A 144,179-nucleotide genomic window follows, 5' to 3' on the forward strand; every position below is an offset into this window, starting at 1 on the left:
TAGAAGCGAGGACAAACTGGCGTTACTAGATGCTGTGTTGGAAGTGTTCACACAAGGAGTGAAAGTAAATTGCACGGAATCCGATGTGGACGACGTGCAGAGAATAGGAAGGATCCAAGGGAACAGGCCGATTAAAGTACAATTGGTATCTGGAATGAAAACCCACATATATAAGTAAGTTAGACTCTGTTCCTAAGTACACGGTAGTTCTCGAAATCACAATCCTGCGAGCTATCATACTTTTAATTTCGTCATTTAACCACGGGCAGCGAGAGTGACTAACTTTCACAAGTCGTTTCGGACCATACTTGTCGTACAGTCCGGTAATAAGATAATTTAATTTGTCATCTTTGGAGTCAATATCATCTAGTAGAAGAATATCATTGCAGGTAGCTAGCATCATACATCAGGTAATTCAAGTGTCTTTTAGATGTTTTACCGGTAGGAAACTTCGGCTTGAATTTGGGTACACGAAGGGAGTAGGATAATAAGTAAGGTCGTGAGTTGGGATCAATGGAATAGGAATTTGATCATGATTTAGAACTTCTGCATTTGTTAGTTGTGATATGATCAATTAGTGTATGTAAGGTGTAATTATTTGTAATATATGATTAGTATGTTTTACAGAAAAGATAGCCATATTACAAAAAGGTATAATATCTACAAATTTTTCACTCTGGGCTGATTCTTTCATTAGGTTACATGATCGTAAATAGGTATGAGGTCGAACAAACAAGCTTCGAAATCAGTCATAATCATTATGGCGTTAGGTTTATAGACAATTTCGAAGAGAACTTCAGACGCGCAAAAAGTAATCCCAGCAAAATATACTCAGTTCCCGGCTGAGCGCTATGTAATGACGTACTTAGACTAATATTTTACCTTTTAAGTCGCTCCTGTAATAAAGGGTTACACCGCCCCCTTTTCTACCATCAGATCTGTGAGCCAACTTTCACTAATACACAAGATGTGTAAGTTATTATCATCAACAATTGCCCATATTTCATCAACGTGTGCAGGAAGAGAGAGAGAGAGCGTTCAAATGACAACATTGTAAGCACTTGTGGCGGACCCAGCGGCGATGGGAGGAGAGGGGTAGGAATGAGTACCGGTAGTGATAAGTCCCTTATCAGTGCCAGCCAGTGGACTTTGTTCTTACTGTATAGTAGGATTATCTTATAAATGGATTGACAGCAACAATGCGTACTCACCTTGACTTCCTGGAGAAAGGTACCGCTGACTGTTACTATACACGGAGTCAACTCAAGTCCTAAGCGGTCCTTTTGATGTTACATATGTTACGGAAGCCATTTAGGTTACCCGCCAGGTTCAGGACGAGGGCCGAGAGTGAGAGGGGTGAAAGAGGGCAAGTGTTCACACGCGGAAGTATATTTTCCTCAGTTCTTCAGTTGATTATCAGTATAACATCAAAGGGGCCACTTAGAACCTGAGTTGACGCATTCTATAGCACCAGAACACACACACACAAATAAACACTCATACACTTGAAGAAAATTTTATAAAAATTGAAACTATTTAGAACAATGATCAGACACATGACAAACATGAATCATGAAATCCATCATCCCAGTTAGTTTATTCAGTTCGGCCGCTGTGCTGATATAACTTTTAGTCCCACATAGAAGAACCAAAATACGACCATCCTGTGTCTAGACTTTGGTGATGCTAATATGGTCCCTAGCTTCGTTTAGTCACTTACTTACGTGTTTTTGTGAGTGATTATCTTATCAACAGTTTGGTACCGTTAAGAAGTCTCTTCGGTCACCACGCACGGTCACGTTCAACATAGCGAGTAAACTCCACAGTTATTGGCAGTTTTCGACTTGCAAGCACATCACCCGCTGACCGATGAGGTCTTCCAATTCTGTAGCAGCGATCGATATTGTCCAATTTAACATCAATATTTAAATGAGATTTCAGTACTTCAGTCACTTTGGAGTACACATCTTCTTTTGAGATCCTCACTCACCCCGTGAATATGAAGATAGCTGTATTGCTCGGCCTCACCCGGCAGATCATTTTGCCGTTCGATTCGGAAATCCAACCGCGATACCTCTTCTTTCAGTTCTTTCAGTTCAGATGAGATGACACTCTTTAATTCCGTGAAGTCATAGGTGAGCGAGACAAGGAACTCCGGTGGTAGGTTGGCTGCACTGGTTTCACTGGTAGGGGTAGCCTGCTGTAACTGCGCTTGGAAATCTTTGAACGTAAACTTGAAAGCAGCAATTCGGTGTGCAATAGAGTTCTGCTTTTTTTTGGCGGCATCATGCAGATACAAATTAAGACACTGTTATACTTAGACAATGTCCTGGTCGCACTCGCGGGCGAAATATGGAATCGATTCTGCGGTTCCTGCAGGATAAACTGAGAGCACTCACTACACACTGCTGGTTCTGGGCGCCATGTTGTGGTGGAGGTGGAGGTATTATGTAGCGCCTAGACGTAATTATCCGTTAATTTTACAAGCATTCCACCATTTCTCCTCGCTTTTTAAACTTGCTTTTTGGCTTTTAGTTCACTCGGTTAGCAGAATTGGAGACTAATCTGTGAATCCCGCTCGTGATTCTCTTCTTCGCTGGTCTGCTTTTCTCCGTCGTGGATGGAATAGACCTGGCGCGCTTTCATTTGTTCGCATCCTCGCCCTTATTTTAATACATGCATGAGATACTCAATAAATTACGCTACCACGCAGATGTGGTACGGTACAATATTTGGTGCCATGTAGGAAAAGAACAGGTAAGTGTACATAATATATTGTTCTGTGGTCACCTTCAAACGCATTTTCAAAGTATAGATAAGTCAATAATCATTTCACCACCTAACGTTATTCAATCCAACCTGGAGTCTTGAACGCATTTCGGGGATTTATGAGCCTCTTGCGTCTCAGCCTGACTGCGTAAAGCTATCAACTGCAACTTGGCGATCACCAGCTTCCTTGACGAAAAGAATACTTTGAGATCGGCTCTCGTTCTTAGGTACATTTGTTAGAAAAGGAAATGCCAGGTCTTGCTATACTTTTATAATCTAGTTACTCTAGAAAAATAACTTGGTCTGTGCACTGACGAACGTTTCAGCAAAATGAGCAAGATTTGTCCATTTCACTTATTTGAATGTGAACTTCTGACAGCTGTATTATTTTAGGAATTAGGAAGGAAGTCAAACAAGTAGACATATTTAATTCCCACAACCACAATTATATTTGAAACCTCATACATCTTTCACGTTACTTTATTTTCAGATACCAGTTCTCTGCGTTATCCAATCTCTGAAGTAAGCCACGTTTGTGAACACAGTCGGTCTACGGACCCTTATGCAGGGATCCCGACCAATCGAGGTAACGCCAACCACCACATTACCATCGAACAATGGACCACCGGAATCTCCCTGAAAGGAAAATATTAACAGTAAACTAATCCGATATCTTCATTACACGAAGTCTTTAAAGATAAATCGCATACTCTACGTTTATTCTCATTCTAGTGCGTGGTGTGCATGGATCAATATGAGAATCGCGACAGTGCGAAAAACAGTGCCGCATACGATGCCAAACGTATTTAATTGAACCTCAACACTAGTATTTTTATAAACTTCTGTTAGTTGAGGGTACTGTTGAATGTTTCTTGTAGTTACTCACCTGTCACTATACGCACCTCTCTATTATACAATGGGCCGTCGCAGTTGCTTTGTCTCTACAAGCGAGGTATACTAACGAACTCAGCATTATTCAGAAGACCGGGCGAGTTGGCCGTGCGGCTATGGGCGCCCAGCTGTGAGCTTGCATCCGGAAGATAGTGGGTTCAAACCCCTCTCTCGGGAGCCTTGAAGATGGCTTTCCGTGGTTTCCCATTTTCACACCAGGCAAATGCTGGGGCTGTACCTTAATTAAGGCCACGGCCGCTTCGTTCCCATTCCTAGGCCTTTCCTATCCCAACGTCGATGCGACGTAAAGCAAAAAGCAAAAGAAATATATATCTATTCAGGAGATATTGACTCTTTACGCCAGATCCGTGCTCGTGGATATTCCTCTGTCTTGCGGAACACATTTGAATTATCACTCTGCACTGCATCCAAGTGCTATTCTTCTCAGAGCCCAATGAGTCTACTCTACAAGAGCAAGTCCATGAACAACAATGTACCGAAATCGAAACGATCAGGAAGCCTAATAATAACGGCTTTGCCTTTGGGGAGTCCTGGTGCAGGTCTTCCAATTTGACACCCTATAGGCGACCTGCGCTTCTGTGAGGATGGGGCCCTATCTACGCGTATGATGAATTCTAATTCTGAAGACGGCACATACACGCACAGCTCCCGAGCCACTGTAATTAACCAATTAAGGTTAAAAATCCCCGACCCAGCGGGGAATCGAACTCGGGACCCTCTGGACCAAAGGCCGGTTGTTAACCATTTCGCCATGGAGATGGGACATCAAGAAGCTAAGAAATGAGGATTAAATCTTGTCACCCATCCAGTTTGCTTTGTGTACTGCGCATAGTTTTTGAAGAGTCGCAGAGACAACAGAATTGAAAATAGGCATCCATGGCTGATCTGCTTATACACATGGAAGCCCTTATAGTTCATCGTGAACTCTGATCGTAAGAGCAGAAACCTCTACAGGCGTTTCCGTAACACGCTGCAAGAATCTTTTTTTTTTTTCTTTTGTAGTCTGAAGAGCATACTTTTTAGTGATATTTAATTTTAAAGAGCCTGTCTTATATTCGTAATTTATTCTTGTTTCCTGAAAAATGAGCAAAACCTGCTTGCTCTTGTGGGTCAGGTCACAGATGTATTATGTGCAGAATAACGTTTTACCACCATCCTCAAATAAGACCGGACTGGGGAGGAGAGCACAATTCTGTTGATCATGGTTCAAGAAATTGGATACCGCTCTGTTCTTGAGGCCACAAAAACCATTTATCACCACCGCTATAATTACAGCCAGGAAACACAAAATACATGGCCCTGATTCTCCACTGTGTATTTGGATAGTGGGACACAAACTCCCGTAGGCCTACTATGACTCTCACTGCTCAACGAGCACTTGATGGTCATGAAAGTCCTACAATATTTGTTTTTTTAATCTAGTAACAATATTAACATCTCCTTATTTATTTGTTTGTTAACATTAATTTTAACTAGTTTATGTCTACAATTAAAATGAACTATTATTAGGTATTAAATTTTCATACTAGGAACTACATCAACCGTCTTCCTAAAAACTTCCTATTGATTGTCTTAAGTGGGAAACAGTCGAAGTCGCTACTGGGCTCCTCTGAGAAAATGTATTCCTATAATTCAGATTTGAATTCAACTTTTACATAATTACTCATTTCATCACTCGATAGCACGCCCATAATCGTTAGGGCGCCAAGTCTACAGTATATAGTCTGACGGCGTGGTTAGCCGGTTCGTGTCCCGTTGATCATAAAACATTTCACCATCAGAATTGCGATCGACAAAGTAGGACAGGTGGTGGTATAACATATTTGAACTACGTGTCAAAAGACTTTATTCAGTTCCAAAACCTCTTCACAATGTACATATGGAATTAGGGTATATGACGCTGTCCATTATGATTCTTGCGTCGGATGGAGACGTAAAGCTTTGAGCAGACAGACCCCTTGGTGGTATTCGACTGGAGTAGGCTACGCGCCGACATAGGGTTTCACCCTCTCCCTACATCATCATCATCCAGATGCGCATATCACCCGTGGGCGTCAAATAGAAAGACCTGCACCAGTGAACCAAACATGTCTTCGGACACTGCCGGCACTAAAATCCCCTACGATAAGTAAACCACTTGATGATATAACTTCCTGCTGTTTCTGGATTTCTTGCTGGAAGTTATAGTAAAGCTATAGGTAAATCATATAGCTGTACTGGACATTGCACACCTATCCATGTTTATAAACTATAAAGTAGATCGCCTCACTCACTATATTTTGAGGCATAGCATAAAGTACTACAATTATGTAGAACTAGATGGCTTTCTATTTCATATCATAGTCACCTTCAAATTTAATATTTATTTTAAAAAATCCCTCTCTATATATGTAATACAAAATTCTTATGAAATAAATATGTATAAAATAAGACTTTTGTCTCTACATTGCTCAGAATTAAAGAAAATATTATTTCAGTATCGGTCAGATCCACATTAAGTAGGAAATGCATGATAAATACACTCACGGTCATAAAAAACAGAACATCTTGAAAGACTAGAGGTAGGAAGTTCGTTAGTATATTCTGCAGGAACTATTTGCATTTCAGTCACCTAGGTTCGGCATGTGTCCTATTGCCCAGTAGGCACTGGGTCCTCCATGGGCACTGATAACTTGTTCCATGCGTGATGGCATCGACGAATATAAGGCGCGAATGGCGTCCTGGGATATAGCCACTCATGCTGCATTCACCTGGTTCCACAGTTCGCCTTTGGTAGTTGGTATTGCGTAACAGCGCTATACCCGTCTTTTCACCATATCCCACACACTTTCGATTGAGGACAACTCCGGTGATCGGGCGGGCCAGGACAACAGTCTGAAATCCCGTGACAACAAGAAGACACTTGTTCGTACAGCAACATGCGGTCGCGCATTGTCCTGCTGAAATATGGCGTCTGGTTTTTCGTGCAGATATTGTATGTTACGGGTCGTATGATGTCATTCACATAGGTCAAACTGGTCACAGTCCCCTGCACACGCATCAACTGTGATTTGTGGATTTGTGGTTTTACCCAATAGCACCCCACACCATAAGGCCTTGAGTTGGTGCTGTATGTCTTGTGCGAACGCAGGCAATGTAATGCCTCTCCCCCTACCTGCGGCGAACAAAAATGCGGCCATCATTTTCAAACCAACAGCACCTGGGTTCGTCCGCAAACACCATCTGCTGCCATTCCTGTTCCGAGTGACGTTGTTCCATACACCATTGCATCTAGTTTTATGCATATAAATCAGAGGTAGGTGAAGAATTGGACGACGCGCCGGTAACCCAGACCGTAATAAACGGCGACGGACTGTCATTCCAAATAGTGTACAATATGTTAAGCTGTTCCACTGTGACGCTAGAGCCAAGGAGGACGCAGATCTCTCCCGCAATGCCATTCGGGTGAGATGTCGATCTTCTCCAGGGGTGGGGCAGGGCTCTCTGGGTGGTACGACCAGACCCACCTCGTCGTGTTCTAAGGTCTTCTGTGAATTATTCTGTGAACACCAGTTGCACTGCCGATACACTTCGTCCCACACGAGCAGCAATTTCCCAGATAGATGCATCACGTTCCCTCATGCCAATAGTACACCCTCTTTCAAACTCACTTAGTAGACCGCACGTTTCTCCCATACGTCTGCAAGGCATCCTGCACGTCTTATCAAGTCACACTGATCCATTTCCTTCAGTTCATAGTGACAACGAGAGCCGCAGGCACATTTTACTAGTCGGTGTTGGTGCGTCGAGATATCGATGTGGACCTTGAACCTGAGGGCCGACAGAGGTAAGAAGCTAACCATTTCTTCAGAACATACTGTTGCAGATGTCATGTGGATATTGACTTCCTATCTCTGGTCTTTAGAGGTGTTCTGGTTTTCAGGCATATGAGTGCGCATGCATACATATATACTGTGACCGTATGCTTCTGTCCAAATAGCTAAATGCAGGGTTGTATGGCAAGATCCTGGTTTCTTTTATCGGCACGGCACGTGCTAGCTTTTCGGAGCGAGGCGGCGACATGTTTCAAACGAGAGGGGTGCGAACTAGTTGGGATCAGAAAATAAAAATAGAAAAGAAGGGAAGAGAAAAGAAATAGCTGGAATATGTACACTTACAGCTGCACCGTATACATTTAAGAAAAATATTATTAGTGATGTCGGTGGCAGGATATATTTGTACTTACGAATGTGTACAAATTTGAAATTATACCGCACAGTGGTAATGATATCATGTTAAAATTATAATATTAGTAACTGAATTTATATTTGACCCTGAACGGTGTACTTGTGATTTTAATCATAATTAAGTGAAGGAGCTGACAAGAATTCAGTGTCTGAACTGACTTGTATATCCGACGATCAGTCGGTTGTAAAGTGCTACTTAAAGGAGGGCAGGCGGGTGTTCAGTCTCATTCCAAATTCTAGTCTCATTCGATTCTCCGTCTATGCTTATAACACTGGTCAACGAGAACGTCGCTACACGCACACTCAGCTGTCACCAGGGACAGTGAAAACGTCTATCCAGTGTCTACCCTATACTTAGAAAATTGTGCCAGTCTCTACTATTACGATTAAATGTACTCAACCAACAGGCCTCGAATGTATGCCGAGAACTAATAATAAGTACGTGTTTTTCAATGTCAATCCGTAGGATTGTGCCTAGAACTCTTTCCAATTTATTCGGTACAAGTTTCAGTGAAATCATCTGGAAGTGCGGAGTTGAAGACGACCTCAACATTACAAGGAGATGGAACTTACAGCTGTGTTCTACCCATATTTCGCCATGAGTTTCTAAACAAGCAGACCGTCGCCAGCGGATTAAAATGCAGGAATTTCGACCCTAGACAAATCAATTAAGGACATCACGAGCTCAACATGAAGCTTACAGTATAAGTTAAGTCGACTACGTCTTTCTTTAATATCTCTTCTATGTAGTAATTTATTTATTTATTTGTTCTTTTGGTGTGGTCTCATAGTCTAGTAGTTGATCTAATTCTTATATTACTTCATTTCATTGTTCTCAGATGTCCGAGTTAAAACGTGAAATTTTGTTCGAGTATGTGATTTATATTCCTAACCACGTGTTACAGATTTCTGAGGTGATGGATCATTGAACGTTTATCCATTGTTATCATAACCATCCTTTCTTATTTAATGAATTTTACAGCATTAGTGAGTTACTCTGTGTCGTAGGAATTTATTGAGATGATATTTTCCATATATTTTTCGATATTTCGGTGATATTTGGACTTATGTTCGTAACTCGTGGCAATTGGAATATGTCGTCAGGATGCTAATTCTGGAATAAGATCATGGATTAATTAGGAGTATGTGAGTAGAAATATAAGATTTTGAGTGGTATATTTAACCATCGAGACGAATTTAAATGAAAGTAAGACTTGTTTCTTGGATGCTAGCATATGTTATTACGTGAGTAATGTTCTGTAATACACAGTTACGGATAATAATAGTCGTCGTTGTAAGGTTGTAATTATACTATGAATTTATGGTGAATTAATATATGCGATAAGAGTCGTCTGATAGTGAATTACGACGTGTTTTGTGTGACGATGTTTTTATGACGTGATATTGAAGGTTGATGGAGAATGGTAGTTCTTCGAGAATACAAAATTGTAGTCGCTTTGATAAAGTCTTCTGATGACGATAATAAGAATAAGTTAGTAGGCGTACTTCAGATTTCCGACTTAATTTCTATGAAAAAATGTATCCTGTTGAAAGTTGGAGAAATCATTGATTCGAAGCTACGAATGTTTTCTGTGAATATTTACTGGAAAATGATTGAATTTGGACGTAGATTATACGATGAATATCCATATCAGAAAGTAGTTCGATGCCAGGCGAACTCATTTTAATCGCACGAATTCTTAACCACGTGGAGAGTCCACATTTTCAGTAAGATCTCAGAAAGGAATTCATTGGAGAGTGGGAATATTAATTCATATGTAGTACATAGTGTAAATAGTTCTTTCATAGATTTTTTTCCTGTAGTTGGTAGTATTGGTCAGATTTTGTAGTCATTAGATTTGCCTTGTAAATTTCAGACATATGTGATATTGACAGATGGAATAATCAATTATATTTTAGTTTACTTATAATTCACGTGCTGAGCTCATTTTAGCGTTGATTAAATTTTGATTTGATTGTCTTTGAGAAGGATTATTAATTCCAATTCATTAAGAAATGACCACTTAACGATAACGTTAAATATTAATTCTCATAAGGAGATAATTGAGAGTATTTTAGAGCAGATATACCTGACGTCTCAGTACCGGCCGCTACACCCCTACGCCGCACCTTTAAATCTTGCGCCAATAAATCCTCCTCTACAGGAGAAACTCTGAACTTAAAACTGGACCTACTTAAACCTTTCCTCTGAAGATGTCACTGTGTGTCGACGTATTTTTGTTTAGTATTTATCAAGAAGTTTGAACATTCTCTTATAGATGCCTCTGCAAAAAACTATGATCATGCACCCTGGTGCGAAGTGAAGGAACTTAATTTGAAGAAATTTTGCATTCGCAAGTTTGTTCGTTACTAAATTTAGTGCATTCATTTTTGGGTTGGCAATATTTATCCTATCTTTCCGCCTGTTTTGATTTTAACCAATCAAGAATTTTTGTAATTAATTTTCTACCAATCACAGGTTTCTTCTTCGATTTTGGTGTGTAACTCTAAGCAACCCAATAAAATTAAGTGGGTGTGACTGTTTTATTCATGAAAGGTTTCGAAATTTCCCCGAGGGTATAAAAACTGCTGATTTTCACGTCTCCTGGCCACTTCATCAGCATCTAACTTAGTGTATGGACGTGTAGTAGGAGGCGGGAAGTGCCTCTTTCATCAGGCAGCAGCTCTTCAGTAAGGTAGTGGCCGTTTAACATCTTTATTTTCTTGCTAGCTCATCAGTTTAACCCGCAGGAAAGGTCTGCAACATTTACCATCTTTTACCCTCTCGAGCTCCCCTTCATTTTGATTTCAGGTGACTACGTTTTGGTAACTGATTTTCTTCTCTTCCTTAATGTTTAAATTTCTTCCTTATACGGGTCACCTCCATAGTTTGGGAATAGCCCCTGTTTCATCGGCCTAGTGCCTTTTAGGTTTTAAGAAGTGTCATGTAGGAGTGCAAGTACACGCCTCCATTCAACTTGGTGTTGCGGGCCAATTACTTAACCTGTTATTTTCTGCTATGGCCCAGTAGGTTGGGTACGAGATACCCCTGTTTCATTTGTTGTAACTTGTGCCTTGATGACAATTTATTGTAAAGTCTGACATTGCCTTAAATAGGCTTGAAAAACTGAGAGCGCGTCCGTCTGCTCTTTTCTGGTGTTGTAAGAAGTTCTCTGGGAGGCTTGAGGTTAAAAGTTGGGAGCAAGTGCTCCATGTGGTAGGGGTTTTGTGCCCCTTTGAACAAATTGTGCTTTTGTAAACCTAGGGGCGTGTAGCCCGAGAGAGTTAAACTTCTGGAATCTTGGATCTTCCTAGTCTTGTTTACAAATTGTTATTCCCAAAGTAAATATTGTTAAGATTTTGTCGTTGATTGATTGTAAAAATTCAAAAATATGTATTTATTTGAAATTTTAAAATTAACTTTGATTCTGTAGTTAGACCCATTCATCACGGAACTTTCTTTCACCTCTGCTAATCAACCAAACCATGGTAACAGTCTCGATTTAATTTTTACTTCTTTTCTAAAGTATATTCAAGTCAATGTTAAATCGTAATAAATGTATTCAAGAATGTGACTTCACTAAAAGGTCACTATGAGGAAATGTAATTGTGTGAATTCCAAATATTTTCTATTCCAAATACTCCATTAAAATTTAATGTATCTTTCAGATTTGTCCGAGGCCTCGCCGGCCTCGTTTTCAAAGATTCAAAATTAAAAAATTGTTTAATAGTTCGATAAACAAAAGTATATATGTTTATAAATCCATTCTGTTAGAATTGTAGGGCAAATAAGTCGAATGTACCATCCCATTTGTTTGAATTATTTTGATGTCACGTAAAGAATCATCAGTAATTTAGTTTAACGTAGCGATCATTTCACACAATCAGAGCTAGTCAGGATGGCAAAAACACCTTTATTTTATGGAAAAAACCGAGTAATAATTTTATCTGATACCGGTATCGGTTATTTTCTTATTTCCGAACCTACTGTTTAATCCTGCCATTTACGCTGATTCAGTCATTATGTCTAGTACGAACTGAGCATGCCTGGGGTGTCTCTTGTTTTCCGACTTGTCTATACGGGCGCAATACATGTATCTTCATTAGAAACTGTTATGACTTTCAGCGTTCAGTCTGCAAGACTCAACGAACTTACTAATAATGATATTTGCTTTACGTCCCACTAACTACTTTTACGGTTTTCGGAGCATGAATGTACTAATGGCCTCCACAATCCTCTATTTGTAACTAGTTTTGTGGTCTCGGTTCGTTCTGTATCTCTTATCCTTAAATCGTTAGAATATGAGTCTAAATATCGTCGTCCTGTTCTCCCTCTATTCCTCTTACCCTCCACAACAGAGTCCATTATTCCCCTAGGTAACCTATCCTCCTGCATTCCAGAAAATAATCACTGTACAGACACACGGTCGTCCCGATTTTGTTCATGTAGATACGTTGTCTGACTTATTTGTAAGGAATGATGCAGAGTAGCACGGGTCCTCCAGTCTATATATTTTTAATCAATCCAGTCAGTCACTACTGATCTGCATTTAGGAAAGTCGTCCAGGTGGCAGATTCCCTATCTGTTGTTTTCCTAGCTTTTTCTTAAATGATTGCAAAGAATTTGGCAATTTATTGAACATCTCCCTTGGTAAGTTATTCCAATCCCTAACTCCCCTTCCTATAAACGAATATTTGCCCCAATTTGTCCTCTTGAATTCCAACTTTATCTTCATATTGTGATCTTTCCTACTTTTAAAGACACCATCCAAACTTATTCGTCTACTGATGTCCTCCCATGCCATCTCTCCACTGACAGCTCGGAACATACCACTTAGTCGAGCAGCTCGTCTCCTTTCTCCCATGTCTTCTCAGCCCAAACTTTTCAACATTTTTGTAACGCTACTCTTTTGTGGGAAATCGCCCAGAACAAATCGAGCTGCTTTTCTTGGGATTTTTCCAGTTCCTGAATCAAGTAATCCTGGTAAGGGTCCCATACACTGGAACCATACTCAAGTTGAGGTCTCACCAGAGACAAATATGCTCTCTCCTTTACATCCTTACTACAACCCCTAAGTAATCTCATAACCATGTGCAGAGATCTGTACCCTTTATTTACAATCATATTTATGTGATTACCCCAATGAAGATCTTCCATTATATTTATAACTAGGTATTTACAATGATTCCCAAAGGGAACTTTCACCCCATCAACGCAGTAATTAAAACTGAGAGGACTTTTCCTATTTCTGAAACTCACAAACTGACTTTTATCCCCGTTTATCATCATACCATTGCCTACTCTCCATCTCACAACATTTTCGAGGTCATTTTGCAGTTGCTCACAATCTTGTAACCTATTTATTACTCTGTACAGAATAACATCATCTGCAAACAGCCTTATCTCTGTTTCCACTTCTTCACAAATATCATTGATATATATATAAGGAAACATAAAGGTCCAATAATACTGCCTTAAGGAATTCCCCTCTTAATTTTTACAGGAACAGATAAAGCTTCACCTACTCTAATTCTCAGAGTTCTATTTTCTAGAAACAGAGCCATCCATTCAGTCACTCTTTTGTCAAGTCCAATTGCACTCATTTTTGCCACTAGTCTCCCATGATCTACCCTATCAAATGCCTTAGATAAGTCAATCGCAATACAGTCCAATTGACCTCCTGAATCCAGGATATCTGCTATATATATAAGTTTACTAAAAGCAGATTTGTCCATTCCATCCGTCAGTCCGTCCGTCTGTTCTACTAGTCCGATTTATTCTCTATGTTTATTCTCTTAGAAAATACCTGCCAGTGATTCATCAGACATGGATAGATCGCTTGAGTTCAATCAACTGTGAATAACCCTAAAGTCAAATCACGATCTTTCTATTTATTTTCTTACAAGTTGGTTTACATCACACCGTCACAGATAGGTCTTATGGAGACGATGTGATAGGAGTGGAATCATGCCAAGAAGGGCGTAAAAATTAAAGTATATCTAGGCCCCGAAATCTAATTCCGTCGGAGTCTGATAAAACAGCAGGTGTTGACCAAGGAAGACCGAGTAGGAAAGATGAAAGTGAAGAACCTGCCACAAGTAAGTGGAAGCAATGCCAGGACTCAGATAAGGGCCCCGTTGCCGTCAACGTACGCTACCAAGTTCAGAGTCCATGGGGCCCTTTCAGTCGCCTCTTATGACAGAAAAAGGTACAGTGGGTGTTATTCTAGCGCTCCCGCCCACAGGGGGACGAGCGTCTTACGGCAGTAAGTTGTTGCTTGTTGTTTGAAGTGACCGGAAATTATTTTTTCCGAAATAAAATTGTCTTCATGTGTGCAAATTTATCAACGCTGATTTAAATATTGTACTGTTAGTGTCAGTGCGCTCGTATTCCTAATACGTCTTCGTGTTTCGTTCCAGGATGCAGATCAGGTTACAGAAAAGTGAGTGAGGACTTGAGAAGTGGATAAGGTCGATTCCTAAACAGGGAACATTCATATAGCTTTTTGTATGTTTTTCTCTTTCCTGCGGTAAAGAATAATATCCGTTTCTTATTGTAGGGGAACACGTTGAACTTCCCAGACGAGAGTAGAAACAAATACTACTTTTCTAAATTTTCCGAAATATTTTTCTTAAAGTTTACAGGCAAGGATATTGGCTAACAAAAGGCAAAACCACACTAAAATTGATGTAAGTGCGGGAAATATAGGTCATTCTGGCGGGAATTCTCAACATGAACTAAACCCGAGTGTCATGACAGTAAATACAACAATAGCAACTTGAAAAGACAATAACAAGGCAAAATCGTAATTCAATTAAATTTCAAAAGATACTGAAATGAGCAAAGTCGAGAATGTGCGTGCCGGAATGGCAAATTAAGGAAGGCCAAATCTAGCTGCCAATTGAGCCTAATCTAACCAAGAGATAAATGATTATAGGTACAATGATTAAAACATGCAACTAAAGAAAGGGAAGCTATACGGTAATATGTTTTTCCTGCACAGTTTAATTGTGAAGATTAAATTTCCGAAAGGCTACAGGCATTGTTTCAAGTAGGAATTCCTACCAGTACATTCCGAATCTCATCTCAGCAATCGAGTAAAAGACCTTAATTATCCATACGGTATTAGTATCAACGCCATGAAAGCCACTGAGAATTGATTCGAAGAACTCGATGGAAGTTGTTAAAGAAATGGAACTTCACAAGGAAATTTAGATCAACAATGTGTCCATTGAAGTTGATTTTGTTTTTAGAGGAATATTTTCCAGACAAGTTTCAGAACCCAGTCGCAAGTCATGCTTTAGTTTCCATGACAAAATTGGGTCCAACCTGGCGCTAAGTACGCCAGTCTAAATGATATTCCAGGTGATATCGTGTCTCAGATATTAATTCAAGTGATTATCAAGTTGGAGGAAGCCGGGGCTAAGGTCTACTTCCGATGCACAGGATAAGCTCTCCTTAGATGATACGGCCTTAATGAAATGGAAGTTATAGACCTAAGGATACATTGCATAACCTCTCTGTAGGACTAACAGCTTTTACAAAATGTAAGATATTGTTCTAATGATACACTGGATAAGCTCTCTCTATGACACGCAGCTTTAGTGAAATGGGAGTTCTAGACCAAATTATGCACTGGATAAGCTCTCTGTAGGACTAACAGCTTTTACAAAATATAAGATCTGGTCCTAATGATACACTGGACAAGCTCTTCAACGTTTACTTTTAGGATTTGCATTCCCTATTTATTAGGTGTGAATTGATTTTTGTAGATTTCTTTATTGTGACGTTCATTGATAATCTATGTACTATCTTACAGTTTGTTCTTCGTCGCACCGATACAGAATGGTGTTATGGCGATGAAGGGATCGGAATGCGCTAGAAGTGGGAACAAAGCGATCGTGGCCTTAATTAAGATACAGCCGCAGCATTTGCCTGGTTTGAAGATGGGAAACGACTGAAAACCACCTTCAGAGCTGCCTACAGTTGGGTTCAAACCCACTGTCTCCCGAATGCAAGCTGGAAGCTATATGAGGCAATCCGCCCAGCCAGTCGCTGGGTTACCAGCTATTTTGTAGCCTTAGAGTTATTGTTGTGTGTTTAATTTAAAGGTTTTATATTAGGTTGCTTTTTTCCGCGTGGAACTTTGTTCTTGTGGCAGGCAAGATTAGGACTACCTGTAGTGTAATTGATCCTTTCAAGTAGTAAAAATAATTCATGATAGTTTTATGTATTGACACATCGCGCTATAGATATGATATATACACCATTCCAACTGTCATTGGGACTGTCACCAATCAGCATGGAGTACCCCAAAACTATGAATTCAGTACAACCTCGGTCATTTTTTATGTTTTCTTTCACACGCCTTCAGACCCTCATGCCTATAGGGGCTGAAATTGGATGTACTGTAAACGGCCTACAGAGTGTGACAGTTTATCTCAGTGACCCCGAAAAGTATGGACTCGACACTAATATTGGTCGTTTTTTATTACTTTTGCATGTCACTCCCTCTCAATCCCATCTGTAGGAGTGCCGGTTGTGTCTTACTCTCACAGTACATTGCCCCAGATAGCAATTCATATGTGTATCAAGTTTGGTTGACAGCTATGCCAGAACATACACAAGTGCATAAAGTACATAATCTCGATCATTGTGGACATTTCCATTTCCCCCCATTTTTACCCCCATTTCCATGCCAATAGTTGTTGAACGTGATCTTAAATGTCATCCAGAGTGTGAGTAATCGTCTGAGTGACCCATAAACTATGGATTCATCACTAATATAGGTAATTTCGATTATTTTTACATATCATTCCTCCCCACCGCACCGCTAGGAGTGCTAGGTGTGTCTTACTCTCACTGTGTTTCTCTCCAGATAATATAAGTCATATTGAACCCATAATTCTACGATGAAAAATAATTCAATATATTTATTTCAGCTACAAACAACTTTTTTGAGAGTAGGCATGTTTTTATTTCAAGAACATCGCTCCCTCGTGGGAACGAACTCACCGTGCCAAGCGAGTCGCGAGCTCGTGAAATGCCGGAATACTTCGGTTGACCTCGAGTACCGAATAAGTTATCATTTTCGAAAAATCCTTCATAACGAGAGATTTTGGCGACATGGTAAATCCAGGAATAAAGAATCTAAATTATTAATAAACCTTACATGAATATAGAATCCCCAGGGTAAATACAAATGCAGTTAAGCCTGGAGGAAATTTGGCGTCCTATTCGCTGATTTGCGACACGTGTCAAGTCCGAGGGCTGAAGAAAGGCCGCGAAACGACATGTCAGAAATAAATTCATTACGCAAGTTGCAAGTATGAGATAAATATGAAATTAACACCATGATGAATTGAAAGTCTGTCCGAATTTATGCAATAAATTTCAATAAAATTGGTCCAGTGGATGTGGAATTAGCAGATTACACCATCGAGCTTCATGGTAAGGATAGCGTCATCTCAGAGGGTATATAAGAAGTCCCCTCCACCTATTTTTTGTCATTCTATCTGATGGTCTGGACGGTGAAACACACGTCGCTCGTCTGCAAGAAAGTGCGGCGTTTTGTTCTCAAAGTAACTTGTTATATATTCGTGTCAATGGTTCAAGTAGAATATTAAATGGAAGGTGATAGAAAATTTCCTGAGCTTCCGCCGATGAAAACTGTGAAGGCATAGATATCTGTCTAAAATACGTAGCTGAATTTCTCTCCGAATTACAATTGTGTGTGTTTGATATTGTCAATGGGAAGTCTGGAGGCTAGCCCGTGAGGTCTGATTTTTGTTATCTGTTGAAACACCTGGCCAGCATTAGCGTGAGCTAAAGCAGGGTCCTGGTAAGACAGTGGCAGTCGCCATTTGAGAAGGGTGCTCATCGCATGTTAAAACGCGAAGAAAGTATGTCATTTGCGGTGTTAATCGATGCCAAGTGTAAAATCTGTGTAGTTTAAGTTATATATATATATAAGAAGATGATGTCTGTTGCACCCATGATCGGCTAAATCAGAGGGCAGCTGGCTAAATGTGGCCGGAATCTTCAGGATGACTATCATTAGAGGTCTGTGTATATACACTGACTGACAGAGCAAATGCAACACCAAGAAGGAGTGGTCAGAACTTTATGCCAATTGCAGGGTAGACTGACGTCACTGAGGTATGCTCATGATGTGAAATGCGCCGCTGTGCTGCGCATGTAGCGAACGATAAATGGGATACGGCGTTGGCGAATGCCCCACTTCGTACCGTGATTTCTCAGCCGACAGTCATTGTAGAACGTGTTGTCGTGTGCCACAGGACACGTGTATAGCTAAGAATGCCAGGCCGCCATCAACGGAGGCATTTCCAGCAGACAGACGACTTTACGAGGGGTATGGTGATCGGGCTTAGAAGGGCAGGTTGGTCGCTTGGGCAAATCGCAGCCGATACCCATAGGGATGTGTCCACGGTGCAGCGCCTGTGGCGAAGATGGTTGGCGCAGGGACATGTGCCAATTGCGAGGGATCCAGGCGCAGCCCGACTGACGTCAGCACGCGAGGATCGGCGCATCCGCCGCCAAGCGGTGGCAGCCCCGCACGCCACGTCAACCGCCATTCTTCAGCATGTGCAAGACACCCTGGCTGTTCCAATATCGACCAGAACAATTTCCCGTCGATTGGTTGAAGGAGGCCTGCACTCCCGACGCCCGCTCAGAAGACTACCATTGACTCCACAGCATAGACGTGCACGCCTGGCATGGTGCCGGGCTAGAGCGACTTGGATGAGGGAATGGCGGAACGTCGTGTTCTCCGATGAGTCACGCTTCTGTTCTGTCATTGATAGTCACCGCAGACGAGTGTGGCGTCGGCGTGGAGAAAGGTCAAATCCGGCAGTAACTGCGGAGCGCCCTACCGCTAGACAACGCGGCATCAAGGTTTGGGGCGCTATTGCGTATGATTCCACGTCACCTCTAGTGCGTATTCAAGGCACGTTAAATGCCCACCGCTACGTGCAGCATGTGCTGCGGCCGGTGGCACTCCCGTACCTTCAGGGGCTGCCCAATGCTCTGTTTCAGCAGGATAATGCCCGCCCACACACTGCTCGCATCTCGCATCTCCCAACAGGCTCTACGAGGTGTACAGATGCTTCGGTGGCCAGCGTACTCTCCGGATCTCTCACCAATCGAACACGTGTGGGATCTCATTGGACGCCGTTTGTAAACTCTGCCCCAGCCTCGTACGGACGACCAACTGTGGCAAATGGTTGACAGAGAATGGAGAACCATCCCTCAGGACACCATCCGCACTCTTATTGACTCTGTACCTCGACGTGTTTCTGCGTGCATCGCCGCTCGCGGTGGTCCTACATCCTACTGAGTCGATGCCGTGCGCATTGTGTAACCTGCATATCGGTTTGAAATAAACATCAATTATTCGTCCGTGCCGTCTCTGTTTTTTCCCCAACTTTCATCCCTTTCGAACCACTCCTTCTTCGTGTTGCATTTGCTCTGTCAGTCAGTGTACTTTATATTAATGTTGTAGTTTAGAATTTGTTTGTCCCAATAAAATTGCCAGTGCGTGTGTCGAATTAATATTTAATAATGATCAGGAGAATGTGTTATATTTCTGGTTGTCGTGTGAAACTCTTCAAGGCAGTAAAATCCACGCCGAGAAATTGTAAAAGTGCGAACTATAAATAATGTGTTAACATCTTTTGAGATATTGTTCAAAGTGAGTAAAAATTAGGAAGGTGATTACGATTATGTAGTCGTGGTGAATGCCTTAATTTCAAATATCGTATGAGTTCAGAAATGTTTGTCGAAATAATAATAATAATAATAATAATAATAATAATAATAATAATAATAATAATAATAATAATAATATTTAGAGCAGGATGAAATTTTTCTATGTTAAACGTGTATTTAACAGATATGTTGAGTAAAATGTGCATTCGTCTCGAAATCCAGTGGAATGTGATAAAGTTCTATTTATTCGTGGGGAGGTAAATTTTATGACATCGTGTATGTCGGTGATATTGGAAATTACGGTGTGTTTTTGTATTCTTGAGGTCAGAAAGTTTTAGTAAAAATGTATGAATAGGTCATTATAAAATTGTTCGTCAAGGGAGTATTGAAGTTTGAGAAGTTTTGAAACAGGAAGAAATGGTTTGTGCCGGAATGATATGTTGAGATAATAGTTGTGTAGTTGTGGAAGGCATAGGAAGCCTGTATTTGATGTGTGATGCCGCCAGTGATAGGCGATGAATTTTTGAGACAGGCTATACTTGTTGATGGCGAAGAAATTTTGAGACAGGCTGTAGGCTATATTAAATATGATATTTCGGAGGCAGACTCTAGTGAGACTCCGATAACAATCCAGAAGAGCTAACCGGATGAAGGTTGGTTCAAAATGAGTACGTTGTGACGCACATTATGATTTCAAGTTAAGATCTCCCCAGTGAAAACAATTTCTGTAGAAGACTGTAGCTCTTGGCAGTTAAGCCCAAATGACGATTTGTGTAAAATCAGCATAGTGAATATTATGGTATACGACCTCAAGGGTAGAAGAGCATTCTGAATACACGATTGGTGTTATTTGACTGTTATAACAAATTTCCACTCAGTAAATTTCATATATTACGAGACGATAATATATCATTAATTCAGTACTACTTGACCAACCGAACAGTGTAGACGTATGGTAAGGCGAGTGCAGTAAAATATGATTGGTATTGAGCAATATCGTGCGGCGATAGGCGGCTGGTAGAGCAGGCAGAAGAAGCCGAAGGGAAATGGAGCGGACAGGAGAGAAATGGGGAAGATTGGCGAAGCTATTCTGGCAGCAATGGTGATAAATATGCTACTAATCATAGGGGGAGTGGAGATGAATCCAGGCCCTGATATGAGCTGGGAAGACTGGGATATAATCGAAGGGCTGATAGGAGATGCCGTGAAAACATATACTGGAGATGCACTGGTAAGGGAATTGAGCAAAGAACAAGCCAAGGGTTTTAAAGACATGATGATATGGTTCAAGGAGCGGTGGGAGCTACGGAAAAAAATAGAGGAGAATGAGAGAGCAACGGGGATGCTAAAAGAGCAGGTGAAAAATCTGGAGAAGGAAGTGGCGCCCCTGAAGAATGAACTCGGACTTGTTAGTCAAGAAGAAACGGAAATGTATATATAGCTATGGACTACAGGAAGAGTGAAATGAAGATAAAGTGAAGCTTATATATAAAGTGGTGGACCTCGTACAAAATAAACTGAAAATTAACTTCAGTGAAGTAGATATGGACGATGTAGAGAGAGTAGGAAAACTGAAAGGCAATAGGTCATTGAAAGTGAAGCTGATGTCAACTTTAATGGCGGATATAGTGATAAAAACTCTAGAAAGGTATAAGTTGAAAAGATCTGGATAAATAGAGACTTAGGAAGAGAAGGAGTTGAGAATAGGAAAATCCTACGAAAGCATTTAGGCCGAGCTAGACATCAAGGCCTTAAAGCATTTATTAAGGGCCAAAGGCTGGTGGTAACGAACTGTACCTGGTGGCGTGTTTGATCCGTAGCAAAACTAAAAGGTATGGAGGAAGAGATGAAACGGGAAGAGGAGCAATCGAAGTGGCCAAAAGACAGACAGGAGGACGCACAAGAGGAAGGAAGAAACGGGGCAACGATGGCTGAGGTGACGAGACAAGAAAACGGTGCAGTGCAAGGTAATGTGTGTGGAAGATCAAGTGTGCAGGTTCAAGAAGTGTTATTGGATAGTGCTCCGCAAGGAAAAAGCATTCATTGATTATCGACTTGGGGGGTGATTAGAAAGAGAGAGAGAGCTTATGTCTAAGGGGAGGAGCAGCAGCCTTAAAGATGTGTGGGGGAAAAGGAATAAAGGTTTAGAATATAAAGAGAAGAAAGATGACAATAAAGTGTCCAAGAATGACGGAAGGGAGGTAGAAGCTGATAATGAGAGGGTGACGATGAGTAAGAATAAAGAGAGTGGCTCAGAGGGTAGGGAAAAAAGCTGTAACTAGGCTGGAAGATAGGCTTTTTTAATATTGAAGGTATGTTGAGTAAAATAAGGAATACAAAAGTGAAAAACTTAATAGAAAGCTTTGATATTGTAGCACTTTTGGAAACATGGCTAGAAATAGGCAGGGAGATAACTTGGGGAGGATTTAGGGTGAGGCACAAGTCAAGAAAGAGATTGAGCAAAATGGGTCGTGTGCCAGGAGGAGAAGTCACGCTAGTTAAAGAAGAATTGAACGAACGTAGAGAGTATATTGAGAGTGGCATCGAAGGTGTGATATGGATAAGATTTAACATGGGAAGGGAAGCAGGGAGAGGGAAACATGTATGTTTGGCTTTTGCCTACAGTCACCCCAAGGAATCTCCATATGCAAATGATAACTTCTTCGAGGAATTGTTATTAGAAATTAGCATCATTAGAGGGAGGTATAAGGAGGACGGAATATTGCTATTGGGAGAATGGAATGCCAGAACATGCGAACGAAGCCCGGGGTATAGTAAGGAAGAAGAGATGATAGTAGGATCAGGAAGAAGTAGTAATGATCAGGTAATAAATAACTACGGTAAAAAACTTTTAGAATTCTGTGAAGTCGGGAATTTCTACATTTTGAACGGGTATTGGGAGGGGAACAGAGAAGGAAAAATGACATATATTGCTAAACAAGGGGGAGGGTGAACGTTATAGATTTAGGAATGAGTTCAGAGGACTTGCTAGATAACATCAAAAGCATAATGGTGGAAGATTGGAACGAATCGAACCACGCCCCGTTATGGGTGAGTTTGGTAAGGAGAGAGGAAACTAAAGAGGAAGAGAAGAATAGTACGATAGAGGGAGAGAGTGGGTACATTAAATGTATATGGGCAGAGAATTCAAAAGAAGAGCTGGATGCGTTGATGGATAAAGAGATGCAGTTAATTAGAATTGGCTGGGAAAGGGCACTGATAGAAATAACGCAAACAGAGCGCTCGAGCTGTTAGAGTACCCTATAAGGAGAGTAACTCAGGCAGTTGAGCACAATAGAAGGAAAAAACAGAACGGGATGGATGGTATGATGGGGAATGTGAAGCTTGTATAAGAGCAGCGCTAGGAGCATTAAAAGAGTACAGAACAAAAGGAGGGAGCAAAGATCGTGAAGCATTTTGAAGGCTGGGAAAATAGTATAAAAGGAAAATTACGGAGAAGAAGAAGTGGTTGGAAGACCAATCAGAGCTAATAAATAAGGAATGTAGCATGAATCGGACTGAAAAAGTTTGGGAGAGAATAAATATGAAAAATAAAGGAGGGAAGGGTCCGAAGAAAATGAATATTGACTATGCAAAATGGGTGGCATATTTTGGCGGGCTATTAGGAGGAAGGGACGATTGGGAGTATAAGGGAAGAAAGCAGGCCGCGTGGTCCAAAGTGGAAGTAAGAATCCACGAACTAGATAGGGATATTACGATATAAGAAGTTAAGGAGGTGATTGGTAAACTGAAGATAAAATCAGCGGGGGGGGGGGGAGGTAATGGTATTAGTAATGTACGCTGGAAACAAATAAGTAAATGCGGTCAGATGGTAGAAGGAATTGTAAACCTATTCAATAGGATTTTAAACGGAGCAAAGGTACCGAAGGAATGGGAGTATGGGATAATATGCCCAATATAAAAAAGAAAGGAAATATAAATTTACCCAATAACTGCCGAGGTATAACCCTGTTAGACTCATTGAGCAAAGTGTACACAGGTGTCTTAGCCAATAGACTAAGAGATTGGGCCGAAAACAACGGCATAATCTCTAAATTCCAGGGAGGTTTTAGGAGGGGGAGGCAAACGATAGATAATATCATGATTGTGAAAATGCTAGCGGAGAAATACGCTATGCGGGAAAAAGGAAGCTCATTTCTGGCAGCAGTAGATTTTGAGAAAGCGTTCGACACAGTAAGCAGAAAGGCGTTGGGAGTCTCTAGGAAAATGATACGTGCGATAGAGGCGCTGTATCAAAGATTATATAGTAGTGTCAAACTAGAGAACAATTTAATAAGCAAACCGACAGAATGCAAGCAGGGCCACAAACTAGGGTGTAAATTATCGCCTATATTATTTATACTATTTATGAATGATATATTGCATGAGCATGGAGGAGCTAGTTGGGCTGTACCGGCAGTAGGTAACATGGAGATCCCAGGACTGATTTTCGCGGATGATATTCTGCTAACGACGCTGACTAGGGGTGGACTGAAGACAAGTTTCGATACTCTAGTAGATTATGCAAATAAGTGATCGCTGAAAATTAACTATAATAAAACAAAGGTGATGATTGTAATTAGAAGAAGGGTAAAAGAAGCAAGAGAATGGTGGATACAAGGGGCATGAATAGAGGAAGTAGATAGATTAGAATATTTAGGAATGACAATGAACAGAAAAGTAGGTTGGGACGACCACATCAAGAAACGTAAGCTAAGGGGGTTTGCAGCACTTGCAGCAATAAAAATTCTAGTCGTCAAATACTCAGTAGCAAGTTATAAAGTACTTACAATACTACTAATGTCGCTGGTTCTAGGCAGAACTTTATGCGGGGTTGAATTGTGGGGATCAGAAAAGAAAAGGGACAGCCTGAATCAAATAATATACAAGTTCAGCAAAGCTGTTATGAGGCTACAGCAATGCACAGCTAATGTGGGGGCGCTAATCTTATGTGGGGAGTTAATCGAGTTGCACTGTGTCAAAAAGGTGCTAAATTATTGGACTAGACTAAGACAAGGAAGTGGTGGCATTCTACTGCAGGAATTATATAGATATGAACTTGAAGGGATGTATGATGAGAGTTGGCTAGCAAAAATCTGAAGTTATGTTGAGGAATTGGGTATGGGATATATTTGGCGAGAGAGGGATGGAAGGGGAGCGATAGCAGAATGCAGCGGACCCTAACAATGAGAATTAAGGACATACAGACCCAGGTATACCAGTTCTAAAAATTAAGTATAAGATTTGGGGACGGAAAGTTTAAGGGTGGGTTACTATGGTGGTTGTTGGGGCTGCATAGAAACAAATGGTGGAACAGGATCAGGAAGAACTCTCAGTGTATACTATGTGAGGCCGAACAAGATGACTTACATTTTCTTTGTGACTGTATAGGAACGGAGAAATTAAGGGAAAAACTCCTAGATGTTAAGCAGCAAAAAATGTGCAGACAAAGAGATGAACAAAAAATTACTGCATGGATTGCAAATCAGTGGAGAAATGATAGTGGCATGAATAAGTTTTTATGCGCAGTGAGAAAACAATGTCTCAGATAAATACGAGGTAGTACATGATGTAATGGCATGGAATGTAAATAGTGTAGTAGCCAGCATAATCAGGTCAGCAAGAGACTGGCACTCAGTATTTTAGAGGCTAGGACAACGTCAACATGTAGTAATATCTCCATTAGACATGCTGACAGGGTAGAAGGTAGAAGTAGGTTTACAGGGTTGCGACATCTTGCTTCTTATTATCATTGCCTTAACTTTACGTTAACTCTTTTATCTAGCATGCCATTTTAATTTGTTAATTGCCATTGTCAGCTCACGTGCTGTTTGCCGAAATGCCATGGCTACTGGACCTCCGAGAAGGAGTTGTCCAAAGCCCTTATGGATAAAGAATGTAATTTATTGTACTTACTTATTTTTTTATTTATTAATTTAATTTTAATTTATAACGCGATGTGAACAAGAACATGTATTGGGCGGAAGCCTGTTTGTTCAACAATAAATACACAATTAATCATTAATTCGGAAACACTGTGGGATGAGATATTGAACGTTATTAAAGCGATAGTTTGGCTGCGTAGATTCATTGAATTTCGCTTCACTGGATAGTTTATGGATATCATTGTTGGAATAGCGAGATGGTAGGCGATTTTTGGCCCTCACCCTAGAATTACAGTGTGGATTTTTGCGATGGTGATGATTATGTTTTGGCGATATTCATGGAATGTTAGACGTGTGTTGAAATTCATTATTACTTTTCCAAACTTCATTTCTTATGTCGAGATCGTGTTTGTGTTGTGGATTGCTTGCCCCGCATAATTTATTTTCAATTTCACGTTTATTAACAAGATAGGGACTTAGTTGCATTTCCCGACTTGCGTTCATTCAGTGGCAAGATTAGTTTCACTGTGTGCTATAGTTTCGACAAGGTTTCCAGCTAAATAGCAAAGAATGTGTTTGAAGTTAGGATTTTCGCCTGACATCCTAGAGGATGCATAGACGTCCCAGTTTCCGCTCGACGATAGATTTAAGACGTCACATGTTATCATAGGAGTGTACTGATGATCATACGTCCCAGTTTATGCTCAGCGATAGATTTAGGAAGGGGTGTGTAGACATCATGTAGGCCCGACGATAGGTTTAGGGTGCCGTCTGTTATATTCAAGTCTTAGATTAGGTGTTTTTGTGAAGTGACTTGAGCGATGGTAGTGTCTGCAGTAGTGTATGCAATGTGAAGCGTGTTAGCGAAGTAATATTGAGGTCATGTTTGGCACAGCTCTTACAAGCTGGAAGGTGTTTACATAAGATTATGGAACCACTAGTGGCATGAACGTGAGGTTGTCCAATATTGGATACTGAGCTAACGGTGATTGAGTATTTACTGCTGTTTGCCACACACGTTTGAGTTCATTGACCCTCAGTATTTTATTTTAGTTGCGGACTTAATTGTTTTGTCGTTCGGACGTCCGATTGCTTTGTTAGTGCGCGTGTTGACACTCAGCTTATTTATGTGAGACGTGAGTTACGAATGCGGGTTCGATTCGTCAGCTGGGAATATATTTCATTCTCAATTTTTCGTTCTATCATTTTTATAATAGTGGATGGTGGTCGATCAATAATTTTGTAGTTAGTTTGTTGGGACAAACAATAAGTGGATGGATCTGTAATGGTAGTCGTTGTTGTAAAGGAAAGAATTCCTAGATTTTTTATTTTATTTTACCATGTGGACTTGTACTTTTATTAAACTTAACGTAACCGTTTATAACCTGAAAGTTGGTTTTGTAAGAATATTTTTCAAGTGATTTACCACTTTTTATTTAACTTCAGTGTTTGGCATTTCTTCTAAATGCATGATGAATAAGTTTACTGCATTTCGCAGTTTGGGTGATGCACGTTTCAGCATCTGGATTAATCTATAAATTAAGGGTGTCACGAGATGGCAATACAGGGTGGAATTTTATTTTTAATTATGACTGCTGCTGTTAACTAATAGTGAACACCATGCTTTCCAGTAGAATCTCGCAACCTATCCAAAGCAACAGATAGTCAATTTGATTCGATTAAGGGTCCATTCGGCGGGTGTTCCCATATCCGACAGGGTATTTGACTGGTGGATAACCTTAATTAAAAGTAAATCTGGAACTCTACTTGTTGAAGGTCAGATTTTCCACGGATCGTGTGGATTAATTCTCAGGTATCGTTTGGATCAATAGGTGCCCAATTGTCAGGTTCTCTTTTCATTTTTATAGTTTTCGGTATCCACTAATCTGTGATATTTCAACTTTTCTCCGAGGAAAGTTCTTCGATAACTGTAACTAATAAAACTAATGCCATGCGATGCAACTGTGTTGGAAACATTAAATAAGTAAAGATTTTGATGAATGATTTTATAAAATAAATTTTTGCATTTCATTGATTCAATAAAATTTAGTAAGCACATATTTGCTCCTCATTTCAAGTAGTTAGGCTCTCTTCTGAACCCCATAGTTTGATTAAGATCGTGACCGAAATATTCCCGCTACGACCCCAAGATTTAAGAGTTCGATATTGATCTACTGCAGCAGCTGTGGCCGACCAACGATGGAATGGTAAGTTAAAGGGTTCAATATGTGCACCAAGTTTGACTGAAATTGCAGGTTTGCCTGTAGTCGCCGTCATTTTTAATCGTTTAGCTCCGCCGAGTCCTTAACGTTAAGATATTGCTACTTAGCTATATGCAACTCGGTAAGTACAGAATGTATTGTGGTTAGGCTGAGCCTCCGCCTGCAAATATTAGAGTGATCATTTTATGACTTGATTTTAGGATTACTCAAAGTTGATTGAACTTAGAGACCAATCAATGCCCGACGATTCATTGGCAGATAATTCTGGAGAGAATAAAATATAAATGAAGCAAATCATTCCAGTAGAACGGACGAACGGGCTGGACAAAGCTGTTTCTTGAAAACTCTTTTAATATATAGATTATTACGAGACTCATTGTTATTCCCGCATTTTATTCATTTTTAAACTTTTGTTTAATAAACAATTGCGGAAGCCTTTCCTGCAAGAACTCTTTGAGAGCTACAGTAGGTGCATCACCATCATATTCGTCTGATCCATTTACCTGTGATACATAATATATAATTTCGTGTTGCTCTTTCTAGCCGAATGCAGCCATTGTAAGGCAGACCCTCCGATGAGGGTGGGCGGCATCTGCCATCTGGGGGTAACTGCTTGTTGTTGTGGTGGAGGATAGTGTTGTGTGTGGTGTGTGATTTGCAGGGATGTTGGGGACAGCACAAATACCCAGTCCCCGGGCCACTGGAATTAACCAATGAAGGTTAAAATCCCCGACCCCGCCAAGAATCGAACCCGAGGCCCTCTGAACCGAAGGCCAATACGTGACCATTCAGCCAACGTGTCGGACATTTGCCTGTGATGAAAGTAATCTCATGTGAAATTATCATGATAATGGCATGGACGGCATACACGGATATTTTTCCAGCTGTTCGATCAGATACCGGAAGCCTGTACAGAACTACTACTTCCATTCCAAGGAGTCTTGTGATATCTTCGGAGTTTAGGTAGGCATACACTAGAAATGGTTATATACATAGTAAGTGATATTTGAATACTTACCGCACAGGTGTGCCTTCCTTCTTGTGGATCTATGGCGCACACATTTCTTGTGTCAATGGACGTCTGTGGGCCGTAATAATACTTGCAAAGCCATATGCTCATGGTTAACATGCTAGCCTTCTTTAGATAGTCGGTAGTGGTATACTCCTGGAACAGAGAATTTCTACCATGGGTACAATAATCTTACCAACTGAGATGTCCGTTCAGTGAGGTTTGCACAACTGTGAGCGTGCATTCGGGAGATAGTAGGTTCGAATCCTCCCGTCGACAGCCCTGAAGATTGTTTTCCATTGTTTCTCATTTTCATACTAGTAAGATGTTGAGGCTGTACCTTTATTAAGGCCACAGCTGATACCTTACCTTACCCATCCTTCCATCGCTGAAGAGTTTCGATGTATTAGCGCGGCGTAATACAAGTAGCAATAATAATAGTAATTTTGTTATTATATATAATATCAGGTCATGACGGTGCTAGAAACAAGATAAGTAAATATTAACGCAGGAAACTAAATATTCCTTGGTAATAGTTTAAAATCACACCAATTCAGACAGGATTCTTGGACACCATGAGTAAGGAAAAGACTCGGACTGGAAAAAAAGCGACCGCAGACCAGTCCCGTCATTTTCTTAGTTTGAAAAAGAAGAAAGGATGGAAAACAATTTTCAAGGCTGCCAATAATGGTGTTAGAACCCTCCAACATCCGAATGCGACCTAGCAGCTACACGTACCGATCCTAACACCCAACTCACTCGGTGAAATTCATACGAAACTATAAAATCAAAAGTTTAAAAAAAAAATAATGCGTCATTATAAGGATCACATTATTTTTGCCTAAAATATAAAATCTCCCATTTTGTTGACGTACTTCATCAAATGATTTACAAAGACCATTAAATAACAAGAGTACAGCGCGATACCTAGTGAAAACAAAGAAACTCACCCCGATTCTTCCCCATCCAACAGCGGTCACAGAGATTCCTGGAGGAATGTCTTCATTTTGAGACGCCAGTATAGCTGCCTTGACAGTGAGGGCGTTCAAAGGCAAAGCTTCTTCCACCTGCTCGTTTCGGAATAAACAAAACCACAAAGAGAGCTACATTAATAATTATTTCCAGAAGGCAAATACAATTAAGCGATGTTTTATATACGTAGGTAATGAGGCAAATCATTATCAACAAAACCACTTATCTACTGATTATTTGTTTCTATGGAAAATAAACTATAAAGGACTTGTTCGTCGCTGTGTTCGAAATGAAATTCCTTGGAGATGTATGCGAATGGCACTTGGATCCGGTAAAATCGCCACTATCGAATCCAAATGTTGGACTCGGTGTAACTGTAAGCAGTATTAACTGTCGTCCACCGATGTCCGGGTTCGATTCCCAATAATACCCGAAATTTAGGAATGCCAGGAGTGTTGGTATGTTATTAAATTGGCACATGAAGCTCATCACCACCGAGGATGTGCATGAAAAGAGCTGCACCACATTGGCATGAGAACTGAACTCAGTGCACGTGAGATAAAGACGACAAACAGTCACCGCGAGAACCGACCAACCTAGAACTAGAATACTATCACATTTGCCTTATGAGTTGCAACAACTCTATGTAAGGACCGATTTTCCCTTCAAAGAGTCCTTGAAATTGTGTGAAAACTTAAGTAAAAGGAGTAGGAAAACAGAAAAATAATTACATGTGCGATATACACTGCCTGACGAAAACATTGAAGCACAAATAAGGGGAGGAGGAAACGATATGAAATTCATGTGTTCAGAAGGTGTGATGTTATTGCAGTGATTACAAAATGGAGCAAAACTTACAAAGAACTTGGCAGTACCCGCGCAATTATCAGTATAACGTTGCACCCTCTCTGGACTGGACGCATGCACTAATTTGGTTGGGGAGGGTGTCATAAAGCCTCTGCTGAGATACGCTGTTGTAACTGGTCCTTGATATCCCGGATATAGGCACTGGGATGGAGTTGACGTCCGGGCAAGTCCCACATACATCTGTTCTATTGCGGACAGATCGTGGGATCATACTGACAATGGGAGTACCCCAACATCATGCACGCGCCTTGTGTGGAAGAGGATTGTTCTGTTCAAAAATGGTATCACGATACAGTCGCATAAGATAAAACACATGAGAACGCAGGATGTTCGTCACGTACCATAGTGCCGTCAGAATTGCCTCAATCACTGCCAGGCGTAGCCTGAAGGCATACCCCCAATGGCTCACTACACCATGACGCCAGAAGTAACACCGCCGTGCCTCTCCAACACTTTCGTAGAATGGGACCTTTCTCTAGGTCGCCGTCATGTTCGCAGACGATGGTCATCCGAGGTAGTGCAGAACCGCGATCCATCGCCAAACACCTTGGAACACCACGCTCCACGGTCATGGCACCACTTCAAACGCAGCCATTTGGGTTGTGGTGCTGACGGCAGCTCACTCGTGGGACCTAATTCCCTGCTAGTCACCAACCAATGGCGCGGAATGAGGCTGACTGTTGTAGGAAGTCCTTCAATTGATCTCGGAGGTCAGAGATAGACATTAAGGGGTTACGATGTGCTTGTTGCACAATACGGCGATCCTCCCGTGTGATGGTCAGACGTGGTCGACTGCAACCTTGACGAGTATGCCTGCCGTCACGTGCAACATCGGTCCACTGTCACATCCGAATGTCCCACAAATCTGAATATTCCACGATTCGACCAGCAGGCCAAATGGAGACTCACAGTAAAGCCCCTTTCAAACTCCATCATGTGCTCATAACGCTGCCTAACGCGTGTACGCGGTATTTCAATGTCCTCTGCAGTGATCACTCAACATCTGACGTTGTTCATGCCCCTTGTATATCCTACCGGGCCTGGTAACAACAATAAACACGAACAACACTAATGCACTCTGCGTTCTACCTGTCACAAAGAATTGCAACTCTAAACATTTACGTATATGCCGATGGTGTGTACGTCTACAACGTTACATTGACATCCGACCATTTCTACTAGGTGCTTCATTTTTATTTTATTTTTTGTCAAGTAGTAGCCTACATATTTTGGATTTTCGTATGTGAGGAATGGTTACGACAATCATCCAAAGTAAATAATAATTGAGTAAACGAATCGTACATCAGAGGCGAAGCAGATGAAATTCATTGGAGCTAAAGTGAACAAGCATACGCCTGTTTAATGGGAAGCTCAGTAAATTTTGGCATGTGTGTAAATGATCCTCAAAAATTATAAAAAGCATATTATTACGAACAAAAGCAGGTCTAACGTCGCATAATTCCTTGTATATGAATGATATTGTATATCGTCACATTCATTTCTTCTAATCTAAATGAAACCTCAAAATTATTACGGTAGCTCACTTTAGTCTTGTTTTTCGGTACGGTACATTTGGCCTTGACTATTGTTGTGGTTGTTGCCAGCTTCTAACATTTAGTTGATGATGATTTGTTTTTTACACCTTCCCTTGTTTTTTGTAGAAAATGAATGATTTCAGATGTTACCGATTGAAATGAAGTATGGTTACCGGATAAATATGTATTGTGGTCCTTAAACTTGTGACTTCGTGGTAAAATCCTAAATGAGTATCCATTTCATTCTGTCTCAAACTTAAACTATTTTCACCTACATTCTTGAACCTTAAAAGTTGGGAAATTGTTTCTTTAATTCAGATCTTACATTACTGATCTCACCGAACAGAAATAATTTTGGGGTTCCGCATGTTATGCTCTATTTAGGAACAATCTATTTTCTTCTAGAGATAATTTCAGTAAATGGTTTTTTGATCGAGTTACCTCACTTAAGGTTTTAATTTTGATTATCAGCAAACCTTAGCAGCTAAAGTTGTTCATATAACTACATATGTGATACTTGTTAATTTCAGATAGATTTATAAATTATTTTACAACATCCGGTGTTGCTCTTTTCACGAGTCATAGTTAAAAGAGCTGAAACTTTAATACTAGCTCCAGACGTTTTGAATTATCTTGCTTTGGGATGGGTTGCTCCGCTTCTACATATAATTATTGTCATTGGTAAATACTATTTGTTCTGTGACAGAATGCTTTATAGATTTTATTTCAATGAAAGACAAAAGTGCCAATGGAATTGCTGAGATAATAAGAAAAAGAAACTGCTAGAAGAAGGCTTGAACTTTGCAGACTGTCGAGGTCAGTCCTACGACAATCACGGCAATGGCTGGAATTCACAATGGTGTCCAACAACGTTTAAAAGATTTGAACCATTAAGCCGTGTTTGTTCCCTCTGACAACCAATCACTCAATTTGTTTGGCGTTCATGCTGCTCAAGTCAACGTTTGTGCAGTGACGTTATTTGTAACAGTTCCTCTAGCTCGACTCACAGGTGGAGTGTCATGGAGTGTCCTCAAGGAACGTGTCAGTTTATTGCTCAAGGGCCACTCAGATACAAAATGGAGTTCGAAAGCAGAAGCCGTGAAAGCCTTATCATCTTAGTTAGATGGAGTGCTTCGTGCTCTAGAAAAATTGAGACACACAGCAACTGAAACCGTCGATACCAGACAGAGTAAATAGAAAGATTTGACTTTGTAACCCTATCTTTCTGGGATGAGGTACTTCCAAAAATTGACGGAACGCAGGAAACTTTGAAAATCGAAGGCACTTTGTTCACTTATGTAATAACTTGTCTACAAGCTCTCCATGATCAAGTTAATATGTGGAGATAAACCCTTCCAGTTGACGTTATATCAAAAACCACTAAGAAGTGTGAGGAATGGGGAGAACCCACGGAACGAAGACAAAGAGTGAAGCGGAAAATGCCAGGCGAAACCACTCATGATGTTGGACTTCCCTGGAAAGATGAAGTAAAGCGGAGTACAATAGAGATCTTAGATAAACATAGTTGTGAGTTAAGTGAACGGTTCGCCAATAACAATGAGCTGGATGAACGTTTAGGCTTTCTTCGTAATAAAACCCCAAAAGCAAAACGTTTTGAATACTCTAAAGAGGAAATGTTTTTAACTTGCAGAGAAGTACCCTGAATATTTGAACGGAAAAGAACTCTTTGAAGATTTTAAAGATGTCATAGTTTTATTACGAAGATCAAAGTAAAATAATGAAAAGGTCGAATTGAAGAAACCCAAATATATTTTGTTATTTTTATCTTATTTGGGGTTAGAGGCATACAGTAACTCATCATCGCTTTCAAACAACTTTTAACGATTCCAGTGTCTGTGACATCTTGTGATCTACCTTTAAGCTGAAGCTTATTAAAAAAATTTTAAGATCCACAATGACGCAAGATAGACTAAGTACTTTGGCAGTTTTATCAATTTAACGTGATGTGGCTGCCACTATGGACTTCAACTCTATTGTAAATAAATTTGCATCCGTCAAGGCTAGGAAGGCACATTTTTAAATTTTAATTACGAACCTGAAACTTTTCTCTCTTTTTAAAATTCTTTATTGTTTTTCAACAAACTAACCTTTTATCACTTATAGTTTTATTTTATTCATATTTTCTTTTTGTAATGCGTTAAAGTGACACACTGCATATTATTAATTTTATATTTATGAATATTAAACTGTGTTCAAATTAAACTCATTGATCCTTGAGCCTTTTAGTGTTAGGGGGTGACTACCATCTAGTCAGCCCTGAGCGCCAAGTAGCCTTGGTACGCCACTGTGTAGTTATATTGAATTTTTGTCTTGTTAAAGGAGGTTTGTCATTGTAAAGAAGTGTAATATAGTAATAATTAGAAGGGCGGACACATGTTCATAGCCGTGTGGTTATTGAATGTTTTATCTTATGAACGAAATTGGCCAGTGTAGAAAAGTGTAGTACTGTAATCACTAAGGTGTAATCTATTTGTAATAGTGAGTGGGCGATATAATATAGGTATAGTCCATAAGTCAAGTACTGTTTGTAATAGTAGTGAACATACGATCAAGGATGTTTTTAAATCCACATTTTAAGTTGCAGGTGACGGACTTCCGGTACAATGGAGATAAGGTATTAAGAAAGGTAATTACTGACACTACTATGCAAGAGTAAAAAGGAAGCGGAGTTAAAGTTTTGATGACTTTAGGTGAATAGACCCACTTCAACCATGTAACGGGCAGAATCAACGGACGTTTAGTACACATTATTTTTCTTATTATGTAGTTGTCATTTTGTGCGGTGATTCAATTTGTTTTTAGATTTATTGAATGTTAATGTAGATTATTAATTAGGCTGAACTGAGATATGCCGATTAATTTGAATGAATCACAGCGTCATCAACTATCTACGGGATAAATTTATTAGGTATATTTTGCTTGGTGCGCAATTCGTGAAATTGTTTCTAGGAAATATGATTTTAGTGTGTCCATATATGAGAATGGCGAAATGATTGATAAGATCCTACGCTTAAAAATGAACTGAATGCGTAAGGTCGGAGATACAATGTGTATTCCGATGGAAAAGTTAGGGATCGTCGAATATAATACATGTAGTGGGGGCCCGATCTTCATAAAAATAAAATGCGTGATGGTGATTCATAGGCTTATATCTCAGAAAAATAGGATTTTCAACAATGAAAGTGAAAATAATTTTATATCGTCTTACGACATGAATAGTTGTGTTAGCCGCAGGATATATTTATGAATATTTATGAATACAGTATTTATGAATGTGTAGTTTCATGAGTAGAATGGATGTAGGATATTGTCTCAATATACCTTCTATAAATCATTTATCCATCCAAAAATATATATACCTTACATAATATATTCATGACACGGCAACAGTGAGGTTCTGTAAAGGAATATTTTCGTCACGAGTACTGGAATTGTACCTTTGAGCGAAGGATTGGATCAGTTTGGAACCACATTCAAAAGACGACTTGTGAATATGGAAAGGAATCTGAAAAAATAATGCATGTCTTGTAGTGCATGTCCCGTAGCGTTCTTGCTCATGATTTGTGGTATACTGAAGAGTATCATATCACGGTCCAATTGAATTGATTTAACACTGTGGAACATTTTGAATTTAGCGCTAAAGAACGAGCTTAGAGACGGTGGGTGACCATGAGTATAAACGTGTCGAACTCGTAGCAAGCAGGGTGCGGCGCTTTTCCCTCATATCAACCAAGGCATGATGCCGTAATTTCACTGGTGTGAACGCCGTAGATGGCTTGGGTACGCGAGGAGAAGAGAAAGTCAGCAAACAGCCCGCAAGAGACAGCGAGAGATTTGAAAGTGGGCAACTCCGGGACGAGGTCAGGGTGTCTCGTAACACAAATTATCCAGGTCTGGAATCATTTGAATTCGATCCCGCATACAAGTACAGAGCCATATCCCACACATCCACGATGAGGACAACTCCCATTCATATTTTTGGAGTAGCATGAACCATTAAAACTATGGAACTGCATCTGTTTTGTTTATTTCTAACTTATTTGAGAGATCCGTTGCGAGGTAGCTGGCCGAACAGAAAGGGAGGGAGCTTCCTGTTTGACGAGGAATAACTATTGGGGCGTTGGTCTTCTCGGACTATTTAAGGGAAAGTGTAAGTGCAACCCCTCTCCAATGTACCATAGATATTCGTTCTGTGTGTATCGTCGACGAATTCGAGACAGAAAATTATTTTCATCAGGCAGTGATGCAAGAGAGCCTTATATTTTTAATTTAGCTCATCCGAGCAGTGTTAACTGTAGTAAATACAGTATATTACATACAGAGTTGTACCGTCGTACAAATTCAAATGCGGTGTTCGTGGATACTGCTGAGAATGACTGAAGCGTAACCGGGAGTTCTCCCGTATTTAGGTTGCTACTGGTTCACCGGACTAATGTCGAGATAGCGGCTATCATAAAATATATCCTAACCTAGGTTGCGAACGTGTGTTTTGGATACATGGTAACCGATGAAGAGTTCCGATATTAATTTGTGTTAAGAAGTTTCCTGGCAGATACGAACGGCGTGAGAAAGGAGACGACTCATTATGGAGCCAAGAGGAGTCTTCTCGATTACTTCTAGACCAGTTGACAGCACCGCTGCCATGTACTAGGCGCAAATATGTAGTGGCTAAGAGGGGGTGGCAGGTGGCTTCTTGAGTAAAAAAATAAGTTTGACTGACTCACATTGGCATGAAATGTAGTAATTAGATTCGGGCAAGAACATCCACTTCCCGTATAAAGAGATATCGCCCAAGATTTATCAGAGAGGGGGTTAAAATACGTAAACACTCAGATAATTTCAACCGTGATACAGGTTACAACCTCAGTTAATCATGGATACCTATTATCAGAACCACTAGAGAATGATGCTTTGCTGTTACCATTCGTTGTCTCTAGTATGGGGCTAAAGTGGCGTCCCGATTACATCATAGGGCACCAATCTATGTTCCTTGTTATTTTCTCACAGCAACCTTTAATGCGTCGTTTCATTTCTCTCTTGTCTCCTGATGCACAAAGGCAAGGTTCTTTCTGAAACGCGTGGAGTGTGTTTATAATTAATTACACGGCACAATCCCAAAATATACTTCATGAATAGTTAGACGGGCCGTGAAAGTCTAAATGGTAATGATTATGAAGGATCGTCCTCTTACCTAGGCAAATAACCAAGAGAAGGGAGAAGCAATTCGAGCGCGGGCGAAGTCAGGAGAGAAGACTAGGACCAAAATAGTAATGATGGATAAAGATCTCGAACACTTGAGGGACAAGGTCGAATTGATTGATATGCGGACCAATAAAGAGTTCAGTAAGATGCAGCAGAGTAATGTTGGAGAAATGGGAAGACAAGTGAAGAAAGGACACAGTCAGACAAGCAAGGCAGCTCCACTGAATCAGATTTTAAGCTTACTGGAACCGGAAAGTAGGGCTTCGACGCTCGATGATCACGGGGAGGTCCAATTGAAAGATATTATCAGAACATCGGAGGACAAACCAAAGAAATACACGACAGAAGGCCGCGTGCATTTCTGTGAGAAAGAAAGGATCACATGCCTGAATGTAGGATTACGCCGGAGAGGCGATTAAGGACGGTTGAGAAATTCCGAGATGACTTATTGTTAGAATGGATGACGGCGTTTCGTTACACTGTTAGTACGTACCAAGAATTTAATAATTTAAGGAGGCATTTCTTAAGAAATATTGGGGAGTTGGCGTTCAGCAGGGATTGAGAATGGAATGGTACTCCAGAAATTACGCTGCTACACTTCCTGCTCAATTTCCTCAATATGGTATTTTGTATCCCAATCGATTAAGCTCCGTAATTTGGATGTCCCGCCCCCAGAGAACGAGGTTATAGCCGCCATTTCTAAGCACTTATCGGTGGAAATACAGAGGACACTGATCGCAGCGAATGCAAAGACCACCACGGCGACCGAATTAACAATTAGACAGCTCGACCAGTCTACGAATCAGAGTTGTCCGGGAGTACGAAACCCCGAAGCGATTCACACTGTGGACTTAACAGCAGGATACAGTCCACCACCGACGGTAATTTTGCTGGTCAGAGACGGCCATACAACAGATGGAATTACAGGGACGGTCGAAACGAAGGGATGAGAGGCAATTATCGCCCAGGACCTGAAGAGCGAAATCGAGATTCCCAGCGGTACGTGCTGGAAATCAACAGCAAGCGTCAGAAGGAATAACGCTGGAAGGAAGCTATTCGGGGACAGAACGACATTAAATGTCATGGGACTTAAAGAGAGCATTATCCGACTAAGAGACAGGCAAACCAAGGGCCAGATTTGAACACACATGTGTACCTTTACGTTAAAGTTGAGATGGTCATTTACATGCAGATGTAGCCGATAAAATGGAGCGGAGCAGCTTCAGGCAGCGCAAATATAGATTAACTGTATCCATGTGGCATGTTCATTGTAATTAGAAGGCGAAGACTTATATAGACCATCGAGAAAGAAAAGAGTTTCTTGGATATAACAACTATGGTCCTTAAAAATAATTGAATTCGTTCTATTCTTAACTACTTTGTAAGAGAAGACCGCATTAAAAAGCAATTTTCACTGCGAGCTAAGAAAAATATAACCAACGCGTGAGAGAAAGCCGTGAGATAATATACCTTTGAACGAAGAATTTAGTTATTTACATATGCGAAAATAATTCAAGACGAAGAGAAAACGTATATACTTCTTTTTAAAATACTGAAGTGAAGAAAAGCTACGGACCAGTGAAACATTGAAGAGAAAAGGGCCAGTAGCATTAAAATAAGTGGCCGTATACTATCAAAAACTGCAGAGATATCACTCAGAAGCTCTAATCAACATTTATAAGGCGATATATTGGACGAGAACAAGCCTATTTGGAAATATATAGAAATTCAGAGCACTATCTTTGAGTATTAAGAAATACCAATAGATATTCATACGTCTTAGAAAGCTTAGAATGAAATAATTTTGTATGTATTCTGTTGTCTTCTTATTGCATAGACACCGGAATCATGATGATGCACGCTTAAACTGGTGAAGGAAGACTGCCCGAAATGCTTTAGCTCAAGCCAGACTGCCTAGACCAAAGCCCGGCTATGGCGTAGACGAGGACCAAGACTGACTGCTCAGAAATGTCATAAGAAGCGAGCGGGAACCAGCAGCTGACCAATCGAGACGAGATAATTAATAAGTTTCCAAATTACCATTTCAAAGTTATTTGTAGTTTTTGAAATATAATAGTAGGAGTGCCTACAAATAAATTATATGTGCCAGTAAGTGAATATCAGTGCTAGATTTTAAGAAATTAACAGCAAGCATGTGCCAATTTGAGTAATAGTTATACCGTGCTCGTAAGATGATTTTAGGTTATTGTAAACAGAAACGGAATGTGAATATCAATGTTTATGTGCCAATTTACTCGAAAAGATCATTTAGCGTTGAACCAGGCGAGGTTAGGAAGAGAGTCTATGAATTACAGAGTAAAACCTGGGTATTGCAAAGACCAGATCGGCAGACATGGCCATTACGACTGTGTTATAAGAAGAAATTGATTAAATAATGCGAATTCGCCGTTAATAAGGAGACTTTGTCGTCGATGGACTAGTAAACCGTAACAAAGAGGTTGTTCAGACGAAATGAGTTGAGAATTATGAAATAATAATAGTATTGGGAAATATTAATTGTTCTTTGTATAAGCAATGGTTGGAAGATGTTGTTACGGATTTTTGTGTTAGTTACGGTTATTGTATGGTAAATAATTCCGCAAGCAGTGAGGTTATTGTCATGTTCGTATGATTATAGAGATGCAGTCCAGGTGATTATTGGTCGATTGTTAGTATTTACACGAGAGATTATGCTAGGTTAATTGAATCCCACATACGTTATGGAGTAAATATATGGATATGAAGGGACATCGCCTAACAGGACAAATGTTTCACAATGTGAATATGGATTGGTTAATCGAATTATAACGTAACATTGGCACAGCGGTAAATGATATAAGAGTTTATTTTAATTGCAGTAGCACGTAAATATGTAATCGTACAGCACTACTTTCATAGTTTGAACTGATTGGTTACTCTAGTAATGGCACTTACTGATAAAATATTTCATTTCTTCTGGCACGTACGAAAGAATATGATAATAATACACTTGGTATTAGTATAGACATAAATATTTAAAGTGTGATGACATTTTGAAACCATACTTAGGAAATTTATTGTTTATCTCCTGTCTCGAAAAGATTACTACGGAAATCCAAACAAACCAAATATGAAGAAACACTACTCCCTCCTGAAATAAAGATTCAATCCTCATTTGCCCCATGAAATATTTATGAAACAATGAACTGAGATAATTCAACAAAGTAATAACGACAAGTTGTCCGTGAAAGGTTATAATTTACCCAGTTTCAACTATGTTAGTGGAGATAATTTATGAATTCAAGGTTAATATGTTACGTAACTTCATTTTCTTTTCTTTGTAGTTTTTATTTCGACTTTATTTTATTTTTATATCCTATTAGCATGCTAATAAACTAGGCTTAGGACATTCCTGCGTTTTCTTTCTGGGAATAGGTAATAGTATATAGTCATAAGGTAGCATAAGTACTAATAGTATTTATTAATGATAAGATATGAGCGATATCATGGATAATTACTTGGTTTTGGGGGTTGAGTGATTAATATGCGGATACCTTTACTCTTCAACGGAAACTGCGATCACATTAATATATTTTGAGGACTATGTTGATATATTTTTACCCTAAATAGCTAGCTGGACATATACTTCCAACCACCGAACATGATTTACGCAGTTAACCCCCGTTCTTGAGAAGATGGGTGAAAGAATAATAGGTGGAAGGGTGTATGTTATTTTGGCGCCCAGCGTGGGGAGAGATTGAAGAGAAAGATACCAGGCGACTCAGAAGTAAACATTGGGCCTGGATAAATGTATTTGAGTGGCACAACGTAAGGCAAGGTTGAAGAGAAAACACCGCGGGAGTCAATAAAAATATTGGGAACATAGATTATGGCTGATGTTAAGGCATATGAATTTCGCTTTCAACGGTGAAGCAAGATTGAAGAAAGAGACGTGGCAAACGTGGTCCTGAGTGCGCCAGTTAGGAAAATAGCCATGATATGTAATTGGAGTACAACTGTGAGACTAAATTGAAAAGAGAGATGATGCCTGATAGATTTTAAATATAGATGTGGCATACAGTGAAGAATGATTTCCTAGACATCAGAATTGAAGAAGGAAAGAATTCATCGTACATCTATTTAGGTTACTTGGGAGAATTGAAATGAACCAATGATGATGAAGATAGAGTAATACAATGTCAATTTAATTTGTAATATATATGGGTTAAGCGAATAGGGGCTAAACATAGTAGAAATTGGATATCATATTTTTATAAATGATTGGATTTTCGTATGATACTTAAATAAGCTGTCTTGGCTGAGTTATAGTAGTCTTTCCTAATTAAGCAAGATTTAGTGAAAAAATCACATAAGCATATAGATTAAATGAAATGGCGTATGGCTTTTAGTTCCGGGAGTGACCGAGGACATGTTCGGCTCGCCAGATGCAGGTCTTTTGATTTGACACCTGTAGGTGACCTGCGCGTCGTGATGAGGATGAAATGATGATGAAGACGACACAAACACCCAGCCCCGTGCCAGCGAAATTAACCAATTAAGGTTAAAATTCCCGACCCTACCGGGAATCGAACCCGGGACCCCTGTGACCAAAGACCAGCACGCTAACCATTTAGCCATGGAGCCGGACAGCATATATATAAGTCTGATAGACTGTTTTGTGTTGAGATTTGGAGGCTGAATTGTTTAAGGTTGAAGGATATATAGAGAAAGTTAGGCTTATAGATAACTTAACGGGCATACTAGAATATTCTAAGCGATATAAAAATGTCAAATTTAGCTCAGTGGAAATCGCAATTTGAGAGTTATCAGAAGGAAGTTGAGGAGGAATTCAAGTAGAGAAATGAAGCGAAAGCAATAACCAAGAACAGATACAGAAAACCATGGAAGAACAAAAGTGGATCTTGGAGATATTCAGACAGATGATTAATGAGCAGAAGGAGGAAGCAAGAAGAGAAAGACAGGAAAAAGCAAGAAAGCGGAATGAGGAATAAAGAAGAGAAAGGAATAAGCAGGAAAGCGGAATGAGGAAGAAAGAAGAGAAAGAGAGGAAGAAGCAAGAAAGCAGAATGAGAAACTCCAAGAGATGATCAACAGGCAGGAGGAGAAACAGAAGCAAATGATGAAGTAAGCGATCGAGGAAAAATTCCAAGAAATGATTAGCAGGCAGGAAGAAAAGCAGCAAGAAATGATTAGCAGGCAGGAAGAAAATCAGCAAGAAATGATTAACAGGCAGGAAGGAAAGCAGCAAGAAATGATTAACAGGCAGGAGGAGAGGCAGCAAGAAATAATGAAGGATGTGAAACAGGTTGTAAAGACGGGGATTGAGAAAATTGGAAGCGAAATAACACAAATTAAAACGGATATCGACGTTCTACGTACTGAGATGACAGGGATTGTAGAGAACAAGAGTAAAGCTATATATCAAGAGATAAATAAAGTCAGAGAGGAATTGACGGAGAGTAGAAACGTTATAAAAAATCTAAAGGTGGAGGAAATAAAGAGTCTGACGGATAATTTGGAAAACCTGAGAATAAACTCCAGGAAGATATGGGAACAATATCAAGAAAGGATAAACAAATTAAATGATGCAATTGAAACCACGAATAAGTCGATGGAAGTAAATTTCATTCTTGCAAGAGATCAGGCAGCAGATAAAATGAGTATAATGCAAGAAGAAGCTGAGCGGAGCAAAAACAAGACCGACAATAGCATAGCGGAAAGAAAATTGCGAACCATGCGTAGAGAAATACAGGAATTAAGAATAGACAAACAAACCACGAAAACCAATTTATTAATGACCGTGGAAATTCAGGTTAATGACAGAGAAACGACATCAGCGATGACAACTGATTAGAACCAAGTTATTAATGGTGGTATAATAGGAAATAGAAATAGTAATAATGGGAGTCCGGCAGTGATAAATATAATTAAGACTGTCAACGATAGAAAACCAAACCCCAAACCCCATGGCACTACAGCCCTTGAAGGGCCATGGCCTACCAAGCGACCGCTGCTCAGCCCGAAGGCCTGCAGATTACGAGGTGTCGTGGGGTCAGCACGACGAATCCTCTCGGCCGTTATTCTTGGTTTTCTAGACCGGGGCCGCTATCTCACCGTCAGATAGCTCCTCAATTCTAATCACGTAGGCTGAGTGGACCTCGAACCAGCCCTCAGGTCCAGGTAAAAATCCCTGACCTGGCCGGGAATCGAACCCGGGGCCTCCGAATAAGAGGCAGGCACGCTACCCCTACACCACGGGGCCGGCTCTGTCAACGATAGGCCAAAGCATTTCATTAATACCGAAAGTTTATCCCCGAAGCAATTTTTAAGGGAAATGGAAGATCATTTTAAGGAGAATCAAATTCCAAATGAGAAAAGACTCAGAGTTATTGAAAAGCATTTGGACTCCAAACCAAGTATGTGGTATCAAGCATTCAAATATAGTTTCCATGACTATGAGGAGTTTAAAGCAGCATTTCTGAGAAGATATTGGAACTTAGAGGTTCAGCAACAGCTTAGGATGGAGCTTTATTCGCGTAAATATGCATCAAACGGGCAAACAAGATATAGTGATTATTTTGCATTCCAATTTCATCGTTTCCAGGATCTGGATGCCGCACCGAGTGGTTTGGAAGCCATAAAAACTATACAAAGGCAGTTTCCAACCGATTTGCAAAGGCTGTTGGCAGCTGGGAACGTTCAGACAGCGATTGAGATGGAGGATAGATTGAGACAAATTGATACAACTGTACATCCTACGCCGAGGTTAATGCGAAGTACAGGAAATGAGGAATCGATAAACATAATAGCGCAGGAGAACTTGGAAATTGGTAGGCGGAGAGAACATAAAGACAATGCTAAGAATCAAGAGATAGATGGAAAAGAGTTAACAGAATGTCAATGTCAGAAAGGTCATGAATGTCGGTGAACATATCAGGTAAACGATAGGTATGTGCCGTATTACAGGCCAAATAATAGGTATACAGGGGACGGAAATCGGAATAATTTCCGAAGAAAACATTTCTACGAAGGAAGGAGATGACAGAATTTCAAGGAAAGGGAATTTGCAAATAGATAATATATTCAGGGGCTAAAGGAAAATACAAGGAATAAAGAGAATGGGAACAAGCAATAAAGGACAAAGAGGTTGTCGGAGATATGGAAGGTGCGGAGAGTTTGGAGCTCCAGGAATGCTAAAACATGGAGACAGGAAAGCGTCGACTAAATCAAAACGCGCAACATTTTAATGCAGGATTAGGCGTTTCCGAAAAAAAAACGTCAATTATGAATTAGATATTTATAAAAATCTCAGTAGAGGAAAGAAAATGAATAACATAATTACGAGTTGGTTGATTGCGCAAATTGAATCATGGGAAGTTGGACCGGAGGATTTATTACATGATCTTTCGTCCAATATAAGGCCACAGGGATTGAATTTACCGATAATTGTTGCGAGAGTCAACGAAATGAGAACGCATTGTCTCATACATTCAGGAGCAACCATAAGTGTAATCTCAAACATATTATTTCTAAAAATACAGAGAAAAATGAAATTACCGACTAAACCCGTCTCAGGATTAAAAATTAGAGGTATAATACCGGATGAAACGGTAGAATATAAGATGCAAACGTACCTGTGTATTGGAATTGGGAATCAAAGGTTTGAACACTCTTTCGTAATTATGAATAGAATAAGGTACAACATTAATTTTGGTGTGGACTTTATGATAGCCACAAAGATGACTATTGACATGGAAAGGCAGGAGATTGAATTTCCAATTATCGAATGTTATGGAGAGGAAACGACTGAAAGGGTTAGCTTAAGCATTAATAAAGAGCATATGGAACATCTGAGAATTGAAGGTCGGGAAATTAATGATAGCTATCAAGAAAGCATCCATACAAATGAGAGACGAAGCCCGATTGGTACAGCAGAAGCAGAAATAGTCCATACAATTGAAAGAATATTAAGTTTGGGAGAAGAGGAGAAGGATCCTGAGAAATGGATAAGTCTCATAGAAACTAGAATTTCATCAGAGGAGAAAGTCAATTTATACAAAATTTTGTAGAAATATTCGGATGTATTTAAAAATAAACCAGTTAAAATCCCCTAATTCAAGTACAAGTTACCAGTTAACGATTGGACGCCATATAAAGCGAAAATGTACGAGATACCCGAGAAATATTTCCAAGAAGTTGAAGGAATTTTACAAGAAATGTTGGATGACGATGTTCAAGAACATGAAATACTTTACTAGTTTAGATTTTACCTCGTCATTCCATCACATCGTGTTGGAAGAAAAATCACGGTTGTTGACTGGATTCATGTTCGATAACGAGACGTACGCTTACTGCAGGCTTCCATTTGGCTTAAAGAATAGTTGTGCCGTTCTCATTAGGACAGGAATCTAACAGCAGACGTAAAGATTTATGTGACCGCTTACGTGGACGACTTGGTCCTTGCTACGCAAACGTATGAAGAGCATTGTGAAATGCTTAAAAAACTATTGGATAATTTGAGGAGTACAGGTTTTAAGGTCAATTACGCCAAGTCGAAGTTTTTCCAGGCGCAAATAACTTTCGTGGGATATATCATTGATGGAGAAGGGCTACGACCTAATCCAGCTGAGATTAAAGTAATATGCGATTTTCCACGACCGACCAGGATAATACAGTTCAGACAGTTCCTCGGTATGACACAATTTTTCGCGGACCACTGCAAGGGATATACTACAGTAGCAGCACCCTTGCAAGAATTATTAAAGATAAATAACAGATGGAAATGGGGAGAAGAAACGGAGAAAGATTTCATAGAAATGAAGAAGTTAATGGCGAACAATACCAAGCTGGGTTATCCAGACTATGAGAGGGAATTTGTCACACAATCCGATGCATCCAATATAGGAGTCGAGGCATGCTTGTTCCAAGAGGAATCGGATTGTGAAAAGAAACGAACGTACTTGGCATTCGCGAGTCGTAAGCTGAGAAAGCACAAACAACACTATACGGCAACGGAACAGGAATCATTAGCAATAGTATTCGCATTACAGCAATGGTCAAAAATAATAAGTGGATATCCGGTAATCATACGTACCGATCATAAAGCATTAACTTTCGGTCTAAAGGCTGCAATGAAAAGCGAACGCGTAACTCGATGGATCCTATTTACGCAACAGTTTCAATTAAAAATAGAATACTGCAGAGGCAAGGATAACGTCTTAGCTGACGCGTTAAGTAGGAATCCAGATCAAAGAGGGAAATTAATACATCAGATAGAGATGGATGACCAAGATAGGGATATCGTTAATAGGCTGCAAACAATAGATATCTTACAAGGAGCAGTTACAGAACTCGCTAAAATCATAAGTAGCTTGGAAGGACAGACCACGGAGGCACAAGTAGCACGGACATATGGATTAATAAATGGAAGGCTGAATAAATATCTTGATAAGGGACAGAGAAAAGCACGAATTATGGTGCCGGTGCAGTTGCAAAGATAACTAATATGGTTGACCCACCAGATAACTGGACACGGAGGTATTGATAAAGTGTATTGATAAAGATCTCTTAGAGAGATTTACTTGGAAAGGACTGAGAGCGATAATAAGAAAAGTGATTAGAACATGTGATATATGCCAAAGAACGAAGCACAATGCAAGATTAGCTAGTCACCAACCAATAGCTATATTACCAGCTAAAGCCAATGAGATATTCGCAATCGATATCTTCGGACCACTTCGAGTAGCTAGGAAAGGAAGAAAATTTATTGTGGTGACAATGGATGTATTCTCCAAGTACGTAGTTTTGCAACCGATTCAAAGAGCCAACTCAAAGCAAGTTCTCCATGCATTCATAAAAGGCGTTATACCAAGAATGGGAAAGCCGGAAAAATACTGAGTGACCATGGTACTCAACTTACATCAGAACAATTTCGTGAGGCCATGGAAAGATTGAATATAAAGCATGAATTTTTTCAGTTAAACGTCTGTCTTCCAACCCAGTAGAGGGTTGCATGAAGCAGATATCGAAATTTTGCCTCAATCCGATATTAGTGGTATCGAAACCGAATGGTTGTGTTAGAGTATGCTTGCATGCATGGACAATTAACGAATGTTTGGTTTCCGAATATGACCTAACACCACCAATGAAGGTACATTTAAATAATTTTGAGGTATGATTTTTTTCGGTACGATGGATTTGAACTCATCGTTTCATCATATAGTTTTACATCGTGGTTCAAGTGTGCCTACTGGATTTATGTTCGACAATCCGACTTATATTTTCCAAGGGCTCCCTTTCGGTCTCAGGAACTAAAGCTGAGCATTTATTCGAGCCCTGGAAGGAAACTTCTGCCAAGGAGTATAGGATTTCACTATAAGCTGCGTAGACGATATTATAATAATGAGCTCAAGAACTATAAGAGAGCACCTCAGAAAGACTGACTGTCACACCTGTCTTCCAAATTCATCTGTTTTGGCTAGGACAACGCACGAGTGGACACGCTAGTATTGATAAGGTGACAGCCGCACTACAGGAACCCTTTACATGGCCAAGGATGAGAGAACGGTACAGTATGCGACAATTGCCAGCGCATCAAACCAAAACCTAAACCCATGTAATTTAAAGTGAATCTGGAAATTTCACGTTTTTGCTAGAGGAGTGCGATATTTTAGGTCACGTGATTGATGGAAGTGCGATTAGGCCTAACCCAGTCAAAATTGCTCCTATTCAAAATTTTCCTACGCCCAGCAGGGTCAAGAATATCAGGCAATCTGTAGGTTTATGTCAGTTTTTGCGGATCACTCTCCCGCATACATAGATACTGTGGCACCTCCACAGGAACTGTTAAAGGCGAACAACAGGTGGCGTTGATTGGCTAGCCACAAGAAAGCCTTTCACAAAATAAAGCAAAGCAGCTGTTAGCTAATTCAGTCAAGCTGAGATATCCTTCTTTCGATAGGAGATTCATCATCAAGACGGGTGCGTCTTACATATGGACTGGTACGTTTCTTTACCAAGAGAAGCCTGAATGTGAAAACAAGATCACTTATCTAGCTTTCATGAGCAGGAAATTACGACCTCACTAGATGAAACACACAACAACGCATTTTGAGATTTTGTCTACTGTTGCGACATTGAGTCAGTGGAGAAAGTATGTTTATGGTTTTCCAACCACCATCAATACAGACTACAAGGTATTGACCTTTATCCTCAACAATGTAGGAAGCGATTGGGTTTGCTGGTTGGCACTTTCCTGCAGAAACTTCATTTGACCATGGCACATTACACAAGAAAATTGAATTTGGCAGCTGATACTCTCAATAAGAAACATAAACCGGAGGAAGTAACTATTAACTGGGCCGTGTTAGATGATGAAGGTCAGAACATCATACGGAAACTACAAGATATCAGCCAAGAACAGGCTCACTATCCCCAACTCTTCGTAAGATTATTATAAGAAAGAACTCTAACCCGGCACTCCACGTTTCAACGTGGCGCAGAAGAAGGCAGTATAACTAGATTCCGGGTTGTCCTCCCACATGTCTTCCGAACTGATCTGATTTGGCTAGGAAACCACACGACTGGATATGCTGGCATTCATTCATAAGGTGACAGCCGTATTAGAGGAAAGCTGTACATGGCCAAGGATGTGGAGTATGGTAGAGCAGGTACTCAAATTGTGCGACACTTGCCAGCGCATCAAGCCAAATACCTTTTTGTTGAAACAAGCACCTAAAACTCTACCACCCAGCAAACAAAGGGAACTCTTTACTATAAACTTCTATGGTGGATTACCGACCAACCGTCCAGGTTTTAAATTCGTTCTGGTATGCATGGATGTATTTTCTAAATTTGTAACTTTGTGTCCATTCCAGAAAGCTAACACTGGTTCCGTCGTGAACCAGATAAAGTAAAAAATTATTCCTAGGATTGGCGAGCCTGAAGGTATATGAAGCGACCATGGTTTAAAATTCGCATCTGCAATATGCAAGCGCGAGGTGGAGAAGATTGAAATTAAGCATGCTTTGAGTAGGGTTCGCCACACAGTATCGAATCCAAGTGAATGCATAATGCGTGAGTTAACAAAGTGTCGCCGCTTATTCATACCACGAGAGCACTGGAAATGTTTAGACGTCATCCCTATATTCACAGAATGCATCAAATCCACACGCCATGAATCGACACGACAGGTATCCTCGGTGGTAGACTGCAGGGAACATCCGAGAAGACCATGGCATAGAGTGATATCTTGTCCAAGTGATCTCAGACCGTCTCTGACGAAAGTATTCTCCACGTGATATGCTCTCATGTACCAGTTTGTTTACATGCTGTTGTGCAGAGGGCCTGAATACGATTCATAGAAACAGGATTCTACTCTAGGAGATCAGGCCGGGGTAGAAAGCGAAAATCTCCGGTGAGAGAGAACAGGTACCGGTATGTGGTCAATTATGCAATTCTACGGCGTACTGGTACGGCTCGGGAGCACTAAAGTAATATGCAGGTAGCAACTGCCAGTGACCAAACCGTTCGCAACAGATTGAGAAACGGGCTCTAGTTCACGAAGGCCTGGCAACCGTCTGCGTTAAGCGCCTCATCACAGGAGAGATCGACTGAGATTTGCGCATGCATGTGGAAACAGGCTGCTCCGACACTGGCGCAATGTGATTTTCACTTATGGATCGCGCTTTCACCTAACGTGGTGTGATGGACATCTGCTGGTGCATCCATCACCGTGGAGATAGGTATGTACAGGCAGCAGTCCAGGAAGTGTGCTGCAACGAGTCATTGCAAGGGTGCATGTAGCAGCCGCTACGAAGGCTGCCGTTGTGGAACTTCAGATTCAAACCATGGAATAACCCGTTATGTGTCCTGACGTCAGTCCCACCGAGTACTTATGGGACAAGCTAGATCAAGTCTGACAGCATCCAAGAGTCCCTCGGACACTTCAAGAACTTACAGATGCTCTGTTCGAAGATTGGGAGAACATCCTCCAGGCGAAAGTTCATCGACTGATCAAAAGTATGCCTCGTAGATGTGCAACAATCGTGCAGGCTAATAGAGGCCGTAGATGGACCTTGCGGTGATCATACACAGACTTAAGGCTTCCAGGTATATGGAGGATATTCCGACCGATCAATTTATATCCATTCCAACGGTTATGGTTCCCCCATTTTTGTTGCAACGAGACATTGCAAGGGCGCCAGCAGCAGCCGCTACCAAGGCTGCACTTGTGGAACTTCAGGTTTAAACCATGGAATAACCCGTTATAAGTCCCGACGTCAGTCGAGTAGAGCACTTTTGGAACAAGCTAGATCAAGTCCGACAGCGTCTTAGAGTCCCTCAGACACTTCAAGAACTTACAGATGCTCTGGTCGAAAGATCCAGGCGAAAACACATCGACTGATCAGAAGTAGAATAATCGTGAATGCAAATAGAGGCCATAGAGGGTCTCTGTGTTACTTTATGTGGCAGTACTAAATGGCGATTACGCTTACGTTTATGACAGTGTTCAATTTCGGAGTGCCGCGTCCTACTGTATAAGACGATATAAACAAGCTGAACATTCCACATTTTTAACCATTTCATTGGCCTGTTGACAGGACTTACAGACCGGCAGTAGTGTCGTGTCCGCCGCAGTTCGAGCTCAGTACTCACTCTTCCGAGGATCGAACCCGTAACCGGAAACGTAGGAGGAAGGATGTCGCTGAGACATGCGATGATATTATGGGAAAATTATGAGTTAATATTCATATCTATGTAATGGCAGTGAGGCCAAGGTATAATAATAATGGGAACAGGTTTAAGGTAAAATTAAGAATCGCATAGGTCTTAAGAGTTGACGGCACACAAAGTGTAGAAGGCAACAAGTTGTGCAGTTAGAAGAATGGCTTGGTCGAAGTAGGGTGAGTCATGAAGCAGGAAGCTGTACGCTGCTAAAATGCATTGTGTGTCTCCAGAAACGGTGGAAAGTAGGTGAACGGAAAGAGACGTTTTCGTTTTTGGTGTGTCTGAAGACAGTTACCATAGGAAGATAACTTCGATTGCCTTCTAGAAGGAGGGCGTAAATTAGAGTGGGTATAAAACAGGGATACACACCCTATTCGAGGCTTTTTGGAACGATTCTACCAGGAGTGCGAGCGGAAGCTCCGTCAGTCAGGTCTCCGATAATAATAATAAGGTCCGAGTCTGGACTTAGAATACTCACTACTGAATTTCGACCACGCCAAGTCTTCATTGTCATTGATATTCGAGGTTGAGAAGAAGCGTGTGTATACTGTATATAATTATACATTCAACGGTCTACAATTACAGAAGGTTTTTTTTGGGAAACAGAGGACTTCGTCTCTTCACACGTAGCAAATCTCCCAGGCCCGTTGAAGTAAACTCCCTACCGCTAAGGGGAAACAATCTGATTGTTAATCACTACTCGTCGTGGCAAACCCTGTGTCACGATAGTAGTATAGTCCTTTAGAATAATTCATGTTAAAGCTACATCCTGTATACAAGAATAAAAATATTCCTGAGAGAATACAACAAACAAAGAGTGTGCCCGTTGTCTACACGGCCATATGCGCTTGTGCGTGACATCGTCCATGGGCTATGTGAGAAATAATGTGTATGGCGACGTGGAGTGAGGTGTGTATAGTCTGTAGGATCCCAGTGAGCTAATACTATTCAAAATGCCAAGGAATCACTCTAAATGGATCTGGTAGTGAAAATGATCCTACATGAACATACATTATATAGCAAAGTGCTCATTGGACCTTAGTGGCCCATAAAACATTGTAGGTCTCTAAATTCTCGCTGTAATTATTGAACAAAAAATATAATTCATCTGGAATAAAGATATATTCTGATTAGGGGTAATTTTATCGAAATTGAAGATGGAGTGAGCCTTCCAAGACTTGCATCGGAATTCAATTACTGCTCCTCACTTCCGCATCTAAGGACTGAACGCCAATATTTATATACACTTTCATCCTTGACCTGAAAATTTGAGAAATCCCTTGGAAAGCCTATAAGCAGTAAATGTACCGGGTGCAATGTGTTATATTAAAATGCTGAATAGGTTTTCCTTAAGCATCAGTAACTTCTGTATAACCGAATTAATATAATGCAGTAAGAATATGTTTTAGAAACTACTGCTGCATACTTAATCGGTGTATGTTTAAAGCATTACAGTGGATTCATTCGGGGCCTAATAATTACTGATACTGAAAAGTACGGTAATAAGCAACAACACCAGTTTGCAGAAGAGAAAGATGGTGGCTGAGTCCTACGGTATTGCACGCACTACTTGATGTATATCACCTAAACTGCTCTTCTCACAGAGAAACTAAGAACGAACAAAGTTTATTGTAATAGCTATGTTACACATTCTACTCTATCGCTTATACAGTATCAGTGCCCTTATAGTAATGATATAACACGAAACTGTAGAAATATTCAAGATACAAAATTACAGGGTTTTGTTAAAATTACGGTATTTACCTCCACTAGCGCAATATCGTTCTGTACATCGACTACGTTGTCACTTTCTTTCTCTAGGATGAATTCTTCATGAATTATAATCCGTGATGCCTGATGAAATAATCCATGATTTTTATAATGATTGCCGACTTTCAAAATTACATTTTCAGGAAGGACTCTGAAAGTACAAAAAAAATATATATATATACATAGAAAGGTTCATTCTGTCAAGGAATAAATGTAAATATTCCGTAATCTTTAATATAAGAAAAGCAAATCCATCTCTGTACAAGTGTAAAGTGCTTGCTGAGTGTTGTGTATCGTCCACCAAAGATTGGATACATCACCGACCTTGAAGACATCTTATTTGACCTCCTACCCAGGTATGAGCATGTTTTATTACTAGGAGACCTCAATACTGACATCCTTAACGACAAAATGACTGAGACTAAACAATTAATCAACATATTTAAATCTTGTAACATGACGATTTTGCCACTTAAACCAACACATCACACAGCCACGTCACATACATTACTGGACTTAATTGTGACGAATAACCCTGACAGAGTACTGACCCACGGGCAAATGTCTGCTTGCGGACTATCCAATCACGACTTAATTTATTTAGCTTATTTACTTAAATGCCCCAAGTACAGACCTAAATTAATTACATTCCGAGATCTAAAACGTATAAATAACGAAGCCCTATTAGAAGACGCTGCAAACATACCTTGGCATAATGTCCATATTTTAGATAATATAGATGATAAAGTGGAGTTTTTAAACACACAACTGCTAGCTCTTCTTAATAAACACGCGCCAAAACGCACTGCTCGTGTAACACGCCCTGCGGCTCCATGGATGACGCAGGAAATACGAGACTTAATGACAGAGAGAGACAAAGCTTTCAGAAAATTTAGAACTAGCCAAATATCAAACGATTTTGACCTGTGCAACACCCTTCGTAACAGAACCAAACAGGCCGCAAGGAATGCTAAAATAAGACACTCACAGAACATTTTGCTAACCCGAAACACGACAACAATCTGGAAAACCGTTAAAAAATGGGCGTAGGCGGAAATAAAATACATACTGCTGACGTTAAAATATCAGTGGATGATTTAAACCAATATTTTACTACAAGACCCGTTAACATTGACGAGACAACAAAAGAACAGACGATTAACAAAATTATACACAATGGCAATACTAACAATGGAGGAGAACAGTTACATTTTTCCCTCGTAACTCCTGCAGAAGTGAGACAAATTGCACGATCAATAAAGACAACTGCGACAGGATGTGACGAGATTGTTCCACAGTTACTGTTAAAAACTCTAGATGTAATCCTACCAACTCTAACCCACATCATAAATACCTCACTGATAACCGGCATATTCCATTCCCTTTGGAAATATGCAATTGTTCGCCCACTCACCAAGACCAACAATCCCGTGGAACCCAAAGACTTTCTATCCATTTGCATTTTACCATTTCTGTCCAAAATTTTGGAGAAAATAGTTCACAGACAAATAACCGCATATTTAAATAACAATATGCTTCTTGACAAATACCAGTCTGGTTTTAGAAGCAATCATAGCACAACTACTGCACTGCTTAAAGTTACAAACGACATAGGAGTAGCTATGGATAAGGGAGAAGTTACTGTTTTAACTCTTCTAGACCTTAGTAATGCCTTTGACTGCGTTGACACGGACATACTGATAGCAAAATTACATGCTCTTAATTTCTCACAAAGCACACTATCCTGGATGTATTCCTATCTCTCTGATCGCCGGCAGTGTGTATCTACAGGTGAAAATTTCTCTTCATGGCAATCTGTAGAGACTGGAATACAACAGGGGTCAGTGCTAGCGCCACTCCTATTTTCGATCTTCATTTCAGGACTAACACAAGTAATTAAACATTGTCAATATCATGTGTACGCAGACGACATACAGATATATACACATGCACATCCTCGTGACTTACCGACTGCAATGTCCGGCTCCATGGCTAAATGGTTAGTGTGCTGGCCTTTGGTCACAGGGGTCCCGGGTTCGATTCCCGGCAGGGTCGGGAATTTTAACCTTAAGTGGTTAATTTCCCCGGCATGGGGGCTGGGTGTATGTGTCGTCTTCGTCATCATTTCATCCTCATCATGACGCGCTGGTCGCCTACGGGAGTCAAATCAAAAGACCTGCACCTGGCGCGCCGTACATGTCCTCGGACACTCCCGGCACTAAAAGCCATACACCATTTCACCGACTGCAATAAATATTATGAATGACGACCTAGGAAGAATATGTAGGTGGACCGATGACCATGCACTAAAAATCAATGCCCAAAAATCGCAGTGTATTCTTTTAGCTACCCAAAAAACCCGCGCACGACTTACAGACATCCATACCCACTCAGTAACATTAAGAGGCACTCAGTTACAATTCAAAGACACAGTTAAAAACTTAGGGATGATAATGGATAAAAACCTTAGTTGGAACGATCATGTAACAGGTATATGTCAGCGAGTGTTTTATTCCTTACACTCCCTTAAAAAACTCAGAGATTTACTCCCCCAAAATGTAAGAAAACTGCTTATCCAAAGTATGGTAATGCCAATATTCGACTACTGTGACGTAGTATACAGTAACCTGAATGCCTCACTTTCCATCAAGCTCCAAAAGGCACATAACGCATGCGTTCGATTTATTTCAGATATACCAAGGTTTAGCCATATTTCTCCCGCATTTGCTAGGCTTTCATGGCTGCGCTTAAGAGAGCGACGAAATTTACACACTCTTTCCCTGTTACATCGTATACTGAACCTTTACACACCTGAATACCTTGCCACACAATTCCATTACCTAGCATCACCTTCTAGTATTCCTACCAGATCATCGTCCACCGCACTACTAAGCATTCCCATTCATCGCTCAACTGGCTACAGTAGATCATTTATAGTCGCCGCCAGCCGAATTTGTAATTCCCTACCTGCTGAAATTAGGAGCGTGTCAAACCACCTCCGCTTTAAGAAACTCTGTCAAACCTGGTTAATAAATAATAATGATTTCTTATAACATAGTAGGATTAGATCATAGCTAAGTATTAGATTAATTAATACATTTAATTGCTACCTTAAGATATTAAACTGTAGATAATTTAGTGTATATTTAACTCTTCATGTAGGTGTATGTATGGTCGGATAGAATAGCAGGCTTCTTAGCCTGAGTCCCGCCATATAAAACAAGACAATAAATAAATAAATAAATAAATAAATAAATAAATAAATAAATAAATAAATAAATAAATAAATAAATAAATAAATAAATAAATAAATAAATAAATAAATAAATAAATACAAGACGTGAAGGCATTTGGAGGAGTGGAACGTAACCCGGGTACTAAGTGCTATACAGTGGTTAGATCTATGTTCGGCCTCTTTTGCCTCCAGGAATTAACTTGGTACTCATTGATACTGTAGACTGAGTAAATATCAGGACCATGTGCCACTCCAGAAGTTGAAATGTCGTTTCTATTTCTTCGACTTCCTTACGGGGTACTGAACCATCGTCCATCTGAGTGAACCGACGAAGGCTATATATCCTCAGACAGGCAGCTCCCAAGACTGCAACAAGCAATAGAGTAAACCATTGGAAATATCGAAAGCCCGTGGAAGGGTATGGATGGCTTTACTCACAGCATTCGTATAGGGATATACATGCTAAACGAATGGAGAGAAAGTGCCCTCATTCTTCTCTTTAAGAGAAAGGAAATGATTCGAGATTGTGGCAATTACAGACGAGTTAAACCTATATAGGTACGGGAGAGAGTGGTTGAGCAGAGATTGAGACAAGGAGTGGAAATTAGTGAAGAAAGTTAGACAATTAGTATTAAAATACATGAAGGATATTAGGGATTTGTCTACCATATTTGTTGACCATGAGAGTGCGCATAACTGTATAACAAAAATGTGGAAATGTCTATGACGAAAATATGTGCCAGAGAACAAGATAACTACAAAACAGGAATGTATGCTGGAATGACTCCACATTTTGTGGCAGAGTATGTCCCTCGTTTCGTTCTGTACTTTGGCCCGAGCGTCAAACGGGAAAGTATAGTAAGATAAGCTCCATAACTTTGAAACGTTAAATGATATCCAAATGATTGATATGCGGTTAAAAAGGCAAAGAATGAGAGTATATATTGAAATTAGCTCCAGTTTTCAGTCATGTCGTGATAAATAATGAGGCCACCTACAATTTTTTGTTGAAATCGAGATTTTCCGACGTAGGAACAACTCCGCTCACGAATCCGTAGTGCTAAAGTGTTGCGTGGAACTATTATTATACTAACTATCCCCGATTATCATAACTTCCAAAACTTCATGACCAGATAGAGTGTAAAGTTGAATATTTGCTAAATATACAAAATGTAACGCGCATAGGTGGTTATAGTAAAATACGAGGAAATGTAAGTCATAAAACGCCTACAGCTGAATTCGTTAATGTGAAGGTGCTCGCGCACTGGGGCAAAGAACCAGCACTTCTAGGGCATCTGTGGCGCTTGTAGACAGGGAGTTGTCTGGGGACTCTCCTACAACGTTCCTCGTCGTCGAGGCTAGGGCACCATCTATAGTTCTTGCAATTTCCTCTTTAACGGCGGGCAGGCTTTTGAAGCCTAGCTGGCCGGCTGTGTTCACATTCCTTACCTGCGGCGTATAAGGAATTCCCCAACTCGAGACACAGCGTCATCAACTCTCCAGGGAACACTGCACATACCTCATTATTATGGTCAGGTGAAGGTATTCTACTGACCCTATAACCCTCTCAAGGTCTCCATATCACTAAAAATGGAACAGGTCAACACAACTCACAATAACATGAACTGAGGTAGGTAATCACGTAAAGCATAGCGTTTTACCTGATGTATGGTTAAGTCTTTTCCGATTTCACAAAGAGATGCCGCCAGCGAACAGTACGTAACGTATGAATTTGACACATATGTTAGTTTGTTCGTCTGACGTTAAGCTATCAACACACACAAGTTGAGTCCGCCGGACACTAGCGTCTGTGTTGTATCGTTCAGTGATCATGACGACGTTTGTGCCTGAAAAAGAGCATCTGTGGCATGCATTGCTTTTTCTTATTTAATCAAAAGAAAAAGGCTGTAGAAAGTAATCGTTTCCTGGTAGAAACGTATGGTAAACACGCTCCATCGATTAGAACATGTGAAACATGGCTTCGACAATTTAAATTTGGTGATTTCAATGTGAAAGACAGTGCACGCTCTGGTAGACCACTTAAAGTCCGACGACTCTTGAAACCTGGCGAAACCGTTAATGCACAACGCTAACGCCAAGAAATGATTAATTTAAATCACGTATTGATCGAAGGATGACCGGAGTGGGACAGAAAACATTGCAAAGTGATTTTGTTGCACGACAATGCACCGTCTCACAGCAAAACCAGTGAAAAATACCTTGAAATCGCTTGGATGGGACATTCTTACCCACCCGCCGTACTACCCCGACATGGCGCCATCTATCACTTCTTCGCATCAATGGGCACGCGCTCGCAGAGCAGCACTTCAGCTATTTCGAGGAAGTTGGAAATGACTCGACGAATATTTTACCGCTAAAGACAAGCTTTTTTTTTTGGCATGGTATTCATAAGTTACCTGAAAGGTGGGCGAAATTTGTAGAAGCCGATGCCCAATATTTTGAATATACAAAAAATTGAATTTCCCTTGCAAATTACATGTTTTCTTTACCACAACAACCGGCGAAAACTTACGCATACACCTGGTAACTCTATAGCCACTCAGAGCGAGTAGCGAGACTGGACAGAACTGTAAGAAGCTGTGCAACACTGGAGACCTGACAAGCGAGCCGGCGACAGGACCGGCACGCTTTTGAAGTACCGGTACTCCACGTGGACTGTCACTGACAAATCAAGCATGCTATTGGTCACAGTAAAGGCGACTGTAGACAGTCATAAATCTGCTTAATGGCACTGCGTAACATTTGAGTCGCCAGTTGTTAACGAGGAAATTAAGAGAATTATACTCAGTAATAATAGTTTAATTGATAGCAATTGTCAATTTAAAATAGTATTCAGTAAATAATGTCGTTTAATGTAATTTGGTCTACTTCATTGTTGAGCTGATAATAAGGAACTAACTGACGATGTTGGTGATGGTGTTTTGAAAGCTGGAAACTGGGTTGCCAAGCTTTATTGCTCAGGAAGATAAGGAAGAAAACTATAGAAACGAGGGGAAGTGCAGAAAGGTAGCATCACTCGAAGAATGAAGGAAAAGGAATCGTAAAAGGGAGCGTTTGAAGCGCAGCCATGATGTCGCTGAGCGGGAGAGAACAAAGTGGGATGACCTGCAACGTTGTATGTCCCTAAAACTAGGCGAAATTAAAAGTACGCTGTCTCTTCGGTTGCCCCTCAAACCCGCTAGATGACATTACTGCTGAAATTGTACAAGTACTACCCGTCAATGACGGCACGTAACCTAGTCATATATAACCTGGAGATTTTTAGGATTATCCCTTGATATTTTAAGTTGAAATATGAAATAACTTACCCTTCTACGCAATGGCCGGCTGTGAGAACCCATCTCTCACTTATAATCGTAGCTGCACATCGATGACCTGACTGAACTAAACCATCATTTGCCGCAACGAACATATAAGCCTGAAAGAAAAATACAACTTAGTCCTTTGTAAGGTGATGAAGAAGATGATGATGAGGATAATCGGGACATTCTTTTCAGAGGAACATAGGGTTACACGCACCATTTCAACTTATGCAGACTGTACGGCAGTTACCTTATCGTAAGCCGACCTACATTTTTTATTTGTTCATAAAATTGCCCCTCCGTTTAGAAATGGTATCACTAACACGGCCGGTGAAGTTGAAGACACCCTTGAACGAGAATTTATAAAAAACGTTCATAAAACTAACTCCATATGCCGCCATAAGTAAGTTTTCGCCATCACACAGATTCAGATTCGGTTTCACGAACACTTGTTAAATATATATACAAGTTATTAGTTAACACCGTGTTAAAAATTTAACCTCGTTTTAAGGCTATTGCGTTTCTTCAAACTCTTTCTGAAAATTGTTAGCTGTACAATACGTTAACTCCCGTGAGAGTTACGAACAGTGCGAATCTAGGAAGAAGTGGCAGAACCAACCACTTTCGAGCGTGATCCGATGCGATCTTGTTTGGCTTTGAATACAGCTGTAAAACATGGCTTATAATCAAATAAATACGTCACATGAAAATAGATTTGTAATCGCTGCCAAATCCTTAAGTCTGGAGGAAAATTTACACTGTTACATGAAAATGGGGATTTTAGTGTTGAATGTTCGGTATGAGAGTTAATATAATTACGATTGCTGGCTATTTCTATCGTAATATCGGTGCCTTTAATTGCATTTATGTGTGTGGTTTATGGTTCTGTGGTTGACGATCAAAAGCAATGTACCTTTCTTGAATAGATATTAAATCGGTTAATGACGTACCTTTAAAGCAGGTATTAAATAGTGCGAGGAAACTGAACAACTGACCAGAAGTGATGTTCCGATCAAAGCCGGTATTTACATACTGAACGTCGTTGGAAAATAAATCCTCTATATTTTAATTGCTTGTATGTTCAATTCGTGTTTGGTAGTCCTTAATTTTCAAGATGAAGGAAATAAGAAACATTTTTTCACTCTCCCCAGACATCGGAAAAGCTAAAAGTAAATGACACAATCGTAAAGAGTGACGAGGGAATTCCGGACTTGTCGTCTAGTGATAATGTAAGAAATCACAGCAATGAATTCACAACCGCGTGTAACACTAATCCAGTGATTTGGACAATAAAACAGAAATTTTGCAATAAGTATGAGTAGGTGGTGGTAAAAATAAGAAACTTGACTTCGAAACTTGTAAAGTGTTGGGTGATTTGGGAAATGAAAGCATGTCACAATGGATGAACAACTCACAGCGTTGCGTTTCAGTGTCTATTTGTGCAACGCCAACAGTAATGTTGAAAATAAACCTCAGCGATTTTATTTCGCCGCAAGAAGTCCTTTAAACAAAGAGAGTTTGGCTAATCAGGATACAGTTAAAATATTAAAAACAGAAAAACTGCACGTTTTGGGATTAGCATAAGTTAGGATTTCGAAAAATCAGGAAGTAAGTGTCAATACATTTCGAGCAGCATATAATGTAGGTAGATCAAAAATCAAACCTTCCGCGATTTTTAACTTAAATGGCGTTATTATGAGCCGCATTGTTCGTTCAAGTAACGCACGTATAATTATTACTTCTCATATCGAAACAAAGATGATCAACAAGGTAGTAAACATGACAATAGGTGAGGATAGTAAATTCGCCCTCCTTATAGATGAAAGTACCACAGTCAATCATCAATTATCCCTGACATTGTACCTGAGAACAAACCTTCCACAAACTGGACCCTTGAACTTACCGTTCCATCGTTGGTCGTCTGCCTCGGCTGCTCCGGTAGAAGAATGTCTTACTCTCGGATCTTGGGGTCGTTACGAGTTCTTTCTGTCAGTTGATTGACCAGTCGATAGAGTTCAGATGAGAGCAAAACTCCTTCAAATGAGGAGCAAACATGTGCTTATTAAAATATTTATTCAATGCAATCACGAATATTTGTTTATTAAATAGGCTAGAAAAGTCAGTTAAATTTGTCACAACATGTTATAACGCAGTCAAAATGCATAACGTGTGTGGTGGAACTGCTTATATAATTGTCTTCCAAAGAATAAAAACGCAGTGTTAGATCCGTGCACAGCAAAAACCAGAAAAAGAATAGAAGACCGGGCAACACTGATTCAAACGATAACTGAGAGTTAACCCACACGATCCGTGGAAAATCTGACCTTCAACAAGTAGAATTCCAGATTTACATTTAATTAAGTTTATCCACCAGTCGACTATCCTATCGGATACCGGAACATCCCCCGAATGGATCCTTAATCGAACCAAATCGACTACCATTTGCTTTGGAAAGGTTGCGAAATATTACTCGAAAGCATGGTGTTCACAACACGATATTGTCATTTCGTGACACCCTTAAGTTACCAAGGAATCTCGATGCTGAAACGTGCATCAGCACAAACAGATGTTCAGAAGGAACCAAGAACACTTGATCCGAGGGGATCTTACGTTACATTGTTCTAAAGGAACATAACTGCGAAATGCAGGGAAACAGTAAATCATTATGCGTTTAGAAGAAACACGAAACACTGAAGTTGAAGAAAAGTGATGAATCACTTGAAAAGTTCTTACTCGACCACCTTATAAAACTGTTACGTCGTTAAATTCGTTAAAATACATGTCCACAATATAAAAGAAACAACAGGAAGTCTTTCCAATTTTCTATAACTACGACTACAATTACAAATCTGTCTACCTACACTTGTCCCATTAAACCAAACTACATATGATTGGCAGATCGTCCTCACATAAATAATGCGAATAACGAAAAATGAAAATAAAACATACCAACAGCTAACCAATCGAAACCGCATTCTTAGTATAAATCCTACAAAATTCACTAAGAGTCAACACACGGCATTATCATAATATACCGGTCACCCGAACAAGAAATAGGAAGAAATAGAAACGAAAGTTCATCGAACTTGAACACACGCGCCTAAGCAGTAGGGATGAGTCTCCATTAGCCAGGTTTCAACGTGGGACAACACTTACATTCATGCCGCTACTGATGCAACGCTATTATAGGAGCACCTTCCGGTTAGTAAAAAAATGTATGCCGAAACATGGCCTAATATCTGCTAGTATCTTCCACATTCGTATCCACTACAGCAAACACTGACAACGTTCAAGTCGATTCGCAAACATGCCTAACCTATGGCTTGACTATACACAGACGGCGTCCTAATCCTTTGGTTGAGTCAACGTTACAGTGTCTACTCATCCTTAACGATAATTATAAAAACGCGATATCTTAAATCTATCATTGAGCCAACGTTATGGTATCTACACATCACTCATTCTGCCAGGTGAAATCTAAACTTAAACACAATATCCGGATATTTAAATATGATCCCGTTGAAACTCTAAAACATGAAACGAAATTCGCTACAAAAATGAACTCGAATCTCGAAATATTACTGTGTCTATTTCCTGAGATGAATCGTGAAATAGAAACTAAACATGTTCGAATAGTTTAATCTATGTGCTGAAGTTCGCTAAATATTAATTAACTCAAATCTCGTTTGGTATTACGTAATATCACTGAAAACAATAATCAAAACCATCACGATATTCATGGCATAACTCCAGTGTTAGGCCCCGACTGACCTGCCATGTCAACACTCCAAAGGTGTGTTATCGTGAACTATCCAGTGAGGTAAATTCTCATCAACCTACGCGGGCTAAACTCTCATTGTAATAGAATTCATTTTCGCAACAGCAATGTTTCCAGGCAGCGATTCTTTCGTCTCGTAAAGATACAGAATAGAATTCAATTTACAATAATTAAGTATTATCTAGACCGTGTGTCAGAATGTATTTTGTTCTTGAGGTAGGTTATCACAAAATGCACTTCGCTGTTATCAAATGGAATCGTTACCTAGACTTAACTGTCATTACCTACGGTCTTACATAAAATAGTAATCATGGGAGAACAACGCCCTCACTTGGGATTGACAACCCTTACATTCTTCACTCGTTCTGGATTGCTACAGGACATCACTCCTCTTATACATCCTGCCTCAGAAATATTACACATCGACTTATGCATCGTGTCACAAAAATTCCTCTCGATCGAATTACAGGGCCTCTTATTCTCGGCGTCCTGTTTATTCTACATCACTCATAAAATACAGGCTTACTCTGCCTTTAACATATTCATAATTATTCTAATAATATTACATTTCCGTTACAACCTATACTCTTCTTGCCTGAAACTTTTTGATTCCATCGATCCTATTACCAGACAACTTTATAATGATCTCAAAATTAACTTCCCAAAAATTTTCCAAACCTCAAGAGCAAAATAGCATGTCGTAATTTTATATATATCGCAAATACACGGTGATCCAAAATTTTAATTTCTTAAAAATGCCAAACTTCAACATACTTCACTGTACTTCGATATAAACCGCAAATTTCGCTTACCTAAATGCTGAACACATTCTTATTATTGTTACGGAGATTATCCGTGGTAGTTAGAGGTGAAAGAAGGTGCGGGCTGGAATAGGTCTCAACTACAAAATTAAAGTTAATTTAAAACTTTAACAAAGGTTATATTTTCAAAACTTAACAAATAACAGAGTATTAACAGGTACCAAGTAGCAGATCAACAAATAAAGCAATTACAAATTGCAGTTCGTTATAAGATTTGGGCTTCGAGCCCCATTTTATATTCCTCGAGCTGCCAGCTCAACCTTGCCAGGTTACAGATCAGATCCCAGGGGCAGAAAACCCCTTCATACAAGGAGCACTTGCTCCCAACTATTAACCTCAAGCTTCTCTAAGGCACCTTTACCACAACACCATAAAGAGCTGACCCGCTCTCGATCTTTCAAGCCTATAAAGGCAATAACAGACTCTTATCCAAACTGCCATCAAGGCATACAAAGAAATAGGGGTATTTAATACCCAACCTACAGGGCCTTCGCATGAAGAAAACAAAACATCAGGTTAAGTTAATGGCCCAAAGTACAGAAAGGACTGGAGGCGTGAACTTGCACTCCTAAATATACAATATTAAAACCTAAGTGGCTCTAGGCCGATATACAGTGGCTAATCCCAAGCTAGGGAGGTGGCTCGTATGAAAAAACTTTAATACATTAAGGAAGAGACGAAACTGTTATGAAAACGTAGTCACCTCGATTTCAAAATGAAAAGGAGCTCGAGAGGGTGAAGCACTCTCTATCCCTGCTTTATTGAAAAGGGATTTGAAGTTTTTACATATACTGGAAAGTAATTTATATTTTAAAGGAATTGGTTACATATTAAAGGTTTTGAACCCTCCCCGAGAGTTAAACTGCTGAGCTAGCAAGGAATACAGATGTTAAAAGGCCATTACCTTGTTGGAGATCCGTTGTCCGAAGAAAGAGGCGCTTCCCGCCCCCTGCTATATATCCAAACACTAAGAAAGATGTTACTGAAGTGGCCAGGAGACAAGAAAATCAGCAGTTTTTATACCCTCATGGAAAGTTGGAGACCTGTCATGAATGATAACAACCCGCCCACAATCTTTTATTGGATAACAGCAAAAACTAATACACAAGACGAGGAAGAAACACTTAATTGGTGGAAAATTAATTACAGAAATTCCTGATTGGCTACATTCAATATAGGCGGAAAGAAAGGATTTATATTGCCAGTCCACAAATGACAGAACAAAATTTAGTAAAGACAAAACTTATGAATACAAAATTTCTTCAAGAAAGTTCATTCCATTGCACCAGAGTGTATTACCATAGTTTTTGTAGAGACATCTGGTAGAGAACGTCCACATCTCTTGATCAATGACAAACAAAAACACATCAAAATTTACACAGAGCCATCTTCGGAGAAACAGTGACTTGATACAGTTTTTTAAAGTTCAGACTTTCTCCTGTAGAGGAGTTTCAATTGGCGCAATATTTGAACTAGCGGCGTGGAGGTGTATCGCCCGGTACAATTATTATTATCTCATTTTAATACTGACGGGAATATTGTTATTAATATTAAAAATAATACGTTTTTATTTTCCTTTATCACACTTACAATTGTTATTATGTTTTATCGTTATCATTATAACCTTTACCGACCCGAACATTAATTCATTGATTTTCATAGAATATTTACTTCACCTCTTAAAAAAGACATTTTAACACAGTTTAAAGTCTCGCGCGCTGACATAAATAACAGACAAATCACCTCCACAATGAAATAACGACAAGACATATCATCGTCATCGCAACATACTTAACTCTACACACCCCAAATTATAAACGCGATGTTATGATTTGTTAATTAATTAACTTAAAGGAGAAGCATTTATATCTCTAAATACAGAAACATAATATTTGAATTGAACAGATATGTAATTATGCCGCTTTGCGTGGCATTATCGTGACTTCATTTTACATGCCAGCCACCTCTGAACTTAGCCCCTCATAATGGGAGGAGGCATTCTTCGATTCAATACCATTACAATTAAAAAACTGAGTTTAATTTATACAGCAAATACTTAACTATGTATAAAATGTTGAAATGACACTGGTGGTTACAAAACAGAAAACGCATGTCATAGGATGTTTTGTTTCTCCTGTGCTTTTGAGTTACTGACTTGACTAATTCGCTACTGGCAAATAGGGTAGAAGAACACAATTTGATTGATTTTAATCTTCCGGAGAAATTTTTCTACAAGAACGCCACCCAACATAAGGGGGACCTAATCTTGAGGGAGGAAATATCACGCTATGAATCATTGCCTTCTGGTGTTGTTCGCTGATTTTTCCTGCTTCTTTAAAGGGCGTAATTAACTAATTGGTTAATTTCGTGTACGATGGTTCCCACGCATTTTTACCGTATATCCTTGACATGTGTATTCAACTCGGCCAGAAAGTTGCAGCAGCTGCGGTTACGAGCGCCAAGCTGTAACCTTGCATCCGGGAGATGGCGGGCTCTCTTGTCCAGTTTTGCATCAAAAATTACTTGATACTGTAGGCAAATCTATAATAGAGTTTATTAATGCTGTTTCCTAACCTTCGACATACCCTCTGTTCTGTATAGCAGGTGAGAGCGTGGTACTGGGCATTCTCTCTAGTGGTATTCCAGCGATCAGAGGCCGGTGCACTGCCGCCTAAGCTAGCATCCGGGAGATGCAGCCTGGGTATCGATCTTCAAGTTTAAAAGGCATATGCTACTAAAATCATAGTTTTTGTGATGTGTGTCAAAATAACAGTAATGGAATGGATTATTTATGTCGCATAGCCCGGATTATTGTTGCACCGACACGGTAAAGTCTTATAATGGTAAAGGCAGACTTTGCGCCCAAGATAGGAAAAATGTAATATTTTAAATCATATCACAGATTATAAGTCTCAGTACTATATAGAAAGAGTGCGGTATGTGGAAGCACACACGTGTTCGTCCTTGGGAATATTTTGCTGACATATGTCCGTGTCAAAGTGTAGTATTACCAAGCACACTGTCGCAGCGGGACTAGGCCCTTCCTAATGAACATTGTGCTAAGAGCAGAGAGCACTCTCCTTATGCGTTGAATGCAAATCAATTTTAACCTTTGAGGACTGGCGTATGGGTGTATTTGACCCGGATTTATGAAATCTATTTTTGGCCATTTGCATCTGAACTATTATAATGAAATGTTCTATATCGTTTAATTGTTATTTTTTAAATGTATTTAATATAAGATCCAAAATATTTACAATAATTTGATGAATAATAAAATAGGCCTTAATATCAGCAGGGAAGTATTTATCTTAAATTTTAGTCACATAGGATCAACAGTTCAAATAAATAATCACATTAATATATATCACAAGTCTCAATAAACGTTTTCAATCACTCACAAATCATTAGCAGTATTCTTCAAGAATTCACGGTTGTCCAAAATGTGCCTTTTATTCACACTGGCTGGTAGCGATACTCGCACACTGGAGACGCATGGGAGTGGTGTGTTGACCACAAATCATTATTTCACAATTGTTGCACTCAGTTTTCACCTTCCTGTCAGCAATGGAAGGGCAATACCCACATCTTGTTCGGCGTTTCGTAGCTGGAGGTCCTGTAATAGGAGTTTCAACGCCTACATATCCAGCCATCTTCGACCTCAGTGTACGAAGAAGTTTCTCCATTACGGCTGGGCTTTTTATGTGTTCGTGGACCATTTCCTGAGACAGTTGCTTGAGAAAAGGTTGCCCATCTACCTTATCATGTCTCTTTGATTGATAGACAATGAGACTATTTATGCCAGCTACATTCAGCTCGGCATAAAATACCGTTGGTGGCTAGCGGTTACTATCACGTACAATGTTGCACAAAGCTCGTCAACAACATCAACGCCAGACTTTGTGCAGTTGTAAAATGTTTTAATCTCCGGCTTATGTTTGTCTCTGGTTTCTCCATCAATTGCTGCATCACGGTACATTATTGATAGGAGCAGCACGGTCTTTCCTTTCCTCGGAACGTGTGATAGGTACCAGAGTCCCTTGATTATCAAATGCAATTTTACTTGAATACTGTGGTCGGTTTTTGTGTTGTAAAAACTAGGAGGAATTTCTTTTTTATTCTTATGTATCGTTCTGACTAAAGTAAGCCGATGATTGTTCAGCAAAAATCTTTTGCTAAGCTCACTTTGTGACACACAGTCATCTTCACTTTCACTTGCCTGTCCACCGATTCCTGCCTCCTCTTCATCTTCTTTATATACTTTGTCAATTAGTCATTTTAAATTTCTTGTCCCTAATTGCAATCTGATGACACAGCTATCAAGATAAGCACTCGCTCGACCGAACAGTCACTTGAAGGCTGGCGTCTAGGGTAAACCTGACCCACCAGAGAGTAACACAATAATAACTCGGGCGATGGCAAAGTTACAACATGTGAACTTTCTCAGGATTTAGTTCAAGGTCAGATAGAAAGGTACTGAAGACGACAGGAAACGGGGGGTGACCAAATCAGAATTATAGGCTAATATTTCAGTCTCGGGTCAAAAACACCCATACGCCTGTCCTCGCGGGTTAAACGTGAACAATTCCCTTTATTTTTTATATGTAAACTAGCAAATGTACCCGGGCTTCGCTACGGTATTCTGTATTTGTACGGATATCTAAGTAAATTACTGTACATGCGGTGAATAACATTTTTTTTTAATTCCATGTCTCTGAGTATTATCCGAGAAACAGCATAGGGAGGTCCACATACGTTGCTTCTAATGTAAAGAGCGAGTTGCGGAGTTGTGACGATAACGGCAGATCAACTTAGCTACTGCCATTCGCAATCGACTTGGGAATTTTCGTTATAATGCTAGGCCCCATTGCCTGCTGCGTGGTCAAAATATATATTAGGGGAGTTTTTGTTTCAATGGCAGGCCCCATTTCCTAGATCCAGACAGATAACAATCGAGGAGCTTTTATTATAATGGCAGGCACCTTCCCTACAACCAGTCAAAATTGAGTTGTGCTGTTATCAATATAATGATAGGCCCCCTTTCCTAATGCCAGTCAGCTTACTGCCACTCACACCGAGTTGGTGAATTTCCATTATAATAGCAGGCCACTATACCTAACGTCAAGCACATTTTAGATGGGTAAATTTGTTTATAATGGCGAGCACCATAGCCTACTACCAAACACAATCGGGTAAAGGAGTTTTAAAAAAATTGCATGTTCCCTAGCCTTCTGCCAGTCAAATCGATAAGGAAAATATTTATTATAATGGTACGCAGGAGTTGGAGAAAGACCCCATTTATACTGCCAGTTAAAGTCGATGTGGGGGGTGGTACTGATTACAATAACAGACGCCTTCCTGCTGAGAGTCATTATCCATTTGTAAAGTACTAATTACAAAGGCACGCAAACCCTTTCTGGAACGCTACAAATCGACTTCAGTGAATAAATATATATCGACATACGGAAGTACGTGCATTTCTACCTTCATTTGAAGACTAACTGCTTTAAAAGTAATTCATATCAACAAGAGTATTGTAGGCCTACGATAAGACGCCATATATAACGGTCTAAATAGCTGGTCCTATGATATGTTCTCGTATCTCATTTATTTATGGGTAAGATTGAGTTAGAAAGGTTGAATACGGTGAAATTTTGGCAATGTTTTCTCACAGTGAATTACTTTTCAGACACACATGTAACAGGTACAAAATATAGAATTTGGTGCACATATAGCTACTACGTGGGCCAAAGTTCACAGAGAAGTTGATGATCCTATCTTTCGGACAAAATGAATCAAACTACCAATTATACGTGTAAAAGTGAAAAAATAAGAACAATCCAGAAATAGAGCCAAATTTAACTTATAAGTGCGGAGGACGCTGCTGCTCGATGTATATGTAGGTAACTAATAGGTTTTTTCGGTGTTTTTTGGTTTTGGAATATGTACAGGGAAGAATTATTCTCTAATGAATTATTTGTGTACAGGCATTATGCTTCATTTTAATTTTTTAATTGTTCTGACGTCATAGTAACTTATTGGATGACCCCGTGTTTACATAATTTTGGATTTCACAAAAACTAAAATACAAGATACAACAAAAAATCATAGGGCCAAACTTGTAGATCACTCCAAATCGAACGGAGAATGTGCCATCCGTTTTATGATACGACTTACCGTTTAGCCACCAAATACCTCAATTGGAAGGTCTGCACCGTCTTAAAGTTGCCTCCATATTTCGATATTTTTCGGGGGTAAAAATTAACATTTTAAACATCCCGTCATTTTTCCGTCGATTACAGGCTAAAAGCTACAGTATACTTTTGCTAAATTCCATTTTTCTAGCTCGTCTGGCATATTATGCCGCCATACCGATATGGAGGAGGGGATTAAAAATTAGGACTTTCAGGAAACTTTTAAGCCTATGTAACCTATAGGTTATCGTTTGGGATAAAAATACCGTACTGCGTTCTTATGCTGAGCCCCAAATTTGAGACTCATAGCGAAGCCCTCAGGGTATTTTGAAAATTTTCTATTTTTCTAGAGATCCTAAAGTCCAAGTTTTAAGTTTCTAGAATGCCTGGAAGTGCCTCATTAAGTCACATTCATGTTAATTTGTATACCTTAACATATATACAGTATACAGTACAGTATACTACGAATATGGATCATTCCAAACCGACTTCCATTTATTAATATAGATTACATTTAACCCCCTTCCCTAGGAATTGTAGGAGCGTCTTGACCCCACAGTTTATTTTCCAGATATTAGATAATATGTGTACGCCTCCCACCCAAAAACGGGCCGAACATGTACTTTAAAAATATCCTGAGTGACACTATCCATCTTCGCAACCCCGAAATGCATGGATTCGAACTATTTTCGATTATTTTCATATATCACTAACACCTCTGCCCCCACTCCAAAGGGGGCTGAAGTTGGACTTAAAAATTTCCGGAATGTCACTATTCACCTCAACGACCGCGAAATCTATAGATTCGTCACTATTTTGGATCATTTTTGTATATCACACACCCTCGGACACCCCAATCCAAAGGGGGCTGAATTTGGACTTTAAACATTTCCGGAGTATTACTATTCATCTCAGCGACCCGGAAATCAATGGATTCGACGCTATTATCGATTTTTTATATACCACTCTCCCCTTGCCCCCCTTCACGAAGGGGGCTGACTCGGACTTTTTAAAATCTGGCGTATCACTATTCATGTCAGCGAACCCGAAAACTATGTATTCGACAGTATCTTCTACGAATTATATATATATAAGCCCCCTGACCTCCCACCCTAAGGGTCCTAGGGATGGCTTACCCCAACAGTGCTCGTCTCCAGATAGTAAGTTATGAATGTTCCAAATTTCTTTCATTTTGCTCCTGTGGTTTAGGAGGTGATGTGTCATTTACATACAGACACACATACATAAACCATACAAACATTATTTTATATATATATTGATAATCTCAGGTAAGCTAATAAATGAAAATAATGTGTATGTGTGTGTGTGTAATTTCAGTACGTAAGTTTTAACTGTGCAGAGTGATAGCAGTGGTAGTTATTAATGTCTTTAAGATTGTGATAGATGGATGTATCGTCACATAAAAGAACTCCCGTGTGAGAAAACATCTAGACCCTTAACGTCTTCCATAACCGTGTAATTAGTTAGTGGGAGCATAAATCCCATATTATTATTATTATTATTATTATTATTATTATTATTATTATTATTATTATCAACGATGTTTTCTAAATGTGATTGCAAGTAGAAATACGACGGTTAGTTACGGTTTCATCCTATTATACAGGTTTTTATTAGGTTTTCTAGAAATTTATCAATTGCTGAAAATGTAAAACCACGGAGGACTTTGTCTACAAAGTGTCCACTGCTCAGCCCCAAAGACCAGCAGATTACGAGGTAATGTGTGTGGTCAGCATGATAAATCCTTATCCTCATCCAGGAGATACCAGCCTCACAGCCGTCCAACCAATCCATTTGATATATAGTTTATTTCCACAACGTCGAATAACACGTTCGTTTAAATAGCGATCAGGGTATTTTGTAGTAGTGGTGGTAATTGTTGTTTTAGGAATGCAAAACCACAGAAAGCCATTGTGTGTGTTGCAGACAGATTATTCGTAGCGTCTATTTGCGTACAGAGAAAATGAGAAACCGTGGAGAACTTTGCCTATCAAGCGACTGCTGCTCAGCCCCGATGGCCTGCAGATTACGAAGTAATCTGTGTGGTCAGCATGATAAATCCTCCTCATCCAGGAGATTGTGGGATCGAATGCCACTGTCGCTAGCTCTAAAGTGACCACTGCTCATGAATAGTATCAGTGGTGATTATTGTTTGAAGAATGTAAAACCACAGGAAACCATTGTGTGTGCTGCGGACAGATCATTCGTAGCTTCTATTTACGTAGAGTAAAACCACGGAGGACTTTGCCTACCATAGGGCCGGGTTCGACTCCAAGCCACACAGCCCACCAACCAAGTCATTTGACATAGTACAGTTTATTTCTACAACGTTGCATACGGTCCTAGCACTTGCTTGGTATTTTACTATGGGCTAGTTCGCGGGGGCCGGGTTCGAATCCTAGCCACACATCCCACCAACCAAGGCATTTGACATACAGTTTATTTCTACAACGTTGAATAACAAGTCTGTTTAAATAGTGATCAGGATATTTTGATTAGTAGCGGTGGTGATTATTGTCTTAAGAATGTAAACAGCAGAAAGCTATTGTGTGTGCTGCGGATAGATAATTTGCAGTTCTATTTGTGTAGAGTAAAAACTGCTACAATCAATCATTCGGTGTTCTAAACACCTGTGTTTGTGCTAATGTTACTACAATACACCTATACCGAGCTAATTGACTACACGGTTAGGGATATATATTTAAAATGTGCTTTGTAATTTACACCTCGGCATCCCCGTGGCTAAGTCAACATGCTAACGTATTTTTAGTTGCACACGACTGTAGTTGTAAATAGCTCACGTTTGCAAGCTAAGTATGTAAAATGCTTTTTATTGTGTAATGGCTATGTGATTGTGTAGTCAAAAGATGTAGATGCCTCATCTTATTCTCAGAAATAGGCGACCCTATCTCTTTACTATAGTGTTCGATTCTAGTGATGTTAAAATTACAATAGACAATTAAATGCCTCTAAGGTTCAAATCTATAAGCTTAAAATGTTACAATAAAACATTCAGTGTTTTTCACAGTAAGCACCTGTTCTAAGTGTCGACTAAAGGGCATCTGAGTTTTAATTACTGCGTTGATGGGGTGAAAGTTCCTTTTGGGGATCATTGTAAGTATCTAGGTGTTAATATAAGGAGAGATCTTCATTGGGGTAATCACATAAATGGGATTGTAAATAAAGGGTACAGATCTCTGCACATGGTTATGAGGGTGTTTAGGGGTTGTAGTAAGGATGTAAAGGAGGGGCTTATAAGTCTCTGGTAAGACCCATTGTATGGGACCCTCACCAGGATTACCTGATTCAAGAACTGGAAAAAGTCCAAAGAAAAGTACCTCGATTTGTTCCGGGTGATTTCCGACAAAAGAATAGCGTTACAAAAATGTTGCAAAGTTTGGGCTGGGAAAAATTGCGAGAAAGAAGACGATCTGCTCCACTAAGTGCTATGTTCAGAACTGTCAGCGGAGATATGGCGTGGAATGACATTAGTAGACGAATAAGTTTGAGTGGCATCTTTAAAAGTAGAAAAGATCACAATATGAAGATAAAGTTGGAATTCAAGAGGACAAATTGGGGCAAATATTCATTTATAGGAAGAGGAGTTAGGAATTGGAATAACTTACCAAGGGAGATGTTCAATAAACTTCCAGTTCATTTGAAAACATTTAAGAAAAAGCTAGGAAAACAACAGATAGGGAATCTGCCACCTGGGCGACTGCTCTAACTGCAGATCAGTATTGACTGTTTGATCCAGAAGGGTCTCTGCACTTTAGTGCGTCGGGGTTAGCGATAATAGATATTCACATTAACTACTACGCTGCAGAGACGAAAATAATAATCGATACAGTCCTAGCATTTGCTTGATATTTACTATGAGCTAGTTCGTGAGGCTGGGTTCCATTCCTAGCCAGGTTATCGGAAGTAAATCCTTCGAGCTTACATCTATCTACTATTAATACAGTCGAGCCGCTGGCTGTCAGGCCCTGACATTACTCACACAGTGTTGCCGACTTTCAACCATACGATATAAACAAACACGCACACCTAAAATATTTCACGTATATGTAGATCAGATTCTGTGTTAATGCGATGGATATGCGTACGGAAATATGCCGAAATTACCACAATTATATTGAAAACCAACACTAGTGTAATCATAATAATAAAACGTTCCAATTAAAATTAACCGCACTCCAAGAACAGCGTAAATATTATAACAAAACATTCCAGTCGAAGTTATGCAATTCCAAGAACAGCGTAAGGATAATAACAAAACATTACAGTCAAAATTAAACACACTCAGAGAATAGAACAACTGTAACTCAAAAACAGTAGGCTATAGACGTAATATAAAATAACAACATTAAAACCGAACTGTGTGAATAGTATCACCGTAATTTTAATAAGTCAGAATAAAAAATAAAACCCTGAAAATAGTATCAACGTGACAATAAAATCGTCGCTGTTACAATAAAACTTCAACGTGCTCATAGAATAGTAGTGCCGAAATAATAAAATATTGTAATGAAATAAAACAAATTATGTACTCACAGGGACTAATCCAAAGGGAATTCGCCACACTCTCCGAAAAAATAGGTGTCTTCGTCCTTGTCACTAATGTAACTAGAGTCACTGCTATCATCCTCATCCAGGGAAATAATTTCTTCCACTCGACATTCAACAATTCCATCAGCTTCTTTTGCCTTGTATAGATCATCCCAGGTGTGACTCACAACACTTTTCCACTTATCCGCTGCAACAAGTTTGACTGCCTCGTGCACTAAACGTTCAACATCAGTGAGACGGAAAGATTTGTTATTTTCGGCAACATATCCTTTAACTTGTGCCCAAATTCACTCGATTGGATTAAAGTGGCAGTGGTAAGGAAGAAGTCTAATTACCCTATGACTCTGAGTCGTAGCGATGGAGTCCACTTCGTAGGTGCAACATCTAGGCTTACGGAGTTATACGCTTTGTAGCAGTTCCGCCTTTGTCATTTCTGCAGATATCCCCGGTACATTATTTCCCACCAACCACTGAAGAATGATATTTTTCTGCCATTGTCGGTGCTTTGTTTAGTTACACAGACTGATAGGGGGCAATGTCCATATCTATTACGGAATTGGGACTTATGTTTGGTAGCAAAGAATTTTTAAACAACGTTGTGAAAGTTATCCCATTCATTTCTTCCTGATAATCACGAGTGCTCTTTGATCATAAAAGAAGCATAGCTCCCGTAACAAATCCATTAACGCTACCTGCATGAAGCAAAATAAGCCTACTTCCCTTCCCAATAGGTTCTTTGAAAGTCCCTGCTACAGTTTCATCTGTCCAGGCCACCGTTTTAGAATGTCCGGCATTTACCTACGTTTCATCTAACCACACCACTCTGTCAGGACTAATCATAAGAATTTCCCTTAAAAATCTACCTCGCCAATTTGACTTATCTCCATCGAAGTTTCATCTAACCACACCACTCTGTCAGGACTAATCTTAAGAATTTCCCTCAAAAATCTACCTCGCCAATTTGACTTATCTCCATCGCAGCTTTTCTCCCTGAAAATTTCTTCCAACGAAAGCCAAGTTCTGTCAGTATTTTACCTAAACTAGTCTTTCCTCCACTGAATAAGCGACATTCTTTAAAGGAGTCAAGTAATTTATCACGCGTGGGAAATTCGCTCCTCTTGTAAGAAATATAAATATATTGCCTTATCGCATCCTTTTCAAATGCATCTAGTGATGTCTTGGGACAATGTCTTGGTCTTCGTTTTTCAGGAGTACGCAGCACTCAGATGGTGTATTAAGATCCACTGAGCACTTTTCTTTTGTAACACTTTTCACAGTTGTCCTACCTTCTTTTGATGCGTCACAAATTCGATCCACCACTTTTGTAACAGGAAGAAGAGGCCCGCCGTTATCACGCACTTTCTCAAAATTTTAACGTGGCCGGTATCTAAATTCACGGCTTTCGCTTTTATAACAACTGATTTTTTCTAAGTCGTTTCCGATGATCCACTGGCCATGTCACAATAACAAAAAAAAAACGGCTTACACACACAGTGAATGCATGCACTTCACGCAGGCTAGCGAGCAACTGAGGCCACGTGTTTCTCTTCAAACAAGTGGCATCGCCGCACTAGTAGTACAAGAGATTCATGGCGACATGAACGGTGATTGGTGCTTGTTGTTAAATCTGGCGGCCAGTAACGTCAGGCATTGCAAACCATGTCGATTATTTTACCACTAGCAGAACTCTTAGTATTCTTTGTGGTAAAATAACTTTAATTAAAACAATAATATCAAATCGACGAGGGGTGTACGTTTCAGTGATTTAATATTAAAATCATACGGCACATTGTAAATTCATAATAGTGTTTCCGAGGTTATATGTATAGTTTCAAATCGCCGCAAGTTGGCAATACTCTTCTCTACTCTTTTTTTCATCACAAACTGTCAGGGCCGGACAGTCAGCGACTAAACTGTAATTGTAGTGATTATTGTTTTCTTCAAAGGTAAGTGTATGAATATTTCCTTCAATATAATCTGTGATCGTAGTATTTTTATGTCGTTCAAGTTTCTGTGATTGCGATTTTTTATTCAAGCTCAGTAGTGTAATTGTGTAGTCGAAAGAGATGCTGTGTGCCTTTCGATTTATAGCCAGGTCAGAGATTTGTTACGGTATCCCCCGAGCAAATTGGCGACGCGGTTGGATGCGTATTCAAAGATAAGTGTATGTATATTTTGTTCAATATAAACTACGATAAAAATGTGCTCTCTTTTAGGCTGCGTAGCTTTTGTATAGCGGCTATACATAGGCTCTTATGAGACTGGCTACGGGAGACTGCGCAAGATGGCGACCATATTCATCTTCCTAGTTAGGAAATTTTCTGAGTGGGCTTCTCCTCTAGGCAAGTGCTAGGTGGACAGTATCTAACTAAATAGCCTGCACGTTGTAAGAGGCTACTAAAAGGGAGAATAACTAAACAATATGTACTTTGTCCGCCTCTGTAGTCATGAAACTTTCCAGTGTTAGGGGCCTAGATAGCCGCTATACATAGTCTCTTATACGACGGTCTAAGGGCGATTGGGTAAGATGGCGACTAAATGCAAATTCTAGTGGTTAGCAATTTTTCTGTGTAGTCTTCCCCTCTAGGCAAATGCTAGGGGGATAGTATCTAACTTAAAGACGGTCTAGGGGCGATTGCGCAAGATGGCGACTATATGCAACTTCTTAATTGTTGGGAAATTTTCGAGTAGACTTCTCCAGCTTTACCGAGCGAATAGTCCGCGTGGTATGGGCTAGTTCATGAGGTCGGGTTCGATTCCTGCACACAGCCCTCCCGTCAATAATTACAGCGTTGCGGTTGCACAACTATTTAAGATAGTATTGACGTGTTCGATTCCCGTGCTTGTCTTGTAAAAAATTTCGTTAGAAGATGGTAAGTATCATTGCACAAATAGGCTGTTGTGTTTGCCGCGAATATTTTGAATTCTAAACGAATATCGGCAGAAGATTCAGTTGCTGCATTTACTACGGGGTAGTTTGTGAGGCCAGCAGAAGATGGTAAGTATCATTAAGAGGCCGAGCACCGTCTGGCGTAACCGAATAAATATATACAATTCTGTCTAAACAAATCTTCTCCGCAGCGAGAGGAAACTGTTCAAAGTTTGTTTTTCGGGTGGAGATGTAAAGCCTTAAGGTAACCTCACAATTCTATTCGATAAATATATGTTACTACCACCTTCCTTCCTTTTTCACACGTAAGTATCTCAGATAATCAAAATGTAATTTATTAATGAAGTGTGCGTTTGCGCGTAGTGATGTGTGTAATGGCCACCTCACAGCATTTGCTTGTTCTACAATCAATTCTATATTCTTGCCTTGTTCAGTTTTACGATAGTGTTGTGTGTGTATAACATTAAAGAAGAAGTGCGTTTGTTATCATGTATAGACTGTTGTTATCTTACACATCAGAGAGTTTCAGTGCTCTATTCAATGTATGTTATTCTTTTACGGTATCTGAGTTATGAATCATGTGTACACAGCACACAAGATAAGGCGTGAGGAACTTTATTCTTGCCTTAACCGAGCTCGATAGCTGCAGTCGCTTAAGTGCGGCCAGTATCCAAATCGGGAGGTAGTGGGTTCGAACCCCACTGTCGGCAGCCCTGAAGAGGGTTTTCCGTGCTTTCCCATTTTCACACCAGGCAAATGCCGGATCTGTACCTTAATTAAGGCCACTGCCGCTTCCTCCCACTTCCTAGGTCTTTCCTATCCCATTGTCCCCAAAGACCTATCTGTGTCGGTGTGACGTAAAACAAATAGCAAAAGAAAAATTCTTGCATTAATCCAGTGAGATTCGATGTATTAGGAATTTTTTATTCCGACAATAAACTAATAGAACAGGGTTCAAAATGGATTTGATCCATGTATTATTCTAATACAAACAGAAAGAACAGAGTCTGAATCATGGTTCTTTCTGTTTACAACATAAAGTTGATGTTATATAGGAGAGAGAGGTAGATTTATTCCATGCAATCATCATTTACCTGCGTGTAAATTTCTCGTCTTTTAAGATACCCCGCGACCTCCTCCTGCTCCTACCATATAACCGATGTAAGATTTTTCTGTTCAGAACACGATAGGAATGTATGCTGACTATTCAGATTATACTGTGAGATAACGACAGACTATATATATACATGTTCTAAGCATGAAGAAATGTATACTCTTAGTAGAGGCCACACAATTTCCGGTCCTCTGTAACAACATGTTTCATCTTGAAGAGGAGTGGAGGTCACTCGTCGGATGGAGACATAAAGCTTTACCGATGGTGTAGTTTTTCACTTCCTCCGATTGCACAACATGTGTTATCCTGTTTAGGAAGGGAAGTCACGCGTCGGATAGAGACGTAAAACCTTAGCATTGGTGTAGTTAGTCTTCCTCCGAGGGGAAGGGCATCTCTTCGTAAAAATTGTTAGTAGTAAGAGGAGGGATTGAGCTGACCTCTGTAACTGAGAGGAGGAGGAGGGATTCAGCTAACCTCCGTGACGTTACGCTGTCCAGTAGGACAGCTAGCCCAGAGACCTTAGGCCGCATCTCTAAAAGAGAGTCGAGAAGGGCATCTTACTATAAAACTACAGTCCAGTAAGGTTAACCCCCTCCAAGATAGTGTTGGGGAAGGGCCATGTCGAGAAGGGTAGCAAGCCTTAATACTCTGATATTATGTCCCCTCCAAGATGGTGTCGGGGAGGGGCAGGTCGAGAATGGCAGCTAGCCTTAAAACTATAATCCTCTAAGGTGGTGTTGGCGAAGGAGATATCGAGAAGAGCAGCTAGCTTTATTCCAGCCCCCTCCAAGTTGGTGTCATGTCGAGAAGGGCAGCTTGCTTTAAAACTATAATCCTCTCTCCAAAATGGTGTCGGAATATGTCACGTCGAGAAGGGCATGTATGTCATTCTTTTACGGTATCTGAGTTATGAATCATGTGTACACAGCACACAAGATAAGGCGTGAGGAACTTTATTCTTGCATTAACCGAGCTCGATAGCTGCAGTCGCTTAAGTGCGGCCAGTATCCAGTAATCGGGAGATAGTGGGTACGATCCGCACTGTCGGCATCCCTGAAGATGGTTTTCCGTGCTTTTCCATTTTCACACCAGGCAAATGCCGGGTCTGTACCTTAATTAAGGCCACTGTCGCTTCCTCCCACTTCCTAGGTCTTTCCTATCCCATCGTCCCCAAAGACCTATCTGTGTCGATGCGACGTAAAACAAATAGCAAAAGAAAAATTCTTGCATTAATCCAGTGAGATTCGATGTATTAGGGATTTTTTATTCCGACAATAAACTAATCGAACAGGATTCAAAAAATATATTCGAGGTAAGATTTTCTGTTCAGAACACGATAGGAATGTATGTTGACTATTCAGATTATTACTGTGAGATAACCGACTATATATATGTTCTAAGCATGAAAAAAATATATACTCTTAGTAGGGGGCCACACCATTTCCGGTCCTCTGTAACAACATGTTTTATCGTGAAGAGGAGTGGAGGTCACTCGCCGGATGGAGACTTAAAGCTTTACCGATGGTGTAGTTTTGCACTTCCTCCAATTGCACAACATGAGTTATCCTGTTTAGGATGGAAAGTCACTATAAAAGTTACTATAAAATTAAGGTTCAGTAAGGTTAACCCCTCCAAGATAGTGTCGGGGAAGGGCCATGTCGAGAAGAGCAGCTAGACTTAATCCTCTGATGTTAGGTCCCCTCCAAGATGGTGTCGGGGAGGAGCAGGTCGAGAATGACAGCTAGCCTTAAAACTATAATCCACTAAGGTTAGACCCTCCTCTAAGATGGTGTTGGCGAAGGAGATATCGAGAAGGGCAGCTAGCTTTAATCCAGCCTCCTCTACGATGGTGTCATGTCGAGGAGGGCAGCTTCTTTTAAAATTGTAATCCTCTCTCCAAAATGGTATCGGAATGTGTCATGTCGAGAAGGGCAGCTTTCATTAAAACCGTAATCCACTGAGGTTATTTTAAAATTCCGCTGCTAAACAAGTGCACGTGGATAGGACCTGAGACAGCTGTCAAAAGCACGTGAATTTCAAATTGCGTGCGCCCCACGCAGTTAAATTGGCAGCAGTGGGTTTAGGCCCTGTTAAGACGGTAGCATTGAGGTTAGCAACGTTCACTTTAAAATCTGCGCCCACGTGGTTTTGACCTGTCAAGGTGGCAGCTGTCGGAAGGACGTGGATTTTAAATTCCGCGCGCCTACATACTTAAGGTGGCAGCAGTGAGGTTAGGGTATGTTAAGCTGGTAACAGTCAAGTTATCCAAGTTCACTTGTTCAAAATCCACACCCATGTGCTTAGGACTTGTAAAGACGGCAGCTGTCAAGAAAAGCACATGGATTTCAAATTCCGCTCGCCCCATGTGTTCAGGATGGCAACAGTGAGGTTAGGCCCTGTAAAGATGGTAGCACTATGGTTAGCAACGTTCACTTGTCCAAAATCAGCTGCTACTTATTCAAATTCCACGCCCCCTACGTAGTTAAGGTGGCAACAGTGAGGTTAACCACGTTCACTTGTTCAAAAATTCCGCGCTCACGTGGTTAGGACCTGCCAAGATGGCAGCTGTCAAAATCACGTGGATTTTTAATTCCGCGCCCCCACGTGCCTAAGGGGGTAGCAGTAAGGTTAACGATATCTCCTGTCCTAAAAATGATTGTAATGTCTGTAAGATGACAGCTGTCAAAAGCACGTGCCTTTGTTTACAAAGAATAGCACGTGGACGGTCACGTGGTCATTACATCGTGGTGTCAATGAGTTTGGCCGTGGTCAATGACCTCGGGTGCTGACTCAACTGAAAAATGCTGGCTAATGATCCAGAACATACATACTACTCCCTCTATTAAGAATACATGTATAAATTGTTAATTCATGGTTCCTGTAAGGACGAAAGCAAGCGACCGGCACCAAAAACAAGGTGAGAAGGCATGGAGATGGCAGTGATAAATCTGTTCAAGCGTGGAATTTATGGTAAGTGTGTCATCAAAAGTAGTCACGATCATACGTGTTTATATTTATCTGTTCTTTGAACTTCAAAATATAATTGTAAGGTCGTGATGTTTTCTCGAGTAATAATAATAATAATAATAATAATAATAATAATAATAATAATAATGTGAGTGGCCGTGCGGTTAGTGGCACGTAGCTGTGAGCTTGCATTCGGTAGATAGTAGTTTCGAAACTTACTGTCAGCAGCTCTGAAGATGGTTTTCCGTGGTTTGCTGTTTTCACACCAGGCAATTATTTGGTCTGAATCGTAATGAAGGTCACGGCCGCTTCCTTCCCACTCCTAGCCGTTTCCTGTCCCATCGTCGTCATAAGTCCTACCTAATGCCAACTGCAAAAAAAAATCTCTAACGTATTAACTGCTGTATCTTGTACAACTGAGTTACAGCGCAGAATGGAATGCAGTAATGAAGCCAGGATCGAAAAGAGGAGGAAGGGGTTTGTGGTGGTGGTGGTGGTTATAGTTACAAAATGATGATAGAACATGGTGAAGGTGCTTGGGTGTGTGTGGTGTGCGCCTGCATGAGTGTGTTTATAAGGACACTGTTAAAAGTAAAATATGTTGATAGTGTTTTTGCAGTACCAGTACACTACAAAATGTTATATTAATATTCAGAACAAGAACGATATGATCAATGTCAACAGTTTTTCAGTGAAGGGCTCGTTCAGATTACTTTTTCAAATCCAACTTTTGAGGCTTCTTAGAAAATAGCTTCAAGAGATCTGTTGGTTTTACAATGATGTCTCTGTGAATATTCAAAAGAGCCAACCAATTTAGTCGACCTGCTCTTTTGTAAAATTTCTAGTTTCTATTTTATAATATTACAAAATTATAATAATTATCTCTATAAACAAAATAGTGAGGTCCTTCTGCCATTCAACGTCTATGTTATTGGCAGGTTGTTTCATTTGAACGAGATGGTGGTGGTAGTGGTGGTGGTAGTGTCTATTGTTCTAAGGAGAAGTTAGTATATAGACGGTTTCTTTAATCAAGTCCCAACTACCGTTTATATCTAAAAGTATCGAATATCTTACTTTAGCACCTAAGGTTCTAAATAATATCCTCTTTTATTAAATTCGTTTCGACCCTTAGGATCTCGAGTGACTTGTTCGGCACGTCTTCGTTCTTCCCAACACCGCTTTTCTCTCCTCTTATTTCTATCCCCTTACTAATCTTAGTTATTATCGGTCCATTTGTGACTTTCGACGAGCTTTTTGTAAACTGATCTATCCTGCACAGTCGTTAGTGGATATTTATATTACTCTTAACTTCCTTCATCCAGTTATTTCCCGTTAAGCCAGTCGCACTCCGCATCTTATTTGTTAGCCTATTACCATCCATCCTCATCTAATATCCTACGAAACGCAGCCTTCTTTTCGGTAAAACACGAGAGATTGGTTCTATTTTCTCATATATTACCTGCCTTGATGTATGCACCTATATTTTACCCTGATTTTTTATACACCATAGATCTCTCAGGATCTTTCTTTCCTCCTTTTCCAATCGAGTACTAGCTCTTTTGCCCGATTTGCAATGCAGCGTTCCGGATGGTCATCGTATAGTGTCGCAGTTTGACGTTCCTCGGTAGGTTCTTCTTCCCGTAAGTCGGCTTGGTCGTGAATCGTAGTTTCTCTAGGAGTTGCGCTTTATCACTCGCACTCCTGTTATTCTGCAGGTTACCTCTTATATTCTCACCTAGGTACCGGAAACTGTCGTCTCTCTCTACTACTTGATATCCAACCTTCCAGCAGTCCTTTGCTTCTTGTGCGGTATCGTTACGCCATACTTCGCCGCAATCTCGGCTAGGTTTACTAGCGCCATATTCGCAACTTCTTTCTTCTCGTATAGCAATGCCATAAATCATCTGCGAAGACCAAGCAGTCCACTGTGGCGTTGTGAATCTGTACACCTTTGATACCCATTGCTTTGTTCAACTATCTCCATTGTTTTACAACTTCATTCAGATCCAAGTTGAACAGTATTGGGGAAAGTCCATCACGTTGTCGGACTCCTGTCTTAATTTCGGTGTTGTGAGACAGTGTATTCCGTAATCTGACTCGGGCAGTTGTGAATTGTAGAATGTCCCTTGCACGTGTTTTGGTATCCAGTCCTCTGGCACGCAGAATGTCCAGTATTCTATTAATATCTATGCTTGAAAAAGTAAGTTAGCGCTAAACACCTGAGCTTTCATAATTTCATTTCAATCTACCAATTATTGTAAACCATTGTCATTCTCCGTATTCAGTAATAAAAGAGTTGGGAACAATTGCAGTGCTCGTGTCTTTCTCTGCTATGACCACTCGTTGTGATGTTTACTTAGCTCGAAATCAAGGTTCAACCTACAATGCCGTCTTGTTACTTTAGGCAAAGAGTCAGATCAAAGAATTCCATATGACATTCGTATTGGCAACCAACATATTCCTGTCCAATTGTATAGCACTACTCCAGTATGTATATATTCTAAATTAATTGGTATTAATATCTATCCTCCTCAATAATATTGTCCTTACAGGGTGCATTTCTCTCTTAGATACCCGCTTTGGGTGGAGGTGTTAAAATACATTCACGGTAAAGGACTCGTAAATTGAGTCATTTGGCGGCCACGGATTCCCTAGCGGAGTCTTCGTTGCTTCCAATTACATGGGCCAGTGTCCTAAATTTCATCTTTGCTATTCGATCTTCCTTGATAAAATCTTGTCCTCTTCTGACCCCGACAATTTTAGATTTGCAAGGGTTGAGAAATATTAGATTTTCACGATATCCGTGGCCCTTCCCTTTTTCGAACTTTCGGATCTATTCCACTCTCCCTGTTATTCTAATGTTAAGAGAGGATGGGGCTGTGTTTTATTTAGTATCATCAACTTCCTTCTGAGATATGTACAGTACATGAAGATGATCTCGGCATTGTTATACAAGAAGACATATGTCGCATTGCCTCTACGATAGGATACAATCTGTCTGGTAATCAAAACTTCAAGTATGAAACCATGTTTAAACTGCACATCTTTACTGTCTCCCTCTGCAACTATTATCAAATGTTATGATCTATCTTTACACTTAATTATTCCCTCCACTCAAGGCTTCAAAGTAAATAAAACTGAAATATGTCCTCCTTCTTTTATTTGTTACCACAGAGAGGCTTTCTATCTCATCATTCTACTCCTAATATTGATATTGATGCATGTTAATGAAGTACCCCTATCAATTGTTATGAATTTGTCATATGAAATAGAATTTTCCTCAAAATATCCAGATGATGTAATTCTAATACACTAATAAACAATTTCCATATGCATAAGGACACTGTCATTTTAGAAGCAAGAGTAGATTTTTGTCATACCATGGTCGGGAATTCGGCGATGTGAACGTCGTCTCCTCCCAAAATGCGATTATCGGTGTCATCGGTGGGTATAACTGTAAAATGATGTTAAAAGTATGTAGTTATTAATTTTAACATCCAAATACACAGTTCAAAAATAATACAATTCAAAAACTGAGTTTAATTTATACAGCAAATACTTAACTATGTATAAAATGTTGAAATGACACTGGTGGTTACAAAACAGAAAACGCCTGTCATAGGATGTTTTGTTTCTCCTGTGCTTTTGAGTTACTCACCTGACTAATTCGCTACTGGCAAATAGGATCGAAGAACATAATTTGATTGATTTTAATCTTCCGGAGAAATGTTTCCACAAGAACGGCACGCAGCATAAGGTCGACCACTGCCTTCTGCCTATGTAACATACTACACAGAGCTTACATTAACTTAAACACAGATAAGCGGCATTCGAATTCCACACGCAGCGCTGGACAAAACCTGATAAACTGTCTCACTGTTATACCCGTCGTGAAGTGTGTGTGTGTCAATCGTACGGGTGACGGCACGCACTAATAAAAAATGTGACGCAAAATAACGACACTTGCACCTTTCAAACAATGGAATGTCAAATTGAGGCATATTTGACAAAGAGACAGACCGTTTAACATGCTTTGGTGTAGTTTAACTCCATCCTCTACGAGGGTGTATTGCAGCCTCAAGCAATGATGCACAATAAAACGACAGAGAGCATTACGAACAGGTTTCTTTTTTTCGACATGTGAAATGTAAAAGATGTCCACATCGAACAATAACGGTGGCTGTGCTCTCGTCCACTCACGTACGAAATACAGTGGTGGAAAATGAAGCTCGAGTTGTGTATATTTATCTAGGTAACTATACTGAACACTGCATATACTGGAAATTATTTATATGTTCAGTTATATATTGTACAAGGTCGTTGAGCAAATGTAGTATTAATTAAGAATAGAAATACAGAATTAAAGGGTGCTTTCATAATTTACCATTTTACACTCTGCAACTAACAGGATGTTTCTGTTTCTCCTGTTATTTTGAGTTGCTGACTTGTCTAATTCCCCACTGGCAAAGGGGATGGAAGAACACAATTTGATTGATTTTAATCTCCCAGACAAAAGTTTCCATTTTAGATATTTCATTCCGAAATATGCCATACCTCATACACAACGTGTTGATAAGTGTAGTGTTATTCCGTTTTGTTGTGAAAACAGGCGCCTCAAACAAAATTCACTAAATTAAATATGTGAATGTCGCAATGGTATTTCATATAAATACTAAACGAGTGCACATAGCATGTATTAGAAAAACGAGTGTGTATGAAGTGTGCTTCGGAGTGAGTAAGTAAGCTGCTCAGAATTAAAGGGTGCTTTACTGCTACTTACAGAGGTAAAATTCCGTGCTTTACACAACAGAGGGTATGTAAATTGGTGTAAAATATACTGTGGAAATATTCCTAATAACAAATTATTTTAAAAATAATTCCAACATGGCCTGAATATGCTTAATGTATGAGTTATCAAGACGATTATCTTTGTATTCTCCCTGTGGTTGGGAACGGTAAATAATATCCACGGTATACACTGTCTGTCATAAAAGGCGATTAAAAGGGGCATAAGGCACTCTTATCTTGGGAGCTTGGTTTGGCGACCACGGGGCCTTTAACGGTGTCCTGGCATTGTATCTACTTTCTTGTGCCAGGCTCCGCATTTCTATCTATCGTATCAGACCTCCCTTGCTCAAACCTTGTTACTTTCTAACCGCAAGAGTAGGCGTAGGGTGTTTACTCTTTTCACGCCTTTTCATTCACATTGTCTTTCTTTTGTCCATATCTCCATTTTCGAAGGATTGTACCTCTTCCTTCTGATTCCTCTCTGATTCATTTTAATACGGGACGGTTCCTCTTAAAACAATCATTAATACCATCACATTTTGCATTGTCCCTTGATGAAGAATTAAATCACATTACTTTGATGTTGTAGGACCCTTCTTCTGAGAGCACACCATGTGATATGTTTACCTTTGTTTAACTGTATTTTGTTCTTTAGATGTTTATATGTAGTTTGCAGGTAATATAGATGTACTTAGTGAGTGAAACTGTATATATCCACATAATTTATTGTCTCTGGTATCAATAGCATGTGAAGTTAACTGTGAAAAGTTGCCCAACAGGCAGTTATCTAGTCGAGGAATATACAAATGTTAGGACGAGAAGTGAACATGTCTGTCTGTTAGGTCATCAGCCCAGAGGCTGGTTGGATCCTCATATAGCACCACCAAAGATTATGTGGTTATAAGGAAACCCCAAAAACCAATGGCAGCACCAAAATGAGGCGTACTAGGCAAGATGAGGAGTGAGGTAGATTGCCATTGCTTTCCTCACTGGGTCAGAAAGTACTATTGCAGCACGACTGATCCTATGAGCAGCACCTTTCATAACACTCAGATGCACTAGTCGTGCTCTGAAAGTCATTACTCAGCACCACCCATACCCCAGCAGCTTCCATATTGTCACAGCCATCGATGTTGACTGGGACTTCGGTGGAAGCTACACTTTACTCCGGCCTGTGCCAAGAGATGGATGCAAAAGTACTGTATCCATCAAGAAATGACAGCAGGCAGGAAGTGAACATATCAGAGTAAGATTTTACTCTTAGTTGTCGGAAGGAAGAGAAGAGGGGTCTGAAATTGTGAGCTAGAGAAAGTAATTCTTCGTTACGAATAGGAAAGGCCGTCAGGTAGTATAAGAATTGCATTAAGGGAAATAGCAATTGACGTTCTGAAAAAGCGCATCCTAAATGGATTTGAGAAAATACAGAACACCACAGCACGGTACACCAAGCATGGAACGTAGGCTCGGGAGATGCATCGACACTGAAGAAGGCCACTTAGAGCAATATTTCATGATAAAGTTTTAAATAAATTTGACTATTACCTTATTTGTTAGCAAACAAATAAGGAGAGAATTAATAAATTTCAGAAAGCATATGGAATCACTTGGAACACAAATAACAAAAAATCATTATCTCGGAAAACAAAACTAAGACATCATAATACAGTAATAAAACCTGAAGCATTACACGCTTTGGAAACATTAATAATTGGCGGCAGATCACTCATAAAAAACATAGAAAAGCAAGAAAGAAACATTTTACGGAAAAATTTGGCCCACTCTGCACAGAGGGAGTATTGATGAAAATGAAATCTCATGAAATTTATTGCCATACTAAAAAAACAAATCTCAGTTCATATCACGATACGGGCTATAATATGAAGTTTATAACGTGCAATGAAAGACTGACCAAAAGAATTCTAAATCTGTCCCTTACACTGTAGCTGTCTGTTTCTTCAGCTCGAATGCTGGCTGGATCTTCAAATAACACCATCAAAATTTACTGTGGTTCCAGGAAGAACAAATGACAGCGCCATAATGGGAGGCTTTGCTTTGGGCTGTGCCGAGAGACAGATGTACAACTGTTACGTTCATCAACAAATAGCAACTGGTGGTATAAAATTGCATTGTCATGATACCGAGTACATTCAGGTCTATGTTTATATGATTATTAAAATGATTTGTTGTTAGAAATTATATCCTCAAAATACTTCACGCCAGTTTCCATCCACTTTGTATAGAAAAAAAAAAGCCATGCACCGAGGTCAAAATGTTTCTAAACTCCCGAGACCTATTCTAAGTTACTGAACGGTATTTTTCTTGTTCCACATTTTCTTCGGAAGTATTTGTGACTACGACGCGAATTGAAAATGGTTTTACCCGTCATTATTCATCGCGTCTACTTTCGTCGGGAGATGCGATGAGAATTTAATAACTACGAGGGAAATTTAGACTCTGTTTACTTAGTGGGGCGAATTTTTTGTAAACTTAAAGGAATATCTACTTAGACTCATCTGCGTTCCGTGATGCCCTGGAATGCCTTCCCTGGAGTCTGCTCGAAATAGCCGATATCGAATCGACTCTTGACCTGCTATACGACTGGCTGCAAGCTGCAATTAAAGACTTCGTACCTGCACAACGGGCTACTACCAGCAAATATCAACACTGGATATCACAAGAGACCAGACTGATACTATTTAATAAGAAGAGAGCTTGGCGCCTGTGGAAAGACTTCCCTAACCCACACACTCACAATACCTTCGTTAATCCAGCAGATGCAGCTCTGCTACAGTCCTCACTTAATGCCCTCTCGAACTGGTGCCGTACTTGGAAACTTATCCCCAATCTACAAAAATGCTGCCACATGACCATAACACTACGTAAATCTCCTCTACCGACATCATATTACCTACTCGACAAGCCCATCACCGTGGTTACGCAACAGCGTAACCTAGGTGTAATATTCGATACAAAACTACAATTTAAGACCCACATAGAAACATACACAACCAAGGCTATGAAATTACTAGGCATTCTCTATCGCTTCACAGAAATTTCTGACCCCATTGCTCTTCGTCACTTCTTCCCCGTGATCATTCAACCTCTCTTAAACTACTGCTCTCCGATTTGGACAACAGCCTCCCCCTCCAATACTAACCAGTTAGACAGAGCAGTGTCCTTCTTTGCTGCAATTGTAAGGAACAGAAACCCCAAGCTCAGAAATCTGTCTACGCAGCAGGTATTAATGGCAATTAATATGTCACCGCTGCACATCAGGCGACAGGTAGCTGACCTGAGTTTCCTTCACGGGATCTTAAATGGACATTACCGCTTGGAACATCTTGTCTCACTCTTCTATCTCCGTGTTCCTTCCTGCTCCACCAGAACCAAAGACCTTCCCCACATTCCCCCCACTCAGCACTCAGTACTTCAACGATCTTTCCTAATGCGCCTCCCAACACTCTTTAACAATATTAATAGGAGACAAGAGCTTGATATAGCATCAAATAAAAGTGTATTCGAGAGGTGTGTAAATAGTATGTTAAAGATAAGTCGATGTGAAGGGATTATACCGCCATCTTGACCCATGACGACTTGGCTATGAACACGGACATTCTCATGGTTTTCGATTTGGACAGTTGTTATTAGTAGGCTGTGTACCTGATCTTGTTATATTTTGTTATGTTTGTTATATTTTATTAAGAAAGTTTACGTTTGTTAAATAGTCTGTTGACAGCGGAAGTGAAATTTGCTCAGTGTAGCTCTATCTTATGCTTCGTGAATAAATAAATAAATAAATAAATAAATATGATAACTGATTATTTTGTGGATATTCACTTATCATCTCCTAGTGAATATATATTATTCTTCGTGGTCTTGAGTGAAATCATTTTGTGATATTACAATGTGAAGTTAATTTCAGACTTATGTGCATTAATTATACAATCAATGCACAATTCAAATCAGATTCCGACAGAAACAGTAATTTTCATGTCTCTCCAAGAAATAAGAGCTTAAATAGGGCAACATCATGGGACATATTCATTATAAAACATATTCATTTATTATTGGGAACATGAAAATTGAACAGTTTTAATACTGGATTTCACCATCACAAATAGAATACATTTTTTTTTTTTGAAAAGGCGTTAATGGTGTGAACATTTCCATAAAAGGGTAACCAGCGGAACAGCAGCGGAAATAATTGCTTTCAACGAGTGAGCTACATATATGTGTACGTAGTTCCAGTAGTAGGTCTGCATAGTTGTACTCAGGGTGTAGTGGTTTAAGGCATTACTGTCGGCACTACTGAAGATGATATTCTGAATTCTTTTGTTCATATTTACACGAGACAAATGTCGGGACACTAAGTTATGTTAATTATGGCCACGGTGTGATATTCCTAGTCCAAGTTCTTTTGCATGTCGTCGAAAACTCTGTGTGTTTATGCGAAAGTTAAATATGTAAAAAGCCACATAAAACTAGTCTTAAAAGTGAAAACAACGAAACAAATCCTGTAAACAAGCGAGCGATGAGCCTACACGTTACTGGTCGTCTAGCTGTATGCTTGAGGAGGAATCGTCTTCTAATGAGAGGTATCGAAACAGACATTTTTGGAATAGAACAAAGGAAAATTCAAATTTAAACTTCCCATCGAGTGGACGGAATGCGACAATACGCAACTTTAGGGGGCAAAAGTAAATATATACAGATCACTTTCTGGGTACCAAATGAAAGGATGGATTGAAAATATGTACAGTAGATGATGTCACATCACCAGGGAAATTTGCAGCAACGCACAAACAGTAAGCTCATGAGGACGAAATATCATTGTCCACTACCAAAAGCGAAGAAATCTATTCGTGGTTCAGCTGACCATTCTTACTGCGAACTACTCTGAAGTAACATAGGTGGAAGAAATTCTAAAATTCGTTCCGAATGATGGTAATTCTTGTTAGCGGTGTACAAACATTACGCCCTTTATAGACGAGTCAACTTACCTGCGCTTTCCACCACCGCCAGTAGAATCACGAACAATAATGGAGTCATGGAGATCATCCTGTTGACAGTTGTGACCTTATGATGTACAGTACAGATTTTCTCATCCTTTATAAAGCATACATTCTGCGTTATTGCTTCAAGTCGTGGGTCACGATTTGCTCATTCTATGTTTTCTAGCGGAGTTAAATAATTACCCTCCAACCGTTATCACACATTTTATTGCGCATTAAAGAAAATTTAGTTATAACAGAAGTAACTTGCAAATGTTTATGACAACTTCATGCACGCTTCTTTTTATGAATTTTTAAATTGTTATCTATCCAGTGGCCTTGCTTCACATGTTTCAATCATGACTTCCCAGGTTTTCGCTTCTCTACACTATGTTAAACTGTATTATTCATAAAATTATATTTTGTAACATATTCCTCAATCAGTTTCGCGACGTGTTCGTCATGACATAGAGAGGTCATTTTCAATTTGTCAAATATTACTCACTTATTTCCTTCTGTCTACATCATTAACTGCGAGTGCGGATAACAGCAGACTATGGAGCAACTAGAGGATGGCCTGCTGTGCCCTGTATCTTATAAAGTAGAAGATCTTCTTCTCCTTGTGACATCAAACGGTATTGATGTGGCGCATCACTGGTCTACCATGGTGTGACTTAGTTTATAATTCTCCTGTAATAATAATAATAATAATAATAATAATAATAATAATAATAATAATAATAATAAGGATCCTTTCGTGGACTGGTTTTTTCATATTATGTTTGAAGTCCTGTTTGGGCTGCAATTTCATGTACGTTTTCAAGTGAGTGGATTCCTTTTTGCCTGTTATTAGAAACAACTGCCAGATCGTCTGTAATATCGAGACACAGCACGTGAATTATTTCTCAGTTGTCTATCAAGAGTAATTTCTTTCACTTCCTTTGCCCAGGTCCTGATTATTTTTTCTAGAACAAGATCAAACAAGAGAGTCCACCTCCTTGCCGAATCCATGTGTTGACATCAAAAGACTCAGATATTTCTCCTAACTTTTGAAGTAGTGTCAGTTAATGCCTGTTCGATCAATTCTCTTGTTCTTCTGTCTCCTTGTAATTCTTCAAGTACTTTGAAAAGTGTCTGTCGGCCTGTGGAGTCATATGCTTTTTACGAAGGTGATCACTGTTTGTCTGGTTTTGCGCATTTGTAAGATAGTTTTGAGATTGAGTATTTGTTCTGTGCCTGATCCGCCTTTTCTAAAACCTGCCTGGTATTCTCTAATGAGGTGATCTGTTTGTCATTAAAGTCTTCTCATTAGAACTTTGGAGAACATTTTGTAGATAACTGATACCAAGGAGATACCTCTATAGTTGTTGATGTCAGTTTTATCACCTTTTTTGTGAAGTGGGTGAATTAGTGCACATTTCTGGTCCTCAGGTACCTTTCCTGAGACCCAGGTATCGCTGGGAATAGCATGAAGTTTCGAGGCAAGGTTTTCGCCACCATATTTCCACACTTCGGCTTTATATCATCCTCACCTGGAGCTTCTTTTTTCAGTTCACTGATAATTTGTTTGATTTCTTCTAATGTAGGTGATTCTGAATCTGGATTTGGTGTGGTTTTTTCAAACGTGAGTTGATCTCTTGGAGATTCACAGTTTAAAATATTCTGAAAATGGTTTGCTAACTGTTTGCAATTTTCCTGGTTATTTGTTTCTAGAGTTCCATCCGGACGTTTGAAACAAAGGCTAGGTGCCAGTAAATTGGATATTTCGACTCTGAAAGTTCTGTAAAATTTCGTGTGTTAATTTTTGTGAATTTTAGTTCAATTTCTGCCTGTCGTCTGGGATTATATTTGCGTTTCTCACATCTGATGTCTTTTGATGCTTGTTTCTGGATCTTAATGAATTCCTGCCAAGATTTTACAAGTTTTTTTTGAAATTCCAATCTCTTCTAAGTTCTATGGCCTTGTCACAGGTTTCATTCCACCGTCTTTGTTTGCGATTCCTGAGAGGGACGCCTATACTTTTGGAAGCTTCTATTAACGCTTCTTTGAGTTCTAACCAGCTGGATGGATTCTGGTTGGAAATATTTTGCTATAAAGGGGCCCGAGTTTTCTTCAAGATGTTCCGGGTCGATTCGCAGTTTTCTTTTTTCTGATTTTGGGTCTGTTTGGTTGAAATTTTAGTTTGACTAGGAATAAGTCGTGATCAGAGTCAATAACTCCTTTCTCGATTTTGACATTCATAATTTTCCTTAGACTTTTCTAAAAAATCGCTACCTTATCTAGTGTGTTTGTTAGTTGTTTTAGCTTCCCAGTTTTTAAAAAAAGTATTGATGTTTAAGATGCCAATGAAATGTTTGCGCTTGCGGTGAAGAGACTTGGCTCCATTCCATTCCCGCATGACGTTCTCGGTCCCTCAGAATCCGATGATCGAAAAAGATTAGTATGAATACTAGAGCCTGGGGTAGTAGTGTCCTGAACTGACGTTTTCATCATGCTAGTAACTTGAAGTAAATGGGGAGATTGACCTTCGTCAACCTCAGTGGTATCACTAAATTGTTGACTAGGGATAAGTCGCGATCAGAGTCAATAACACCTTTCTCGATTTTAACATTCATAATTTTCCTTAGTGTATGTTTGTTAGTTGTTTTAGCTTCCAGTTTTTTGGTCTACGAGAGGTATTGTATTTCCCTCAGACCTCCGGACAAGTCCGGCGGAGCCCCCGATCCGCCACATGGACGCACCCGATGGAGGAACAGGATAAACCCCATTATTATTATTATTATTATTATTATTATTATTATTATTATTATTATTATTATTATTATTTCTTAATCTGTATACCCTCCAGGGTTCGTTTTTCTCTCCAACTAAGCGAGGGATCCCACCTCTACCACCTCAAGGGCAGTGTCCTGGAGCTTCAGACTCTGGGTCGGGAACACAACTGGGAAGGTTGACCAGTACCTCGCCCAGGCGGCCTCACCTGCTATGCTGAACAGGGGCGTTGGTGGGGGATGGGAAGATTGGAAGGGATAGACAAGGAAGAGGGTGGGAAGCGGCCGTGGCATTAAGTTAGGTACCATCCCGGCATTAGCCTGGAGGAGAAGTGGGAAACCCACGGAAAACCACTTCCAGGATGGCTGAGGTAGGAATCGAACCCACCTCTACTCAGTTGACACCAGAGGCTGAGTGGACCCCGTTCCAGCCCTCGTACCGCTTTTCAAATTTTCGTGGCAGGACCGGGAATCGAACGCGGGCCTCCGGGGGTGGCAGCTAATCACACTAACCACTACACCACAGAGGCAGACTATTATTATTATTATTATTATTACAAAGTATTTTACATGCCACTAACTACCTGCACAGTATTTCCGAGCCGCAGAGGCGCCGTCACTTTGTCCCGCTGTTACTTTTTTTCCCTGCTCGTAGAGCTACGGGCACGGGTATGACAAAATTGAGCACTTTAAAATAACAACGGACTGAGTCAGGATTGAACCCGCCAGCTTGACCTCAAAAATCCAGCCGTCTACCGTCTAAGCTACTCATCCCGGCTTTAGTTACACAATGGCCATTCGAACGTAAATGAGACGGGCAGCAAAGAAAGCCAAATCTCTACTCAGTGTCATATAAAATTACGCGTGTTGCCAGTGGTCTCATGAAGTAATTTGTTTAAAAAATCTGCTTATGAGGAACACGCAACATATATCGTAATCAAAGTTTAATGAGGAGCTATAGTTTAATATGGCTGCATAATATGTTGTCACATTGGAATAAATCCTGTGCCGATTGATGTTTGCAGTTCTCTTCAGATAATGTTAGTGCCGGAAACCAGTATGTAGAACTGTTCCCAACCAATATTTATATGTGACCGTCTTTGCGCTAATTGTTTCTTGAACATCATCATCTCACTACCAAATCTGTTTGTTAATTAATGGTTGTCCAGAAATTTTGGTCCCCAAGATCCTTGCAGCACACGACTGTATATAACATAACTTCAGAGTTTACCGCATTGTGTAACCACAGATGTCCTATTGGAGGTTTCAGCTCAGCTTGTGGTATCGCTTCGAATACTGGCCGTATTTTAGGCTGCATCCTAAGTCGATATTAAGTGAGCGATGCTATGTTTTGATGTTATTTAATGGGACAACTTTAGTATCAATCACGAGCTTGAGATCACTTCTGCGTTTAAACCTCTGTAATGCATCTACAGTATGCACTGTGCCCTCCACTGCTATAAGTTATGTGGTGAGATAACATTTTCATAAAGGAAGTGTTAGCTAACACCAATTCAGATGCCTCTGCGAAATCCAAACGCGAAGACAATCTGCACTTCGTGTATCATATACGAGGTTTCCATGGCTACTAAGGAAGTCATTCAGCAGATTCCCTACATGACGGTTATGGTCAACACCTACTAAAAGCTTCTCATCTTCACAATTGGCATGCAGAGGAGCTGTACGGGTAACCCAGAAGGTAATTATTTTCGTATTCACTGCACCATGTTTGTGGCGAATTGGCAGAGTATGATCATCAATCTCAACTCTAATTGATTTGACTCGATAAGATATTCGTGCGCCTTCGGTAAAATTATCACGAAATTTTTGAGTAACAACAATGGTTACAATTTGTGCTGGACAAAGCGGAGGCGGGACAGGTTTTTCTCCGGGCACTCCGGTTTTCCCTGTCATCTTTCATTCCAGCAACACTCTCCATTATCATTTCATAGCATTTATCACTCATTAATAAATCACCTTGGGAGTGGCGACCCCATTGTAATAACAGTCTATATATGTTTCATTCATTACATCCCTGACCTGGTCTATGACTGGAAAACAGGTTGTAGGTTTTCATTTTTCGTTTTCAACAATAGTTACAGTACACCATTGAGATAGATCCTGGTCCCATTAGAGAACAGTTTGAATCAGTTTCCGATGTCATATGCTTTAACACCAGTCCACTTAGGTTTCCAATATGCATGGGCTATTTTACATCTTGTTGTAACTATTGAGAGCGCTCGGCCTCAACCAACCAGCATACCGATGCTGATGGTAGCAAGCCGAATGTGTTGTTGTGGATTGTGAATTATGAGCAAATAGCCTAGCTGGTCATTTCTCACTTCATTCAGGTGAGAGTGATGATCGTCGCTTACGCGGGACGCCCCAAAATTTATCAAGAATGCTTGCTGTGTTACACGCACGGGAAGTGACAAGAGAGGATTTTCACAATGCCTAGCTTCAAAACAACCCTTTCTATTTTCATGCTTGAGAATGACACTGGAAGCCCAGTAATTCTTGTCATTGTGGGAGTAAACACGAACTTTTAAAATATCACACACCACATAACGGCTGAACCAGCTGCGCCTATATTCCTTAACTTAAGCGCTCTGTTAGGAATTGAATGCCTCTTACTGTTGGTCGTAATTTACTCAGCATATTACAATTTATGTACACGCAGCTTGATATAGGCTTCCCCATTCAAGAGACAGAAAGTGAGGCCCATCTTGTAAACAATGTACCCTTTTATTTAAAGCGGAATTCAGTTCTCCAAACACTCCTTATCAAATGTTACCGTACTGTACTGAGCCGTATCCGACCGGCCCATAATAATAATTGGAACATTATTTGACCAAATATGTGAAATTTATTAATAAAAGATACAGTCTAATATGTTAAAGTATCGTATCCCAAGATAGTTAATACCGGATGTTGAGCAAGACTGTAAGTTGCTGGATGTTGCTTCATATTTCCGCATGAACGTGAGAAAGTAAGCGTACCCACGCGCTGACAAGGATCAACACGTGTATTACATGCTGACCAAGCAAGATATTTCAGCCAATGGGAACTTAAGGATTTGGCAACCCTGGAGGCTACACCGCGCTAAATATTAATTCCAGGATGACCAACATACTCTGTGGATAAAGTCAGTTTCTGTAGACAATCGGTTTTCCACAGTTTCTGAAGTTAGATATATTTGGAAATGTATTATAGAAATTGGTGGAAGAGATTTGCTAATGTTTGAGCTGTGTTTTATAAATATATCACAATAAGTATTGTATCATCATACATGACGAACTCTCTGATTGGTGGTTGGTTCAGATACCCGGGAACCCCAACATTATTAGCGTCACCGAAGCCTCCTCAGTAACCCAAGCTCTGGAGAGCGTCACTCTGTAGTTGAAATTTGAGCAGTACGGTTGTACTAACTCGTGACTCTGTAGTTGAAATTTGAGCAGTACGGTTGTACTAACTCGTGACTCTGTAGTTGAAATTTGAGCAGTACGGTTGTACTAACTCGTGACTCTGTAGTTGAAATTTGAGCAGTGCGGTTGTACTAACTCTGTGACTGGTGATTGTAATTAACGTGGTGTAATTCCAGAAATAGTAACTGGTTCTCATTGATGCTTCAAATTGTGCAGTCGTAATATTTACTGTGCTTTGACAGAGTTTACTTTTAATCGATAAAGACGGTGTAGTGACCGCTGAGTAACAAGTGTTGTAGAAACGTGCTAGTGTTTCACTATTTCGCGACGGGCGCGTATTCGCGTGGAACTTCCGTACCGAACCGTGGGCTGCTTTTAAAACTGTAATTTTACCCTTTTAGTGAAGTGTGTTATATATATGTGAATCAGTGTGTTAGCTGATCTGGTAAAAGAAAGGGTGTTTCGGCTCGCAGCATTAAGCAGCGAAGAGATTATCAACTATAGTCTTCTGTGTTCCAGTGAATTGTTTTCCAGCAAGATGATGGATGCACCTGCAGAGGAAGGAAGTGCATTCCCACATGTTAAGGATGTGATTATCATGGTGTAGATACCAAAATTAGTGGGGATGTAAGCTGCTATCCTGGTATCCCGAGAGTCATCATAAAGTAAGATGCACGTATTATATATGGCATGATATGTAAGTTATGTTAAGGTACTAGGGCAGTGTAGATAGAATTTTCAGTTTCATTTAAAGTAAGCCTGACGGCATGTATTTGTTTAATTTTGTCACTATGGTAGATTCGGATACGAGATTAATGCATGTTTATTTTATTTTCATTTTGATTTATGATTAGATGTTTGGGAAAATGAGGGATTGATAGGATCAGTTATTGTTGTAAATATAGTACTTAGCGTAGGATATTCCGAGTTTTCCTTAAACATAGGCTAGAAGGGCTAGATCGACAGGTTCATTTCTATATTACGTCAAACACGTATCAATTCATTTTATTTCGGTTATTCAGAGAGACAGGTATAGCTATTTTGCATGATGCATGGTTTTACAGAAGCTGCCAGAAGGAGCTGCAGAACGTCGTTGTTAAATTAAGATCTTTGAAGTTAAGTTGGATTCTGTTTGCCTGATGGTCTGCCAAGGACTCGAACAGCGTCTCGTTATGTGGAAAGGCCAGTAGGATTCATGAGGAATGATGAGATAATAATTGCATGCTTAATTATAATGTATTGGTGCAGGCCGATTGTATGCTTGACAAGATAGAGAGAAATTATGCAGATGTGTGTGTCTGCTTAGCGTCTTCTGAGTATATTGTGATCAGAATGGACAGTGTTAATTCCAGACTATTGAGTCTGATGTTGTTAAATGGCCCAAGCATGCTAAGAAGCAATTAAGATACGGGAGTTTCCGTGTAGTTGATGATGGGCGTTATCTCATGGCAAACTGATTCCTGGCCTGTGTTATCGGCATGTGTGAAAGAGACAGTATTTACTTGCGGCGGCCACGGGAGACAAAATCCAATCTTTAGCGTAGTGGAGTTCATATTTCTTTACAGCTCGTAATCTACCCGGAAGTACATGACGGATGACCGCGCTGTTGAGCGCTCAAACGCAGCAGAAGGAGGCAATGTTGCCCATTGCTTTCTTCATGACATCAAGGATTATTTATATGTTTTTCTCTTACAGGATGGTTTTACCTTATTATTTTGTGATTGTATACCTTGTCTCGTTGTTTTTAAAGGGAACAGCCCGAGTGCTGATGCATTGTTGGTTTATCTAGTTCTGTCTAGATCTTTTGTAGTGAACCGGGATTCACATTAGAAACAGTGTAGCATTTAAGACTTTACTCGATATCCGATGTATATATATGTTTAATTTGATTATTTGAATTATTGTAATTATAGTGTAGGATTTGCCCCTAGTATTTTGCATTACTTACATAGCGTCCGGTGCGTCTTAATTATTTTTCTTTCCGTCGTAAATGTTCTAAATGTAATTTTGATTTTACGGAAATAGTTTGATGACTCTCGGGAGTAACTTAATTTTGAAACCGTATCGTTGGGATACGATAGTGTGAAACTCCATACCGAAACACCACATGGCAGTGTTTGCATACACTTGTTGCCATACAACATAAACATTGGACTATGAGATGATACTCAGTCTTGATTTTTATATATGTTCTTTATTGAACTTGTTTTTCTTTTAATGTCAAATTTGTATTATCACTCATTTAACGTTTCTGATTTCGATTTATTTTATTACTTTGAGTTCATTTTTTACAAGTTATTATTTTTATTCAATTATTTTCGTGTGATTTGATCGGGGATATTTGTTAATAAATCCATCTTACCCCCTATGATTGTTTCTCATTCGTGTTATACCTCCATTTCCTGTCATTGATTGCTATTTTAGTGTTGAACTTCGACTTTTATCCTGACCCAATCGACAACCAACCCACACTCTGCCCAACCCTGAGTTAGTCGGATGTTCATACAGGAATGGAGGCATCGTCCTAGAGGGTATTTTCCCCTGGGTACGGTACAGTACTCTACAAACTATATTCGCCCCATTTATCTTTTGCTGGAGAAATGTGTAACTGATATGTTCAAGAGCCATATTACTTTGAGAGAAAGAAGCTGTCGCGGATTACACAAGACGTTATAGGTTAAGACCAATTCATCCTCTATTGTGTGCAGTCTCGGTACATGAAAATCGATACGAGAAAATAATCTCAAATTATAGTACAGAGTGTGGCACGTAAATAGCATATACCATAGGTGGTCAGCTGGGTGCCCGTTGAGGCTAGCCGTGACCATCCATAGAGAAGGCCACAGCATAGGAGCGTGACGTCATCACAGGTGGTTACACGGAGACCGTTCTCCCGTTAGGCAACATGAAGTTGCTATATAGCTAATAATACAAAGCATTGCACTTGCACACGCTGTTAATTATGTTACGTTTTAATTTAGAATGTAGCAGCTAAATAAACCTAACAAAGTATTTTCGAAATATCGTCTGCAAAGGACATAAATAAAACATGATTTCCAGTATATATTCAAATCAAGATTTCTTACGCAAAATAATGTAGACTAAACGTAAGCAGTATGTACACAATAAATAAATAAATAAATAAATGATAACTGAAAATAAAACATGTTCTCTTGACTCTCTAATACATTCATAATAGTTGTTAGATATTGTTAATCTGCCATAACTGAAGAAGGTATTGAAAATGAGAGTTTGTTGATTAATCAAACAGTATTCAGTTCACATACGAGTAATTTATGGTTTACTTCATCATCATCATCATCTGTTTACCCTCCAGGTTCGGTTTTTCCCTCGGACTTAGCGAGGGATCCCACCTCTACCGCCTCAAGGGCAGTGTCCTGGAGTGTCGGGGGATACAACTGGGGAGTATGACCAGTACCTCGCCCAGGCGGCCTCACCTGCTATGCTGAACAGGGGCCTTGTGGAGGGATGGGAAGATTGGAAGGGATAGGCAAGGAAGAGGGAAGGAAGCGGCCGTGGCCTTAAATTAGGTACCATCCCGGCATTCGCCTGGAGGAGAAGTGGGAAACCACGGAAAACCACTTCCAGGATGGCTGAGGTGGGAATCGAACCCACATCTACTCAGTTGACCTCCCGAGGCTGAGTGGACCCCGTCCCAGCCCTCGTACCACTTTTCAAATTTCGTGGCAGAGCCGGGAATCGAACCCGGACCTCCGGGGGTGGCAGCTAATCACGCTAACCACTACACCACAGTGATTCGGTACGTCTGCACATGTAAAGTAGAGTAAAGTAGTGAATAGTGTTAGGTTAGTGGAAGTAAGGTGTCAATGAGACAGTGAAAGATGAGCCGAGTTATGGAATCCGTCTCGGCAGTGAAATATAGGTGTGACAGCCTACATGTAGAGCTAGGTAATCCGCACACATGTGGGTTGTTACAGGAAGGAGTGGTGAGTAAATAACATTGACAGCTTAAAGGGTCTATGAGGTATCGGTTTCCGAGCCTCATGAGACATGTCTGGTCGTGACATCCCAGGGAAGGGTGGTAGCAGTTCCTCACCAGGGGTGATGTCGCAGCCAGACAGATTTAGGATAGATTTAGTATATATTCATGTAGTAAAGTAGTTAGTTTAGTTAGGTGGTGTGTTGCATGTGGAGCTCGCGATCCGCCCATGTGCAAGATGCTACAAAGTAGATTTAGAAGTAGTTAAGTAGTATATTCATGTAGTAAAGTAGTTAGTTTAGTTAGGTGGTGTGCTGCATGTGGAGCTGGCGATCCGCCCATGTGCAAGATGCTACAAAGTAGATTTAGAAGTAGTTAAGTAGTATATTCATGTAGTAAAGTAGTTAGTTTAGTTAGGTGGTGTGCTGCATGTGGAGCTGGCGATCCGCCCATGTGCAGGATGCTACAAAGTAGATTTAGAAGTAGTTAAGTAGTAAGTAGTTAGTGTCTAGCTATAAATAGTCTGTGAGTGTTTATTTTATTGGAACATTGTAACTGGGCGAAAGCCTGTTATGTTCAGTTCAATAAATTCATTCATTCATTCATTCATTCATTCATTCATTCATTCATTCATTCACTACACCACAGAGGCGGACTATGGTTTACTTACCATTACAAATCACTTAAGTAGAAGGTCCATTGGACGTTCCAAAAATTTGAATACATACAGTACAATGCCTATGGGAATATCCACTCTGCGAGGAATTTACATACTGTACATAGTTTTATTTCTGAAGAATGTCAACAAAAAGAGATATTCTGTACCATTATGATAGCTATAGAATGCGTCGTGCATTTAATACTCGTATAAACAGGGTGTCTTAAGTACAGCATTGTAAACTGAGTACTTCAACAAATTCCTGCAAGACTCGCTTCTTCAAGGATTACTGAATTTGGGGAGATGGGTCTTGTAGATGGTCATAAATAAGTACACTGAATAACAGTTACAGTTTATAATAAATACTGCCACTTTATAACAGGGAAATTCTACAATTATGCCAACCAAACTGTTATTTTCTCAAAATAAATTTTACATAATGATCATAAAGAATTCAGTCTAAGACTTCCAAGCGCCTGTTTCATTATAAGGGCTTATTTTGGTAATTTTCATTTTAATTTCGTATTATAAAAATCAGTCCACCTCTGTGGTGTAGTGGTTAGCGTGATTAGCAGCCACCCCCGGAGGCCCGGGTTCGATTCCCGGCTCTGCCACGAAATTTAAAAAGTGGTACGAGGGCTGGAACGGGGTCCACTCAGCCTCGGGAGGTCAACTGAGTAGAGGTGGGTTCGATTCCCACCTCAGCCATCCTGGAAGTGGTTTTCCGTGGTTTCCCACTTCTCCTCCAGGCGAATGCCGTGATGGTACCTAACTTAAGGCCACGGCCGCTTCCTTCCCTCTTGCTTGCATATCCCTTCCAATCTTCCCATCCCTCCACTAGGCCCCTGTTCAGCATAGCAGGTGAGGCCGCCTGGGCGAGATACTGGTCATACTCCACAGTTGTATCCCCCGACCAAGAGTCTGAAGCTCCAGGACACTGCCCTTGAGGCGGTAGAGGTGGGATCCCTCGCTAAGTCCGAGGGAAAAACCGAACCTGGAGGGTAAACAGATAATGATGATGATGATGATTATAAAAATCAGACTAAGCTCTAGAAATTATTTTTCAGGATAGACTGGCTGCAAATGTGCCCTGTGACATGAAGTAGACCTAAGTTAGCATGACAGGGCACATATTTTGACAGGTATTTCAACATTTTGTACTTTTCAGCTGTAAATGTGCCCTGTGACATGAAGTAGACCTAAGTTAGCATGATAGGGCACATATTTTGACAGGTATTTCAACATTTTGTACTTTTCAGCTGTAAATGTGCCCTGCGACATGAAGTAGACCTAAGTTAGCATGACAGGGCACATATTTTGACAGGTATTTCAACTTTTTGTATTATTCAGTTATAAACGTGCCCTGTGTCATGAAGTAGACAAAAGTTAGCATGACAGGGCACATATTTTGACAGGTATTTCAACTTTTTGTATTATTCAGTTATAAATGTGCCCTGTGACATGAAGTAGACAAAAGTTAGCATGACAGGGCACATATTTTGACAGGTATTTCAACTTTTTATACTTTTCAGTTGTAAATGTGCCCTATGACATGACGTAGACAAATGTTAGCATGACAGGGCACATATTTTGACAGGTATTTCAACTTCTTGTATTTTTCAGTTATAATTCAGTGGTAATTCATTATTTTACAGTTATTTTATAGTTCACCACAATGAATATTTGTTCCCTTATTTGAATAACTAATATAAATCACATCTCAACATGCGCTTCTAAGTTTTAGTCAATACTGGGTTATGAAGAGCATTGACTGCCCAACAGGACTCATGACTCCACTGCTGTTTTTTGTTACCATATATTCTTTTCTTTCTGTAAATTACTTGCAGTGTATTAATAATACATTTAACAATATTCAACATTGGTCAAGAAAGGCTTAGTTGAGTTTCCAATATAAATAAAACAATACTGGAAGGCCAAGTTTTTCTTTAAAGGAAGGTCCATTGATGAGTTTGTTATGTACCGGTATCAATTTTGTGCACAGCATATATGTAAGGGGGTATGGGAAAATTATATGGATTTGTATTAGGTTAATATCCTGATGAACAATTACTGCAAAATAGTGAAAAGTGAAAGGTCTTTCAGAACAAGAAATAAGAGGAAAATTGAGTATTCTTCCAACAAAATAAGCTCATGTGACATCAGAAAAAAATCCATATTGTCACTTGAAGTTCAACAAAGCACGGTAAATGAAATGCTTGTAGTGGTACCGGTAGATATTATTTTGTTATGAAATCACCAAGTTTTGTACGTCCCACATCGGCCTAATTAACTACATGAACTACCGGTATTACATCCTTCGAAGGGTCAATGATAATCACACTCAAATAGATCATAATGTAAAATAGGCCTACCATAACCTGTCAGAATCCAAGTTAGCAATACCGTAAGTTATTAGGTTTGTTTCATAATGGTACACTTGTTGCTAGCCCTATAGCCATGCTTACCTTATGTAACCAGAAACAAGGCTGACCCATTTGGGTATGTTAAATTTATTTTATAACTAGCAAGATACCCGTGCTTCGCTACGGTATTATATTGAAATTTGTAATTGAATGCTTAACGTTTTATATATAATCCGCCGAAATTCGCGATGTGACTTGTTTTCTGAGAGAATCCGCCAAAATTCGTGATCTGACTCGTTTTCTGAGAGATTACGGCAAAGTTCCACCCATCTTTATTTCCAGCAATCGATTTCGTACTTCCCGGGCTAATTCCAAGTATTCCACTCGGTCAGTTGGGTCCCTAAATCTTTGCCATCTTTTCCTATAAGCATTTTTAATATGGTTGAAATCCTTGAGGATACCCGGCGTGGTGTCGTCTTGGGTGCCTTGGCTGTACTGAAACCGCAGTTGGACTGCAATGGAAGTCATTACCCGGCCAGGACCTGTTTCTAGCGCGGTCCGCACATTTGGACGACGGTCTAGAACATTATTATTATTATTATTATTATTATTATTATTATTATTATTATTATTATTATTATTATTGTTTCGGGGTTATTCGTGGAATGCAGAGGTGAAAGAAGGTGCGGGCTGGAATGGGTCTAACTACAAGTCCGAAAGATGTATTAAAATTTCAATAAAGGTTACATTTTCAATAGACAACAAGATTTCACAAATGTTCACTGGGTAAAATAATAATAAATGATAACTTTACAAGTGAAAGCACAAGTTTTAGGGGATCATTACAAGATCTGGGCTACGAGCCCCAAGTTTATAATTCCTGAGCTCTCAGCTCACAACCACAATTTACCAAAGGGCAGAAAACTCCTAATTACAAGGAGCACTTGCTCCCACCTAGTAATGTCAAGCCTCCTAGAGGCACCATTCAAAAATACTAGAAAGAGCTGACTCGCTCTCAATCTTTCAAGCCTATTAAAGGCAATACCAGAGCACCCAGCCTACTGGTCCAAAATAGAAAATTAAAGGTTAACTTAAATGGCCCTAAACGCAAAAAGAATGGAGGCGTGTACTTGCCCACCTACATGAATACTTGTAAAAACCTAAGGGGCACTAGGCCGATTAAACAGGGGCTATTCCCACACTAGGGAGGTGACTCGTATATTAAAAAAAATACATTAAGAGTAGGAAATCGGTTATGCAAACATAGTCACCTCAAATCAAAAAATGAAGTGGTGCTCGAGAGGGTAAAGCACTCTCTATCCCCGATTTACAGTTAAAGTAATAAGAAATGTTTACATAAGCCGGCACTAGTTTACATTTTTAGAGTGGTAGGTTACATTGAAAATGTTTCGGACCTTCCCGAGGGCTAAACTGCTGAGCTAGCAAGAAATAAAGAAGTTAAAAGGCCATTACCTTTGTTAAGAGCTGCTGCCCGAAGGAAGAGGTCCTACCCGCCCCCTGCTATACTTCCATACACTAAGCTAGATGTTGTTGAAGTGGCCGAGAGACAAGAAAATCAGCAGTTTTTATACCCACGGGGAAGATTCGAGACCTTTCATGAATAATTAAGGCACACCCACAGGCGTTTATTGGCTTACTAAAATTTACACATAAAAAATTGGGGAAGAAAGACAGAATTCGCTGAAAATTAATGACAGAAATAATGATTGGCTAACTTCAAAACTGGCGGAAAGAAAAGATTTATATTGCCAACCCACAAATGAAAGAACGAAATTTAATTATAGGAAAACTTATGAGTATAAAATATCTTCAAGAAAAGTTCCATCAGTTCGCACCAGGGTGCAAAATCATAGTTTTTGGTAGAGACATCTGTGAGAGAATGTCCACACTTCTTGATAATTAGTAAACAAAAACAATTCGAAATTAACACGGTGACATCTTCTGATAAACGGTTGAATTAATTCAGTTTTAAAGTTCAGAGTTTCAGCTGTAGAGGAGTACTTTAAGGAGGAAAATTCAAATGTGCGGCGTATAGGTGTACCTACCGGTACAATTATTATTATTATTATTATTATTATTATTATTATTATTATTATTATTATTATTATTATTATTATTATTATTATTGGTGATATTAGTCGAATTATTATTATTATTATTATTATTATTATTATTATTATTATTATTATTATTATTATTATTATTATTATTATTATTATTATTATTATTATTATTATTATTATTATTATTATTATTATTATTGATGTTGTGGACCCCACCTTATTATGGAGGTGAACAATTGCACGGTCAATATCATTCCTATCGTTTATTTCAAATGTGTTTAAATTTTTATTTATATGCCAAGAGAATCTACGGTAATTTAACTTTATGCTCTCCAAAGGAAAAGATGGCTCTTGGAAACGAACCCAGGAAAGATTAAAAATGATCAGTTTATAATCAGAATAAGTACATTATGAACAGTAAAATCAATTTATCTCAACGCATTTTTCAACCCCACCGCCGTTAAGTTGATTTACCCCCACCTCCCGGAAAAGAAAGCATGTTTCTTTATGTTTTAAGGAGATTCCAAATACCAATGTTCATGTCTGTAACAACTTCAGATATATGTATCCCCATAAAAGGAATTCACTTTTTTCACTTCCTTTCATACTCCCCCGCCCCCCACCCTTAAGTGAATTTTCTGCCAAAAAGTACTTGTTTCTTTTATACTAAAGGATCTTCTAAATGTCAATTATCACGACTCTAACATCTTTAGTTATTGAGATATGTGTCCTCATAAAAGGAATTCAACTTCTTTTCACCCCCGCTCCCAAGATGATTTCGCCCCAGAAGGGCTATTTTTTTTTTTGTATTTTTGTTTTTACAGGAGATCCAAATACCAACTTCATGTCTGTAACAACTTCCGTTTTTTAGATGTAAATATCCTCATACAATTAATTCAATTAATTTTTCAATTGTTTACCACCTCCCACTCCTTTATTAGACTTTCCGAGAATACGCGTTTCTTTAATTTTAAAGCAGATATCAAATGCCAGTTTCTACGTCTGCAAAATCTTTCGTTATTGAGATAATAGTATCCTCATACAAAAAGTTCAACTCATTTTTCAATTCCCCCCCCCCCCACACTTTAGGTGGGTTTTTGAAAACAAAAAATACGTATTTCTTTATTTTTAAAGGAGATTCCAAATACCAAATTTCACTTCTGTATCATCTTCAGCTTTTAGAGATATCAGTATCCTAATTAAAAGAATTCAACCCTATTTTCAGTCACTTTTACCCCCCAAACGCATGTGGTTTTTCAGAAAAAAAAATACATGTTTCTTTATTTTAATAGAAATAAAAATACTATTTTTCACTTTGGTAACATTTTGTGTTTTTGAGATATACTGTAGAAATGCTCATTTTAAAATTTCACCCACTTTTTAGTTGCCCTTAAGTGGGGTTTCCAAAAACAAATCACCTGTGTTTCTTTACTTTAATAGGAGATTCCAAACACCAATTTTTACGTCTGTAACATTTTACGTTTCTGAGATATGCTGTAGATATCGTCCTTCTAAAGATTCACCCCAATTTGTTACTCCTGTTTAACCCCCATTAATTAGATTTTCCAAAAACAAAAAAATACGTGTTTCTATATTTTCAAAGGAGGTCCCAAATACAAATTTTCAGGTCTATAATATCTTCTATTTCTAAAATATAAGTATCCTCATTTAAGGCATTCAACCCCTTTTTCAGCACTCCTATTCGGATTATCCGAAAACAAAAATACGTGTTTCTTTATTTTTAAAGGAGGTTCTAAATGCCACTTTTTACATCGGTAAAGTTTAAAAGTTTTGAGGTACAGATACACTCATTTTAAAAATTCACCCCCTTTTCATCCCCTATTAATTGGATTTTTCAAACACAAAAAATACGCGTTCTTTATTTTTAAAGGGGATCCCAAACACCAATTTTCAGATCTGTAATATCTTCAGGTTTTCTGTGATATAAGTATCCTCATAAAAGGCATTCAACCCCTTTTTGACCCTCTCTCACCCTTCCTATTGGGATTTTCCGAAAACAAAAAATACGTGTTTCCTTATTTTTAAAGGAGATTCTAAATACCAATTTTTACATGTGTAAACTTTTAAAGTTTTGAGATATAGATACACGCATTTTAAAAATTCACCCCCCTATTCACCCTCCCATTAATTGGATTTTCAAAAAACAAAAAATACGTGTTTCTTTATTTTTAAAGGAGATTGCAAATACGAAGTTTCAGGTCTATAATATCTTCAGTTTCTGAGACATAAGTATCCTCATTAAAGGCATTTAATCCCTTTTTCACCCTTTTTCAGTTCTTCTATTGGGATTTTCCGAAAACAAAATATACGTGTGTCCTTATTTTTAAAGGAGATTTCAAATACCAATTTTCACATCTGTAAACTTTTAAAGTTTTGAGATATAGGTACACTCATTTTAAAAATAACCCCCCCCCGCTGGTTTCATCCCCCCCATTAATTGGATTTTCCAAAAACAAAAATACATGTTTCTTTATTTTTAAAAGAGATTTCAAATACCATTTTTCAGGTCTGTAATATCTATATCTTCAGTTTCTGAGATATGAGTATCCTCATTAAAGGCATTCAACCCATTTTTCACCCCTTTTCACCCCTGCTTGGGGATTTTCTGAAAACAAAAAATACGTGTTTATTTTTAAAGGAGATTTTAAACACCAATTTTTACATCTGTAAACTTTTAAAGTTTTGAGATATAGGTACGCTCATTTTAAAATTTCACCTCTTTTCACCCACTAAGCGACGGAATATCCAAAAATCCTCCCTTAGCGAGCACCTACATTGTATTATGAATGTATCATCAAAATTTCATTTCATTATGCCCAGTAGTTTTGGCTCGGAGATGATGAATCAGTCAGTCAGTCAGTCAGTCAGTCAGACAGGACACGTTATTTTATATACAGGGTTATTCACCTAACATGTTACACGGAAATAACTTCTAAACCATTAAAGATAGCGGCATTCTGTTTTCATATTCAAAAATGGTACCCAGGGCCTTGTAAAATAACGTGCTATTTAGTTTCGTGGGGTGATTAGTAACCGAGGTATTGATACTAAATCCATATTTTTAAATGGAACGGTACAAATTCATACAGCTGATTAAAAAGGTCATCTGCGTACAAGTTCAAATATGTAAGTATTTTCAAAATCGGACAATTACTTTTTGAGATATAAGTAAGAACAGCAAGTGCTGTTTTGCATGCCGCATTAGACGGCGTGAAGTCGGGCAAGGGCATATTGAAGCGCAAGCAGTTTCCTGCGAGTGAGTTCAGCCACAGAACGGATACTAGGCATGCAAGCACCTCGTACACATATGGCGGGTTTGCAAAGTGTGAATGACAGACGAACACATGACAGGACAGAAAGGGTTGATGTGTTTAAAAGGAATAGAATAAGTACTGTACCTGGAAAGGAACATAACGAAAGCTATAATTGTCACTGGTTTTAGTGTACAGTTCATACTACTCTCTGAGTTGAGAAATAAACATAACACAAAACACCGGAAGAGCTCCTTCTAGAAAACCAAATGGTCAGAACTGGTCGTGGTGAGATGGCAACAACACTATTATTTATGTTTTATTTTACACGAATTAATCTCCGCAGAGCTCCAGCGCGACTGTAGTAGCGTGCATTCGGGAGAGCGTAGGTTCGAGTCCTGCTTCGCCCAACCTGAAAGTGATTTTCATGGTGTCCCATGTTCAACATCAGGCAAAAACTGGATAGGTATCTTTGTGATAGGTCACGGTCGACTTCCTTTCCAAATCCTTCCCATTCCCATCCGTGAGAAAAAACGCTAAACTGAGCGTAACCTATTTCATGTCAAAACAAAACAATACAACTTCAATCTCTCTTCTCCGTTGTGTGTTCACCAGTCATACAATAACGTTGCACACCCAGGGTATGTTACGGTACATCACATTATGTTACAGTACATGCCTGGTATCCGTTCTGTGGCTGGAATCAAGGCCAGGAAGCAGCTTGCGCCTCAATATGTCCATGCTCGACTCACGCTGTCTAATGCGGCAGCGAAACCTCGCATTCTGTTCTTATTTGTATCTCAAATTGTAATTGTCCGATTTCAAAAATACTTACACATTTGAACTTGTACGCAGATGATATTTTAGGCCAGCTGTATGAATTTGTTCCGTTCCATTTAAAAATATGGAGTTAGTATCATTATCTCGGTTATTAATCACCCCATGGAACTAATTAGCACGTTATTTTACAAGGCCCTGGGTACTATTTACAAATATGAAAACAGAATGCCGATATATTTAATGGTTTAGAAGTTATTTCTGTGTAACATGTTAGGTGAATAACCCTGTATATAGATGATCACTTTCCTAATTAGAGAAGTGCCAAAGTAATAACAGGCCTGGTTAAGTTTACAGTAAATCTACAGATATGAGGGATGAGCCAACAAAATAAAATGATTTTATAATAACGTTAGAAGTACCGGTACTGTAAGTAAACATTTTTTTCAGGAATCTGGAGAATGTAGATTTAGGTAAGAACTCAGAATGTTAAAGATGTTCTCTACCGGTAGTTGTTTCAAGGTTAGAGGGCAGAGAATGTGATGATTTCCATCGTATATTTTTAAAGCATAGAAATATTCCTCAACAAGTTGGTCCAATTTGTACAACGTTTCTTTAGACTTACCTTGCTGTAGGGAGCTGGCGGAAAATCTCCTTTAATTGCACCTATCCACTTCTGTAGTAACTCTGGTTCCTTTGGAAAGTTGCAGACCGTTACTTTCTGCTCATTTCTGTAATTTCCATTACATGTGGACACCGAGCAGCAGTGTGGCATGTTTGAGTTGATTTATATTACGCAACTCGCTTACAGAATTGACAAAAAACGCAAATATCACTTATGTAAATGCAATGTAACTCAGCACAACTTTGTCACCACCATTACATTCCGTACATACAAAAAACCCAAGATTCCTCGCGCACGGTGGTGATAGTGTCACCACTCATGATGACGTCACTCATAGCTCGCCAGGCAATGATGAGGCCTTCTCTATCGGTGGTCACGGGCTAGCCCAGTGAGGCCGGGCTGGCGTGACGTAAATGCGGACAGCTTACGTAACAAGCATACGTCACAGTGAAGCGAGAGAGCGAACACACTTTGCAGGGAAGGGAGAGCATTGACGTTCACTTGTCATTACGAAGCTCTCCTCCACTCCTGAGCGAAATGCTGATTGGGGTGCAGTATTTAAAACAAAGACCTATAACCGCAATAAAAACTGACCTTTTGAAGTTATTCCGGATTGATTTATACTGCGCTCGATATAAACAGTCGGTTTATTTTCTTATTTGTGTTTATTCAAAGAAAACTGATATGTTATAATGTTTTTGTTACAAGCTACAAAGTTACAGGGTTTAAGCGTGCAACCTACGATTTACAATTCCTTGGAAGGACATGACAGGCAGTATTTACATTGAAAAAAAAGTAAAATTCCTGTTATTCATTAAGCAAAATGTAATATAATTACATAATTCTGCAAGTTTTACTGCTTGATTTTGCACAGTGTTGTAGTGTTGTGTGAGTTTCTCTGTTCACTGAATTTCTGAAAATAATATTTATAATTTAACAGGCGTCCACTGATAATAGCTAGCCTCTAAATGGCAAGAGAGAGTTTCATCACAAGTGAGGACATAGATATTTACTATCCAAAGTTAAACAACAATGTAAATACATCTACCAAACAGTTATACATTATGCCTTCAAATAAATAATCTAACTGATGTTATTCGCGGTAAGCATGATTGGATTTTTGTTGAGTTTATCAGATAATTGTAACCCAAACAACCACAAGCCACAGATTATCCACTTGAGACCGTACTTATAATATAAGAAATGTTTCCAAAGCACTCTTAAAATTTAATAGTAAAAATTATAATCCTTTACGTACTCTTTATTGTATCCGGTCAAAGTACGTAAACTGCAATGAACGTAAATAACTTATTTCTTACAACGTAAATTGAAAATGACATGGATTTCTGCCTTCATGCATTATTTTCTGCCTCCATTTCAAACTAGGGTATCGCCGCAGTGATCGAGAGTGATTGGGAGAACTTCACCAAGCCTTCATGGCTTGTGACGTAACCAAAACGTCACTGTGGTTGAATAGCATACGCTGCGCGCATCACCAGCCAGTCCGCCCACTTACACTGCTGTTCGCCCGCGGGACGGAATGCCCAGTGTGAGAACCTCCGGTATAGACCAAACGTGATAGGTTACGCTTTAACTCACAAGCATATTTTCAAAGTGAGAGTTTCGGTCTCGTACCGAATACAGAGTTATAATATGTCAACTTGCACTCCTCAAGATGCTGCTAGGAGTTATGTAGGCTAAAAATTTGGCATTTGAGAGCAATGAGGATTCAAAACATCCTTCACAAATGGGTTTGTGTATTTTTAAGTTCCAACAGCTATTCCAGTGGGAATCCTTTATGAAAACTGTACCTTTCAGAAGTCTCTGAAATCTTTGTAATGAAATTATTATAAATAAAGTACAGTAGAAACAATAAATATTACCACACCGCTTTGTGCTTTGTGTATATTGTTTTCAAAATTATACTGAACTCATTAAGACGATTGATAAGTACATACTCCATTCGCTGGGAATGGTTTGCAATTATCAGGGCTTAAGAAAAACATAATTACTCAGTACACTGTTAGTGTTTGCAGCAAGTCAAATCTGTCGGCACAAACGAGTTATCGTTCTTGTAGAGGCAACCACATTGTATTCATCGTAACGGCGGTTGGGAATGAGAAGTGGGGGGCAAAAAAATATGTAGACAACGAAAATTACCCGGCTCTGAGTAGATGTAGCGGGAGGAGGGGGAGTATACATAAATTGAATAAATTACCTACAAAATTTTACTTGTTTTATGCTCTCTGAGCGAATTTCGATAAGGAAGTAAAGGTCAAGAAAGTGTCTGTCTGTCTGTCTGTCTGTCTGTCTGTCTGTCTGTCTGTCTGTCTGTCTGTCTGTCTGTCTGTCTCTCTGTCTGTCTGTCTGTCTGTCTGTCTGTCTGTCTGTCTGTCTGTCTGTCTGTCTGTCTGTCTGGTTATATAGGAAAAAGAGCCAAACAACATTTCTTGAAACTCCGTATTTAATTTGAGGAATACCCGAAGAGTGCCCTAATTTGCGCGGCTTTACTTCTAAATTTACGTTTCGCTAACCAAATGAGCATCGCCTTACCTCTGTTGCCAGCGCGCTACTGCAGCGAAACCAGCTGATGGAATACGACCGTTGTAAACAGCCCTCGTTTACAGTACTCAGAAAAGCTAATGAATCGGGTTGAAAACAAATTCACAAAAAATGCACTTACTAACAACATCTGACACTAAAAAGAGAATACATTTTTAAGAATAAAAGAGAATTAGGATATAACACATCACTAATGTCTGGCACAGTAAGGAGGTTAAGGCCTACAAAGTGAACACTCCACTGATCTCAGAGTCAATTTCTTGCCACTTGTCTAAATTGAGACATTTTAAACATGCACGAACTAGATATACTAACGATACACGGACGTAAATAAAACTAAAGTTATTTTATACACTGAATTATTAAACCTGTATTTTTCTAATTTGTGCTCACCTAAACTGTAAACTACGCTATACTGCACTATACTAGAGAGATAAAAACAAATATGAAAACACTAATTACTGAAGAAATATGCAAAAGTTCGCGAACCATACCGAATACCATACACGCTGATCGAGATAGGTTAACCACGTGGTGAATGTAAATATTAGAGTTGGCAACTAGGTTTCGAGATCGCACTCTGTCGATATAAGTTGATATGAATGGCCGCTTGGGATTGGTTGGATGTCTATGTTTTAGCGCAAAATCACTAGACAGAGCCAAAATCAATCACAACGTCAATTTAGAATTAAAGCAGTGCGGATTATAGGTCATGTATTATTTGGTCAGGATACAGTGGCGTAGCAATATTAATGGCACCTAACAGAAAGTGTCAAATTTCTCCGTTAATATTAGCTTTATGGAAAATTAGTCATTGTAAAATATGCAATTTTATCTTAAGAATAATTATTATAACTGAGACTTTTGCGGTAGTTGAATTTTTAATAACGTTCAAATCTCACCAGAATAGTATTTCTAAAGAGTTTACATAACATAAATAATAGAATATTTGTTTAATCAACAGCCTCATAAAGTATCGTTATGGCATACCAGGGAGCATCTCGGATGGAATTTCTAAACAAGTGAGGCGAATTTATCACCTTAGTGACTGTTGGTTGCAATGTATTATTTCGTTCTTTGCCTAATATACCTATAGTAGCTACTTTTCTTATTATACATAATTTTGTAACTTCGCCATCCAAACCATGCACTGACTTATGTTTTGTTGTGTGAGCGTTGCTGTGAAAGATACGAGCTGTGGTTATCATGTGGTAATAAAATATCAGAATTAATGTTATTTGAACGCCCGAACAGTCCACTAAGCTACCAGAGTCGTACATAACGTCATCCGTTCCTGGATTAACGAAGGTAATGCGAAATTTGTTAGACTGTGATACAAACGGTATTTATGTTTGAAATGGATTAACCTAGACAATAGTCAAGAGGGTCATTGCGGCACATAACGTAAGCTAGGAACGCAGATACGATCCTTTTTTGAGTAGATGGGTGCATAACCACAGTGCTGCAATCAGTTCAACACGATTAAATTTCGTGTTCCCTGATTCGTAGTCTATCTGAATATCCATGTAGACAGTAGTGTCTCCTAACCATCACAATGTTGGAGAACGTTAAAACTTTAATTACTGAAAGAGGACTTCCAAATGCAGGTCTAACTCGTATACAAACTTTTCTCAGCAAAGTTACTTCAGATATGGATGTGAAACTACAATGCCTTAACATTTCCATAAAGAGGACTTGCCAAATGACATAGAGGGAAGTTCAGGAAAACAATCCTCGCAAGGAAATTCGAACCGATCAGAGAAACTGTTGGTAAGCGAACCCCGGTTCAACAAACCAGAGACACTTTCTAATAAAAAGTGTGGGGAAAGTATCTACTGAAGCGTAAATTGCCTTTTATCTCCACACTTTTGAATGTGTAAATTAGTCATTTTCACCACAGTAAGAGATAATGTTTATTTTTCAATCTTTTATGTCTGGCGCACGTTCATCGTACGAGCTAAAAGAAAGGAGATACTCACAAATATCACATTTAATTCCCCAGTATATCAACAGCGAACATCGCGGACGTGCAAGTATTATTCGATAATCATAGTAACGAATTAGCTGGTGATGGTGCTGGTTGTGTGATTGTTTCATAAACTGAAAATCTAATGATTTTATATATGACTAGCAAATGTACCCGTGCTTCGCTACGGTATTCTACATTGTGTACGGATATGGACGTAAAGACTGTGCGTGCAGTATATTTGTTTTAAAATTACACGTCTCTTAGCCTTATCCGAGAAATAGCATGGGGAGGTCCCCATGCGTTGTTTCCAATGTAAAGTGAGAGTTGCGGAGTTGTGACGATAACGGCAGGCTCACTTGCCTACTGCCATTCAGAACAGAATTGGCAAGTTGACATTATAATTGCAGGCCCCATTGCCCACTGCGCGGTCAAAATCGATTTGGGGAGTTTTAGTTACAATGGCAAACCCATTTCCTACTTTCAGACAGATTACAGTTGAGGAGTTTTTATTATAATAGCAGGCAACTTCCCTACCACCAGTCAAAATTGAGTTGTGCAGTTATCACTATAATGACAGGCCCTTTTTACTGCTGCCAGCCAGCTTACTGCCAGTCACACAGAATTAGTGAGTTTCCATGAAAATAGCAGGCCACTATGACTAATGCTAGTCAAATTTTAGATTGGAACATTTATTTATAATGGCGGGCATCCTGGCCTAGAGCCAAGCACAATAGGGTAGGGGACTTTCGAACAAAACTGCATGATCCCTTCCCTTCTGCCAGACAAATCGAGAAGTGAATTATTCATTAAAATGGTATGCCCTCCTTACTAATGCCAGTTACACAGGAGTTGGAGAAGGACCTCATTCCTACTGCCAGCAGTCAAAGTCGGTGTAGGGAGTACTACTTACAATAGCAGACACACCCTTTCTCGGTCGCTACAAATTGACATCAATAAATATATATAGATGGACATACGAAGGTATATGCACGTTTACAATATTGCAGACCTTCATTTAGAGATTAACTGCTGCTAAACGGTACGTCATATTGACAAAGGATGGTACCGTGAGGCGCAGTATTTAGCGATCTAAACGGCTGGTCCTATGATACTTTCTCGCATTTCATCTATTCATGGGTCAGAGTGAGTCAGAAACGTTGAATAGGTTGAAATTTTGTGTAAGATTATCTTACATTGCATTAATTTTCGGATAATTATGTGATATAGCATTTGGCTCACATAAGGGTACTGGGAGGGCCAATGTTCGTGTAGAGTTTGATCATACTACCTTTCTTGTAAGTGATTATACAGGTAAAGAGTCCAAATTTACTTAAAATCGAGAAATAGAGACGAATCTAACGTATAAGCGATAAAGATACAACAAAAAGTCATAAGACCAAGGTTGAAGATCACACCTAATTCAACGAAGATTGTGCCATCAGTTATGTGATAGGACTTCCCGTTTATCCCACGAAATACCTCGAAACGAAGGTCTACACCATCATTAAAATTGCTTCCATATTTCGATATTCTTCGGGGATAAAAAATGAAAAAATTAAAGATCTGTGAAGTTTTTCGTTCGTTACAGGCTGAAACGTATAATTTTGCCAAATTTCAATTTTCTTGCTTGTCTGACAGATTATGGTGCAATCTGGATTTTGGGTGAGGGGTAAAAATTATGACTTTCAGCAAATTAAACCAAAAAATATGCAGACGATCATTATTAACCCTCAAACGGGTATCTGTACGAAAATTTCACCAAAATAGTCAATGTACAGGCGCACACAGTCGTTACGATTTTATTTATATAGATAAGGAATCTGCTCCACGTACAACACGTTTTGGCTACGTCCACTGGACTTAACCTGCAAAACCAACCGTTCATGACATCTCATTTATTAATCCTCCTGTCGAAAAATTCACAAGTATGTGAAAAATAATGTAAAATGATGGAAATGTCCCCAAATTTCACCCCATTCAAATATAGTAACTCAATCGAACCCATAAATATGTGAGATACGAGAAAATGTTTTAACACCAAACATGTAGAGTGATAAAAGGGACGTCTGTGGGTGCAAACCGTTTGTTGGTATGATGTATCGTTTAGGATCTCGAAATGAAGGTTTGCACTTTCAGACGTGCCCATGCTTATCTGTCATCTATAATATAATCACAACGACCGTCTGTCTATACATTGGCTATTTTGGCAGAATTTCTGCACAGTTATCCGTTTCAGTTGTAATAATGACCATCTGCATATTTCTTAACTTTGGTGTCTGTTTGTCGGTTTGATTGTAGGAGTTTTTATAACTTGAAAACTACTGAATATATTTCTACCAAACTTGATATTTAGAATCCACCTGTCCTTGTGTAGATTTTAGGGCCAATATTATTTCTGAATACCTGTGAAGGTCTGCACCGTCACTAAATTACCTATATTTCGATATTATTCGGCATAAAAAGTGAAATATTTAAAGATCTTGGAAGTTTTCCGTAGGTTACCGGCTAAAACGTATAAATTTGCTTAATTTCAATGATTCAGCTCGTGTGGCAGATTGTGAGGCAATCTTGATTTTAGGCGAGGGGGAGGGGTAAAATTTAAGCCTTCCAGGATACTATAGCTAAAAAATATGCAGGTGGTCATTATTACCCCTTAAATGGAAAGCTGTACGAAAATTTCGCCAAAATAGTCAATGCACAGACACACGGTCGTTACGATAGGATTTATCTAGATAGATAAGGAATCTGCTCCACGTATAACACCTTTTGGGCTATGCCCGCTAGACTTAGCCTGAAAACCGACCTTTCATGTTATCTCCCTTATTAATCCTCCCGTTGAAAAATGCACATGAGAAAAATATATTAGAATTGGATTTCCAAACAGTTTGATCGATTTCCAGTCAGGTTGGTCTTGTACTTTATATATTGTGGGAAGTAAAAATTACCATTTCGGTCCCCTATAAAACCCCAGTCCATTCCGGGAATTTGAAATGGTATAAACCTTAAAACCTACCCTTGGAGGGGCGGATGCTAAATATAAAGTTTGGTTTAAATATCTCAGTAGTTTTCAAGTTGTAAGAAATACGCTTTACGCGCACCCGCTCTTGCGTTAAGTTCGGTGGGACTTGTACCGAAAAACGGTCCGTTAATGATATCTACGTTATTAATCCTGGTATCGAAATGATGAACATGAGGAAAAAAAGGTTTATAAATTCATTTTCATTAAGGCAGGTAGATTTCCATTAAGTTCGGTTGTGTATACTTTGAGGCAGTGCAAAATCACGGTTTCGGTTTCGTAAAAATCCCCACTCAGTTCAAGGATTTAGGAACTATATTTGCAATGAAACCTACCCAAGGACAGGTGGATTCTAAATATGAAGTTTGGTGGAAATATATCCAGTAGTTTTCAAGTTATAGAAGGACAGACAAACAGACAAACAGACACCAAAGCTAAAAATTATGCAGATGGTCATTATTACACATGAAACGGATAACTGTACGGAAATTTCGCCCAAATAATCAATGTACAGACACACGGTCGTTACGATTTTATTTATATAGATTGATCTGGAAGAAAATTAATATTATCAAAATGAGAAGAAATTATGCAATATTTTCAATATTACTGAGCCGGAAGAAAACAAAATGTGAAGAGCTGCAATGTCCTAAGTCCTTAAAACTTATCAACAACAACAACAACAACAACAAAAATAGCAACAACGTTACACTGGCCGACTATTGTTGTCAGTTAAGGTGTGCTTTGTCTCTTCCTTTACTACGTATCTCCGACATATGACAGAGTTGCAACTATACGACGATGGACACGACAGCCCGTGGTAAACCAATCAAAACATTAAACATGTAATTTGCACAGCAGTTTTTTCTTAGTCTTGTGTCGCTTGATATACCTTTGCTGGCGAGATGTAGGGCTAGTGTTCACAGTGCACTATGTCTTCTGGTATTGGCTGGCATAAATTTCTTACTTCCATTGACCTGTCTCAGTCTCATTCTCGGTACTGACAATATTAAAATGACCGAGGTATGAGCGATGCTAGTAATGCAGTCAGTCCGTGTTACGAATGGTACGAAAATATCGCTCATAGGGTCGGCTGGTGCATGCATTTCAGTGGACGTGGCAGACTCATATGTACTATTAACTTCCGGCTCCGTGAGGAAAGCAACGAGAAACTACCTCACTCCTCATTTCCCTAGTATGCCTCTTCAGTGACACTTAGGCTATCTATGACAGCTGTTGGCGGTGCTGTGGAGGATCAATTCAGCCTTCGGGTTGAATACCTAACATACAACATACAGTTACTTGATGCAAATGTCAAAACATATTTCAAGTTCTCTAAGAGGATACTTCTGAAAAATATGGGGGAATTGCTTGCCTTATCACTAATTGTATGCATTTTGTAATAAGAATGAACCACAATGTGCTCAATTTACGCTATAGTAACTTGAATTTCTCCCTTATGCCTTACTAATATTAAGTCATAATAAACTGTAGCATTACGAAAAAGAAATTCACCAGAGTTCCCATGATACTGTACAGTACAGAATAGTCTATGTTAAAGAAGCCGGCGGCTGAGAACTGGATCTTGGTCTGCTTCAACTGCTGTGAGAAAGCCCAGAGTTGTACCGCCACAGTGCTGTCTGGAGGCTGCTGCATTAATAACTGATGAACAAGTTCAAGAGTGCGTTTCGTTTCTTCACAAGTCTGATTATATACCATAACGATACTGGATAGCTTGAAGAAGCGTAGAGTATTTAAGGATAGATAATGTATCGCATTTCCGATATCGACTGCGAATTCATTCCTAAAGAACGCTAACATTGGAAAGATGCCACTGACTACAGAACTCAGGAAAATGGCATTGATATGGAGCAGCAGTGGGAAACCCCCAATAACATTAATATCATTGCATGTATCACATATAACCATGTAGTACTGTCTCAGACAAAGAATTGTCTCACGAGATGAATGAATTTGAGCAGTTTCTGAATTTATACTACGTCCATCCATGCTCTCATATTCACCAATTATATAAATATGTTTGGAGTTATTATTTCCCTCATCGTCCTCATTAATCTTTGTCAAGCGTAAAAGGAATTCATTTAACATTGATAAGTGACCATTTAACCAATGAACAGCGATAGTGTAATGCAAAATCGAAATACAGTCCATGAACTCTATTGCATTAAATATAATTCCATGAGGCGGTTTACCATTAATAGTGAGTGAATAAATAACATCATAAACGTTGATCGCCAGAGAGATGATGATCCCCAGAACAACTGTTATAACAATCTTCAGTTTATTTATCCTCAGTGGCGACTCCTTAGGCGTCAGTTCAGCTAGTTTCACGAAGCTGGAGAGTGTACGAAGTCCCATCTCTTGGACAGAAAAGGTTGTTATTCTCAGAAGTGTTACGTGTAGAGGTATGGCAGAAGACGAAATCTCCAGGAAGTGTAGTGTTGTATCGTAGAAGTTCCGGTAGGGATACTCATACTCCAGGTACTGCGACACAGAATAAGTCAAGCCAACACACAAACTCAAAACCACAATCACTGTCATGGCTCTTCCCAGTTTACAGGATTTCCAAGTTATACTTCCGTTTCGTGCTGTACCCTCAAAAGGGAACTGCCCCATAAGTTTGAGTACGAAGAAAAATGGTTTGATTGCAGTGATAATATCCATTCTTCAGGTGAGTGAGTAAATTCTTAACTTTGAATGTTCGTCTCTGAAGAGATCAAGCTATTTTATCAAAGTCAAAGTCCCATGACAGAAATATCTCATGTTTGCTGTTCGGCACTAATGTGTGAGCAAACAAGTCATATGGCTAAAGCTTCACGTACATTTTTCATATCTGAAGCCATGTGGTCTCATTAATCATCTTCCTACGTGACAAGATCGTATTCTTCTGAATACGGTCGAGAAGTTGAGACCATACCCTTTACCATAGCGCCATGGGTTTGATTCGCGGGCTGGTTAATGATTCTTACCTTGATCTGAGGTGCTGAGGTACGAACCTGTGATCGAATCCGCTAACTTGAGCTCAGATGGCCTGCGATCTACTGCCTGAGGTACTGAGCCCTGCAAAGGAATAAACTATTTCCAGGGCAATAAGTTCACATTCCTCAGTCCTGCTACGGAAGTTATTTCCCTCAACTGCACAAACAACATCGACGCCTTGCTCAGTGGAGATCTTTTCCTCCCTCCACACCCCTCCCCCTCCTTCCTTTCGCTTTGCTCATCACTTCCACCTATCCATCTTCAGCTGTTTCACTGTTTGCATGTTATTGCATGAGCGAATGGTTCCTAAGGCATGTTTGCCTCCCACATACCAAGAACCCATGTTCACTTGCTAAAACACTGGAGCCATGCTTATTACGTAATAACTTGTCCACCGCTGTCCGGCTCCATGGCTAAATGGTTAGCATGCTGGTCTTTGGTCTCAGGGGTCCCGGTTTCGATTCCCGGCAGGTTCGGGAACTTTAACCTTAATTGGTTAATTTCACTGGCACGAGGGTGGGGAGGTGTATATGTCGTCCTCATCATTATTTCATCCTCATCACGATACGCACGTCGCCCACGGGTGACATATAAAAAGACCTGCATCTGGCAAGCCGAACTTCTCCCTCGGACACTCCCGGCACTAAAAGCCATACGCCATTTCATTTCATTTCTTTTTTTTTTTTTTTTTTTTTTGTCCACCGCTGAATGAGGAAGAGAATGCGTTGTATTCTTTATATCGATCTACCATCGTTGACGTGGTCTGTACCGACACTGACATTTTCTATCTGAATACACAACGTTCTATGATCGAAGAATATTGAAATTCCATTCAAACGGTAATGCAGGAAATCTGCGGAATGACTTCCTAAGAAGCCTTGGAGGTCGCGGATATTATATACGAACTGAAGATAGATTTTGTAGAGGAATTTGACTTGGTGTTAGCTGTATGAAAATGTTTTCACACCACATTACTTATAGCAGTGGAGGGCACAGTGCATAGACATGTTACGCAGATGTAATCTCAAGCTCGTGACTGATACTAAAGTTGTCCCATTAAATAACATCAAAACATAGCACCGCTCACTTAATCTCGACTTAGGATGCAGCCTAATATACTGCCAGTATTCGAAGCGATATCACAACATATTTTGTGGTTGCAACTACATAAACACAAAGAGCTGAGTTGAAACCTGCAATAGGACATCTGTGGCTACACGGTGTGGTAAACTCTGAAGATATATGTCATGTCTGTCTGTTAGGTCATCAGCCCAGAGGCTGGTTGGATCCTCAAATAGCACCACCAATGGCTATGCAGTTATAGGGAAACCGCAAAAACCAATGGCAGAGCCCAAATGAGGCGTACTAGGCAAGATGAGGAATGAGGTAGTTTGCCATTGCTTTCCTCACTGGGCCAGAAGGTGCTACTGCAGCACGACTGATCCTATGAGCAACACCTTTCATAACACTCGACACTAGTTGTGCTCCAAATGTCATTACTCAGCACCACCCATACCCCAGCAGCTTCCATATTGTCACAGCCATGGATGAGACTGGGACTTTGGTGGAAGCTACACTTTGTTCTGGCCTGTGCCAAGAGACGGATAATAAAATACTGCATCCATCAAGAAATGGCAACAGGCGGCATATACAGTTGAACCTGACTTACACGTATATCGAGGGGAAGAGAAACTACTTTTAACTCAGAATTACTTAGAAATCGGACTTATGCAATACATCACATATTTACTGAAAAAAAAACAATGGAATAGACCTACATGTGTAAATCCTTGCAAATAATAAATAAATTAAGACAGAAAATATTATTTTGAACTTGGTCCAGCCTTAAAGAAATCAGATAGTTCGGCTTGTTTCACTTTTCTTGCAGTAAGAATATAAATCTCCTTTAGCAAACTTAGTAATGAATTCAAAGCATTTTCTCTACAACTCTTCGCACTAATGTAACGCCTACACACTTCGACTGCACTTAGCACTTCACTCAGTTTAGGTGTCAAGATTCAAGCGCCGCGTTGTTGGGATAGATCAGCAATAATCTCTTCATCCGGTAGTTCTCCACATACAGCCATATTATCATCGAAAAGCACAAAAGTATCGAATTCTATACCCTCCGGTAGCGTTAGCTCATTGTTAGACAAAACATCGTCCCCATAATCATCATTAGAGGCAGCCTCTTCTGGTAAGACACCAGATTTGCGGAAACAGTTGCTGGTTGTGGAGGATGAGACCTGCTTCCAGGCAGCCGAAATAAAATCCATGGCTTGTAGCAAATTAATGGAGAGAGGTTCATTTATTGCATCACTCAGTGTTATTAAATGTTGAACCAGCATTTTTCTATAATGCTCTTTGAATTTTTTCTTGCAAGTTGCTTTACGTCGCACCGACAATGATAGGTCTTATGGCGACGATACTTTGAAATTTGCTGTTGTTCCCACGAAAGAAATTCTCATATTCAAACAAATTTACTGTATTTTATGTTGGTTCCGCACCAAAACCGCCCACTTTGCTTATGTATCTCAATATTTGGCGGCGTGTCGAAAACGATGAAGGTTGTGGGGGAGCGAATGGGACTCGCCTTTGTTAAGCCGCCAGTAAGTAAAGGTCAACAATATCACTCGGCGAAACTCTTTGTGTTCTGTTTCAGCACCGAAACCCGATCGCTCTACTTCCACCTACGCCGGCAAAGAGGAAACTTCGTAAGTACAGTAGTTTCTTTTTAAGAAGTACATTCTCATTGCAATTACGCACAACTCAGTTATATTTCACTGGCACTTAATACGTATAACAGCGAATTGCGTATAAAACGGATTACGTATAAATAAGGTTTAATTAACACGCTTTTATATTATATTTTGCCGGGACCTAAAGGAAATTACGTACAAATACGAATTACGTAGAACAGAGTTACGTATAAAGCAGGTTCAACTGTATATCATAATATACAGACGTATGCTGCAAGGATCTTGGGAACCAAAATATCTGGTCGACCATATATTAACAGATTTGTGAAAACATTAAACCAAACCAAGGTAAATAATTAATTACACTAACGTCTAATGAAAAAGAGTGTATTTACTTTATTTTCGAGCTTCATTCTGTTTTTATGTCCTTTTTGGATGTAGGTACGGGCCTATCTTCTTTTCAGCGAATGGTGAATAAGGAACTTAATCTGCCTGTGATACTGAACGTTGGTAGCAACCACGGCTATATCAATGGAATTTTCACCTCTACTGGCCTGACTAAGGAGGTTTCCGGCTGAGCTACCAGTGGGGAATGCACAAGGCATTCATCGCTATCATAGAGTGTGTTGTTTTGAATCCAACGTTTAGATTCATCCCCGTCCATTTGATTATTTCACATCGTCACGAATGGTGTTTGAGTGGAGGGAAAGAGTAAGGGAGGCTTTCAATAACAGGCCAGCAAACACCAGGGAGTATTTCTTTATATAAATTAGTACAATTTTTCTTCATTTCTCATTGAATTATTTTAAATTATACTGGCTAATCATGATTTACTTCTGGGAAAATGTGTCTCTCTCATTTCTCAAGGCATGAAATTAGAATATTATCTTGTTTTATCACGTCTGCAGCTACCACATCTCGAGGAAGAAATCTTTGAAAATGCTAGGAGGTCAGTTTTATTTATTTATTTTTTATTTATTTATTTATTTATTTATTTATTTATTTATTTATTTATTTATTTACTTATTTATCGTTTAGCTGTACATATCATAAATAATTTTAAAATTAAAGTATATTACATTATTTACAATTTGACTTTTAAGTTGTTAATAAAGTCTATCACAGTTGGACCTGCTTCCATAAAGTCACTAAAATTACCTTTATATGAATGTGCAGGACACATATGCACCATTCGCGGATAGTCTGCCTGGAAGCACCACAACTGCACTCTGGTGAGGGAACTTGTCCCCACTTGTGGAGAAGATCAGCATATCTGCCATGGTTTGTCCTAATCCTGTTTAGGGTTGACCAATTTGTTGTTGTGTTTATAATGCCTTGGCAATGTCCTGGAACCTCTTTCACCAGTTCCTTCTTCCAGGTTTGCAATAGGTTGAAATTTTTACCGACCATATGTCTCACTGTCCTGATGGGTGGATTCCGCGAGCTTAATCTTCTGACTTCAGCAGCAATGATGTCCTGGTGTATTGGTAGCTGGTCGTTGGAATTTATATTCTTATTATACCGAGCTAAGGCATGTTTGCGTTTGACTTCTGCTGGTGGAATGTGACTCAGTGCCGGCAGCCAGAATCTAGGCATTGATTTGACTGTACCAGTCACAGTTCTCATTGCCTGATTCAATTGAGTATCAACAAGTTTCGTGTTGCTGCTGTTGAGCCATACTGTTGAGAAGACCAGACTGAGGACGGTTGTACGTACATTGTTAGCTGAGGAGACACATGTAGTACCACACAGCTTCTGAAATACGTTACTTCTAGATTTCAGTTTTTCTGAAGTTTTCTTCAGAAGTTTCTTGAAAGACAGATTTCTGTCTAAAATGGTCCCCAGATACTTGGATTCATTCCTGTGGTTCAAACGGTTGTTACCCAAGTCATCATCATCATCATCATAGTCCGACTCGCTAGCTGAACGATCAGCGTACTGGCCTTCGGTTCAGGGGGCCCCGGGTTCGATTCCCGGCCGGGTCGGGGATTTTAACCTTAATTGGTTAATTCCAATGGCACGGGTGCTGGGTGTATGTGTTGTCTTAATCATCATTTCATCCTCATAACGACGGGAAGGTCGCCTAAGGGAGTCAAATAGAAAGACCTGCACCTGGCGAACCGAACCCGTCCTGGGATATCGCGGCACTAAAAGCCATACGATATTTCATTTCATCATCATCATCTGTTTACCCTCCAGGGTCGGCTTTTCCCTCGGACTCAGCGAGAGATACCACCTCAACCGCCTCAAGGGCAGTATCCTGGAGCTTCAGACTCTGGGTCGGCGAACACAACTGGAGAGGATGACCAGTACCTCGCCAAGGCGTCCTCACCTGCTATGCTGAAGAGAGGCCTTGTGGAGGAATGGGAAGATTGGAAGGGATAGGCAAGGAAGAGGGAAGAAAGCGGCCGTGGCCTTAAGTTAGGTACCATCCCGGCATTCGCCTGGAGAAAAATTGGGAAACCACGGAAAACCACGTCGAGGATGGCTGAGGTGGGAATCGAACCCGCCTCTACTCAGTTGACCTCCCGAGGCTGAGTGGACCCCGTTCCAGCCCTCGTACCACTTTTCAAATTTCGTGGCGGAGCCGGGAATCGAACCCGGGCCTTTGGGGGTGGCAGCTAATCACGCTAACCACTACACCACAGAGGCGGTCTGTTACCCAAGTACACTTCTAATTTTGGAATAGTTTACCAAGGAAGAAGTTCAATGAATTTTCAATTTCTTTGCAATCATTTAATGAAAAGCTAGAAAACAACAGATATGAAATCGGCCACCTGGACGACTGCCCTAAATGCAGCTTAGTAGCGATTGATTGATTGCCTAATATTCTACACGTTCATACAGCAGAATTGCGGTATCTTTGGGTACACATTTTACAATGGAATGTATTTTGGATGAACTGAAAATCCACGAACGAATCAATACATACCAGGAGTAGTCATTTCCCAAAATGTTCGTTTCTAAGTTCATGTAAAAAGCAAGCCAGAGACTGACGGTAACTTTTTGTGGCGTTGTAAAATTTATAATTTTCATTATCTCGTCATATTATTTGTTATTACTGTTCGTGTAGGGCTTACTGTACATTTAGGTACACTGCAATTCATTTTAGAAATATGAAGACAACACATCCTGATATGCGTACTCTTTCTTGACTTCTATTAATGACATACGAACACAATATTTTGTACGGAAACCTGGTTATCACGTATGCTATATAATCTTCGTATCAACTCATGCATTAGATGGTGAAATATACAGCAACAAAGAATTAAATTTCATCTAAACACATCAAACCTAAACTATCGGGTTCACTGGTGGTCTAGTTTCATCACAGTTTTTGGAATTCGACGCACTGTTGTGCTCAGTGAAGTAAATACACATTATTAAGAAAGAAATCCACTATGTGACATCATGGTGTTGATTAAGCGATATATTTATCTGTCTTTTGCTTTTCCAACCTCTTTTTACTTGTAGAAGAGGAAACTGAGTTGGTAGGATTCCAAGTAGTAAAATATTTCATGTTGCTGATTTTAAAAACACTCCACTTTTATGGCATACTCTATAAAAACATTTACGTTAACCATTTTCTGAGAAGGTTAACTGTATCATTACCAAAAAGAAGCTTGTAAAAGAACCAATTATTGTGTATACAAATGAATAGTCAATATCAAAGAAGCCGGCAGCGGTGAAATGTATCTTGGAATGTAAAAGTTGTATTGAGAAGAGTTGCAACTGTTCCTCCGTAGCACTGTCCAGAGGTTGCTGCAGCAATAGTTGTTGAACAAGTGACGCCGTGATTTTAGCTTCTTCGGTAGTACGGTGACACGTAACAATAACACTGAACAGTACAACTACATGTAATAATTCTTGAAATAAAGTATTCATCACCTTGACCCCAACAAAGGAGAAATTATTCCACGTAAGTCCTATGAAGGGAAGAATGTCATTTATTGCGATACTAACAAATATTGCAGTCGTTTGAAGCAGAGCTACGAGACCGCAGCAACTGTTTATGGTGTTACAAATTTCATAGATCGTCAGATGATAGCATCTCAGAAAATGTACGTTACCTATCGTTAGACGTAGTTTAGGATGTTCTGCGTTGTCATGATTTCGACACTTTCTTAATTTATTCTCCGTGATATTGTGATGATTGGATGCATTCTGCGCTGGAAAATTATCACCATACGAAGAGGAAACTTCTTGGTCTTGGTCACTATTTCTTGTCAGGTGCGACAATAACTTATTACAAATTTTGACATATTGTCTTATGAATAGAATCATTTTGATGTATCCCAACATCAACATGTAGTTCAGAATATCGATCACATTGGTCATAATGCCTCGATTTTCTTCATTATTACTGAACTGTCTATAGGCTATGTCATACAGATGAAACAGCAAGGCGAAAGACAGCAGGATGCCCAGTATCGCCAATATTTTCCTCTTGCCTCCTCTCAGGAAATATCCGTTATCTAATTCTGCAAGACTGGATAATAATCTTAACCACTTATTCTGTACGTGTGGAATTGTGAGCAGTACTAGTGATAACGAACAAGGAATAATAGAAGATGTCATGTTTAAGAAGTATGTTATTGTTTGACTGGAGGAGCAGAACGGATACATGTATTGTATGTACCACGACACGGAATGGATGAATCCCACACCCAAGGAGAACAGCACAACCACGGTCATTATTTTGCCGGTCTTCGAATGTCTCCAAATTATTTCTCCATCCTGTACCATGCGTTCGAACGGGAACAGTCCAAGCATTCTGTACACAACGTAGACTGGCTTCAAGACTCTGAATTCATCCATTCTTGTCTGCTGACTAATTTCTCCCAACTGTAAACTCAGAGTGAAATTATATTTACAGGCTGGGGATGTTTAAAAGCTTATCGACTTACGCTAATGGAAGAGCAAATAGCAAAGTCGGAGCATTAAATAAGAATTTTATTCGTTAATTACAGATGTTCGACGCTGAAATCGTGTAAATAATGGGAGTATTAATCATCCAACAAGTCTATAGGACTCAAATTATTATTTGATGGCACAATGATTTCGCAGTGTTATGCGGAGTGGTATTAGGAGTAGAACTTTGGATAAAACTACGCAAATTGTCGAGGAGAAAAATAGTTTACCTAGTGGGGAATAGGAGGAGGACCATTGCTACTTGTATTGAAATGAAGGAGCCCGTGAATAATAAATCACTAAAACTAGATTAATCAAAGGAATGTTTAAATACGAAAATACCAAATTCCGTATAGAACGTGGAAAACATCATATGGAAATTAAACTGATAAATGAAATACCACGAAAGCTAGGTAGAACATCATCTTTATTTACCACTGCTTTTTGTACTCTTGAGTTAGAAAGATTCGATTGTAAGTCCTGATCAGCCATTGGTGAGGAAATTGAACCAGTTTCATTCGTTCTTAATCAGAAAGTTGTTCGTAGTTACCTCAGCTTCTTTTTTTATATATTAATTCTAAGAATATATTTATTACAAAATCAATATTAGATTATTTCTAGGGATTCTTTCTTCGTATCGTCCATCTTCCTCAAAACATCAACAAAAATCCATAAACTTTGCGCTTTATAGGAGTGTATCTCCAGTACTCAAACACACGTGAATGTAATGAGTAAATAACCCTTAATCTTTATTATATTATGTAAGTAGGGGAATATAGGACAATTGATTATATGAATACCTGGGATGTTTATAGATAGTAGTCTAGCATGAAATAATATCCTGAAAACTATAACATTTTAGGTGTATATTTACCGTAGCTTCTCAATGATTTTGGGATAAGTGAACTTCATACACGAATTTTCTATCTGCTTTTGACATTATTATTATTATTATTATTAAGACGTTTACGACCATTAGGGAAAACAATAAGCAACTGTTACACGCTTTAGAAGCCTTCTTTGCAGCCCAGTGTCGTTCCATTCTCTCTCTTGTAGTCTGTCTCCTTTCCGCTGCCACGCCAGTGTTCTGCTGTACTTCACGAAAACTCTTGGAGTTTTGATCTGCTGTCGGTACTCTGATCCGTAGGGGATATAGAATCGAATTTTTGTTCAAATTTTCAAAAATGTATTAACAATATTGTTATTCCCTAAAGCCTCCCCTTTAAAACGTTATATTGAACATTGCTCTATCACTGTGTCTCTCATATAAAGCAAGATCGAACGCACGGTGTTTGTACTATGCCCTGCTTTAAGCGTGTATTCAATCTGATATGAAATCTTATCTTATAAAATACGCCGTAAGTGTCGCCCTCCCTGGGTTGTACAGGCATCGTATCTGGTAGCCACATTCTGGTTGACGCGAATGAGTTCTGCCACTGTAACCTTTCTGATTTCATTCGCAATATTTTCTTTCAGTTCCTCCAATGTGTGAGGATATGTTCTCAGGATCACTAGGCTGATTGGCGACAGTCCCAGTGACATTTGGAATCGTGTTCAGCATATCTATTGCGAGACGCGTAAACACATGCAATCATCGTTTAAGTTAGTTTTATTATGTGTTTGAAAGGGTCATCCAATTCGAAGACAATATGGGCCGCAACAAGGACAAACTTCCGCCCGAACAATATAAAATGTAAGAACTTAAAAAATGACTAAAACGTTGAATTAAACACACACAAAATTTTCCAATAGTACAGAAAGTTCGTAAAATATGAATGAATGTCACGGTAAAAAAATCCACAAAAATTCACTTGGCAGATTAACAGGTAATATAGATCTTTAAAACTTTACAATAAAGTACCAGGGCAAAGCATGGAGCAATTCCATACCAAGTCACGTTATTTGACCTATTTATAATGAATGCTGCTAATTTTGTGAGTGATTAATTCGGTGACCGTTCTTTATTCGCACCAATGTCATCTAGCTTTACTTCTTTTAAAACAGTTTGTGTGCGTGCATGTTTTTTTTTTATTGGGAACTGATCCAGTACTTTCAAATGTATTATTAACCGGGCGAGTTGGCCGTGCGGGTAGAGGCGCGCGGCTGTGAGCTTGCATCCGGGAGATAGTAGGTTCGAATCCCACTATCGGCAGCCCTGAAGATGGTTTTACGTGGTTTTCCATTTGCACACCAGGCAAATGCTGGGGCTGTACCTTAATTAAGGCCACGTCCGCTTCCTTCCAACTCCTAGGCCTTTCCTATCCCATCGTCGCTATAAGACCTATCTGTGTCGGTGCGACGTAAAACCCCTAGTGAAAAAAAAGCTAATGTATTTACAATTAACTTACGTGAATCTATGCTCGTGAAAGCGACACTTCACCAGGAAATTGCTGAACAAATGCATCACGTACCAAGTAGAGCCGACTAGTGCTCAAAATAACTTTTACATACGAAAATACAGTGTTGCAATGATAACTGTCTCACCATGTTAACAGCTGAGATTCAGACTGGCGACTGATGCTTGCGAGATCGAACCTGTGCACGCTGCTTGCAAGGTCAAGAACTATGCACGCGCCTCCAATACTGTAGCTTACGTATCGGAGAGTGAAAATGCCGCTGGGACGGTCTTAGTTGATATGAGAGACCCTGTAGTAGCTTCAGTCTGGTCCCGTATTTCGACAGTAACGAGCGATGATCCTCGAAGCAGCTTACGATTTCGTTCGAAGGGAACGTTATACCATTATGTTTTCATGCTTTATCTGCGGAGTATGCATCTTACAGAAATCCCTTCACTGTTGCTGCTAGCCGCGAATAAAACATCTTTCCACGAGATGTCAGAGGGATATCAAACCATGGAAGCTTTAAAGGAGTATGCTGAAAATATCTCCATGTGATGATCCCGTAGAACGACAGCAGTTCTTATTATTTTGTTTTTGAATTCTCCTCCTCCTCATTTTGATTAATATTGTAATAATCATCCTATTATCATCATCGTTACTGTTATCAAAAGTAAACAGTAAAGCACAATTAGTACTCAGCTATCGTTCACTGTTTAAGGAATCCTTATCCAAAATCCTATTTTAGTAATATATCTCGTCCACAGACGTAACATGGATATTAAATCATTTTTGAATGTAAGAAATTTCAACTACTCAATATTAAATTATTATTATTATTATTATTATTATTATTATTATTATTATTATTATTATTATTATTATTATTATTATTATTATTATTATTATTGGCAAATGTACCCGTGCTTCGCTACGGTATTCTACATTGTATGCGGATATCGAAGTAAATAACTGTGCATTCAGTGAATACGATTTTTTTTAATTGTATGTCTCTTAGCTGTATCCGAGATACAGCATTGGGAGGTCACCGTACGTTGTTTCCAATGTAAAGTGTGAGTTGCGGAGTTGTGATGATAACGACAGGCTCACTTGTCTACTCCCATTCACAATCGAGTTAGGAAGTTACATTATAATGTCAGGCACCATTGACTACTGCGTGGTCACAATCACTTTGAGGAGTTTGTAACGACAGATTATTGTTGAGGAGTTTTATTATAATGGCAAGCAACTTCCCTACGGCCAGTAAAAATTGAGTTGCCGGGCTGAGTTGCTCAGACGGTTGAGGCGCTGGCCTTCTTATCCCAACTTGGCGGGTTCGATCCTGGCTCAGTCCGGTGGTATTTGAAGGTACCCAAATACGTCAGCCTCGTGTCGGTAGATTTTCTGGCACGTAAAAGAACTACTGTGGGACTAAATTCCGGCACCTCGGCGTCTCCGAGAACCGTAAGAGTAGTTAGTGAGACGTTGCGGGTTCGATCCTGGCTCAGTCCGGTGGTATTTGAAGGTGCCCAAATACGTCAGCCTCGTGTCGGTAGATTTAGTGGCACGTAAAAGAACTCCTGTGGGACTAAATTCCGGCACCTTGGCGTCTCCGAAAACCGTAAGAGTAGTTAGTGAGACGTAAAGCAAATAACATTGAAAATTGAGTTGTGGTGTTATCATTATAATGACATGCCCCTTTTCCTATTGCCAGCCACCTTACTGCCAGTCACACCGAGTTTGTGAGTTTCCATTAAATTAGCAGGCCACTATGCCTAATGCCAGTCACATTTTAGGTGGGTACATTAGTTTATAATGGCGGGCACCCTTGCCTACAGCCAAACACAATCGGGTAGGGGAGTTTTGAACAAAATTGCGTGCTCCCTTGCCTTCTGCAAGTCAAATGGAGAAGGGAATTATTGATTACAATGGTAGACCTTCCTTACTAATGCTAGTTACACAATAGTTGGAAAAGGAACCCATTCCTAGGCCAATCAAAGTCGATGTGGGGAGTACTGATTACAATAGCAGACAAATCAATCAATCAATCAATCAATACTGATCTGCATTTAGGGCAGTCGCCCAGGTGGCAGATACCCTATTTGTTGTTTTCCTAGCCTTTTCCTAAATGATTTCAAATCCTTTCTTGATCCCTACAAATCGACATCAGTGCATCTATATAGAGCGACATGCAAAATTTAATGCATGTTTGCAATAATCCAGATCATCACTTACAGATTAACTGCTGCTAAACGGTGCTTCATATCGACAAACTGATTGTACCGTAAGACGCCGCATATAGCTGTCTAAAAGGCTGGTCCTATGATATTTCCTCGTATCTCGTCTATTCACGGGTCACATTGAGTTAGAATTGTTGAAAAGGCTGAAATTTGGGTAAGATTGTCTCACAGTGCATTACTTTACGGATAATGTGACAGCTACAAACATAGAACTTGTTTCACATATGGCTACAGGGTGGGCCAATGTTAGTATAGAATTTGATGATTCTATCTTTCCTATAAGTCATTCAAAATATGAATTATGGGTGTAAAAAGATGCAAATTTTACTTACAATCGAGAAATAGAGACAAATCTAACGTATAAGGGATAGCGATACGACAAAAAGTCATAGGAAAAAGTTGTAGATCACTCCAAATTGAAGGGAGAATGTTTTGTGATAGAACTTACCGTTTAGTCACGAAATACATCGATAAACGGAGCACTGCACCGTCATTAAAATTGCTTCCATACTTCGCTATTCTTCGGAATAAAAGTGTAAAATATAAAGCTCTTGAAAGATTTCCGTCGGTTACTATCTAAAACGTATAATTTTGCCAAATTTCAATTTTATAGCTCGTCCGGCAGATTGCGCCATGATCTTGTTTTTGGGGTACTGTAGGGGGTAAAATTAGGACTTTCAGGAAACTAAAGCTGAAACATGTGCAGGTGGTCATTATTACCCCTTAAGGGGACAGCTCTACGATAATTTCGACCAAATAGTCGATGTACAGAAACACGGTCGTTAATGTTTTATTTATTTATACAGATAAATAAGGAATCTGATCCACGTCAAACACCTTTTGGTCTATATCCGCTGGACGTGTCTTGCAAAACCGACCGTTCATGATATTTCCCTTATTAATCCACCTGCCGAAAAAAAATTTTTTAGAAATAGATTTCCTGTCATGTTGGTCTTGTATATATTGTGGGAGAGTAAAATCACTGTTACAGTTCCCTATAAACCTCCAGCCCATTCCGGGAATGTTATGGACCTTAAAACATACCTTTAGACAGGTGGATGCTAAATGTAAAGTATGGTTGAAATATCTTTAGTAGGTAGTTTTCGAGTTATAAGAAATACGCTTCTCACACACTGGCTTGTGAGTTAAGTGCTGAAAACCGTCCATTAACGATATCGCCCATATTATTCCTCCTATGGAAATGATGCACATGAGAAAATGTTTTAGAAATTGATTTCCATTAAGGATGGTAGATTTCCATTAATTTTGGATGTGCATATTTTGTGAGAGTGCAAATAGGTATTCAGAAATAACATCAGCCCTAAAACCTACCCAACGACAGGTGGATTCTAAATATCAAGTTTGGTAGAAATATATCCAGTAATTTTTATGTTATAAGAACTCAAATAGACGAACACACACCAAAGCTAAAAAAAAAAAATGCTTAACACCTGAAACGGATAACTGTACGGAAATTTCGCCAAAATTGTCAATGTACAGACACGCGGTCGTTACGATTGTAATTTATATATTATATTATTATTATTAATGTAATTTTCGTTAATTTCTACTAACCTACTCCATTACCGTATCAGGAAGGGAGGTGATACTCCCACATGGTGCGTCCCAGGTGGCGGATAGGTTGTTACTAACCTCGATGTGCTGATAGAGGCACAAGAAATGGAGTGAGAATTATTCACTTGGTTTCCCACTTCTCCTCCAGGCAAATGCCGAAATGGTATCTAACTTAAGCCCACGGCCGCTACCTTCCCTCTTCCTTGTCTATCCCTTCCAATCTTCCCATCTCCCGCAAGGGCCCTATTCAGCATAGCAAGTGAGGCCGCCTGGGTGAGGTACTGGTCATCCTCCCCAGTTTTATCCCCCGACCCAATGTCTCACGCTCCAGGACACTGCCCTTGAGGTGGTAGAGGTGAGATCCCTCGCTTAATACGAAGGAAAACCCGACCCTGTAGGGTAAACAGATAAAGAAGAAAAAGATATAATTTATGTGTGACACAGTTGTTGGGTGAAGATAATGAAGGTTTAGAAAATTCATCCCGATCGATCGTACCATCGATTCAATTCAGGTTTAATTTCCATTCAGTTGGCAGTATTGCCGGAAACGGGAGTGCTCCCTCATTACTAACCACCGTAACACCGGCTATCACTAGAAGTTGCGCGTGCAATAGCTACCTTCTTCGACGATAGAAGCGCATTTTCCTTCAAAAAAGTACAAACGTTTCATTGTAAGTTTTTTAAATAGAAAAGAGAGAAATCTATAACACTGGTACCAGTTTCAGCTGTTGAAACCTTCTCGTTTTCTCAATATCGCTGTGAATGACAGACAGAATTAAGGATTTTATATCATATAGATGGCTGGTGGACATCCGAAAATTTGTCACCAAATAAGCGATAGAAAAGGCGTGACGCGATGTTACCTAGCAAGCATGTAGACTGAGATGTGAAGAACTGAGGGATGGCCATGAGTGAGAGGTTCTGTTGACATAAATATGTCTTATGGCTTGGAGTCATCTGAAAATTTCCATCACGAAATTAGCGATATCCGCCTCTGTGGTGTAGTGGTTAGTGTGATTACCTGCCACCCCCAGAGACCTGGGTTCGATTCCCGGCTTTGCCACGGTATTTGAAATGTGGTACGAGGGCTGGAACATGGTCCACTCAGACTCGGGAGGTCAGCTGAGTATAGGTGGGTTTCGATTCCCACCTCAGCCATCCTCGAAGTGGTTTTCTGTGGTTTCCCACTTCTCCTCCAGGCAAATGCCGGGATGGTACCTAACGTAAGGCCCTTCCTCTAACTTGCCTATCCGTTCTAATATTTCCATCCCTCCACAAAGCCCTTGTTCAGCATAGCAGGTGAGGCCCCTAACGATACAAAATGTGTGACATGATGTTACCTAGCAACCGTGCAGGCTGTGGTGCGAAGTACTGAGGGGTGATCATGACTGAAAGACATATAGAGGACTCTCTTATCAAAGAGGCCCCATATATTCATACTGCAAAGGACTGGATATTTCATTCGTGGTAGTTTTATAGGGACGAGGCGAGTTGGCCGTGCTGTTAGGAGCGCGCGGCTGTGAGCTTGCATCCGAGAGATAGTCGGTTCGAATCCCACTGTCGGCAGCCTGAAGATGGTTTTCCGTGGTTTCCCATGTTCACACCAGGCAAATGCTGGGGCTGTACCTTAATTAAGGCCACGGCCGCTTCCTTCCCACTCCCAGGCTTTTCCTATCCCATCGTCGCCAAAAGACCCATCTGTGTCTGTGCGACGTAAAGCAACTAGCAAAAAAACAAGTTTCATAAGACCTGAGTCAGCTTTCCCCTTTCGATACATAGAATCCTAGACTCGTCGACTCAAAATTACATAAAGGTGTCCGGCCCCATTGCTAAATGGTTAGTGTTCTGGCATTTGGTAACAAGGTTCCCGGGTTCGATTCCCGACAGGATCGGGAATTTTAACCATAATTGGTTACTTCCGCTGACACGGGGGCTGAGTCTATGTGTCATCTTCATCATACATTCATCATCACGACGCGGGGGTCGCCTACGGACGTCAAATCCAAAGACGTGCATCTGGCGAGCTCCGACACTACAGGAAAGCCATCCGCCATTTTATTCCTATACGGTTGTCTCTCGAAAACCATTGGTCAGATGAAAATAAATAAATCGTTATGAATTTGTGTTTCATTTGTTGAAAGACATAATTACGATCATTTGGTTTTCCCAACGGGAAATTTAACACCACTTTTATGTCGTAATACGATTTGTGTCAGGCACATGATGATTGATATAAGATGACGCTCTCAAGCAACGAATGTCAATGGAATGTTTCTACTCTTCAGCAAACTAAAAAGTCCACCTGTGACCGCGATTGCAAAATACAGTGTTTCCTCAAAACTTTTAAATTGTAGTCTCATCATTCGGAAAATTAAAACGAACTCATGACCCTTTCAAGAGGACGAATTCTCTGCAACTAGAGGACAGTTTACAAATATAAAATATAGATTTTTAATTTATTATTATTTATTTTCTTCTTTTTCTCAATCTACTTACCCTCCAGAGTCGGTTTTTCCCTCGGACTCAGCGAGGGATCCCACCTCTACCGCCTCAAGGGCAGTGTCCTGGAGCTTCAGACACTGGGTCGGGCATACAACTGCTGAGGATGACCAGTACCTCGCCCAGGCGGCCTCACCTGCAATGCTGAATAGGGATCTTGCGGTGGAATGGGATGATTGGAAGGTATAGACAAGGAAGAGGGTATAAGTGGCCGTGGCCTTAAGTTAGGTACCATCTCGGCATTTGCCTGGAGAAAAAGTGGGAAATCACGGAAAACCACTTCCAGGATGGCTGAGGTAGGAATCAAATCCACCTCTACTGAGTTGACCTCCCGAGGCTGAGTTGACCCCGTTCCAGCCCTCGTACCACATTTCAAATTTCGTGGCAGAGCCGGGAATGGAACCCGGGCCTCCGGTGGTGGCAGCTAGTCACACTAACAAGTACACCACAGAAGGGGAATATTACTCATTTAACTTATTTTATTTTACGAGTGTGCTGAAGAAATAAATTGTGCCCTAGCTCTCTCTCTCTCTCTCTCTCACACTCTCTCTCTCTCTCTCTCTCTCTCTCTCTCTCTCCTCTAGAAGCTGCCTCGCAGAAATGATGTAGTGCTCGGTTCTCCTGGAAGATCGAGGCTTTAACTTATGTACAGGCACAGAGCTTTAGGTTTCGCTCAGGCTACAGCAGAAATGGGTACGATTATTAATTCGTGGGGGTAAGGGCGGTTGGGCGTTGAGCTACACACATTTTACAGATTTTGTAAAGAGTAGAAGCTCTGGCCTTACACTCCTCCAGCGGTCTTCTCGGTTGGTATTAAAGTGGTCTGGCGTTTCTCATATGAATCAATACATAATGTTTAAGGGTACAATGCATACATAAATACATACATAAAAAAGCAAAGCAAAGTAAAGTCATCTCCGTACAGGCCATGAAGGCCCTTGGAGGGGTGGAAGGTAAAGGCCTCCACTATCCGTAACCTCGGCACTTGATGGGGCAGAGTGGTTAGCTCTACGCCCGGCTGCCTTTGCCCCCAGCAATTAACCTGGTATTCATTTTTGGTGTAGGCTGAGTGAACTTCAGGGCCATATGCACCTCCGGAAGTGAAAATCTCATTTCTTACAAATATAATAATAAATATAAATTATAGATTTTTAATTTCTCATTATTATTTATTTTCTTCTTCTTTATCAGTTTACCCTCCAGGGTCGGTATTTTTCTCGGACTCAGCGAGGGATCCCACCTCTACAGCCTCAAGGGCAGTGTCCTGGAGCTTCAGACTCTGGGTCGGGCATTCAACTGGGAAGGATGACCAGTACTTCATGACGGGGATTCGAACCCACGTCCTTCCGGGCGAGCCGAGCACACCTTTACCACCTCGAACAAGCAGCCTCTAAATACATACATACATACATACATACATAGAACATTAGAGACTGTTCATTTTGTGAGCCTCTGTTACTATTTACCACCAAAATCCCTTATTCGTAACTACGGTAACTCTGTGGCGTCATTTTGTTCCACATCCCTTCCCATTAAATCACTTTTTTACAAGCTGTTTTACGTTGCACCGACACAGATAGGCCGTGGCCTTTATTAAGGTACAGCCCCAGCATTTGCTTGGTGTGAAAACGGGAAACCACGGAAAACCATATTCAGGGCAGCCGAAAGTGGGGTTCGAACCCACTATTTCCCGAATAATGGACACTGGCCGCACTTAAGCGACTGCAGCTATCGAGCTCTGTTCCATTAAATCATTAAAGACTGAGTATATACATCGGCACCTTGGTCTACCTCTCTTACCCCTCCTTGGCCAACTCCATTACTCACCTAGGTAACCTACCCTCCTTCAATCACCTAACATAACTGCAACGCCGACGCGACTTATAGCGTCCAGCTTCTTCCAACGAGTTCTTTCCCAACTTAACCTTTATATCCTCAGTCTGAGAACCCTCCTGCCATTGTACCAGGAATCATTCTCGCTACTTTCTTTTGTGTTATTTCCAACTTATGAACGAGTATATCCTGAGCCCATCCTACTTTCACTTTCGTACAGCAAATTCGTTCTGAAAATAGATCGAGGTAAAGAGAGTTTCGTCAGGGAACTCACTTTCTTCTAACAAAATACCGTTAACAATATCTGCAAGCTCACTGCACTAGATTTGTTGCACTTCGCTTCAACTTCATTAACTGTAATACCATCCTAGTAGATTACATATCCTAGGTACTTGGAAAGATCTACCTGTCACAATTTTTATTCTTGACCTGAAATTCATCCTCTTGATTTTCCTTCCTACTGATATCACTTTAGTACTGGAAATGCTAATTTTCATATCATATACACTACACCACTTTTCAGAATCCAATGCAAAGCAAAGCAAAGTCACCTCCGTACAGGCCATGAAAGGTCCTTAGAGGAGTGGAAGGTAAAGGCCTCCACTATCCGTAACCTCAGCACTTGATGGGGTAGAGTGGTTAGCTCTACGCCCGGCCGCCTTTGCCCCCAGGAATTAACCTGGTACTCATTTGTGGTGTAGGCTGAGTGAACCTCAGGGCCATATGCATCTCCGGAAGTGGAAATCTCGTTTCTTAAATTTCACGACTTCCTGACAGGGATTCGAGCCCACGTCCTTCCGGGCGAACCGAGCACGTCTTTACCGCCTCGGCCAGGCAGCCCCTCACTTTTCAGAATCCAGATTATTTAATTGCAGGCTTTTAGCACAGTCTGCCATTAAGGCTAAGTCGTCGGTATAAGCCAAACTACTTACTACATGTCTAGCCAACTGAATACCTTCCTACCTTGTTACAACATTCAGTAAATGATCGCTGTATGCTATGAACAACGGAAGTAAAATATCACAGCGTTATCTAACCCGTGCTACCTCCGACCGTGAACATCAGGAAATGTCTTTGACTACCTGTAATAACCTACATTTAATCCCATAAGAAAGTATCTGGGGTTGGTTTTGATCAATGATCCACTATGATCAAAAGAATATAACACAAGGTAATATTTTCACTACTTGGTATTTCTTAATAAACATAAACTGGAAGTATAATAGTCGTAATTGTCGTTGTCACATCTGTCCTAGACAAATTAATTAGAATATTTTGGACAGTACGATTCGTGAATTCTTCAGAGTTAAACTCCGGTTTTCTCTAGAATCCAATCTCTGAAGAGCGAAACCTTGGTGAATGTGTTGCTCATATTTGAAGGGCCATAGTCACTAGATGTTGTAGACAGAAGTCCTACTAATATTCCATCAACAAAGAGGGGACTCCCTGAATCACCCTGCAATAAATAAATAAATAAATAAATAAATAAATAAATAAATAAATAAATAAATAAATAAATAAATAAATAAATAAATGTTTGAAGTAAAAATATTTCACCAAACTAACTTGCGTTTTTTTTTTACACCATATTACCGGGAGTGACCAGAAAGACATTTAATGACAGGGAACTGTCTGCATTCTCAACGTAAACAAATCGTAATTTATTTTTTCACTTTCTTGCTCAGAAAGGGCAGTTTCCCACAAGCGGTGAATGGCCCCGTGTAGTGGGCTTGTTCTTTCGCCAGCAGGCCCCGAGTTCGATTCCCAGCGAGGTCAGGGGTTTCTACCGGCATCTGAGTGTTAGTTTAAGTTTCATTCAGCCTATGTGAGAACAATTAATAGTAATCCGTATGGTCTCGGCTACTGTGCGCATACAGTTTGATTTTTCGCCGTTTAAGCTGCCTGTGGGTCAATTTCGACCTTCCATTTTACCTACCGGGTGTTAGAGTGAACACGCTATCTGTCGGAAGATCAATGACTGATTCGTGTTTACGTTCAGCGCGCCAGCACCAAATGTGCGACCAGAGCTCTTTCACATGCCGACACCGTACGGCGTGGAGTTTAGAATTGGCATTTTCTCCACTCAGACAAGTCTGAACCCATGATCTAGGGATCCTGGAACAGAAATTCTACCAATGATCTGCAGAGGGAGCAATTAGATCAATTGAGGATGTGAGATTGCGGCCCCAATCTAGAAAGTCTAGAAAACGGCCGTGGTCATAAGTCGCGCTGACCACGCGTCACCCCTTAACCTGCAGGCCTTAGAGATGAGCAGCGGTTGTTAAGTTGGTCAAGACCCATCATGGCTGTGGCACCATGAAGTTTGTATATAAACAATTGTGTTAAATGCACTACGAAAGGTTTCTGATGCTTTTTGTATGAAATAAATGAAATTTAAAGTAATTTATTGCAGCTTAAATATAATTTCATTACCATATAAGTCAAGGCCGTTCACTGTCAAGTGGCCATGGGGTTCGTGTTGTGAAGATTTAACCTTGCCGTTCTTAGTTGTAAATGCTCCGTTATGTTTGTGCTTCTTATACTCCCATTTCTTAACTTAATTTTTTCCAATGAGCTTTCACAGGTTGGGCAGCCTCCAATTATGAAAAAATCGGAATAAATTTTATTTAAAACATGAAAATGTGTGATGTTATCTCTTAAAGTACTCACTTTAGCGCCTCCTGTTTCACCTCCCTCAATTGCTATGGTAATGTCATTAATAGCACTGGTGACAGTCACATCAAGCTTCTGAAGTTTCTCAGAATATCGGCTGAGCTGGAAGAATAGAATTCACGTTGAATCAGTATTTTCCGTATGTAAAATGAAGAGAGGAGTATTGGTAAACAGTGTCCCATTTATTGGTCCTGGGTGTAACAGGTGAGTGGAATTGTCGTTTGCTTCTCATTGAAGCAGTCATGGTATAAATCCCGACTAACGTATGGGGGATCTTTAAAAATGAAGTTTCACATCGACTATTCGCAGCAAATCCTTTAAATTATAGCTGGAGAATGTTGTCTCTGCATAGCAGTCCAGTCACGTTACCCTATGGAGGAAGTACAGGCATACTTTTTTTTTTTGCTTTACGTCGCACCGACACAGGTAGGTCTTATGGCGACAATGGGGCAGGAAAGGCCTAGGAATGGGAAGGAAGCGGCCGTGGCCTTAATAAGGTACAGCCCCAGTATTTGCCTGGTGTGAAAATGGGAAACCACGGAAAACCATCTTCAGGGCTGCCGACAGTGGGGTTCGAACCCACTCTCTCCCGGATGAGAGCTCACAGCTGCGCGCCCCTAAACGCACAGCCAACTCGCCCGGTAGGCATTGAATGCGACGGCGATTTGATGTATGTGTCAATACTAACGAAGGGCATTTTAACACTTCATGAAAGAAAGAGCTTGACGTGGTATGCTGGTAAGTCCTGTTCCTGTGTTTACCGTGATTAATGTACTACGTATAGTTGTATAAAATGAGTTCTAACGTGGGAATAAAGCTTTTGTTGACTCATGTCCGTTTAACGTATTTTCTTCTTCTATGCGCGAGGAATGTGTGCTGAAAGTGTGGCTGTACCTTATACTCTGCATAGACTAGAGTGATGTATCGGTCACCGGCCTTAATCAAAATAGCAGTAATATTTTACGACCTGCCAGTAAAATACCGGGCAGTTGGAAACCTTAGTGGCAATGGCGACAATGGCTTCCGTCTTCGGACCTGACTGATAATGACGGACTGGGTATACGTTAGCAAAGATTTTGAGTGAATCCCTCCAGTACTTGTCGCCGATCTCCTCCATGGCTAGATGTCGAAACAGGCCTTCCATCCGAGGAAAATAGTGGTGACTGTTTGGTGGTGTACAACGTTTCGTTTTCGGGCCATTTCAAGGATTTTAATTCTGGACTGAGAAGTAGAGGGGGTTTCACTTAATACGAGATGTTCTCAAGCTTTTAGTTACAGGTAGAAAGCGCACAGTGAAAAGAATATACATACATAGACGAACACTGATTGCCATGGTAACGATAGCAAAGCAAAGCAAAATCAGCTCCGTACAGGCCATGAAGGTCCTTGG

General features: G+C 39.8%; 1 protein-coding gene across 1 annotated transcript; it reads right to left on the reverse strand.

The window, feature by feature from the left end:
* Window positions 1-3,194: 3,194 nt before the first annotated feature.
* On the reverse strand, window positions 3,195-91,678 carry LOC136866199 (brachyurin). Its single transcript, XM_067142945.2, has 7 exons — window positions 91,547-91,678; window positions 85,139-85,212; window positions 59,411-59,520; window positions 52,841-52,997; window positions 29,702-29,818; window positions 28,761-28,907; window positions 3,195-3,405 (listed from the first exon to the last, which is right to left on the reverse strand). Exons 1-7 carry the CDS (start codon window positions 91,602-91,604, stop codon window positions 3,256-3,258), a joined length of 813 nt encoding a protein of 270 aa, XP_066999046.2. The 5' UTR covers window positions 91,605-91,678; the 3' UTR covers window positions 3,195-3,255.
* Between the last annotated feature and the right edge of the window lie 52,501 nt (window positions 91,679-144,179).

This window comes from Anabrus simplex, chromosome 3, assembly GCF_040414725.1.
Source record: "Anabrus simplex isolate iqAnaSimp1 chromosome 3, ASM4041472v1, whole genome shotgun sequence".
NCBI lineage: Eukaryota > Metazoa > Arthropoda > Insecta > Orthoptera > Tettigoniidae > Anabrus > Anabrus simplex.

Coding starts and splice junctions, on each gene's coding strand:
- LOC136866199 (XM_067142945.2), bottom strand. CDS start 91,604: ATGATCTCCATGACTCCATTATTGTTCGTGATTCTACTGGCGGTGGTG. Junction 28,908..29,701: donor TTGGATGGGGAAGAATCGGG/GTGAGTTTCTTT, acceptor TCTCTGTTCCAG/GAGTATACCACTACCGACTA. Junction 3,406..28,760: donor AAGGAAGGCACACCTGTGCG/GTAAGTATTCAA, acceptor TTTTCCTTTCAG/GGAGATTCCGGTGGTCCATT.